At 39.4% G+C, this 142,151-nt stretch overlaps 7 protein-coding genes across 17 annotated transcripts in view; 4 read left to right on the top strand and 3 right to left on the bottom strand.

Moving 5' to 3' along the window:
* Positions 1-12,075, bottom strand: part of trrap (transformation/transcription domain-associated protein) — an 82,300-nt gene extending 70,225 nt beyond the window's left edge. For both annotated transcript variants that reach the window (XM_077502337.1, XM_077502338.1), the window contains exons 1-22: positions 11,982-12,075; positions 10,799-10,993; positions 10,452-10,501; positions 9,872-9,982; positions 9,678-9,782; positions 9,459-9,542; positions 9,119-9,175; positions 8,903-9,028; positions 7,867-7,944; positions 7,449-7,537; positions 6,833-6,929; positions 5,664-5,802; positions 5,276-5,354; positions 4,579-4,813; positions 4,155-4,491; positions 3,983-4,080; positions 3,647-3,841; positions 2,921-3,112; positions 2,675-2,840; positions 1,320-1,576; positions 974-1,174; positions 110-261 (exon numbers count right to left, since the gene is read on the bottom strand). In XM_077502337.1, the coding sequence (XP_077358463.1) occupies positions 110-261; positions 974-1,174; positions 1,320-1,576; positions 2,675-2,840; positions 2,921-3,112; positions 3,647-3,841; positions 3,983-4,080; positions 4,155-4,491; positions 4,579-4,813; positions 5,276-5,354; positions 5,664-5,802; positions 6,833-6,929; positions 7,449-7,537; positions 7,867-7,944; positions 8,903-9,028; positions 9,119-9,175; positions 9,459-9,542; positions 9,678-9,782; positions 9,872-9,982; positions 10,452-10,501; positions 10,799-10,898 (2,948 nt within the window). In that variant the 5' untranslated portion in view covers positions 10,899-10,993; positions 11,982-12,075. The remainder of the gene's footprint in view (positions 1-109; positions 262-973; positions 1,175-1,319; positions 1,577-2,674; positions 2,841-2,920; positions 3,113-3,646; positions 3,842-3,982; positions 4,081-4,154; positions 4,492-4,578; positions 4,814-5,275; positions 5,355-5,663; positions 5,803-6,832; positions 6,930-7,448; positions 7,538-7,866; positions 7,945-8,902; positions 9,029-9,118; positions 9,176-9,458; positions 9,543-9,677; positions 9,783-9,871; positions 9,983-10,451; positions 10,502-10,798; positions 10,994-11,981) is intronic.
* A 3,527-nt stretch (positions 12,076-15,602) lies between these two features.
* Positions 15,603-22,231, top strand: nptx2b (neuronal pentraxin IIb). Its single transcript, XM_077502562.1, has 5 exons — positions 15,603-16,279; positions 16,992-17,211; positions 19,725-19,969; positions 20,047-20,226; positions 21,553-22,231. Exons 1-5 carry the CDS (start codon positions 15,836-15,838, stop codon positions 21,781-21,783), a joined length of 1,320 nt encoding a protein of 439 aa, XP_077358688.1. The 5' UTR covers positions 15,603-15,835; the 3' UTR covers positions 21,784-22,231.
* Positions 22,232-26,229: 3,998 nt separating this feature from the next.
* tmem130 (transmembrane protein 130) lies at positions 26,230-41,588 on the bottom strand. Of its 4 annotated transcripts, none has more exons than XM_077502892.1 (9): positions 41,244-41,582; positions 39,982-40,162; positions 39,845-39,915; positions 39,610-39,781; positions 39,386-39,531; positions 38,323-38,407; positions 38,056-38,258; positions 36,139-36,245; positions 26,232-27,837 (listed from the first exon to the last, which is right to left on the bottom strand). In XM_077502892.1, exons 2-9 carry the CDS (start codon positions 39,987-39,989, stop codon positions 27,700-27,702), a joined length of 930 nt encoding a protein of 309 aa, XP_077359018.1. In that variant the 5' UTR covers positions 39,990-40,162; positions 41,244-41,582; the 3' UTR covers positions 26,232-27,699. The 4 variants fall into 4 exon arrangements, with proteins under 4 accessions (XP_077359019.1, XP_077359018.1, XP_077359016.1 ...); XM_077502890.1 differs by having other exon boundaries at positions 39,982-40,145; XM_077502889.1 differs by having other exon boundaries at positions 39,982-40,108.
* On the top strand, positions 27,997-66,982 carry baiap2l1a (BAR/IMD domain containing adaptor protein 2 like 1a). 4 transcript variants are annotated; one of them, XM_077502885.1, is made up of 17 exons: positions 27,997-28,015; positions 40,879-40,947; positions 41,051-41,134; positions 42,076-42,170; positions 44,589-44,664; positions 45,080-45,166; positions 54,064-54,125; positions 55,753-55,824; positions 55,897-56,031; positions 59,029-59,181; positions 59,255-59,398; positions 60,294-60,414; positions 60,501-60,714; positions 62,360-62,419; positions 62,653-62,806; positions 65,714-65,754; positions 65,838-66,982. In XM_077502885.1, the coding sequence occupies exons 1-17, from the start codon at positions 28,012-28,014 to the stop codon at positions 65,908-65,910; spliced, it is 1,644 nt and encodes a 547-aa protein (XP_077359011.1). In that variant the 5' UTR covers positions 27,997-28,011; the 3' UTR covers positions 65,911-66,982. The 4 variants fall into 4 exon arrangements, with proteins under 4 accessions (XP_077359011.1, XP_077359013.1, XP_077359014.1 ...); XM_077502887.1 differs by lacking the exon at positions 42,076-42,170 and having other exon boundaries at positions 41,051-41,124; XM_077502888.1 differs by lacking the exons at positions 27,997-28,015; positions 42,076-42,170 and having other exon boundaries at positions 40,867-40,947.
* A 249-nt stretch (positions 66,983-67,231) lies between these two features.
* Positions 67,232-81,163, top strand: tecpr1a (tectonin beta-propeller repeat containing 1a). 3 transcript variants are annotated; one of them, XM_077503003.1, is made up of 25 exons: positions 67,232-67,273; positions 67,355-67,408; positions 68,762-68,994; positions 69,069-69,251; positions 69,332-69,454; positions 70,545-70,664; positions 70,738-70,912; positions 70,979-71,079; positions 71,749-71,850; positions 71,939-72,081; positions 72,145-72,656; positions 72,744-72,889; positions 72,986-73,141; positions 73,213-73,362; positions 74,363-74,520; positions 74,627-74,857; positions 75,477-75,573; positions 75,668-75,747; positions 75,829-75,885; positions 76,844-77,018; positions 77,092-77,227; positions 77,294-77,386; positions 77,476-77,582; positions 78,143-78,262; positions 78,527-81,163. In XM_077503003.1, the coding sequence occupies exons 3-25, from the start codon at positions 68,770-68,772 to the stop codon at positions 78,629-78,631; spliced, it is 3,495 nt and encodes a 1,164-aa protein (XP_077359129.1). In that variant the 5' UTR covers positions 67,232-67,273; positions 67,355-67,408; positions 68,762-68,769; the 3' UTR covers positions 78,632-81,163. The 3 variants fall into 3 exon arrangements, with proteins under 3 accessions (XP_077359129.1, XP_077359128.1, XP_077359131.1); XM_077503002.1 differs by having other exon boundaries at positions 67,255-67,408; XM_077503005.1 differs by lacking the exons at positions 67,232-67,273; positions 67,355-67,408 and having other exon boundaries at positions 68,766-68,994; positions 70,738-71,079.
* bhlha15 (basic helix-loop-helix family, member a15) lies at positions 81,134-84,222 on the bottom strand. The gene is made up of 2 exons (XM_077503006.1): positions 84,061-84,222; positions 81,134-82,265 (listed from the first exon to the last, which is right to left on the bottom strand). The coding sequence occupies exon 2, from the start codon at positions 82,216-82,218 to the stop codon at positions 81,649-81,651; it is 570 nt and encodes a 189-aa protein (XP_077359132.1). The 5' UTR covers positions 82,219-82,265; positions 84,061-84,222; the 3' UTR covers positions 81,134-81,648.
* A 10,378-nt stretch (positions 84,223-94,600) lies between these two features.
* On the top strand, positions 94,601-140,330 carry LOC144005375 (glutamate receptor ionotropic, NMDA 2C-like). Of its 2 annotated transcripts, none has more exons than XM_077503501.1 (16): positions 94,601-95,098; positions 105,738-106,095; positions 107,306-107,404; positions 115,816-115,881; positions 117,405-117,593; positions 118,497-118,843; positions 121,068-121,182; positions 122,593-122,804; positions 123,737-123,905; positions 127,186-127,339; positions 127,485-127,610; positions 128,399-128,628; positions 130,920-131,080; positions 132,963-133,150; positions 134,465-134,697; positions 137,197-140,330. In XM_077503501.1, exons 2-16 carry the CDS (start codon positions 105,754-105,756, stop codon positions 138,715-138,717), a joined length of 4,152 nt encoding a protein of 1,383 aa, XP_077359627.1. In that variant the 5' UTR covers positions 94,601-95,098; positions 105,738-105,753; the 3' UTR covers positions 138,718-140,330. The 2 variants fall into 2 exon arrangements, with proteins under 2 accessions (XP_077359627.1, XP_077359625.1); XM_077503499.1 differs by having other exon boundaries at positions 130,845-131,080.
* Positions 140,331-142,151: the final 1,821 nt, after the last annotated feature.

The raw sequence follows: 142,151 nt of genomic DNA, 5'->3' as shown, positions 1-142,151 counted from the left end.
AAGACCCCAACTCATGAACAGAGGTTCAATAGATTTGCTTTGCCGAGCAGCAGATCAAAGAATCTGGCGTTATCTACCATCTCACGAATCCGAATGGATGTTTGCTTACTTGGGATGAGAAAGAAGCTGGTACAGAGCGTGTTTGTTATCGTCCAGACTGGTCATGGCCACCAGGAAACACTTGATGACCTCCCACGCCTGTCGTCTGTAGTACGGCTCTGTGTTGGCACTCTTCAGACAGTCGAGGGCTGTCTCGATTGCCTGGAATGGGATACAACAATCGAAATCATTAGAATTCAAAAGTTAAAAACAAAAAAAAAAGTAAAAAGCAATTCTTGAATTGTGACTGTTATTTGCAAGTTCACACTAATAATAATGTGGATACATGAACCACAATAGTGGTACAGGAAGTCACAGAGCATAATTTGGCTAAACAAAAGCATTTGTGCGGTTTGGCTACTTGAAAAGGGAGTGAATTAATGCCACTTTGAACAAAGAAGAGAAGATAAAGAAACACGAATAGCCGTGTAAATTAGGAAACTGTGTAATTGAATAAAAGACCTGTCCGTGTATTAGAATATTTTGACACACTGACAGGCTCTCTAGTCAAAATTCTACAAAAACGACAGTCCTCAGTGACAAATTAGTCAAGAGGGTCCAAAAGGATATCCTGGCCCTGCTACACGTCTCCTTACCTTGAAGCAATTTAATTCACTCACATCAATGTCATTTGATAATTTTGTTTCATTTAATTGCAAATTAAACTCTATGTCTATTAGCCCTTGTGTTTTATGTTCAAGTTCTGCAAGCAGAATTTGCAGTCTGTGCGTGGCCTGAATCTATGAAAATGGCACTTAGAGAGAGAAGCCGCCATTACTGAGCGTAAATAATCCCGTCATGGTGGACCACACTAGATTGATAATTATGGACTTGGTCTGGAGTAAAATAGGAGTTGAATTAAATGATGCAGTACCTTCTCCATTGGTAGCTGTATTGAGGCTTTGCAGTCGGTGAACTCGGCCTTGATGCTGGGCCCTTGGACCTCTGTCACCACGTAGTGCAGCCTCTGAGACTCCTTTAGCATCTTCCTATTGCTGCCGCCAAACTTCCCTAAGACCCGGTAGGCTACGTGGGAGATGGTCTCAGCTGGGTTGCGGAGAGTACGCCACAAGGCCTTTGGAGCGCAAGCACGGAGAAAACAGTGTGAAAGTCTCCGTCTATTTCACTAAATTGAAATAATCATTCTGTTCTTCATTGAGGAACCAGCGTCTTGCTAGGCAGCTTGCTAAGAATCACACCAGTCTGTAAAAACGTCCTACCTGCATGAGCTCAGCCCTGACAGGCTGAATATGGTCGTAGAGGAAGTCTGGCTGCAGGTTGTCCACACAAAGCTCTAAGGTGCGAAGGCCTTGGCTCACTAGAGTCTGAGAGCCATTGAGGGCCGACACCAGTGGATCCATTAGCATAGGCAAGTAAGGCAGCAAAGAGCTTAGACGCACCGGCACTGTCAAGCATAACTCGACAAAAAGGTCCTTCATGTGCTGCTTGTGAAGGCCACTCTGAAGCATGTTCAGACCTAGCGGCACGACAAGAAGACACAGCCGAGTGGGAAAGTGGAGCTTATGTGGGGACAACTGGGCAAATAAACACAACAGGGTTTCTGCAAGTATCAGAAAATGTCATGTAATGCTTTTTAATGCAACTTAAAATGACCATGAATACCCATGTCATACTCATACAAACATATATGCATTTGTTGTTTATATATTAGGGATGCAAGCCGATCGTGACGATTTTCAGTTCAATTTTTCATGTTCTTGTTAATTAACATAAAGGTGGACAAATATGTTTACAAAGTACAAATAAGGTTCCATCCATCCATTTTCTCAACCGCTTGCTCCTCACAAGAGTTACGGGGGTGCTGGAGCCTATCCCAACCGGCTTCGGGCAGTAGGCGGGGGACACCCTGGACTGGTTGCCAGCCAATCGCAGGGCACACAGAGACGAACAACCATCCACACTCACAAGCACACCTCGGGACAATTCGGAGCGCCCAATTAACCTGCCATGCATGTCTTTGGAATGTGGGAGGAGACCGGAGTACCCGGAGAAGACCCACGCAGGCACGGGGAGAACATGCAAACTCCACCCAGGAAGGCTGGAGTATGGACTCGAACTTGCGTCCTCAGTACTGGGAGACAGATGTGCTAACCACTCACCCACCGTGCCGCCCTACAAATAAGGTTGTATCTTATAATTCATTGATAGCTTTATAGTGAGTAATAGTTACTTGAAATTAAAAAGATAAAATAAACATTTAAAAGGAGTCCTAGATTTGTGTTGAGATAACTTTCTACCCACTAGGTGGCAATAGTGTTTCATGTTGTACATTGATGACAGGAACAGTATATTTTTCTTTTCAAATTCAGAGCCAGTTCCCACAAATACATATACCGGTGATTAATATTGTTAAATTGTGTTACAATTTGCAAAACACTGTATATAAAATAAAGCATCAACTGTATTTAAACGAATAACCTGGTATTGTAATGCTTTTTTTGAATGCTATTTCAGGCCTAATTTTAGCAAAATCCATTTAATGATGACAATGCTTTTTAGTGACCCGCAGAATCCCTGCACAAACACATCAGAAAACTGTGATTAAGAATTATACCTTGTAGCAGATTGGGTAGGAGAGGTAGGAACTCTTGGTAGAGAAGGTCATGGCTTCCTCCACCAATGGAGCGGAACAATGCCCGGAGGAACAGGAAGTAGTTGTAAGGCTCCTTGGCTGACTGGGCCAGTTCCATTGAGCTGTTAACTATCTTATGGAGGTGCGGCTAAGGAAAAAATAAAGTGTTTTAATACCCATTTTTAGCAAGATAAAAAACAAAATAAAAACCTGGGTGTGGTAACTCACTTTGAGCATCTGTTCATTCTCAGCTGCAAAAAGCGACACTGATCCAAACACCAGTTTAAAGAGCTTGAGGTAGAGATTGGAGAGCTCAACGTTTGAGCCCATCTCTGGCAGTCTTTCAAGAAGGTACTCCACCAAGATGGTGGCAAATAGAGCTGATGTTGACAAATTGGCCAGGAATGAGTTTGCAACAATCTGGGGAAGACCAAGAGAAATTAAACAAAAAATATTTAACATTTTGTTTCTATTAGGGGTGTTAAAAAAAAATCGATTCGGCGATATATCGCGATACTACATCGCGCGATTCTCGAATCGATTTTTTTTTTTTTTTTTTTTTTTTTTTTTTTTTTTAGGATTCACACCTTGAGCATGGAAGAATGTTATATGAACGGCACATTAAGCCTTAATATTTTTATTTTAATGCTGTTCAAATGTGAAACAGATTGCAAACTGTTTGTGTACAGTGGCTCACGGTTATAAGCCTCAAGTTTTAGATAAATATATTCATACAAATCTTACAGTGTGCATGTACAAATTTACTGATAGTATTTTCTAAATTTGAATGGAAAAAAATCGCAACAATCGACTTATAAATTCGTATCGGGATTAATCGGTATCGAATCGAATCGTGACCTGTGAATCGTGATACGAATCGAATCGTCAGGTACTAGGCAATTCACACCCCTAGTTTCTATAGTTGCTTTTTTTTTTTTTTTTACAGTTGTTTACCTGGAGTGCATAGTTCTTGGAAATCCTCTCCACCATGTACGGAACTGTAGTTTGAAAAATCTCCTTGAAAGTAAGAGGGTTCATCATAGTGAAGACCCCAGCAAAGTGCTCCAGAACCTCCTTCTCCTCCTTCATGCGCACTGCCTGGCAGTTGGCCACTCTGATGTATGCTTGCTGGTTATTGGCGACCTGTACCTGGTCGCATAAAAACATGACATCATTCAAAGTAGCACACATTGATTTTAATATGAATTTTCATAAATCGATCTACTTTCTCCTCTGAGTTAGAAGACTGTACAGAGATGAATTCCAAATTTAACAGTTCTCCTGTGGTACCTGATAGATGTCCAAAGCTTGCATGGCGTACTTGACCAACTTTATGTAGATCTGAGTTTCCTTTGGTTGGAGCTGCTTGTTTGGTATGAACTGAGCCTCTGTTTGAAAAAAAAAAAATCCCAAACATTTAACAACTTATAGAGTTGTCTGAGACTGATTTGCATAGCCTTACCTCCAGGGGCCTTGCATGAGGTGATGCCCCATGTGATGGTTTTCACTCCGCACACCAGAGTCTTCACTAAACTTCGGCAGTCTGACACTTGGAACGTCTGCTTGTCCTCCTTCTCGCCCTGTCGGTCGAAGGCGGTCGCAGGGGGTTGTGGTGCAGCGGTGACAGGTGTGGGAGGAGCAGGAGGCGGGATGGCAGGTGTAATAGAAGGCGTGGGTGTGGCTGGTACACCTGGCAGGACCCCTGGTTCCACCACGCCCATTTCTGATTGAGGTTTGCACTTCTTGAAAATGGAGACAAGTTGGTAGCGTGCTATGGTGTGAAATTTCAGCACAAACACCTGATCGATAAAAAAGAAAGGAAAAAAAACATTTCAAAGTGACTGCAGCTAACAATGAGCCCTGCTTTGTGCTAGCTAGCTAGCTACCTCCAGCATCCTCATGAGGATGTCCCGGCCATTGCCATTCTCCTGCTCTGACTTTGAGCGAATGCAGTCCACCAGGTTGAGCAAAAGCTTGCAGGACATGGTCTGAATATTGCTCGGGAGTGATTCGTCATCGATGTTCTTGGCAAAGAGCTGGACGGCTAATGATAAATCAGTCAAGGGCAGGTTCTGGCGAACGTGGTGCACGAGGTCTGCAAGCGTGCTGTATGCCAAAGGTCTGAAAAAGAGAGATGATGATAGAATAACTATTGGATTTTAGGAGACGCGGCAAAAACTGAAGGTGGTAAGAGACTAAGTAACAACATGAGCTATTCTGAAGGGTGACGACAGTTATGGGAAGTTACTACAAATATAGTCTCTGTCAAGGAAAAGAGCACAAAGGTGAGCTAATGAGTGACAATGATATGCCCCCGCCAGGTCTCAACAACTCCTCCGCACTACTAATTTGAAATGACAGTTATATCAGTGAAGTGGCGAGGGTGGGGTGGCAGGTCAAAGACATTTGGAAATCGGCCCTTCGGGAGATGTGTGTGCACATGACAATTTGACAGACGGATCTCAGATGTGGTCAGCCGCCGAGAGACGTGCCGCATTAACATGCAAAGGACTCGGAGCTGTCAGAGCAATCGTCCGCTAAACAAGGAGATGATTGTGATAGATGCGCACGCGGCGAACTTACCGAAGAGTCTCCCGGGCAGTGTAGCCGGAGCCAATGAGGATGGATTCATCAAAAAGTTTATCCATGCAGGGTATAAACTCTGCAAAGTAAAGCAAACACTTTGGCCTTCTTTCCTGGACAGTATATGGATGAAAGATGTGCAAATTTGCTGTGAATTTTTTACTACTTCACAGGCTACCCTTGCACCAAGTGACAAAAGATTTCATGGCATGACAGCTATGCAACACACAAAAGAATATGGAAAACAGTGTTGACTTTCCCGTCAAGAACAACTAGCTTTGAAGCATCTTGAACTTTGACCAAGACAGATGCCCGGTGGTGTCCTGGTGTCACGTGACATAATACATATGCATGTTGACCGCGCGCGTGTGCTTGTGTGGGCACGTACGGTTGCGTAGTTCAGTTGTGAGGATGTGTTTGGCGGCGATGAGCAGCTCCTTGCGGAGGTGCGCCGTTTCCGAGGGGCAGTTGGTGAGCAGCTGGAGCATGCCCTTCACCATCTGCTGGGAATACTTTCCTACCAGCTCCTGAGAGGGTGGACACATACGCACACAGTATGAGTCAGGCGAGAACGTCACGATTAACTTTAAGCCGACTGTGACAAATTTCTTTCAAATGTACGTCGTATTCGAGACATTTTGCAACTGACTGTTCACTGTTTATTTAAAGGGAAGTCAACACAGGGTTTCCCCTCTAGTGGGCCGCCAGGTTAACTCATTCACTGCCATCTATTTTCACTGAACCCACTGTTACTGGATTTTGACTGATTTTGCAAGGCCCACAGAATAGTGTGTTCAATTGCTATAAAAGCATGGAACCTATCAAAAGAAAGATTAAATTCTCTTCTTTCATCAGGAAAAAAAGTATGTTTCTATCTGTTTCCGTTTTGCAGCAATTAGCATTCGAAGAGAGCTAAGTTTCATCAGTTTTCACAAATCTATTTAAAATTGTAAGCAATTTAGCTTTGTTTTCTACATGGCCCTGGTTGATCTCCTCTGCTGCCACCTGCTGGCCGTTTGTGTAATAACTACAATTTCTGCAACCGTTCTTTGCAGTTGAGAGGCTGCATCAAAGCCTTATGTATGCTCTAGCATAAAAAAAAAACAAAACAAAAAAAAAAAAAAACGTATAAATACGTCTTTGGGACACTTAAAACATTAAAAAAAAACGTTTTTACACGTTATTGGGAGCAAATGAGTTAATATTGCATTTGTAGAATATGAATCAATCAGCAAAATCCATCCGTTTTAATCCTCTCAGGGCGCATCCATTTTGCCATTTGCTGTCGACTGAAAATGACATCACAGTTCCTCAGGGATGAGGGAACAACCAATCACGGATCAGCTTACAAATAATCACATGCCCAAACTCAGCTGAGCCATGATTGGTCATTACCAGAGCAATAGTGATGACATCTTCTGTCGACCCTAAGATAGATACAAACTGGTGCATATTAATCACAATGCCGTGTTTAGACTAGTGAGACACATGCAACATATTATTGAAAAGAAACTTTTCTGGTTGACTTGGGACTTCAAACACATCAAACCAGTGCACCTGGTAGATTCGAATGATGTAGGCCAGAAACGAGAGCGTCTTAATCTGTGCGGCAATGAAGTCTGCGTACAGCTCCTTGTTATAAAGCTTGTGCTGCCTGCAAAGAAAAAAAATAAAAATAAATGCAAGCAATTTAGCCTCATCAACACAATGCTGCATGCCTGCAGTAGGTGACAATTAATGGAGGGTGAAATGTGGGTCTACATATGGGATTCAATTCTACATGCATGGCTTATTCATTTGTGTGGCAGCTGTTACTGTGGCTCCCAAAGAAACTTTCTCCATACCTGCCAGAGATTCCTGAGGTTTGTTTTCCCTTAATTAACTCTGCTCCATTTCCTTCCTATTCCGAACGTCTAATACAACCATCTTCTTACGCTCAAATTTCACCTCCCGCTAAGCCAATTTCTACTATTTTAACTTTCCTAAATGGAATGGAACCAGCTTTAGCAACACCATCAAAAAACTGCTGCCAGGAAGAAGCGACGAAGAGGAGGGGGAGGTAGGAGGGTACCATCCTATTAAAAGTGTGCCCAATCTCATTCTGAAGGCCGTAAAATGAAAATTAATTTAGTTAGCGGGGGTTGTAATTTCTGTTTGGGCAAATGGATCTTACCTGGCTTGCGGAGACACCTGCAGCATGATGGTGCTCATGATGAGGGGCACAAACTCTGACACCACATTGTGAATATTCAGCTTGTAGAGCTGCAGGGAATTGGGGGGAGGAGGGTGGATCACAAATAAAGAAGAAAAAAAAAACAGACTTCATCGTCACGGAGCCACATAATTACAGATGAGGTGATTTTATTCAAGGATTAATGAGCATTTGGGAAGGGATGTGAATATTTTTTAAATCCAGTCACACCTCTCCCGACTCCAATTAAACAAAAAAGTAAATGAGTCAATCAAGTTTACAGCTTCAATATCCTCAATAAATAGCACTTTTAGATCTCCCCTTAGAAAAGAAGACAATATATTCTCGAAACAATTAATTGTGTGGTTTTGTTGTCCTGCTGTATTTTCATTTCACTCACCTGATACATTAGCACCACGATGAGTGGCAGTTCTGCAAGCACTTTGAGAGACAAAGACCCCCGTGGGATGATGGTGTGCTACAGACAGAGCATAAAGATGACTTTTTCCACTCTTCCGCTTATGCATCAAAATGTGAAAATTACAACGGAATGCTTCAACATCAGAAGGATGTTAGATAAACGAACATCAACGTTCACTGTTGTAGACGATTTTGAGTTGTCTTCAAGTGTTGTTGACCAGTATAGTGTGGAGTGTGTATGGAGGACCAAAACGGCCAAAATGAAAAACAAATAAATAAATAAATAAGTGAAGGTGACAATAAAAACAGATGCAATAATTCAAAAATTACATTAAAAAAAATTCATATAAATTGAACAAAAAAATGGTCAATCAAAATGAATATAAAAACAAAAAGTAAAAGTAAAAAAAATAAAAGTGTAAATAAATAATAAAAACTATATATAAATCGAATTAAATAGGAACGCGACTGCTATAATGCTCTCACATGTATTTATTTCATACAGTAGACAATATCAACATGAAAAATGTACTAGGAAATATTATTCAAATTAAAACAAGTATGTCTTGGGTTGAACTATTCGCCTATTGGTTAATTGACATGTCCGTATCTATTTTTATATTTATTTATTTATTTTTTATTACATTTTTTTTTTTTTACTAATTCTGGCATTTATGGTCGTGGCATTTATGATGTGAAGTGCAAATCTAAGAATGTTGTGTTGCTATATATAAAACACCGTCTTTCACATTTTCAAAAACAAAATAATTACTTCATTAGTGTTTGTTTATCGACAATTATTATTTAAATAAATAAATAGCAGTCAACGCTGCAGTAGCTAAAAATAAATAAATAAATAAAATACAATCAAGCATATCTAATTTGTAACATTATTTGAATTTCAACGGGCTGCCGATGTGGAGCACTACAGCCATCTAGTGCTGAGTGGTGGTAGCTGTAAACTGCAGAAAGGAAGATTTCCAACCATGATGTCCAAGAATGAGTGTGGGGATTACCGTTCGCGTTTCACTGTCTTCTCTCTCGGGTGCGGTCTTCACCAACACGGAGGTGATCATCCCAACCATTTCTGGGGAGGGTACCGTGTTCTCTGCAATCACCTGAGGGTTCTCGAAGTATCGGGCCTAGTTGGGACACCAACAAAAAAAAAAAAAACATTGTTGTTTGTGCTCTGTGAAAATTGGTGCAATCACACAAAGCAAGCAGATACTTACGACAACTTTCGGGAGGTCTTTATAAATCTGCTTTACAAAGTCCAGGAAGTGATTAATCTGCAAATATATAATTGAACACAGCATGTAATAAAGCAGCGTTTCGGGAATATGTCTTGCAATTTAAATAAAAAAAAAAAAAACATGGTCAACACAAGTAAATATATTATAATGTCGATTTAATTGTGACATATTGTGATGTATTTTCAGTGCAAAATACACAACTCTCATTTTTTTTTAATTATTTAAGTTAAAAAAAAAACTGCTGACTACGAAGTCAGTCTTCAGAAATACATTTTTATTAGCTGAATTAAATAATAAGCAATCGGGCCAAGAAATTCACCTCCTGTGAGATTGGTGGACGAAACTGTTTGTGCAGCTCAATTATAATGCGAAGGCATATGAGCACGTTTTCCTCACTTTCAATCTGGAAGTAAAAGTCAAGGAAAAACAGTCAAGTTACGACTGTAACTGATATTCATCATATCTGCATTTTGTGTACTGATGCAAAACAATAATATGAATAATGGCAAGCTTATAAAGAACTTCGACGGACCCTTACCTCCAAGAAGCGAAACATGACAGACAGGATGTTCTTGGTGTGCGGTCGAAGGTGTTCATTTGTGGGAATGCGATGGATGATTTCTAGCACCAGCTTCCTCAATTGCTACCGTAACGCAACACAATGTTATACCGTCATAAAATGCCAGTTACCGTATAACTGCTATACACGTAGTGTTCCGGGAATCACCGTACCTGCGTCGGCTTTTCTTGTAGAAATTGCACCTCTCCGTCCTGAAGAAAGGTGAGGAAGCGAGGGATGATGTGTTCCAAGAAGGTGGAGTACTGAGGCGAGGAAGTCACATTCTGAAATGGAAACAACAGTGGATGTAGCGTTAGGTTATCAATACCTACAAACACTGCGGTATTTGTCAATTAACTAACGATATATTAAGATTCTTTTACACATAATAAATCGAGTTTCCAATTTTGATTTTCCCCTGACTTTTTTTCCCTTCACTTGTAGAAAAAGCTTCCAATAAAGCGCTGATTTTTTTTTTTTTCACGGTATAAATGGTTACTCTGTCTCACAATGTTTAGTGTGATTGACACTGTGATTCTCTTCCACAGTAATTCAACTAGCTGATCACAGTTTTTTTAAAGAAAAATAGTCACTAAAGTGGTTGGAAAAGTTGCAAGCAACCTGCTAAACTGGCAACACTGAGTCAGATTTTGTGCTTTGAACTATGAAAGCCATTAAAAAAAAATCATCCTGACAAATGCACTCCAATTAATCTGTAAACTCAATCACCAGCACTGTATGTATCAAACTCACCTCAAAGTTCTCGCTGACCTCCTGCATCATCTTGAGCTTGGTCTCATCAGCTGGAAAATGAGGCACAATTAATTTAATTTGTTAAGTACAATTTAATAGCAATAACCTTCTCCACAGGCTAAGCAGGGACTCTCAGATCTTATCAGTTTTACTTTCATCGCCAGCTTGATCAAAAAGGTACACCCTTGCGCGCACGCATTCACACAAACACGCACGCTCACGTACATGTACCTTTGACTGGACTAAAGCGTATCGCTCTCATCACATTTCCCACGCTCAACATCCGTGCCGAGTATAACCAGGCGGCGCGCCTGGCTAATAATAACTGCTAAGATCAATGAACGTACGCGTGTTTGCGTCAGTGAGCGCCGCCACAAACTGCAGGTACTTTTTCATCAGCGTGGTCTGGTCCACAACCGTGGGACTGGGAGCTGGGCCAAACGCCATCGTGTCAGCCTGGTAGCGACTGCGATACAGTAGACGGAAACGTGACAGACTACAGCGTCTGCCCAGATCTCAGCTTGTGCTCATGTTGTGCTGCACTGCATGAAGAAAAAGAAAAGAATGGTAAAACATGAACTCTGAAAGCAATGTAAGATATGAATGATAACATTAATGGAACATGCGTAACATATTGGCTTATTTTATCATATGGAAAACAACGTCAACTAAATCCACTCATTTCTGGTTTTTATGTGGTTCTAGGTACTTAAACTGACTAGTTGTGTTTTTTTTCTTTTCTTCACGATACCATACTAACAAGAAGGTTAGGTTGTTATATGTTTTGGGTTACACGTGAAAAATTCACTACATTCTGTATTATTAATATCAAAAACAAAAAGAAATACAAAACATGGCATCTTTACAAGTATTTTTCTAAAAAATAAAAATAAAAAATAAGGGTCATAATTCCAGTGTAATATTAAAGTGCATGGTGAAACTAAAAACCATATCCATAGGATTAAAAAAACAAAAATCAACTAAAAATCAACTAAATAGTGCACACGTAGTTCCTGGAAAGCATCAACATAGCCAAAAAAAAAAAGACAGAATTGTCCTTACTCCCCTGTGAGGAGACACAAAAAGTTCGCAAAACCCATCAGTTTTGAAAGACGATTATAATGAAATCAACAGGCGCACGCTGATGACGTCACAACACGCTTCGGCTAATACAATTCTTTCACTCAAGCAGAATTTCTGAATTAAACTCTTATCATACCGACGTCAAAATTCAAACGTGTTTGCCAGTTAGGCGTGCAAACATTTTATATTCCGCTAACAGATTCGATATTTACTGAGCAACTTAAAAAAAAAAAGAGAGAGAGCATTCACCGCCATGATTATCTCACAGGTTAGCTTGTTAGAGAAAGCGACCCTTGGTGTTGTTAAACTCAGTGTCTAAGAAAAATGTATATTCTACAACGGACAGATTAACCCCATGCGCCGAAGGCCTAAATTTATAGTCGTCACGGAAGAAACGAACAATTTTCCACAAAATCAATAATAAAAGGGAAAACAAATATTTCTTACCTTGTCCAGCGTAAATGAGCGACTGGTTAGAAAACACCGCGCTGCCGCTCTGAGCAGCATGGATGTGAATGATATCCCTCCGCATATCATACACCGAATACGTATGTTTGATACATATTTGCGACGAATTTATAGTTTATTTGTGATTTACATAGATACATACATAGTATTTCTTATTTGTGCCCATTTTTTTAAAAGCACGATGAGTGATATACGGTAACACGTCGTTTTCTAGTGCAAGTGGAAGGATATAGTGCTACAGGCGGGTGAGATATGACCATCATTTTCGATGGTGTTGTCGCGAATGTACGGTAACCGCAAAGGAACAAAAACCACATAAGCGAGAAAAAGATTTGCTACTCTATAAAAATATTAAGGTCACGGCTGATACCTGATACATTAAGTGTATACTACACCTTATTTAAACAACAATTATTTAAAAAAAAAAATACATTTCAATAAAGTAATAATCTGGCATTTTAATAGTGTGTTAAATTCATGGTGTTTTTTGTTTCCGCCACAAGATGGCAGCATACTAAAGGTCTCCATATGGGCTGACACAAAGCGCCTTTTCACCTGTTGATAGAAATGATTGAGCCAAGGCACTGATACCAAACACAAAACTACTGCAAAAAAAAAAAAAAAAGATTTTGTATTTACTAACACATTTACTTAGGGTAGTCAGAGTGAACGTTAGGTTGTATTATGTTGTATAATCGACAACATTGTGTACTTCAGACTCACAGTTTAGTGTCTAATTGCAAGTCATGTTATCGTTGTGTTCAGTTCATCTTTGAAATGATCCCCTTTTAAAACCCCGGGACCAAATGTTGTTGCTTTTCTGGTGTTATTCCAGTGATTAATTCCTGTAGTCTATTCTGTTGGCCAGGCTAATGGGGAAAACGATCAAATTGCCTTCGTAATAGCGGGGACAATAATGAAGTCTTGATTTATCATCAAATCCATCGGCCTATCTCGCCCCCTCGTCCTTGTGTCGCTGGCGGGCTTTAATTAGCTGTTGTCTGTCAGTTAACCCACTAGCAAGAGGCCTCAAAACAGAATATTCCTTTCACCAATTGTCACATAATGTTGACGCTTGCTTTTTCCTCCACACATTGTTCCCCAGGTAATGATTATCTGCTAAAAGATGTCACGGGCTTTATTGCAATGCTCTTGTTTGTTTCATTATCTGATGTTTTTTTTTTAAAGGAGGTGAAGAAAAAAAAACACAGTCTCTCCATCTATAAAAGACCACTCATGTGTCCATTAGACATGTGTTTTCTCAGCCTGTTGATGACCTCTTTTTAGTGTAGCCAGATCACAAAAAGAGAGAAGTGCACTCTCCCGTAGGCTGAATCCTCGACAATACCCCGAAAATCTATTCATGCACCGAAAGCCTCTCTTGCTTTCATGGTCTGCATAACAAACTGTTACCTGTGCTTCACACTGACTAACTAGCCAGCTTATATTTCTAGGAGAAATATATTTTTTTAATGAAAATCTGTGTCATTATTTTCACTTTTCATTTCCCCCCACTTTTTTTTTGCCAACCGCAAGAACAGTTGCTCCCGTCTCTTTGTCTTCGTCACCTAGTAACCAAAAAAAAAAAAAAACAGATTTCCATTTTTCTTTCATGTCTCTCATGGAGAGAATCTGTTTGTGAGGACGCTCGGTCTTGATCAACAACATGGACGTGCTAATTGATATGATAAATATGACCGTATTTTGTATTTGTGGATTAGACAGTAACACAAAAATGCGTGAAAAAATGTAAATATTAAAAGTCATTAGGCTGAAATTAACTAATTCACTGCCAGTGACGGAAAAAGACGTCAAATGATGCATTTTTTTTTTTGCTGGTCTGGCAATGAATGTGTTAAAATCTATGCTAATTGTCAGATAAAGGGGAACCTAATTTGCTTGTGAAGCGATCAATGTGTGCTTGCATTAGCAAGTAAGTGCCTCACTGTTATTAAAGATTGTAGGCGGTTTATAAGCATTGCTGTTATGTACAAAAGCACAATATTGTGCTTTTTTTAGTATGAGTTCTTTTTTTTTTTTTTTTTTTTTTTTTTTACAATATTGTGATCTTTTTAAATATGGCCAACGCCCCCACAGTATCGTGATAATTATCGTATCGTGACCTTCTTATCGTGATAATATCGTATCGACAGAAACTAGACAATTGCTCGTGAGTCGTCACTCAATTTCCCTGCCAATGTGCCATTTGTAAATTTTCAGCGAAAAAACAAAGCAAAACAAAACAAAACAAAAAAAACACAAGATAGATTACCAACAGATGAATTTCAAAACGTCGGACTCAATTGTAAATGCACGCGTGGCATATAAAGAATGAGGACACAATACGTAAACAATTAGCCGCAGCTGTCTGCCTGGTCGTGAAAGGTCAATAAATCCTGGTGGGCAGACTGGAAGACAGACTGCTGCGCATCGAACATGGCCTCCAATCGGTAACAGTCGCACGAGAACAGCGTGGGCACCCCGTATGGAAGCACTTCAATCTAGTAGCTTCGGAGAATTAAAAGAATACGTAAATAATTCACATTGTATTTGAATATTGTATGCCATGGCGTTAAAATGTTTTCAAATGAGAAGAGGTGGCAAAAGTAATCATGCCAAGATATTAACTCATTCACTCGCCGCCATTTTCACATTTCGCAATCCCGTTCGCTCCCGGCTGTTTTACTGGATTTTGACTGATTTCGCAAGGCCCACAGAATATTGTGTTCGATTGCTATAAAAGCATGTAACCGACCAAAAGAAAGATTAAAGTCTCTTCTTTCATCAGGAAAGAAAAAATGTATGTTTCTGTTTCCGTTTTGCAGCAATTCGCATTAGAAGAGAGCTAAGTTTCATCAGTTTTCACAAATCTATTTAAAATTGTAAGTAATTGAGCTTGTTTTCTAGATGATTGATCTCCTTTGCTCTGCTGCCACCTGCTGGCCGTTTGTGTAATAACTACCATTTCTGCAACCGTTCTTTGCAGCTGAGAGGCTGCATCAAAGCCTTCTGTATGCTCTAGCATAAAAAAAAAAACAACAAAAACAAAAAACGTATAAATACGTCTTTGGGACACTTAAAACATTTTTTTTTAAAACGTATGTATACGTTATTGGGAGCAAATGAGTTAAAGGGTAACGTGGAGGGATTCACTCCCAATTCTCTTGCTATTGTGGAGAATGTTATCAACAAACAACTGCCACAGTTGACCTGCCACCTGCTAAGCCATGACTGCCCAATAAAACAGAAATCAGTTATGATTGAATTTTATAGGGACCACAAGAAATATGAAAAAAAAAAAAAAAACCATTTGTTGGCATAAATTAATACATGAAATAAGGACATCGCGTACTCCAGATGGAATTGATGTTTTGCGCCCACCCCGCTTTGTTTCGCCTCGTCATTGCTTAATGAAGTGCTCAAACAGATAAATAAATGTGTCACCCAGCTGGCCACTGACGTCAGCCTACTACAGCCAATCGCAGGCGTTCTCTAGACACCTTTTTTTTTTGGTAATCCTCTTTCCCTAAAGAGGAACTGTCCGATCAGTGCCCACACACTGCAGCGCCCTGTTTGCGCCAGGAATAGTTCCGCAAAAAAAAATAAAAAATAAAAAAAGCTTACACAGAGAGAGAGAATGGTTCAACCTTGACCAGGATTTTATTTCGAGTTGTGCTGTTTAATGTGTTTTTTTTTTTTTCATTTATTAGTTTAGTGGCGCTTTTTGTACTCTTTTTATAATCGACTACTTGCGTAAATTGCGTAAATTGTAACGGGCGTGTTTTACGCACACTTGGACGGTTTCTTAAATAATACTACACCTGCAGGCAGGTATGTTATCACTTTTCTACGGCTTTGTACTGTTGTGCGCGCTGGGCTGCCGCCACCGAGCGAGCGGCCAAGCGGACGACGGCAAGCGTTACATTTGCCGCGCGGTCCCCCTCGTCGGCGACACCAGCTGCCCGGTGACCTTATTACCGGAAATCGGCGCCGGCGCGGGGCAGGAAGAGGAGCTCCGCAACACCGTCATGCAACTCCGAGAGACTATTCTGCAGCAGAAAGAAACCATTTCCAGGCAACTGGGCACGATCAACGAGCTGACCACCAAGCTGTCCTTGTGCGCATCGACCGCCGACGATAGAAAGTACGACAAGGGGGCCGCCTGGGGGAAAGTGAAGCAAAACACGATGGGAGACGTCCCCAGGGATCCGAATGACACCGTGGAGAATCTTGGCAAAACAATGCAGGGGCTCAAGGACCGGCTGGAGAACCTGGAGGTAACGTTCCACATTGCCTTGATTCATGTTGGATTGAGCAGGTAACATTGAAATGTTGGCTGTTAGTAATGAATAGTCGTGAAAAAAACAAAAAACAAAAAAAAACAACACCCAAATAGCAAATAGCCAAATAACTCATTCACTCCCAGGACATTTTCGCAATTTTACTGGATTTTGACTGATTTTGCAAGGCCCATAGAATATTGTGTCTTATTGCTATAAAAACATGGAATCTACCTAAAGAAAGATTAGAGCCTCTTCTTTCATCAGGAAAAAAAAAAGTATATTTCTATCGTTTTCCATTTTGCATCAATTAGCATTAAAATATGGTTAAGTTTCATCATTATTTACAAATCTGTTTAAAACTAGGGGGAAAAGAGTTTTTTGATCTCTTATACTCTGCTGCCATCTGCTGGCCGCTTTTGTAATAACTACCATTGCTTCAAGCTTTCTCTTCAGTTCAGTGGCTGCATCAAAGCCAAAACGTATAAATACATCTTTGGGAGCATGGTAATATTTAAAATAGAACGTATTTATACGTTTTTGGGAGTAAATGAGATAAGGAGTACCACTGTAGCCACATATCCCTTTATAAATTGTAGTATTTGTACGTTTGTAAGCCACTCAGACATGCGTTTAGAATCCTGCCGCGTCTCCCGCTGCTACCTGTCCTTGGTCACACCTGTCCACTTCCTGCTCGTCCATCTTTTAGCAACAGCAGATGCGGGCCAATTTATCGGGCGCGTCGTTCCCCAGCGAGCTGCGTGACCTGCTGCAGCGCCGCCTGGTCGAGCTGGAGAAGCAGCTCCTGAGGAAAGTCAGCAACCTGGAGGAGGAGAAGAGCGTGCTGTCCAACGCCACGGCCGCGTACCGGCTCAAGACGGAAAGCACGCTCAACGCGCTGGTGGAGAGGATTAGTGAGCTCGAGAAAGGTAATGTGACACGGGAAAACGTGGTGGAAAGATTTCTCACGTTGTTTTTTTTACGTTACTTTACTGATAACGTGATTTTGAAAGTAATTAACTCATTCACTGCCAATGACGACTATAGACGTCAAAAATCCAAGCAAACAGCCAGTGCAAATTTTCACAAGAAATTTGACTTTAGTTTTAGTTATTCATTGTTTTCATTCATAGTTATTAATCATTGTTGTTCTGAATAACAACGATGACAACAATTTCATCGCTAAGTGCTACCATCGTGCGTAGAACGGATTCCTGTTACCCTACAACACGGGCGTTGACGTTCCTGTGATCGGTCTTGGTCTTACTGAGACCACATACTGGGTCTCGGCCTCCAAAAGCCAATTTTAGTCAACTAAAATTGCTCTTTATTTTTGTTGACTAAAATTGGATTAAAACTAAAATACAATCTGGTGATTGAGTTATGACTAAGGCTTTAATTAAATTTAGTCAGAAGACGATAACTAAAACTAAATTATTTTTTTTTCATTAAAATTTTCATTTTAAATGTTCTTTTTTCTTTTTTTTTTCAAAATTAACACTGGCTGTTTGCTTGCATTTTTGACGTCTATAGTTGTCATTGGCAGTGAATGAGTTAAAGGTGCATTGTGTCGTTTCAAAAGGTAATGTTAAATGTGATGTTAAGGTAATGTGGAGTGTGCGAGCGATCGCATCACTGCCAGTAAGATGGTACCAGCACGGACATTGTGGGCGGGCCCTCACTCAGGTCGGGACCTCAGACCTCACAATATGTTCTCCCGGATGAACGGACAAAAATTGGCAATGGCGCACACTCACAATGTTGTTGAAGGTCGAGCCATTCGGCCATTTTCTATGGCACTTATCCTCGGCCTTTAGTTGAAATACTATCGGAAATATTTGTTCAATTAAATTGTATTATTCTCTTCGTTTTTCATTTTTCTCCCGACTGCACTGCACATTCTCTTCAGAATCAGTACACGCACGAAAAATCGCTGGGTTGTTTTCATAATCCGCTCCCTGTATAGCTGTGGATTTTGAGCAGACTTGGTTGTTTTTGCCCAACATTGGGTTAGTTATCTATGTCCAGTAGACTGGACAGTTAGTTATTTTTACCCAACAGATTGGGTTTGGAGACTGAATTTGGGCAGGATGGGTTACCTTTGTCCAATGTTGGGTCAGTTAATTATTTTGACCCGGTAGACTGTGTAGTTAGTAAATTACTTTCACCCAACAAATTGGGTTTAGATATTGGATTTGGGTGGGCTGGGTTAGTTTGGCCCAAGGTTGGGTTAGTTAATCATTTTGACCCAGCCAACTGGGTGGTTAGCTAATTATTTTGACCCAACATATTGGGTTGGAGATTGGATTTGGGTGGAATGGTTTGCTTTTGCCCAAGGTTGGGTTAGTTATTTATGTTGACCCAGTAGACGGGATGGTTAGTTAATTATTTTCACGCAACAGATTGGGTTGGAGATTGAATTTGGGCAGGATGGGTTACTTTTTTCCAATGTTGGGTTAGTTAATTATTTTGACCCGGTAGACTGTGTAGTTAGTAAATTACTTTCACCCAACAAATTGGGTTTAGATATTGGATTTGGGTGGGCTGGGTTAGTTTGGCCCAAGGTTGGGTTAGTTAATCATTTTGACACAGCCAACTAGGTGATTTGTTAATCATTTTGACCCAACAGATTGGGTTGGAGATTGGATTTGGCAGGGATGGGCTGCTTCTCCCCAAGGTTGGGTTAGTTATTTATGTTGAACCAGTAGACTGGACAGTTAGTTAATTATTTTTACCCAACAGATTGGGTTGGAGATTGAATTTGGGCAGGATGGGTTACTTTTTTCCAAAGTTGGGTTAGTTAATTATTTTGACCCGGTAGACTGTGTGCTTAGTAAATTACTTTCACCCAACAAATTGGGTTTAGATATTGGATTTGGGTGGGCTGGGTTAGTTTGGCCCAAGGTTGGGTTAGTTAATCATTTTGACCCAGCCAACTGGGTGGTTAGTTAATTATTTTGACCCAACATATTGGGTTGGAGATTGGATTTGGGTGGAATGGTTTGCTTTTGCCCAAGGTTGGGTTAGTTATTTATGTTGACCCAGTAGACGGGATGGTTAGTTAATTATTTTCACGCAACAGATTGGGTTTGGAGATTGAATTTGGGGCAGGATGGGTTACTTTTGGCCAAGGCTGGATTAATTAATAATTTTGACACAGTAGACTAGGTTATTAGTTAATTATTTTTGACCCATCAGATTGGGTTGGAGATTGTGTTTGGGCGAGCTGAAGAATCGAAGCCGGTTGACATGTTAAATTTAGCATAACATTCTTAGGAAATGTTAACCATAGCTATTCTGATAGCCTGATAACTAATTTCTTGATAGTTTTTACCCTTTGTTAGATCAAAATCTTGACCCAACTTTTGACCCGGTAATTTTGCAAAACGACAGATTCAACACTCTACTGTAGGTGACCCACCTCTCGTCTCTAAATTGACAGGAGGGGAGGACTTCAAGTCCCCGGAGCAGTTCAAGCTCTCGTTACCACAGCGTACAAACTACTTGTACGGCCGCATCATCAAGAGCCTGCCGGAGATGTACGCGTTCACGCTCTGCATGTGGATCAAGTCCAGCGCCACCCCGGGCATCGGGACACCCTTCTCCTACGGTGTGCCCGGACAAGCCAACGAGATCGTGCTGATCGAATGGGGAAATAACCCAATTGAGCTGCTCATCAATGACAAGGTGAGTCATAGTTATACCGCTTTTAGAAATAAAATATCAGTCATAGTCCACCTAATAAAGAGGTTTTGACTGTGAAGGTCGCGCAGCTGCCCTTGGAGGTACGTGACGGAAGGTGGCACCATATCTGCATCACATGGACCACCAGGGACGGCCAGTGGGAAGCTTATCAAGACGGGGAAAAACAAGGGACGGGAGATAACCTGGCGGCATGGCACCCTATTAAACCGGGAGGGGTTATCATCCTGGGCCAAGAGCAGGTATGACAGCCCAGCTATATCATCTTTTTTTGCGTGTGTAATAGGGATGCAACGATACCGGCAATATCGTGATATCGCGATATTAAAACTGCCACAATTTATCGTTATGTCACGATATTCAAAGCAGCACATCTTAAAAAAAAAAAAAAAAAAAAAAAAAGTCAAGTTGATTTCCATTTGTGCAGTTCTAGCACCCTCTAGTGGCTAGTTTCTTAGTGCAGTTTAATTTTCACAAGGCATGTTTTGGCCCTTCTATGAATAAAAACGTTAATGGTGGTCAATGAAGGAAAACGTAAAATGCTTGTAGCCCGAGTCAAAATGTGGAGGAACTCAATATGTGCGTGCATTAGCAAGTAAGTGCCTCAATATTTTTGATATATATAATATTTATATATTTATATATATTTTTTTTTTATATATTTTTCATTGCTGTAATGTCCAAAAACACAATATTGTGTTTTTTTAGTATGAGCTCTTTTTTTTTTTTTTTTACAATATTATGACCTTTTTTTATTATCGCCAACCTCCCCACAATATCGTGATAATTATCGTATCGTGACCTTCATATCGTGATAATATTGCATCGTGTTGTTTGGATATCGTTACATCCCTAGTGTGTAACATTTATTTGTCTATTGCAGAAATTCACGCTATATTAGAGCTGCTCGATTATGGGAAAAATGATAATCACGATTATTTTGGCAACAATTGAGAACATGATTATCCAAACGATTAATAAATTTTTTGGTACAAAACAAGAAAATGTTTAAGCATTTAAAAATATTAAGATGAATTAAAAAAAAAGAAAAGAAACACTAATTATGTAGGTTCATTTTGAACAAAAAATAATTCATAATACTATATATTTCTAATACTATTAATTAATTTATTTATTTATGGTGGCAAAAACTTGAAGTTGAATTGCAGCATGTGCACAGTGCAGTAAGATGAAAATTCGTTTTTTGGTACAAAACAAGAAAATGTTTAAAGATTAAAAAAATAAAAATAAAATAAAATATTAAGACAAATGAAATTATTTAAAACAGTTCTTTTGGATAAAACTAAATTTTTTAAATCTGTTATTTTAAATTTTCCGTTATTTTATTTTATTTTATTTTTTTTAAAAAGCTGCAAATGTATAATTAAAAAAAATAAAAATAAATAATTTGTATTAACTTTTTTTTTTTTTTTTTTTTTTTACAATTGTGCTGCTTTTTAATGTAACAACTGAAATTATAATTGAATTTTGACTAATTGCATAGCCCCTATACTATATGTTATATCACAGATATGTTTTACTGCAGATTTTTTCTCTTTTGTCTCCAGGACGTCGTAGGCGGCCGCTTTGATGCCGGGCAGGCCTTCGTGGGAGAACTGAGTCAAGTCAACATCTGGGACCGGGTTCTGAAGCCAGCCGAGATCCAGTCGGCGGCCAACTGTACGTCGTACTTGCCGGGTAACGTGATCTCGTGGCTGGCCAGCAACGTGGAGGTATTTGGGAGGGGAGCCTTCAAGAGGCCCTTGGAGATGTGCGTGGAGCGTCTGCCTAATACCTAAACACTTAGCATCTGCCTTTTTTTTTTTGTGTTAATTAGCTGCGATTTTGCTTCTAATTACTGCGAGACAGTTTCTAAAAGCTGTGAAAACAACATATAAGACAAGATGTGCAAATTAGCTAACACAGTTACCGGCGACTTGCTTACTGTTTTCGCTGCCTGGTGTCAAGTCAGTTCAGTCCACGGTTCCCTCATCGCCTCATGTGTTTATGGTAAAACGTTTATTTGTTGTTGTATGTTGTAGCAGTGGGTTGTATTTATCATTGTCAACAGTTATAAAAACTATGAATGTCTACTTGTAATGTAGTATGTCTCATAGTGTATATGGCAATTTTGCGCGTTAAACTCTTCATAATTGTTTGTGTGGCCTTCATAGGGACTCAAGTGCCAACGATTGTTTTGTATGAATAAAAATCGCCATTAAAGTGTGCAAAATAAAAAGAGCCTCTGCCTAAATGAATGCTTGATTCATTTGTTTGTTTATTTTTTTTGGGTCAAAAACAGATATTTTGACTCAATTTCAAACAAAGTGAAGGAATTGCAGTTTTGGTGATTTATTTATTTTTTTTCATCATATGTAACGATAATTGGGTCGTCGTTGGCGACAAATGAATAATTTGGACGGTACTGAGGGGAGTTGTAATTCCCTCATCAACCTCTAGGGCAGGGGTGTCCAAACTGTTTCATTTGAGGGCCACATACAGAAAATCAGAAGGACGCAAGGGCCACATAATGTGATGAAGTGAAATTGTGTTTAGTCCTAAAAATTGTACAAATAAATTATTTGTGCTTTTGCATATTTAGAAAAATGCTGCAGTATATAAAACAATTTATTTGTAATATGGCAATAGGGTTATTCTAGTTTTGGAATTTTTCATTTTAGTTTTTATTTTGTTTTGAGTTTTGTTTTTTAAATTTAGTTAGTTTGAATTAGTTTTTAGGATGGTTCTGTTAGTTTTTTTTAAAATTAGTTTTAGTTCTTTAGTTTAGTTAGTTTCAGTATTATTTTTAGTTTTTTTTTTTTTATGTGTACTTGTGCGCAATATTTAAAAAACACCATGGGCCTGACATCATTATTCCGGTTTATATCAAAATAATTCTACTAAAAATAAAAATCATCCCAGAAGTCTCATGCATTAAATTAATTCCCAAAAACTAAAACGAAGAACATTTTTGCTATAATTACAGTTAGTTTTAGTTTAGTTTGTAAACATAAAATGTCGTTTCAGTTCGTTTTCTTTTTTTAAAAAGCATCTTCGTTTTTATTTTATTTCATTAACGAAATAGTTTTTTGAATTTTAGTTTTTTCGTTACTTTTAGTTAACTAAAATAACCTTTAATGGCACCTGTGTTTTTCGACACCCTCCCTTCTTACTTCGACCATCTCCAAACATTTTTGTTTGTATTTTATTTGAACTGAGTCAAATGCCATTTTTAGCATATGTCGCGGGCCACTAAGAAATGGACAGCGGGCCGCAAATGGGCCCTCGGGCCGTAGTTTGGACACCCCTGCTCTAGGGGCACCATGCTGACTTTGCTTTAGTTTGTATAGGAGCAAAATAAACGATGAAAATCCTCTATCAAGTGTTCATATGTTTAACTCATTCACTGCCATTGACGGAAAAAGACGTCAAATGATGCTTTTTTTTTTTGCTGGTCTGGCAATGAATGTGTTGATTATGGAGTTCTTTGCTTTAGTAAAAGAATTAATAATCCACTCAAAAACACATATGATTCAAACTGGATGGAATTTTTGGACTGCACGTTTTGTCAATAATAAAGTTTTTGTTGTTGATACAGTATTTTAAGAAAGGTAACACAGGGCGATCCGCGATAATACATTTAATGGGAACTGTACTCCATTTAGCGTATGGCATACAAACAAGTTTAAAGTCATCCGCTGCCCTGTTAGTGGTAACTGTCAGGTACGATAAAGGGACGTGGGTGTGACATAAGTAGCATATAGCGTAAGCCGAGCGGGGATCTTTTAACTCGGCTGGCTTGGCTTCAGGACAACAGCAGGTGGCGTGGGTGGCATTAGCGACGCTTAACGGAGCGAGAGGCCAAAAGGTTGACGGTGACATGGCAGACATTCGTCCTCGGACTTTTTCGGGATGCAAAGCAACACTCGCAGGTCATTTGAATAAACCACAACAGTGCAGTATTTTTTTTAATTTTTTTTTTGTGTGTGTGACTGGCGACCAGTCCCCAGACTCCCCACCTCACACTCATTAACTCATTTGCTCCCAAAGACGTAAAAATACGTCCTATTTTAACTGTTTTAAGTCTCCCAAAGACATATATATATATACGTTTTATGTTGTTGTTTTTTTATGCTAGAGCATACAGAAGGCTTTTATGTAGCCTCTCAACTGCAAAGAACGATTGAATAAATGGTAGTTATTACATAAACAGCCAGCAGGTGGCAACAGAGTATAAGAGACATGTTGAAAAAAGGCTAATTTACTCAAAATTCTAAACAAATTTGTGAAAAATTATGAAACTTAGCTATATTCTAATGCCAATTGCTGCAAAACGGAAACAGATAGAAATATACTTTTTGTTCCTGATGAAAGAAGAGACTTACACAATATTCTGTGGGCCTTGCAAAATCAGTCCAAATACAGGAAAACAGCCGGGAGCGAAGGGAATTGCTTCTGTGAAAATGGTTGGGAGTGAATGAGTTAATGACAACTGGATAGGCGACAACTCACCCATGATCCTCCTAATGAGGATGGATGGATATTTCAAAACATGCCATTAAAACACAGATGAGTTATGTTTTTAGACTTTAATTAGCTTTTTGTTGATGCACATAATCAATTTGGATACATAGCAGTGGCATAAGAATGAATTATACTCACAACAGCAACAATGAACGCAATTAATAGCCTTGAGTATGTTTTTGGTAGTAGGAATGTTATGCAAAATCATGTATTTTTTAATGAACATCCATTTTCTACAATTGTGAAAACACTGAACGTATGATCGACCATTTTGTGTTCCGTTAAATACTCAGGGTCTTGAAATTCAGGATTTTTCTTGACAATGATCTACTTGTGAAATTATACCTACGATTTAGTCAGTTAACCAGTAATGATACACATTTTCACATCAAATTAATATTTAATGTAAATGTGTGACATAAATGGGTAAAAAAAAATCGGAAGGACTTAAGGGCCACATAATGTTATGAAGAGAAATTGTGTTTAGTCCGAAAAATAGTACAAATAATTTATTTGTACTTTTGCATATTTAGAAAAATGCTACAGTATATAAACCGATTAATTTGTAATATGGCAGTAGGGTTATTATAGTTCTGGAATTTTTCATTTTAGTTAGTTTTTATTAGTTTTCAGGGTGGTTCTGCTAGTTTTTATTAATTCTTTAAAAAATGCTTAGTTTTAGTTTGGTTTGTTAGTTTCAGTATTAGTATTAGTTTTTTTTTTTTTAATGTGTATTACTTTGCTCAATATTTAAAAAAAACAGCATGGGAGTGACGTCAACTGAAGGTGCTTTACTATTGGCTGTTGCTAGATGACGTCACTTCTGTGTGACATACTTTCAAACGTCATTATTCCGGTTTATATCAAAATAAATCTACTAAAAATCACATTTAAAATCATCCCCAAAGGCTCATGCATTAAATTAAATAATTTATTTTTTTAGGAACAAATTTGTCATTCAACTTTTTTTTTTATTTTTTTTTACCATTAATGTCACTGGAGAGAAAACAAACGGTGTTACGTCTGAAATATGTAAGAATTTTTGAAAATGTCAGAACTTTTGCACGCCTTTACCATTATTATGATTATATGAAGACGTATGTAATTGTGCAACTAAGATGATTTTTATGAAGCTGTTTATGTCTTTACCATTATGCACTTTTTTTTCTTTTCTTTTTTTACACTTCTTAAGTGTTTTTTCAGTGGGCCACCATCAATTGCTCTGTCAATAAGGAGATTACTTTGAATGTTTAATACATTTTAATTGAATCAACAACTTTTTGAAAATAGGATTTCAACAAGAGAGACTCTTACATATACAAAACCAATCTGACATTTAAAAAAAATATTTTCTTTTCAAAAGTCTTACCGTTATTGATCAGATTTAAAACTCAACATAAGCTGAGGTCAAGGTTGACGATTACCATAGCAACCACAAGCCCTCCGACTGCGTCTCTGTCAGGACACATTCATTAGGAATGTCACGATTATTAATGAAACGGGGACAAGCTGTCATTAGACAGGCGCTTGAATAACTCCACCGTTTTGCAACACAGCTGGCGAAAAGTACGGAGCCCCTAAGGTGACATATGGTAGAAAAAAAATGAAAACTTTGCGTGCCCTCGCAAAAAACGCCATGTTGTTTTTTTCGCCTATCATGTCACCTTAGCTGCGCCGTAAACACTTCCGGGTCATCTTCCCTGCGACCAAAAGCGACGTGTAAACAAAGCAGTGGGTGGGAAAATAAATGCTCCGTCCTAGTCGCTTTGGGAAAGCTTTCCCACTGCTTTGTTTCATGTTTACAAACGTTCCTTCCTCGTCGCTTTTGGTCACATGGAAGATGACCCGGAAGTGTTTACGGTGCACCTAAGGTGACAACATGGTAAGCGAAAAAAAACATTTTTGCGTTCTCTCGCAAAGAGGGAACGCATTTTTTTATTTTTTATTTTTTATTTTTTCTACCATGTCACCTTAGGGGCTCCGTAGTAAAGTCCTCAAGTGGCATATGTCACTTTATTATTAATTAATATGTTGTCTGTATTTTTCAACATTAGTTTTTGCAATAGGGTGTCTGATTAATTTTCAATGGCTTTGTTGTTCTTTCATGTGTTACATTTAGCTTGACGACAGTGATTAAGAAAACATGCAGAAACTTTCCAAAATAGATCTTAATTTTTTTTCTGGAAAGAAATTCACAAAGAAAGTACACATTAACGAAAAAAAAGAAAAAGTAGGTCACTGATCACTTAGCAGTTCTCACTGAGCATAAACCAACACTCAGTGCATTAAAATGACCTTTATGAAAGTTAATAATTCACGAGGGGTTTAGCTCGAGCGCCGTGGGTCACTAATTGATCGACCTCACGCAATGTCATATACACGTGGGTTATGACCTACTAGCCTTGTGAACTCACACGGGTAACTAAATGATTCATTCGAACAGCAAAGAGCAAGGGTGTCAAACATACGGCCCGCGGGCCGGTTCAGGCCCGCAAAGGGGTTTCACCCGGCCCGCAAGATGATTTTGAAAAGAATTTGTCATGTCGGACCAATTAATCAGCTGGCCACAATCAAAACATATAAATTTATAATTTCACAAGCAGTCCTCAGATGAGCAATGCAACTTGCACGGGAGAATCGTCCTGGATGTCATTATTTCACACACAACTTAAAGTTGCGATTTGTTTATTTATTTATTTTTAAATCGTAGACCGACATAAACATGTTAAATAATTATTTACTGGTAACACAATAGATATGACAAGGATTAACATCCTTATAACATCATGAACTCATTTGCTCCCAAAAACGTGTAAATACGTTCTATTTTAAATATTAACAGTGTTCCAAATACATATTTCGTTTTTGATAGAGCATACAGAAGTCTTTGATGCAGCCTCTGAACTTATTAGGAGAACTGTTGAAGCAATGGTAGTTATTACAAAAACGGCCAGCAGGTGGCAGCAGAGTATAAGAGATCAACCACAGCCATGTTGCAAAACAAGATGTTTCCCCCAAAGTTTTAAACAGATTTGTAAATCATGATAAAAGCAAAAGAATAAAAGCATGGGAAGTAATATGAACTTGATTACTGTCCCAGTTGAACCAAAGTATGTACTTTTTTTTCCATAATATACCGAAAAAGAAATGGAATTCCTCCAGTAGCTCCATGAAATGACTCATGAGAATGGTTAAGAGTAGTAGTGTGTACCATTCTGTACCCACAGTGCTTCTTTCTCTTCCCTGTCAACACGGGACACGTTGAAAACGATTCTGCTGTGGCCATCTGTGTGCCTCTTCAGGAACAAAGCATTGCTGGATGCTGCCATCTGCAAAAGAATGCAAATGAAAAACATTTCGCAATGTTACATACAATGCCATATCCGTAGCCATTTGGCAATCCGCGATCACGTAATCCGTCTTACTTTTTTTTATCCCAGGTGCTCAGATCGACTTGGAGTGGATCAGTCTAATCCCGTTTTGAAGATTACCAAATCCGGATAATGGGTGAGCTAAATTAGATTTGATATCACACTGAAGGCTGCTTATGCGTGTAAAATAAAACCTGGTAGGATAGCAGCATGGGGTCACTAAAATTCATTTAATTCAAACACCTTTGAACAACTGGGGCCTGGTCCACGGGTGTAATTAACTATGTCATGGTGTGGGTTGGATTTTGTTTTGTTTTTTGTTTTTGCTTTTGTCAGGGTTCTTGTTTTTAGTGGGTTTTGTTTGAGTTTGTCATCGTGTTCCTTTAAGTTTCTGTTGTGATCTTTTTTATTATTATTATTATGTGTATACGTGCGTTTGTGTGCGTGCGTGTAAATACGTGTAAATTTATACTCATTAATTCACCTAAAACCTCATAAAAATCCCATTACCCTTCACCTTAACCGGATACTCGCCAGAGTCGTGTAGTTCAGAAGGTCCAGAGGAAAGGTCAAAGAAAAGAAAGATAAGTCAAAGTAAAATCCAGCACCAACTAAACACTTCCTGCCATCCACATAGTTACAAAATCAGAGTCTTACGCCAACCCCAGAAACCTCTCAATTGTTTCGTTGTGTCAATTAGTGTGTCTGTGTATTTAGTTTCTTGTCTCCCTGATGTCCGCGTCTATTCATTGGTGTTTTCACCCCGTCATGATGCCGTTTTTTTGTTTTTTGTTTGTTTTTTTGCTTCCCCAATGTCTTATTTAGCTTACCTTTTGGATTTCGCTTTTGTTTTGGTTTAATTAAATTCCCTTCTTACGTCACCGCCGCCTCCTCGTCCCGCTTCGCTGCATTTGGGTCCACAACCACGCCTAAAACTTGACAAGCTGACTGTAATCTGTTCACACTTGTTCAGTTGAGTCTCTTTCAGCAGTAGTGTCACCTAGTTTTAAGGTTTTCCTGGTTTCACCTTTATAAGTGACCCTTTGAGGGCAACCATAATTATGTTGTGGGTCACAAATTATGAAAATAAGTTTGACAACCCTGAGGAAGGTTTTACGGTATTTGTACCCACTGTACATTTTATGTACACTAAATGATCAGTATGAAAAACTCTTACAGAAATAATAAGGCTCTTTATTTATTTATTTATTTATTTATTAGGGCCCGAGCAGCTACCGCTGCGAGGTCCCTATTGTTTTTCGATCGGATTATTATTAGGGCCCGAGCAGCTACCGCTGCGAGGTCCCTATTGTTTTTCGATCGGATTATTATTATTATTATTATTATTCTTCTTCTTCTTCTTCTTCTTCTTCTTCTCCGTAAACGATCACGATTTTGGGTACCTAAACATTTACGAAAACTCACCAAACTTTGCACACTCCTCAGGCCCGGCGAAAAATTTGATATTATGAAGTCGTCATAACAACGCGACTCTGTAGCGCCCCCTAGCATAGAAAAATAAAAACCAAGCCCGGCATGTTTGAGCTAGAGCAACGAAAATTGGCAGGCACGTGTAGCACCCCGAGACGCACAAAAAAGTCTATTGGGACCATGTAGCTAAAATGTACAGGAAGTGAGCTATGAATTTTTTAATGTCCAATTTTGGCCTATTTTGGCACATTCACTGTGGTCATGCTTTTGACCCCTTTGCAAACATTTTTCATCCCATTGACTTCAAACTTGGCATTTATCATCTCAAGACCTGAGAGAACAACTGGGGAAAAAATCTTGCCTTTTCGAAATACTATATGACGGGGGCGGGGCATCAAATATTGCCTTTAAAATTTCATTTGTCCAGAAAGAGCAAATGCTTAATAACTCCCATGTTCAAGCTCCAAAAAATCTCAAACTTATCAGGCAACTTAATAGTCACGGCCTGAAAACATCTATATGATAAAATTCAGTTATCCATGTAGCGCCACCTAGTGGTAACAATAATTGTCATACTTTACGTTTTTAGCTACTGTGCTGAGCTCGTTGAAGGGATCCAGTTGAAAATTGGTCAGAAAAGCCTTAAGATGTTGATCATGCCCCACACCGAATATTGTAACTTTTCGCCAAAGGGCGTGGCCGCTACGGTGCCGCAAAGTCTGAAGATTTCTCGTGACAACAAAAGCTGCATTAACTTGACCGAGATGATGCTATCTTCTCAAAATTTTACACAATTGATGAGAGTCCAGTCCTAAAGACATCTACAAACTTATATTTCATCTTACTGATAGCGCCACCTACTGGCAATTTTTTTTCTCACGATTTTTCTTCAATGTTTTTCTCCAACCATGTTAACTGGACCTACCTCATATTTGCTCAGATGAGGGTGTCGGCCTTCATGCTGTCACAACATGAAGTTTGTGAGTTTTCGCGAATCGCTGTGGGCGTGGCTAAGCGCTGTTCGCCAAGAAAACAACGCCAATTTTGAGGGTCTAAACATGCACAGAAACTCATGAAACTTGGCACACACATCTGGCCTGGTAAAATTAGCAATATTTTATTGTTGATTGTGCTATTTTTACAAAAATGACTCAATAGCGCCCCCTAGAAATTTTTAACGAAGCAGCCCCGGTTGTACGTTTAAGCAAGAGCTACAAAATTTTTTAGGTGTATTAGGAAGCCCAAGACCTACAAAAAAGTCACTTGGACCCATATGCTATAATGAACAGGAAGTGAGCTACGAATTTTTAAATGTCCCATTTTTGACGATTTTTGCACATTTACAGGGGGCATACTTTTGCCCACTTCTCCTACACGTTTCATCCGACTGACTTCAGACTTGACCTGGACCATGTCAAGACCTGAGCCAACGACAGGGGGAAAAATCTTGACTTTTCGAAATACTATATGATGAAGGCGGGGCATCAAAATTTGTGTTTCGCACTGAAAAAGGATATGCTTAATAACTCCCCGGTACATGCTCCAAAAAATCCCAAACTTGACATGTATGTTTATCATCAAGGCCTGAAAGTATCTCTATGACAACATTCAGTTATATATGCAGCGCCACCTAGCCCTTGAGGCATAAAAAAAAAATACCCCACATACGGTATTTTGTACAAAAAATGTAAACTCATTCTAAGTGTGATAACTAAGTCATTTATGAATATTCTTTTAGTTTCCACCACTCAAAATGTTCACTGGCATCAGACTTATCCAAACATATATATATTTTTATTTATTTTTGATAGCCTCTGTGGACATTAAAAGCAATATCGTGAATGAAGGATATGCTTAATAACTCCCCGGTGCATGCTTCAAAAAATCCCAAACTTGACATGTATATTTATAGTCAAGGCGTGAAGGTATCTCTATGACAAAATTCAGTTATAAATACAGCGCCACCTAGCCCTTGAGGCATATATATATATATATATAAAAAAAATAATAATACCCCACATACGGTATTTTGTACAAAAAATGTACACTCATTCTAAGTGTGACAAATGTTGAGGGTTTCGGCCTTCATGATGTCACAACACGAAGTTTGTGAGTTTTCGCGAATTGCTGTGGGCGTGGCTAAGCGCTGTTCGCCAAGAAAACAACGCCAGTTTTGAGGGTCTAAAAATGCACAGAAACTCATGAAACTTGGCACACACATCTGGCCTGGTAAAATGAGCAATATCTTATTGTTGATTGTGCTATTTTTACAAAAATGACTCAATAGCGCCCCCTAGAAATTTTTAACGAAGCAGCCCCGGTTGTACGTTTAAGCAAGAACGACGAATATTTTTAGGTGTATGAGGGAGCCCAAGACCTACAAAAAAGTCTCTTGGGCCTACATGCTAAAATGAACAGGAAGTGAGCTACGAATTTTTGAATGTCCCATTTTTGACGATATTTGCACATTTACAGGGGGCATACTTTTGCCCACTTCTCCTACACGTTTCATCCGACTGACTTCAGACTTGACCTGGACCATGTCAAGACCTGAGCCAACGACAGGGGGGAAAATCTTGACTTTTCGAAATACTATATGATGAAGGCGGGGCATCAAACTTTGTGTTTCGAACTGAAAAAGGATATGCTTAATAACTTCCCAGTACATCCTCCAAAAAATCCCAAACTTGACATGTATGCTCATAGTCAAGGCCTGAAGGTATCTCTATGACAACATTCAGTTATATATGCAGCGCCACCTAGCCCTTGAGGCAAAACAAAAAAATACCCCACATACGGTATTTTGTACAAAAAATGTAAACTCATTCTAAGTGTGATAACTAAGTCATTTATGAATATTCTTTTACTTTCCACCACTCAAAATTTTCACTAGCATCAGACCTATCCAAACATACGTATTTTTTATTTAGTTTTATTTATTTTTGATAGCCTCTATTGACGTTAAAAGCAGTAACGTGAATGAAGGATATGCTGAATAACTCCCCGGTACATGCTCCAAAAAATCCCACACTTAACATGTATATTTATAGTCAAGGCCTGAAGGTATCTCTATGACAAAATTCAGTGATAAATACTGCGCCACCTAGTCCTTGAGGCATTAAAAAAAAAAAAAAAAAAAAAAAAAAACACGGTATTTTGAACAAAATTTGTGAACTCGTAAGTGTTATAACTAAGTCATTTATGAATATTCTTTTACTTTCCACTACTCAAGATGTTCACTGGTATCAGACCGATCCAAACAACAGTAGTTTTTTTATTCAGTTTCATTTTTTTTTATCGCCTCTATGGACAATAAAAGCAACATTGTGCAATGAGTACAAGCGATGATGGGTATACATACTTTTGCAAAAAAAAAACAGTCAGGTCAACTCATTCCCTAAAAATAAAAAATGAAGCTGATTTTTGCACATCTTGACAATCACCAAAACACATTGAGCTTGTCACACACATCACACCTGGCAAAAAAAAAATCACATGTAAAGGTTTGTCATGCCATGTTCAAAGAAATTTTGCTCATAATGTGCCAGTACCCCAACGTGCGAGTACCCCAACGTGCAAGTTCCCCAACGTGCAAGTACCCCAACGTGGCCCGGGCTGCGAGGGCCCTTTATAGCTGCTCGCAGCTCTAGTTATTATTCTTCTTCTTCTTCTCCGTAAACGATCACGATTTTGGGTACCTAAACATTTACGAAAACTCACCAAACTTTGCACACTCCTCAGGCCCGGCGAAAAATTTGATATTATGAAGTCGTCATAACAACGCGACTCTATAGCGCCCCCTAGCATAGAAAAATAAAAACCAAGCCCGGCACGTTTGAGCTAGAGCAACGAAAATTGGCAGGCACGTGTAGCACCCCGAGACGCACAAAAAAGTCTATTGGGACCATGTAGCTAAAATGTACAGGAAGTGAGCTATGAATTTTTTTATGTCCAATTTTGGCCTATTTTGGCACATTCACTGTGGTCATGCTTTTTCCCCCTTTGCAAACATTTTTCATCCAATTGACTTCAAACTTGGCATTTATCATCTCAAGACCTGAGAGAAAAACTGGGCAAAACATCTTGCCTTTTTGAAATACTATATGACGGGGGCGGGGCATCAAATATTGCCTTTAAAATTTCATTTGTCCAGAAAGAGCAAATGCTTAATAACTCCCATGTTCAAGCTCCAAAAAATCTCAAACTTCTCAGGCAACGTAATAGTCACGGCCTGAAAACATCTATATGATAAAATTCAGTTATACATATAGCGCCACCTAGTGGTTACAATAAATGTCATACTTTACGTTTTTAGCTACTGTGCTGAGCTTGTTGAAGGGATCCATTTGAAAATTGGTCAGAAAGGCCTTAAGATGTTGATCATGCCCCACACCGAATATTGTAACTTTTCGCCAAAGGGCGTGGCCGCTACGGTGACGCAAAGTCTGAAGATTTTTCGTGAAAATAAAAGCTGCATTAACTTGACCGAGATGATCCTATCTTCTCAAAATTTCACACATTTGATGAGAGTCCAGCCCTAAAGACATCTCCTGACTTATATTTCATCTAACTGATAGCGCCACCTAGTGGCAATTTTTTTTCTTACGAATTTTCTTCTACGTTTTTCTCCAAACACGTTAACTGGACCTACCTCATATTTGCTCAGATGAGGGTTTCGGCCTTCATGATGTCACAACACGAAGTTTGTGAGTTTTCGCGAATTGCTGTGGGTGTGGCTAAGCGCTGTTCGCCAAGAAAATAACGCCAGTTTTGAGGGTCTAAACATGCACAGAAACTCATGAAACTTGGCACACACATCTGGCCTGGTAAAATTAGCAATATTTTATTGTTGATTGTGCTATTTTTACAAAAATGACTCAATAGCGCCCCCTAGAAGTTTTTAACGAAGCAGCCCCGGTTGTACGTTTAAGCAAGAACGACGAATATTTTTAGGTGTATGAGGGAGCCCAAGACCTACAAAAAAGTCTCTTGGACCCATATGCTAAAATGAACAGGAAGTGAGCTACGAATTTTTGAATGTCCCATTTTTGACAATTTTTGCACATTCACAGGGGGCAGACTTTTGCCCACTTCTCCTACACGTTTCATCTGACTGAGTTAAGACTTGACCTGGACCATGTCAAGTCCTGAGCCAACGACAGGGGGAAAAATCTTGACCTTTCGAAATACTATATGATGAAGGCGGGGCATCAAAATTTGTGTTTCGCACTGAAAAAGGATATGCTTAATAACTCCCCGGTACATGCTCCAAAAAATCCCAAACTTGACATGTATGTTTATCGTCAAGGCCTGAAGCTATCTCTATGACAACATTCAGTTATATATGCAGCGCCACCTAGCCCTTGAGGCATAAAAAAAAAATACCCCACATACGGTATTTTGTACAAAAAATGTCAACTCATTCTGAGTGTGATAACTAAGTCATTTATGAATATTCTTTTAGTTTCCACCACTCAAAATGTTCACTGGCATCAGACTTATCCAAACATATATATATTTTTATTTATTTTTGATAGCCTCTGTGGACATTAAAAGCAATATCGTGAATGAAGGATATGCTTAATAACTCCACGGTACATGCTCCAAAAAAAATCCCACACTTGACATGTATGCTTATAATCAAGGCCTGAAGGTATCTCTATGACAACATTCAGTTATAAATACAGCGCCACCTAGCCCTTGAGGCATTTATATATATATATATATATATATATATATATATATAAACCCACATACGGTGTTTTGTACAAAAAATGTACACTCATTCTAAGTGTGATAACTAAGTCATTTATGAATATTCTTTTAGTTTCCACCACTCAAATTGTTCACTGGCTTCACACCGATCCAAACGTATGCACGTTTCCATTTTGTTTTATTCATTTTTGATTGCCCCTTTGGACAATAAAAGTAACATTGTGCAATGAGTACAACGAGCGATGATGTGTATATACACTTTTACAAAAAATACCAATCAGGGCAACTCATTGCCTAAAAATAAAAAAGGACGCTGATTTTTGCAGGTCTTAACAACCACCAAAACCCGTTGAGCTTGACACACACTGGCAAAAAAAAATATTCTACATGTAAACGTTTATTATGCCATTTTCAAAGAAATTTTGCTTCCAATATGCCAGTAGCCCAACGTGCAAGGACCCCAACGTGGCCCGGGCTGCGAGGGCCCTTTATAGCTGCTCGCAGCTCTAGTTATTATTATTTTTGACGGCCACACAAGATTTGCTCTTCTCAGTTTCTGGGTCCAGTCTGCCCTCTCGTGGTCATAATATTTACTTACAGCTGGGGTGGACAGATGGGCCAGATCGCTAATTAATGTTAAAAAAATAAATAAAAAAATAAATAAATAAATAAATAAAAATCACGGTTATTTAATTAATTAATATATGAAATATTTTTTTATAATAAATTGAAATATAAATAATTGATTAATTATTTAGTAAAATAAGTATAAAAAAAAACTTAAATATACTAAATATAATATTCTAATATTGGCTGAAATAGCTGCATGGTCGCCATTTTGAAAATGTTAATAAAATTAGTATTATCTTTAACCTCAGCTGCATTGCTAACCTACTAACCCATTTATTGGTTACTCATCGGTGTGATTATATTTCAACAAGTCTTTACCTCCATCAGTTTGGACCAAGTGCTGGGTTAGCTACGTGGGTTACATTGAATCCAGCAGTTTTTAAGGGTGCATTTAATGAGATAAATGACTAACAAAGTAAATAAAAGCCATCCTTTGCCCACCCAGGCAAACTATGCCCACATGCAACTTTCCTTTTGTTGTACCTTAGCTCTGTTGTGATATCGAGGGTGGCAGGCGATGACTGTGATGAAAGAGAAGGTCGCCACAAGGATAGCAGCGGAAGACAGGATGAAGATCATGTTGGTGTTGTCTGGAATGAACGTCATTTCGCATTGTTAGGATGAGAATTGGTGGGTTGGGTGAGGTCATGATTAGTGCTGAATGTTGTGACTTAAATGTGAACTGTAATTTATTTCCCCACAAAGAATGGGGTTTAGCATAATCGTAACTTAGCAACAAGAGCAAATCAATTGAGCACAGGAAACATTTGCAGGCCCTTCAGATCGTAAACTGCGATAGGGTCGCATTCCTCCATTTTGACTGGCCTCTTGCGGAACTAACGTGGCTGAACGGCACATTGAAAGTTTTATCCGAAACACCTCATGACACAGTGAAAGGTCTTGAATTTTACCCAGCTCCCTTTGACTGTGCCAATAAGATACATTCCATAGAAAGGTGGACATATAATCCATATTAGCGTACTCATGAAAGGAACAATGTGTGTGATATTGTATCTGTTATTCTAGACTATCACAAACATAAGGCTTTAAATTCCGTATTAGCATGCAACATATGCCTTGGATATACTGTAGTTATGATTTACAGCTTTTTATCTGCTGTCACAGTGGCATAAATTACTAAATAGGCTCTCTTCTTTTAAATTTATGGGCCAAATTACATAATTTCACACCCCTCTCCATTCAACTGCACCATGGAAGAGACTTTTAGGGAACCACGCATTGACATTTGTTGACATTTCTTAGTTGAATAAATTAAATTACAAACACTTGTAATTGTTATAATTGTTGCAATAATTGTTGTTTTCATTACAAATGTGTTTCTGGTTGCCATTCATGGTGCCCAATGCATTCTCTTATATGATCAAAAAAATACAAAAGTTAAAATGGGTGAGGATATGCATTAGTGGTTTTCAGGTTCATGCTGTGCCCCCATTTAAAGGGACAGTGGAGAGAGAGAGAGAGAGAGAGAGAGAGAGAGCGATGAGAGAGAGAGAGAGAGAGAGGGGGGGGGGAGCTTCGCTCGATAGCTAGCTAGCTAGCTAGCTCGGATAGCTACCTAGCTAGCTAGATGGATAGATAGATAGATAGATAGATAGATAGATAGAGAGAGAGAGAGGAAAGCTTAGCTTGATAGTTAGCTCGATAGCTAGCTAGCTAGAGAGAGAGAGAGAGAGAGAGAGAGAGAGAGAGAGAGAGAGAGAGAGAGAGAGAGAGAGAGAGAGGGGAGAAAGCTTAGCTTGATAGTTAGCTCGATAGCTAGCTCGATAGATAGATAGCTCGATAGATAGCTAGCTCGTAGATAGCTAGCTCGATAGATAGCTAGCTCGATAGATAGATAGATAGAGAGAGAGAGAGAGAGAGAGAGAGAGAGAGAGAGAGAGAGAGAGAGAGGGAAGCTTAGCTCAATAGCTAGCTCGATAGCTAGCTAGCTAGCTAGATGGATAGATAGATAGATAGATAGATAGATAGATAGATAGATAGAGAGAGAGAGAGAGAGAGAGAGAGAAGCTTAGCTCAATAGCTAGCTCGATAGCTAGCTAGATGGATAGATAGATAGATAGATAGAGAGAGAGAGAGAGAGAGAGAGAGAGAGAGAGAGAGAGAGAGAGAGAGAGAGAGAGAGAGAGAGAGAGAGATGAGGAGAGAGAGAGAGAGAGAGAAAGAAATCTTAAAGGGCACTCATCCTTCCTGAAGGTTCAAATTCTTCACAAACAACATGAAATTAACTATAAAATATTGGTGTGTCTTGCTCTTTAACACATCCTGCTTGTGTCGCTCAACCTTTAGGCCAGTTTCGGCCTGCGTCTTTTCTCATGCAAAGACACCTGACGGCCATACGTGATGAGTTGTCTGTGTGTATGTTGCGCGGGCTTCACTCACTGCTTTTCCTGACCAAGAGACTGAAGGACGTCTGCAGCTTGCTGATGTCATTGCGGACGCTGACGTCCAGGCAGTGAACCCCGACCGAGGTGAAGGTGTGGTTGAGCCACAAGGTGTTCTCGTACAGCGTTGTCAGCGTGCAGCCCGCCGCCGTGTCGGCCGCGCAGTTGGGAAGGAAGCGCCAACAAACCCACATGGGGGGACTGAAAGCATTCTCAGGTTCTTCCTTGAGGTCATATCAAGATTGGAAAACAAACTGTAACTTACCTTCCATTCACGTGAAAAGCCAGGTTGGTGGTTTGAGACACTTGATAGTCAGAAGGGCCCTTCAACTCAATGCTTTTAATGGCATCTGTAAATCAGTTTTCACACTTGTTCGTCAAAAACAATTGTAGGATAGTCTAATGCAGGGGTGTCCAATTTTTTTCATTTGAGGGCCACACAGAAAATCAGAAGGACGCAAGGGCCACATAATGTTATGAAGAGAAATTGTGTTTAGTTCTAAAAATGTACTTGTGCTTTTGCATATTTAGAAAAATCCTACAGTATATAAACCAATTTATTCCAATTTATTTGTAATATGGCAGTTGGGTTATTATAGTTTTGGAAATTTTCATTTTAGTTTTTATTTTATTTGGAGTTTTTTTTTTTTTTTAAATTTAGTTAGTTTGAATTAGTTTTCAAGGTGGGTCTGTTAGTTTTTTTTTTTTTTTATTAGTTTTAGTTCTTTAATAAATGCTTAGTTTTAGTTTAGTTAGTTTCAGTATTAGTTTTAGTTTTTTTGAAAATGTGTATTACTTGTGCGCAATATTTAAAAAAACACCATGGGCGCAACGTCATTATTCCGGTTTATATCAAAATAAATCTACTTAAAAAATCACATTTAAAATCACCCCCAAAGGCTCATGCATTAAATTTATTACCAAAGACTAAAACGAAGGACATTTTGTTGCTATAATTATAGTTAGTTTTATTTTAGTTAGTTTTGTAAACATAAAATGTAGTTTCAGTTAGTTTTATTTTTATTTTTTTTTAAAGCATCTTGTTTTTATTTTATTTCGTTAACAAAATCGTTGTTTTGATTTTTTTTTTCTCATTCGTTTTAGTTAAGTAAAATAAACTTGAATAGCACCTGTGTTTTTCGACACCCTCCCTTCTTATTTTGACTATCTCCAAACATTTTTGTTTTTATTTTATTTGAACTGAGTACAAATGCCATTTTTAGCATATGTCGCCGGCCACTGAAAAATGGCGGGCGGACCGTAAATGGGCCCCCGGGTCATAGTTTGGACACCTCTGGTCTAATGGAATGACTTTATTATATACAAACCAAGCACTTGAATATCCTTGGAGTAGATTCCACTTAATGGAGGTTTGTATTTGGTCATATTGACACCAATTTTCAACCGGAGCGTGTAATTTCCAGACAAGGCGTAGTGGTAGCGTACAACAGGCTCAGTCCCCTGGATGACCTCCCTGCATTTCCATAAACAAAATGATCATCGCGAAGAATGCCAAACATTTTAAGAATGAGCATCAAAACAGTCCTCGTACCCGTTTCCCAAATCCCACGTGTAGCTGACGTTTGCCGCGCTGAGATTCTGCCGCGGGTCGGAAAGTTGGAACGTCGTCTCGGTGGGAATGTCCGAAGCCAGCTCTCCGCTGTCTCGCACGTAGGTGGCGTTGCCGTCCATTTGATAGAAAACCAGCTTCCCGGCGATATTTTCTGATAAACGAGAGATTACGTGTCATGGTTGCATGCAAGAGTAGAAAAGTGAAGATCAATTACCTAAATCTGTCAGGGGCCCGTCAGACTCTGTCGCACCCAAGAAAACCAGGATGAAAAGCGGCAACCGTGTTCTGTCAACGCATAATCAAGTTCATCGACTTTCTGAAACAAGCAAACCGTCTTGAATTCAAGTGTACCTGTCCATGTTTTACCGATCCTCCCTCAAGGACGTAAAATGAAGTCGATGGCAAGTAAGCGACAATGCGTGTGTCGTACTTCTGAGCTCCTCTCAGATTCTCCAGATTCTCCTCACCTCCATGAAGGCTTGAAAATTGCCACCATGAGTTGCAAGTCATGTGCCCTTGCAAGAACAACAATCTACTTTTGTGCTTATGAGGGGGGTCAAACAATTATCACAAGTAACGTGTTGTTTTTTTCATCATCATAAATACTAAACATTTTTTTATGCACATGATATTGCAATTAACATGATTTTTCTGGTTAATTTTTTTTTGCGTAAAATGTTAAAGGCAAACTTTTCATTGTGGTTGTGTTACATTGTGATACTTTTTTGTGGTAATCCATTTAACACTTTAGACATGATAATGGATATAAAATGGGCATACAAGGAACTGTAGGAAAACATATCAAATGTATGAACATGTATACTGTACCTGGAAATGGTTAGCCACCTAATTGGCTTTTCGTTTTGCTTTTTTTTGCAGTACAGTATTTAAGTTTCAGATGAGATATAATTCTTTGTTTGTTCTAATGTGTTGAAATCAACGACAATGCTGATCGTAAAATGAAGTTCTAAAAGTAAATTGCCACGAAGCTTAGGCTTGTACATACATTGGTACTGTAGCTCCCTCTTGTGGTTATTTTACCTTTTTATAGAAGGGAAACAATCGGCAAAACAACAACAAGCTTGTTCATTCAAATTTATATGCAGTGTTGGTAATACTTTATGACTAACCTAAAAGTTACTCAGTCGAATTTATTTATTTACTTGTTTATTTATTTATTCCTACCTTTTATTTTGGGTCGCAAGCAAAAATTTGACTGAAGCGTGAGCTTCACACTTTCAACACTAGGTGGCGGTAGCGAACTTCACACCACCGTCCAGCATCAGTTCACATGGTTACGGCACAGTCCAACTACAGGTATCTCTCTTTTGTGTTTTACTTTACATTTTCGATGTTTGTTTGTTTGGTTTTTTTGCAGGTATTTTTCACAATTTCTTCTTTTTTTCCCCCTCGAACATAGGTTTTAAGGAAATGAGAAGGAGTCCTTCTCATTTAGTTAAGACCAGAAGGACCAAGATGGCGTCATCGAAAAACGTGAGCATATGTACGTACGAGCGTTGACAACATGCCACTCTGTTTGCTTCCAGTCTGTTTACTGTCGAATTGATGTGAAGATTTTACAAGTTAAAAGTATGTATGGGGTTCTTACTGACCTTTTAACCTCTTTCGCTCCCCTTTTATTTGTTTGTATGTTTCAGTATAAGTTACAAGTTGTTGCATTCATGGGGCTTCTTCTCTGCGTGGGGTTTCTCTCTATATTGTTTTCCTTTCCTTTTGTTTTAGTGCTCATGACGTTTGGTCTTGTTCTACTCTGACAAAGTACTTTGTGAACTTGTGTTTTCAAAGGTTCTATATATGTCAGATATGTCTATCAGTGTAGCCCAGTAGCCCATCTCTGTTCTATACAAATAATAATAATAATAATAATAATAATTATTATTATTATTGTTATTATTATTATGCGGATTTTTTTTTGCCCACAAGAAGCTGGAGAACCGGCTGAAATTTGACGAAAGTATGATGAAAAAAAAGTTAAAAAAAAAAAAAAAAAGTTAAATAAAGTTACGTTAAAAAATGTAGCAATTGAGGAAAATGAGTTTACTGCATAGTTCGATTTTTGTCATTAAATTCTTGGGCAGCTGGAACGAATTAATGTCACCTTCATTTCTTTCAATGGTGAACGAATTAAACTCGAAAATCAAAGAGCCAAGATGTATTTTTTTTTTTAACTCATCAGCTGAGTCAAGCCTTTTGACGTCACAGCCCCGCCCCCTGGGTAAAAATCTCTCCGCGTCCCAGTCAGTTAGTGCAGTGAGTGAGTGTGCGTGCAACAAGCTGGTTTGTTTGTTTTTTTTATGCATGCGTGCAAGGTGCCAGTGGTGCTGGCATGTTGGGAGTAATTCTCATGCTGTGGGTCCGACTGTAGCGGCTGACCACCTGGAGTATCATTTTTTTTTCTTATCGATTGATTTTTATTATTATTAGTATTATTTTGGTCTTTCGCTTGCCAAGAGAAGCCACGTGCCAACATGTCGGGGACCCCGCAAGACGTGAGCAAACTCACCGAGCTAACTTACAAGGTGAGTCGAACAAGTGTTTGGTTACCAACTTATTCATGAAGTAATTACGGTAGTTAGCATGATTTGAAAATGAGGAATTGGCTGTTTCCCCATCAAAGTTTGCCGTGATTCTTAAATCTCATCAGAGCAAACAACAATGTGACTATTTCAACCTGCACTTTTCGGGGCTTTCATTTCCCATAATCGCCTATATGACGATCCATTGTTTTCACATTGTTTAAAACACGTTCGACCGAAGCGCAGGAATATTTAGCTGTCAACAAGCAGCAAGCCCATTCTAGAATTGTCACACCCTGTTATTATTCGCTGCTGGTGCATCAGTTTGTTTGAATGTGTGCCACTTGTGATCAGAGGAGTCTGCCGATCATTATTTGTTCCTGTTGTGCACAGATGTGATCAGTGGGTGATTAGTTTAAATTGTTTCGTTTTTTTTTGTTTTTTTTGCCTGTATGTTAATCTAATTCTGTGGTGGCCAAACGAAATAAACATAGAGCTCAACTTTATTTAGAAAGCGCTTTAAGAACAGGCGTTGCTGTATACAAAAGTGCTGTACATAAACATCAGTTTTGCAGTAAACGACAACAAAGCAAACATTTTGAAGTGCGAATACAGATTTTTATTTTTATTTTTTTTTACTAGTAAATACATTTTACATCAGTAAATAAATAACAAATTCATACACATCGGCCCTGATTTCCATAATTTGAAGGGGGGGGGATCGGTGATCGGCCGATCCCTTTAAAAATAAACCGATCTTTTCCACCAATCTCATCGCTCTCCTCAGAGGTCTGGAAAAAGTATCCTCTTCTGCTGAGACGATTAATAGGTTTTTGTTTTTATTTGGGAGAACTACTTAATGTGCAGTTAAAACAAACCGTTTCAAATATTTTTTGTTGTTGTTACATCTCTAAGAGATATCGGGTTTAGCATGTACCAATACCAGGTATCGGTATTGGGCTGATACCGGCCTTACTGTAAAGTATTGGGTACTCATGGGCGCTGTCTATACCAGCCATTGACACTTAATATAAAAAAAACACACAACAAAACTGAAATACAGGAAGTCCTCCTCAGCAGTAGTTGGCGCTATACTGTAGCAGTTTGAGGGCATCGTCGAAACATCAATGTCAGAAAGATCTTTGTTTACATTACGGTAAATGAAATTTGTACTCAAAATTCGTGATTAATTGTTTTAAAATATACTTTTATTAATTAATTTATAAATAAATAATGATTTATTTTTTTTTACTTTATTTGAACTATACCTTCATTCAAATAGAAAAAAAAAAAGCTTTTTTTTTTCGTAATGCCGTGGTATCAGATCAAGATTCGGTATCGGCAGATACTTAAAAACAAAAACAAACTCAGACTGCCATTGGCCCGCGGGCCTACATTTAGACACCCGTGATCTAATCGCTGCTGTAATTGGAAGCGAGTGTATTGTTTCTTGACACCCTCCGTGATAAATGAAAACAAACAATTCGACAGTGAAATAACAATTTGGATTATTAATGTGTGTGATTGTTTATGTGAGTGATGGGAGAGAGAGTCCATACATACCACGGTTTCAGTCGAACGAGGTTGGGGGAGAGAACAGAAAAGAAAACAAGGAACCTGTTTCCTTTTTTTTTTTGCTCTCTAAACTCCACTCCACGTTTCTCATTGTGAAGTCATACCTTGTCTCCTCATTGTTTCTCCCGGGGTGTGCCAGGAGAACAGGACAGGGAGGTGAACTGCTCAAGGCATTTCAATGGTGAGGGTGGGGGCGATGGGGGGGCAAATGAGGGGCTCACGCCACTTTTGACTTTTGTGCGGGACTTCGTTCCTTGAAGGGAGTGTAACGAACACGCACAAGAGGTCAAGTTAAAGATTGAAGGCTTTATTGCGGCTGCATTTAAAGAGCAACCTGCACGTGTACTCTGGTTCTAAATTCTCTATACTAAATACTCTAAATTGTAAGTAATTGAGCTTTTTTTCTACATGGCCCTGGTTGATCTCCTTTGCTCTGCTGCCACCTGCTGGCCGTTTGTGTAATAACTACCATTTCTGCAACCGTTCCTTGCAGTTGAGAGGCTGCATCAAAGCCTTATGTTTGCTCTAGAATAAAAAACAAAACAAAACGTATGAATACGTCTTTGGGACACTTAGAACATAAAAAACGTATTTATATGTTATTGGGAGTAAATGAGTTAAGAAAGTTAACAGTTTAATTTGAGGTGAACTTATTCAGTTTAGGTACCTGATTGTTTTAAAAACAATCAAAAAAGAAATCTTGCGGTTTTATTTGAGCTGACCTTGTAACAGGTGCCCTGATTGTTCCCCCATTACGGGATAGTTTTGATGACTTTTTTTTTTTTTTTTTGGGTTGGACTATGCACATGTGTGACTTTGCCCACAATGTTGCCCATCTTTTCCCAGAATGTGATGGACCAGTTCAACCCCAGCCTGAGGAACTTGGTCAACCTCGGGAAGAGCTACGAGAAGTCAGTCACAGGTAAGAACACGCATGCTCACATGACCCCCAAATGCTCAAAACCAAATTATTCTGTTTTGATGAACATTTAAAGTCAAGTCAGTTTATTTTTAAATTGACCTTATTAGGTGCCTGATTGTTTTGTTGGCGACTATTATAAATGGTTAGCGTGATAACCGCTTCACCGTTTTGATGTTCTGGGTTTCAGTCTTGGCTTCAGTTTTGTGTGTACCAGATTGTTTTGTATTACAGGTGCCTTGTTGTTTTGTTGACTACATTTTCTTTGTCGTGAAGTTCGTAAACCACTGAACGATGCGGAATTGGGTCGACGTATTTTTAGCATGTTTAATGTGCGTCCATCTAACAGTTAACAACAAGTCATTCTGCTCCCAAACTATCAAGATGTTTCAATTGAGTTTGTGATTCTCTTATATAGGTATGACCATCGCAGGAAAGGCCTACTTTGATGCCATTACAAAGATCGGAGAAAACGCTACCACGTCGCCAGTGTCCAGGGAACTCGGTAAGTTTTAACTTTAATGAGCCTCTGAAGATGTGAAGTAGAAACATTGAAACATTTCAACAGTTAAGACGATAATCTTTTGTCTTTACTTCATGTGTTAACTTCATTAGATTTCATGAACTAATTTCGCCACTTTTTGTCGACTGAAGATGACATCACGTGCTGAGGAAAGGGTTAACGACCAATCATAGCTCAGTTTGCTAACCAAACCTAGCAAACAGGTGAGCCGTGATTGGTCGTTAGCTATTTCAGTCGACAGCAAGTGGAAAATGTGTTTTAGTTGTACATGAAAAATAATGAAGTTAACACTTAAATCTTACAAAATATGAACTTTTTACTGCTGAAATGGCTAAATGACAAAGCCATAAAGAAAACGTTAGCATTTATGTTAGCATTTAGCATCAAAATTACATTAGCATTAGCTTGAAGTTATAAGACAGTTGTCCGAAGGTAAAAGTATTTTTTACACTATATTAATGCTGTGTATTATTTTAATTAAATGTAAAAGTATTAGTGATGTTGTGTTTTCATGTGTAATGTTTCATATTCATTCAAGTACAGCACTTGTTTTTGCCAAACGTGCGCTATAAATAAAGTTGAGTTGGATGGATCGAGCAATTTCTCCTAAATCATCTTAGTAAGACAGAAATAAGTTTATTTTTACACATCATGGAACAATACTATTTAATCATCACGTTTGTGACCTCACAAGAATTCTGACTACGGGAAAGTATCCGACTTACAAGCTTCCTCGTATTTAAATGGCGTGGCTGCCTTACAGCCTTACTTTCAATTACAGCGTAAGTGGGAGAAATCCTCAAGCTGCTCTAATTTTCAAGGGGGGTCATAATACATTTTGTTATGATCCATCAAATTGCCTCTCAGCTCTAATTGGAGACAATATGACAGCCAGTGAATGCGTTGTCATTTAGTTTTTCCGTCTGAGGAAATGGTGTTGTCGCCGTGGCGAACAATGAAACGGCATTGTTATTCTCCTCCACACCTTTCAAACATAGTTGTACTATTGCTAAATATGAAGTGATGAACTGTCAGACAGAATCTAAAAAAGAAGAGCTGGAATGTGGCGCGTGTCTTGCGGGAAGAAGGAACAATATAGCAGTATGCCAAAAACCACTCGGGGGGGAAAGACATGAAATTGTCTTTCTTGAATTGTATTTTGTAGTTGATTTCTTGTAAATAACAAAAATTTAGCAAACTAAGTAAGAGTTGTTCATGCAGTGCTTGTATCGGATCTCCGTAGACTTTGCTCGTGGTCATAAAGTTGCATCTGGTGGGTGTATTTAATATCGAAGGCTTGCAGATACGAACAAGGGTCACGGCACCACGGATATTGTTTGATCTCCTTTGGTCCAGTGAGGCAAAAATGATGACACTTAAGTTGGGCGAGTTCTTCAGTCATAACAGCTCTCCGCAGTGATATCTTGCAAAAGTGCACTGAGCGCTCGAGCGGGGACTATTTAACGAGAGCGTGCGAATTCTCCTGCAGCCTGCTGCAGGCGTCATACGGCAAACATGCTGAATAAACACCAGCGCAGAAGAATGTCTTCTCACCACTGATCCTCCCTTACTCCCAGTTTGGCTCACCCTAATCCACCAACTGTTTGTGTGTTTGTGGAACCCGCACAAGGGCTCAAATTGGAGCGGGATTGATCATTTCTGATTTTGCTTTAGCACGTCTACCTCACATTAGCATGTCGCTGAGATATTGGGTTTAAATCTGAGTTCAGGTTAATTGGAGACTTTGAGCATTCAAGAATTATTCACGTATTCAAGTTGTTTTTTGGAGTGCAAGCTACATGTTTTGCTATTTGCTATGTTTGTGCTAAAGCAAAAGTAATAAAAATTGTACTTGGGTGCCATGTTGTGGCGTCTTGTTGTGAAGGAGGGTACGTTTACGTGACTTACGTAGTTTCATTGAGAGAAAAAAAATGTGCTTTGCTGCCATGGTGGCTCCTTTTTCACAATCTACGTGGCGCTATTTAGCGAACCGCCAGGCTTCCCGTTGTTTTCGGACGAGTTGCGACTGTCAGCATAAAATGTATTTTGTATTTTTGCACACTTGGCCAATAATTCTGAATCTTGGAATGAAGGAACTAAGTTATGTGAGTTGAGCGCCTTTCAGACAAAAGTAGTGATTTGCTGGCGTGATTTGAGGAATTTGATTTTGGCAAAAATATTGATTTCCCACCAGCTTGTGACGTATAAATATATATGATATATATTAAACACAAATAAAAATACAATAATACATAAAATAAATAAATAATAAATAAATAAATAAACTGTGTATGATAAAGTAGAAAAGTACATAAACTAATAAGAAATACAATAATACAAAGAAAATAAATTTATATAAATAAACTGCCTTTGTTGAAGTGATTTGAGGAGTTTCGTTTCGACAAAAATAGTGCTTTGGCGCAATCTTTTAGGCATAGGCCACATTGAAAAGCTTAGCCAAGCTTCATTTATTACAGATATGGGATTAGCTTGTACTTCAGGTACAGCTTCAGGTCTTTGTTGCCAATATTCAGGGTACATTTTTAGGTTTAATAAACCAGTCAGCTGGGATACGATACAGCTCACCCACGACCATAATGAGAAAAATCGCGATAGAAGATGGATGGATGGATCACCCACTGCAAGGTTAACTCATTCACTGCCAGTCCAGTTAAAATGGATTTTTTTAACGTATATAGCCGTCAATGGCAGTGAATGAGTTGATGTGCAAGAGATCTTTTGTTTTTTGTTTAACTGATCTTGAGAATAACTGACTGTATTACTAAATAGATAACCAGGCCTGTTGCCTGCCATTCAATCAGACCACTCATAGTGTTACGAGCCTCTTGTGGGGGGCATAAAATCAGGTTTTATGTGCCAATCTTGTTAGAATTCATAAAATGGCACAACACTCTCGAGTGAGGCGGTATGATTGGTGTCGGATGGACTATACTTTGGGTCCCACTCAGACTTTGGAGCAACTTATGAAAGTCATTTGAAAGAAACAAGCCTTTGCTCTTCATCTCTTCTGTGTTGAACCATTCATGTGTGCATAATGTTATGGCCCATGAACGTAAATCACATTTCAATTCCAATTTTAGTGGAGGGGAAACAATTAAAAGCTTCCTGCAAGAGGACGTGAGTGGACTACAGGGGGTTTCCTTACATCTCTGAAAAGCAGCAGGTATTTAGGGACTGAAAATGAGCAGTGAACGAGAGCATTGCAAACCACACCCCTTCCAGCCTTTAACTGTTCTCTTTGTCAAGCATCTTCTTCTTTTTTTAAATATGGAGATCCGCCATCAGCATGAGAAGAATGGTAATGTCAGATGCAGCTATTTGTAACCGGGGAGAAGAAAGGTTGCGAACGGAGGGGACACACTGAGAGTTTTCCCCACAGAGAGCTATAATGAGATGGTTTAAACATTTTGGAGCTATTTGGTGAGTTTGTTTGACTGTCTAGACACTCGCACGTTATTGGCTGTGTGCTCGTGTGTGGTGCATGATGAGCAGTTTGCCTTTCAATTCACACTCAAACACGAGCAGAAGTCTTGTAAAAGTCAGAGGAGATGGCTTTTTTGACATACTTAGTTCTTCTCAAATCAAATAAATGCTGCTATGTGTAAGTTTGTGCTTTTTTGCAATCGCGAGGGCTTTTATTTATTTTGCTAGAGCATTGTATCAAATGACAATGACTCCATTTTGGCCTGCTTTTTGGCTACATAAATAATAGTGGACATTTGGCAAGTCAAAATGCACTCGCTGGCCGCAACCTAAGATACACCTTCAGTGCCTTTTAATAAAATGAATGCTCCATTTAGCTGTCTTTCGACTCACTGGAATTTCAAATGTGAACAGTTGTATATACAAAATTAACAGCAAGTAATCCACTGTCCGTATGTCCAGGATTAGTAAAAAAAAACCAAAAAAACACCCTTCAAATAAATACGATCACATTATGAAGGTTACAGTAAAACTAACACTGAAAACGAAAGAGAACTAAAAAAAAAAAATATTTAAACACCAAAATGTTCACCCAAACTACATATTAAAGTAGTCTGCTAGCGAAATGCAATTGGCGAGCTAACGGGAAATTAGCGTAAATGTAAAACTTTCAAACTGCTACTTCTAACAGACGGCGCAACATCACATTGTACGAAATACAATTTAATGTTATTTAAACACCAAATTGTTCACCCAGACTACATATTAACCAGAGTCCGCTAGCGAAATGCAGTTGACGAGCTAGCGGAAGTTAGCATAAACGTTGCTATAATTAAAAACTTTCAAACAACTGCTACTCCTTACAGACAGAGCAGCATCACATTTGTACAACAATACCATTAAATGTTTATTTAAAACACCAAAAAGTTCACCCAAACTACATATTAAAGTCTGCTAGCGAAATGCAATTGACGAGCTAATGGAAATTAGCGTAAATGTAAAACATTCAAACTGCTAATGCTAACATACAGTGCAACATCTCATTGTACGAAATACAATTTAATGTTATTTAAACACCAAATTGTTCACCCAGACGACATATTAACCTTTTACCCTTTTACCATATTGTAAACAGCCCTCACTGTATTACACTTTTGTTCCACAATATTATGGTGTTTAATAAACAACGTTTAATTCTCTTTTGTTGAATGTGATGCTGACTTTCAAACAAAACTTTCAAACAACTACCTGCTGTTTGAAACTTCTTAATTACAGCAACATCTATGCTAATCCGTTAGCTCGTCAATTGCATTACGCTAGCGGACTCTGGTTAATATGTAGTTTGGGTGAACTTTTTGCTGTTTTAAATAAACATTTAATTGTATTGTTGTGCAATGTGATGCTGCTATGAAGTAGCAGTTGTTTGAAAGTTTTTAATTATAACAATATTTCCGCTAACTCGTCAACTGCATTTCGCTAGCGGACTCTGGCTAACTGTGGTCTAGCATGTTGTCAGATTGTGATTATTTTAACAAGTTTAATACAGTATTTTTTTAAAAGGTGTGGAAAGGGTGAAACTATGAAAATAGGCATTTTAATATGACTTCTTAACATCGTGAATTTTCACATCTGAAACATTGTCCTCAATGAATGGGGTTCCACTTTAGCGAACCAGAATTATGTGATAAAGTGAATAGCTAACGTCTTTTTCTCGGGGTGGCTTTCTTCCTATCTTGCACTGACTGTGTGATAACTGACAGAAAGATGAGAACGATGAGATCAGAACCCTGCTGCAGTGCCTTGAGTCAATACGGATTTCACATTTTTTTTTTTTTTTTTTTTAAATCACTCTTACGACACACGGGGTGTAGCACGTCTGAAGCAACAGTCTCCAGGACTGCCCGGGCGACGTATGATGGCGAAAACCTTTGGAGCATGACGCACAGAGGATGTGGTCACATTGGAGCATTGCACACAATGCCTGTGTGGGCAAGCTCAGTGATGCGTCTCATTGGAAGGCTCAGTGCTAGTTGAGAGAACACATGATATGTGTACTTGGCAAAAAGAAGAAGGACTGTCAAGGGTAAAATAAACTAATAAAGCGCCGAACGTTGACTCATATTGCACAGTTAACCTTATTGGACGCCGAATAGGTAACATTTGATTCGTCACGGGCCATTCCGACTTTCGGAATGATATAATATGATAAGAATGTTGTAGGTGTTGTTCCCTCCGCCTCCCTTAACTATTAAAAATCCTGTTAGACTGACATTTGATACATATGTAGAACCAGTTTCTTTTTTTGAATATCAACTCCCTCAAATTTGTTCATTCATGTGCATGCAGCGTTTTGATTGTATGGTACACTTCTAATCGCCAGCCACTTCTTTTGGTACCCAATTCCAGTTGTGATTTTTTAGAATTCAGTTCTATTTTTAGAATCGATTAACCAATCGATTATTCAATCGATTACTCGACTAATTGGCTTCATTTCAATTTTGTAAAAAGTAAAGTAAAAACGGATGTTTGCAATGTCTTATTTAGATTAAACACGGAAGATCATCAATCTTCTTTAATGAAGAACTACAGAAATTAAATTCTAAGAATAGTTGGGTCAAATAATAACATAAAATAATAATATTAATAATAATAAAAATAATAAAATGGATCAAAAATGGACCGATCCACTTTATTTCACCCAACTTCCTGGGTTGTTTTATACAAAATGACCTCATTTTTTGACCCAAGAAAACGATCTGACCATTATTTTAGTTGTTTTACGCTCAAAGACCCATTTCTTGACTCAAATTGACCCAAGTTGATCGGTCCATTTTTGACCCCATAGTTGGGTTATTTTTGACCCAACTGTTTTTAGAGTGCAATAAACAATCAATGTTGATATGTTGAAATCAGAGGATTGTAGATTTAAAAAATGTCTCCAAACGATTACTTGATTATTATTAAAATCGTTGCTGATTAATTTGATAGTTTGACAGCGCTAGTTATGATTGACACTTTTAGAGAGATTTATTACTACTATGACCAAAACTTACACACATTATGTGGGTGTGCAAACTTTTAACACAAAGAAATGATCAACGGGCCATGTAATGATTCAAAATTGTGTGTAATACAGTAAAATGGTTAATGAATAAAATGGGGTTAATGTAGAAAAATAAAAACTTGTTTGTTGTATTGGTTATTGACTTTCATCAAAAGGGTAAAATACTTCATTAAAATTAGAGATGCAAAAATTTGGCTGATGTTTTTGGAATAACTGTGTTGTACAGTGGATCCCCAAAAATGTTTTATATACAGATCTTAATCTTTCGCCAAATAAGGTGTCGATAATATTAGACGCATGCACTGTGATGTATTGCAGTTGCTCACCAAGGTGAACCGTAGCCGGAATCGTAAATCACGCTGCGCGAGGGAAAATTTTTGATGCGGGTCTAGTATTGGATGTCATTATATTTTATGAGATCTTCCACTTTTTGGCTAATGAGTATCTTCTGCAACTTCCATTTCTAGCAGGCATATTAATCAGATAAACTGCACGTATCCTAAATATTTGATACTATAAAAATATCATGTCACATGTAAGGCAAAACTGTACACTAGTTGTCAGCTGAGCGCTACTTAAGTGACATGTTGGTACAATATGTTCCGAAGAGAGCACAGTGAAGTGACAGATTGATGTTATCGAGAAGTTGTAATATCTTGCTGTCGCGTCCCCCCCCCCCCCCCCAATCTAAGCAGGTTTTCACACCTTATTAAAGCCCGCAGGTGCACACGGACCTCTTTGACCCCATCTACCCGCTTCTTTTCAGCCACCATCTCGACCCCGTGCCGCAGTACAAACAGTCGTACGTCGAGCCCCGGCGGGAAGCACAAAGGCAGCATTTACCGGTACTTTCTGGTGACCTTCAGAGGGCAATGTTGTTGTAGCTGGATGGCAGAAGTAGCGATGGCGTTTGTTTGGACACCGGGGGGGGGGTGCTGCAGGTGTTTGGTGGTTTCAGTGTCGGGTCAAATAAATGTACATGAATGTAAGCGTGTTTGGTGGTGTGTTGACGTGAACATGTTTACGTTTAGAAATGGTTCTCTAGACAGAATTTTCATACTTTTCCTCCACTTCATGTTGTGTGTTTTCCAGAATCAATTTGCACAGAAGAGGGAAAAAAAAAAAGTTGAAGTCAGAATTATGACTTCAGAATTCTGGGTGAGAATTGTCACAATTCTCACTTTAAAGGCAGAATTATGACTTTATTAGTGCTACTATTATTCTCACGTTACAGTGAGAATTCTGACTTTATTCTCAAATTCTAAATCTGAAAGTTAACTCTTTCACCTCCCGCCATTTTCACATTTCGCAATCCCGTTCGCTCCCAGCTGTTTTACGGGATTTTGACTGATTTTGCAAGGCCCACAGAATATTGTGTTCTATTGCTATAATGGCATGGGACCTATCAAAAGAAAGATTAAAGTCTCTTCTTTCATCAGGAAAAAAAGTATGTTTCTATCTGCTTCCGTTTTGCAGCAATTAGCATTAGAAGAGAGCTAAGTTTCATCAGTTTTCACAAATTTATTCAAAATTGTAAGTAATTGAGCTTTTTTTCTAAATGTCCCTGGTTGATCTCCTTTGCTCTGCTGCCACCTGCTGGCCGTTTGTGTAATAACTACCATTTCTGCAACCCTTCTTTGCAGTTGAGAGGCTGCATCAAAGCCTTCTGTATGCTCTAGCATTAAAAAAAAAACCAAATAAATAAACGTATAAATACGTCTTTGGGACACTTAGAACATTAAAAAAACCGTATTTACACGTTATTGGGAGCAAACGAGTTAAAGTGAGAATTCTGAGAATAAAGTCAGAATTCTGACTTTAAATAGAGAATTCAGAGAATAAAGTGAGAATCCTGCCAACCTTTTTTTTTCTCTCTTAACTGTCCCTAATCCTCTTCCGTAAATTTGAGATGTAGGTGAGGAAAGTAAAAGGTTATGGTGGGTCGTCCTGGCCATGTTATTGTTTGCGGACAGACCTCTTTGACACCACAGTGACGAATTTCACATGGTTTACACGAGATCACCGTCCTATAGTAAACCTGGAGTCTAGATTTCACCCCATTGTGATGGCGGGAGCACGACCGCTTATTTCCAATTGTCCACCGCCATTCACAGTATTGACGCAGTGCCATTGTCTCATGCCGCCGTATGCCGCTCTATCCGTGGCTGTGAATGGAGACAGTTCCATATCTGCTCCCTCCCAAACCCCAGTGCCAGAATCATGCGCACAGATTGTTTTGACAGAGATTGACAGCTGTTCAAATAGGAAAGGAAGATAAGTCATTGTTGCGTACGTGTTGTAAATGATCGGAACGCTGCAAAATCATTGAATTTGGAATGTACGCCTCGTTGACTCATTTGTTGTTTTCTAGGTTTTGTTCTGATGGAGATTGCAGATGTCCACAAAAAGCTCAATTTTGAGATGGAGCTGAATGTAAGTAAGCCCTTAATAGTATGATATTTTGTATCATTATGTCGCCTGGACAACAAGGAATCATATGAGAGTTTGCAAAAAAAAATAAAAAATCATGTTTGTTAAAGCTCTCAGATGACCTGACATGATTATGATGATCTGTAAAAAAACCCCCAAAAAAACAAAAAAAAAACCAACTCAGCCCTCTCTTGCCCCATCTTGTGCCTCTAATTGGACGCTACCACTCCTGAGGCCAAACAACCAATCAGAGACAGAAGGTGTGATGACATGTCAATCATTTGTCATACAGTCAATACTGTGGCTGTTTTTTTTTTTTTTAAACATTTAAATTGTATTGTCAGAAAATGACAAATCAGGTCTTTCTATGGGCTTATGCTTAACTCTCATTAACTTTGACCACCATAAATATTTAATTACGATTACTAAAATCTCGATGTATGCCGCCATAAACGTTAAATGACGTCAACTACATTTTTTTTTTTTTTTTTTAAATCAATGGGCAGTGCAACATCTAAGTGCAGCGCTGCCTGGTCAATGGGTTGTGGAATCAAAAACACTCACTAACTATGGCCACCAGATGGCAGCATTGTATCTCTTTTCAATGGGCTACCGGTGTATGAAATTACAAATTAACATGACGAAATCTGATGAAATAGAACATTTTCAAGGATGACATGAATGATCAAAGCCTTTGTCATATTACGTTTTATTTTGATAACGTGTGGCAGTAAAAGAGTTAATTATTTTGTGGGTCAAATTGACCCATTGAAAAAAGGAACTTGTTCTGATGTTTTTTTTCTAAATCATTTAATTAAATTTAAGCTTAAGTAAATTTAAATAATTTTAGTAAAAAGGTACAGCGGGTCATTTTGACCCGAGTTTTTTTTTTTTTTTTTTCTTTTAACAGCTGTCATTTAACTTGTTTTGCTTGCCTTATTTCTTTCACTATTGCTCCCCAAAATATTTTGTCATTTCATTTGCATGATGCTATTTCTTGGCAACTAAACCATACAGCGGGTCATATTGACCCGTGAACATTGTTGCTAAGAAAGGAACATCTTTTACACGCACTCTGATGGAAGTTTGAAGAATCATGCCTTTTACAAGACGGAAAACGGTGAATTAAAAAAAAATCAAAGATTGGCAGATTATTACACCATTTTAGGTTGTTTTCTTGATTTTCAAAGAAAAAAAGTAGCAGCCTCTCAAACTGTGAAAGTGTGCGTCTTGCTAACGTTTGTGTGATTTAAGAAGTTGCAAAAGTATTTGCCAAGGGTAGAAAATCTCCATGAGCCTTCCTGCTACCGTGACAAAAACACGTGTCAAAGTGCGTCTGACAAACTAAAACGCAACATTCCTCGCAACGGAAGAAACACGACATCTTAAAATGCTACAGCTGAACACGTTTTTCCATTTTGTCGTGACTATCCCGCCGTGTTAGTAATGAGTCTACAAAACAAGAACAGTAGGAAATCTTTAACCAGGAAGCTCTTTAAAGTCCATTATCATCTTCTTTTATCATAATATTGCCACGTGAGCGAGTGTGTGTGTTTCTTGGAACGAGTGAGAGAACGAGCTGCAATAATGGCTTTTGTTTTGTTTTGTTTTTTTGTCGCTATTATTGCAGTTTAAAAGATTCCACCGAGAAGTTCTTATTGAGCTGGAAAAGAAGACGGAAATGGATGTGAAGTATATGAATGTAAGTGGCTCCATATGCATTTTTGTTTTGTTCAGAGCTAAGTAACATAGAAAGTTACTCGCCTTTACATAGGCTACATTCAAGCGCTACCAGTCGGAACACAAGTCGAAGCAGGACTCCCTGGACCGCTCGCAGACTGACTTGAAGAAGCTGAGGAGGAAGAGTCAGGGCAAGAACGTGACGAAGTACGAGATCAAGGAGAACGAGGTGAGAGTGGAAACCCGGTCAAACTCTCTTCACGTCCTCCTCTTGTTGCTTTGTGTATCCATTGGTAACAAATCATGGCTCTTAATGGTTTGTGTTCTGTTTGTGTTTAGCATGTAAACTGTATTTCCGCATCCCCCTGTAATAGGCCACACCCCAGTTAATCACAGTGTTTCACTTGTTCTAAATAAATCCTCAGCAGACATTTTCCGCCTGTCACAGATAAAAATAAATAAATAAATCAGCTGACAAGGCATCTGAGAAAGATGACGTATGCAGAGTGAAAGTGCTTTCTTGACCAAAAACATCGACTGCGTGATTTGAATAAGCGAAACAACAGTCTGATATCCGATGACATAGCAAAAAAGTAAGTTGCAGAAGTTGGATAGAAAGCTTTGAGGGTGGATTTCTCACGTTGAATCCAGAAAAGTGGTTAAAAAATGTGATTTTTTTTTTTTTTTTTTACTCCGATATATGAAAATATTTGACCTTAAAGTTGGAATTATAAGCTGCAACCTTTGCAGTGCGAACAAAGGTGTGGCTTATTTGTGGATTTCCTGATTCCAGGTGCTGCATGTGCTCTTTATTCTTATGTTATTTTGAGTGCTTTGAAATTGTGTTTACTGTTCATTAATTGTTGTGCTTCATGTTAAAGCGTTAACTGTGACATGTTTTTAAAAAAAAATTTTTTTTATGGGGGTTAGGGTTAGTGACATTTTCACTTCTGCAGTTTCCTACAGTAAAGTTTTTGCAGTTTTAGTTTTGGCCTGTGTTTGTGTGTGTGTTCTGTCCTCTCAAAAACAAGCACTGAAAAGTTAACAGGTCTCCACTTGAGAAACAAGTTTATATTTGTCATAAACATTGAAACTACTTTGAAAACAGCATTTCTGCCATTATCATTATACTCAAATATAAGCTTGCTAGCTAAATGCTAATATTTAATAGAAAGCTTACCATCACTATTGTGTTCACTATCATTATAATCAAACGTGTTTGCTAGCTTAATGCTAACTTAGTTGGAAAATTAGCATCGCTATTGTGTTCATTAAATTTGCTAGCTTAATACTAACATTTAATAAGAAAATTAGGAATGTGTTCATAGGTTAATGCTAACACTTAGCAAAACAAAATTAGCATTGCTATTGTAACACTTAACACTATTACTATTACTACTACCACTATTTACAGGTCAGGCACATACTGTGCAAGGTGTGTCATAAAAGTTCAAAGCAGTCTTACAAAGGGTATTTTTCAAACTAATATACAAACTCGGAGCTCCCTGAAATCGAGCTTGTCTAGAAACGCCTGTGAATAACACTTGTCTTTTTCTTTTGTCTGATGATTTTTATTTATTTATTTATTTATTTATTTATTTTTGCTAGTGAGGGAAATTGAGATGCATTTTAAGATACTGCAAGGTTGCAAATTCTTGCCTTTTGAGTATATTCATAGGAAGTGTCATCTGCTCATATGAGGTCAGAGAAGTTCCAGGAATGGTGTCACAAAAAATGTAGTCAAACCCAAACTACACACTGCACTTTCCCTTCACTGTGGCTTAAATGATCCACAAGATGAAAATATTATATATATTTCTATATAGTGTTTCCTTTGCTTTGGTTATCAGTCTCATCTTGGGTCTAGTTTGATTACATTTGTGGTATAGCTTTATAGGTTTGGAGTTAATGAGTCTGAGTCCTATTGCTTAAGGTGTGTTTATTTGCAGACAAAGTGATAGAATTCATGTCTGTTACTGGGTGTCAACGGTCCTGTTGTGCAGACAAAGCTAGCTGCGGGTGATCTGCAAATCAATGTGGCGAGAAAAGTTAAACTTTTGTTGTTTGTAGGCTGTGAAAGTAGCTTTTTTTTTTTTGGGTCGAGTATTTGCCTCATGTTTATCACTGATCTGGAATGAACACACAATACATGTTATGTATGTGGCGCTTGACACCCCGAGCATGAAACTTGTGAGCCTCCCTTTCTCCCAAGCGGATTCCTCGTTTTTACCCAAGAGTGAGGTGAGGCCCAGCTTTGTAATCATCATGCAGCCTAAGGGCGCTCAGAACCGTGATTGCTTGCTCGCGCCGAGACTGCGGGATTGAAAATTTGTTGAAAATGGGAAGTGAAGAGCACTGATTCAGCATCTGACTGGCTATCATAGGGACACAGATAAGAGGAGTGGGTAAGGAGGGAAGAGGCTGTTTTTATTGTTGCCATGACAGCCCGGGGAGGACATATGAGTAAGGAGGAGCAGGGGAAGAATAAAAGGACAGGGAGACGGTTGAGAAGTGCTTTTTTTGATATGCCTTATGTCAGGTATAGTTTGCCATCTGTACACCTTAACCAGCAGGGTCATTCTAAATCTCTGTGTGTGCCTTTCAACGCCCAACAGACGGAAGTTCCAACATTTCTTAAAGGGGCTTTCTGCCGGTTTCACTCAGGAAAATGCACTTTTTAAATACAGGATTTAAACAAACAAACTACTTCTCAATTTATAGATATTGGCTTTTCATAACGTGTGGGGGTGATTTTGTCCTTAGCCCCCACACCCTCTAGCCTGTATTTTGCCATTGTGTGTTTGTTTTGTAAACAGCGGGACGTTTCTGTGGAAAGACAGAGTTTACACCCCTCCAGCCAATCACAGAGCGGGTGTCGCAAACGGGGCCGGGCGAACGTGTCAGCTGCGTGATGTCACTCCCGTGGCAATTTGAAAGCACGCACGGATAATTTTTTTTCACTCACTCATTCACACATGTAAGCTTCTGTGAGTGAGTGAGTGAGTGAGTGGAAAAAAAAAATCCATGCGTGCTTTCAACCTTCATATCATGATAATATCGTATCGTGATGTTTGGATATCATTACATCCCTAATCATAAGTGACAGTACCATTGCACCTTTATTTTTACAGCGTAGTGACCATTTTAAAACGCAGATTTTTAATCAGGTTAACAATCTCCCTCCTGTCTTTTCTGACCTTTTTTTTTTTTTTTTTTGTGCCCGCAGTACATAGAGACCATCTCGTCGCGCCAGATGGACATGCAGAAGTTCATCGCCGACGGCTGCAGGGAGGCTCTGCTGGAAGAAAAACGCCGCTTCTGTTTCCTGGCCGACAAACACTGCATGTTTTCTTATCACATTAGCAACTTCCACGATAAAGTAAGTCAGTCGATTCAAGTAAGATTCGTAAGGAATCCCGTGAGATTTGACCGTACGCTCTCCGTGCCTCCAGGCAAAAGAGATGCTGAGCGAGAAGCTTCCAAACTGGCAGGAGATGTGCTGCGACGTCAGCAAGGTGCCGGACACGGTCAAGCACATGATAGACGGGATTTCCAACAATTCAGAGCAGTCGATGCTTTCGGATCGCTACAACAGGGTTTGTGTTTTCTTCTTGTGCAGTCATTCGTGCGTCACAGTACGGGTGGGGGGGACGGTATTATAGGTAGCCCACGGCACAGTTCGTACCTCTGTTTCTGACCCATGGTTTGGTACCTTTTTGGTCGGTCGCTTGTGCTTAAAAAGAACTTTTTTTTTTTTTATTTAATTGAATTTTTTTAAATATCGCCAACCTCCCCACAGTATCGTGGTTATCCTATTGTGAGCTTCATATAGTGATAATATCGTATTGTGACATTTGGCTATTGTTACATCCCTAATAGTAATAACCCTAACTCTAACCCTCTTTAACTTCAAATAAATTATTAAATAAAATTATTAAAAATTATTGTAAATTAACTGTATCAACAAACAAAGATATACAACAATATTTGTATACATTAAAAATTTGAAAAACTAAAAAAAGAAGAAATTGGTCAGATTAAAAATGTGTGTGTATATATATATATATATATATAATATTTACTTTATAATATTAAAAAATATTTAAAATTAACTTTATAATATTCGTATTTTGTTACATCTCACTATTGATCAAAAGTGACATCAGCATGTCTTTCCACACGCTAAAGGAGGATGTCAACAATGACTTTGAGTAACTCAAGTGTTTTATCTTTTCCTCCTTTTCCATTATCTCGTAAAAGTGCCGCCATCTGATGCATCACATGTTTGTGTAGAGTGGCTTTTAGTTGATTATCAGCCATGAAGATTCCTACTTTGTTTCCTTCTGATAAAGCCTATTGAACATTTCAGGCCGCCTCGTAGACGAGCACAGATAAGATGATAACTCAATCCGGACTTTGACCCATGCAGCAACTCACATTTTAAAAATATATTTTGGATGATTTTGATCATATTCTCCGTTGTCCCTTCAGAATAGCGTTGAGTCAATGGTGCCCCCTGCGCCCCCACTGAAGGCGCACACGAGTCCACTCGCAAACATGTTCAACCCCGAGCCCAGATCGCCAATCACCTCCTCTTTCGAGAATCACTCAGGTACAGATACTCTTCACGTTCTTATTTATTAATGCGCATTTGGGAAGCCAATTCAGTGTCAATTATATGAACTTTTGTCTTTTCAGACCAGGGCAGCTTCAGCGAGGACAGTCCGTCCCGGCAGAGCTCCCTGTTTTCCGGTGTCAACGTGACAAAAAAGCCTCGTGTCAAGACCATCTTTCCCCACTCGGCGGGAAACAACGGCACCCTCCTCAGTTTTGATGAGGGAGACGTGATCATCATGCTCATTAAGGAAGAGAAGGACGGCTGGCTTTACGGCGAGCTGGAGAAGAGCGGAAAGTAAGTTGTTTTTGTTTTTTTGGCCTATATTAACTCATTTGCTCCCAAAGATGTATTTATACGTTTTTTGTGTTTTTTATGCTAGAGCATACAGAAGGCTTTGATGCAGCCTCTGAACTGAAGAAAACGCTTGAAGCAATGGTAGTAATTACAAAAACGTCCAGCAGGGGGCAGCAGAGTATAAGAGATCAACCATGTTGCAAAAAAAACTTGTTTCCCCACTTTTTTAAACAGCTTTGTGATGAAACTTAGCTATATTCTAATACTAATTGCTGCAAAACTGAAACAGATGGAAATAGTTTTTTTTTCCCCGATGAAAGAAGAGATGCTAATCTTTCTTTTGTATCCTGTATATTCTGTGGGCCTTGCAAAAGCAGTCAAAAATTCAGTAAAGGGGGTTGCTTCAATGAAAATGGCTGGGAGTGAATGAGTTAATGTATTTTTCTTCGTTTTGCAAAAATTCAAGCAAGTTGATGATCTGTGGTGGTAGTTTCTGGAGGCTGTTACGTAATTTTGTTTTCGTGGGGGCTTTTACGTGTGACATAAGCTGTTCCATGTGGAGAATGTGCTGTCGTCCTTTTCTTCATACCTTTCGGTTTCTAAAAGGCCACAGCCATTGTCACCCACACAATCGTGCCGCAAAACTGACAATTACGCTTTTTTTTTTTTTTTTTCTCACAAGTTTCAGCTTTGTCTCGATATATTTTGTTGTGTTATTAACGGCGTGTAGGAACACAAGAATGTCAGGTATGTTTGATGTAGCATACTTCTTCTGCTCACTATGTGCCCTGCCTACAACATATGCAAGAGCGCACGTACAAGAAAAAAAGCAACTGGTCTTCTTATAAGATATTAAATATCTGTATTTGTGGGGACTGGTAACTAATTGTAATTTGCAATGAACCAAATGGGCTGGAATCCAAAAGTTACTTCATGTTTGAAATGCCAATTTGTCTGAATTTGTCCAACATAAAACATTAATGCCATCTAGTGGCAGAAAATTACCTGAACGCAAATCTGACTACGTTTCACACTCCTTTTAACCGTAACTGTTAACTAACTTTTTGAGTGACTTACTGTAAAATTACTGTATCAATGAATTAAAATATACAGCCACATTTGTATTTGGTACCCACGTGTCCACTTTTGTGTTAATTAACAGGAGTAGGAAAAACTTGAAAAATATAGATATTTTTTGTGCATTTGGAGCAGCTACGTTTGCAATTAATTGCGAATTAACTGGAAATTGTGTGGTTAAATACAACTTAAAATTATTTTTAAGTTGAGTTATCTGATTTAAAAGGTCCATGGAGTTGTTAGAAAATAGAAATGCAGTACAATAGATGTATAAAGGTGCTGCGACACACCTCTTAATTGACTAATAATGAGTCTGGTGTTGATCTCTAACTTCCTCTTGAATCTTAATTCTTCCTTCTCTGTGGAAGCCATTTTTTTTTTAATGCATGCTTGACATTGCCATAAAGGCACGCTTGGATGAGTTTGAATTTGAGAACCTGAGCGACAACTGCATAAATTCCCATGAACACACTCCATGAATTTGTCGAATGTTCTGCATGTTAATATGGTTTAGTGTAGTGTTTGACATTTGTTTTATATTTAATGTAAACTGCTGTATGTTTGTTAGGCGTGGTTGGTTCCCTTCGTCATACTGCAGACCTTACTCCGAGCCGCTCATATCAAATAGGTAAGAAATCACACTTCCATAATGTAATCGAATAGAAAGATGTTATTGTTGTCTAATGGAACAGATACGGACTAAATTACGGTATGCAGTGCAAATGGCAGTAAGGCACAGTGGAATAATGTTCTGTAGTATGATTAAATGTAAAAAAGTAGCAGTAATAAACAGGAAGTCATTACTCCATATTGAAATTATTATCGCTGATGTGTAAAAGGTGAATGTCACATTTAATTCAGCATCAATTTGGAGTCACTGGTGCGAAGTGCAAGTGTTACCAGTCTACCCGAGCTGGATGAGGAGAACGAGCCTGTGTTGCTACCGCCGCCAGACTACTCGGACAACTTGCCCTCACGTGCCATGATCCCGTCGATGCAGTCGCCACACAATATGGTCAGTGCCTTATATTCTATTAAATATGCAGGGCTAAACACTTTGTTTTTTTTTAATAATTTGGAATCAAGTGCCTTGACATTTTAGTTTGTTTTTATTAGTCAGACACGGTGGTGGTCATTAGCATGCTAACTTCTTTATGTAGCCCTAAAGCACAATTACCATTATGTGTTTACTTTTTTAAAATTTGTTTTGAAAAGATTTGTTCTGTGCACTTCCACTCGTCTGAAAAAGGCATTATGATTAACTCATTCACTCGCCGCCATTTCCCGGCTGTTTTACTGGATTTTGACTGATTTCGCAAGGCCCACAGAATATTGTGTTCTATCGCTTATAAAAGCATGGAACCAAAAGAAAGATTAAAGTCTCTTCTTTCATCAGGAAAAAAAACCCTATATTTCTATCTGTTTCTGTTTTGCAGCAATTAGCATTAGAAGAGAGCTAAGTTTCATCAGTCTGTTTAAAAAATCTGTTTAAAATTGTAATTGAGCTTTTTTTCTACATGGCTCTGGTTGATCTCCTTTGCTCTGTCGCCACCTGCTGGCCGTTTGTGTAATAACTACCATTTCTGCAACCGTTCTTTGCAGTTGAGAGGCTGCATCAAAGCCTTCTGTATGCTCTAGCATTAAAAAAAAACAAAAAAACAACAACGTATAAATACGTCTTTGGGACACTTAAAACATTGAAAAAAACATTTATACGTTATTGGGAGCAAATGAGTTAATACTGTGTGTATAAAATATCAAATACTAACTTGTTGTCATCTCAGGGGGCGGCCATTTTGCTACTTCCTGTCGAGTGAAAATGACATCACAGTTGCTCAGGGCTCAGCTAACGACCAATCACAGCTCAGCTTGTAAATTCCAAAAAACAGCCAAGACCCAATTGAGGCTTCAAAACACCCGGATTCTGTTCTTTGTTATTGATTATTCTGTTGGAGAGTGCTGCGGCCATGTTTGAGTTTCACCTTTCACGTGAAGTATTTCCTGTCGCAATGATTTTATTGCAGAGTCAGTCCTTTATCTGCACGCAACCCCCCACACACAAACGTCATGACACATTTCCAACTCTGACTAATTGTGGCTTATCAACCACACCCTTGAATATGAGGCACAGCGAGGAAAAAAACACTCATATTATGTGTCATGATACTTATATAGGTTATGATTGATAAGACGTCGCGTATAAAGGGCACAGTTGGTGATATGTCTGCCGATAGAGGATGAATCTGTCCAATCTACCGGCACGCAAGTCCAGGCACGGCTCTCTCTTCTCCACTTTGGTGCCTGTACGCAATGTCCTCTCCACCTGCTGCCTCAGGGTTTTACGGTCTCCAAGCCAGATGCCATTGATCTTCATTTTCTTATACTACTACTTTATGAAATATTTTGTTTTAATGTCAGGAGCGTTTGTTCAAGGAAAGGTCAAAAGCTAACTGGTGTCTTCAAGTCTTGTTTATGAGGCTGTAGGACACAAGTGGACCTTGTTACTGTTATCGCAGTAACTTTTCAGCGGGCGACCGGCCCTTTTCATATGTTTGGGGTGAATAGGTTTAATGTGCTTAAAATTAATTCATCAGTAAAAAATACTGTATGATTACATTAGTGATGTTCAGTACTACAAGTACTCAACTATTGAGTGGCCACCAATATCGATACCAAGTAGCCTAGCGATAGCATTAGTGCTAAATCCAAAGCTAGCATTAATGGTAATTTTCTATTTTTCTATTTTCTACTTCCTGATTGTAAAACGGATTATTTTATATATTGTATTAATAATAATAATAATAAAACATCATAACATAACATTGATGTTCTGTACAAAGCACAATATTGTGCTGCTTTTTTTAAATTTATTTTTTATTTTATTTTTTATTTTTTTATTTTTTAGTATGAGCTCTTTTTTTTTTTTTACAATACTGTGACCTTTTTAAAATATCACCAACCTCCCCACAATATCGTGATAATTAGACTTAGACTTATGTCCAGCAGCAATAAGAATAGATAATAAAATAAAAAAAATAATTCAATCAGTCAGTAAATAAGGTTATTACACCAGAGATTGAATTAATAATAATAATAATAATAATAAAAACAAAAAATTCTATCAATCAATAAATAAGATAGAGATTGAATTATTATTATTATTAATAATAATAATAAGAATAAATAAATAAGGTTATTACACTGGAGATTGAATTAAATAAATTAAAGTACAGTACAGTGCCATATTTGTGAAGTTCACGCTACAACCTACTGACATTTGGATGTCGTTACATGCCTAATATAAATGTCTGCTAAAAAGCAATCGTAATTATTTTTTTTTAATTATGCAAGGCTCTACCTCATGGCATTATGGGGAAAAAATGCTATGTTTTTAGCATTTAGCCTACAAGTACTTTCAAATGCATTTCTAAGTACATTTAAATACATTTGCCAGACCAAAATCTTTACTCCATATTGGTACTTCTTCCCTTCCGTACTTTTACAAGTGTTTTCTGCTCTCTGCTGAATACATAATAATAAAACTCAAGAGTAGAACACAGTTTCTGACAATATATTCAACAACAGATTGCAACCTTGCACTCTTGTATGTTAAAACGTTCCTCAGGCCCCCCCAGCAACATTGCTGAGATGCTTCTGCTCATCATCTTGCTGACGCAAGAGACCTTAAATGTTGTCATTCGCTGGCGTTTCTCGATGAGCTAGATTCCAAAGGGGGAGCTCTTAAGTTTGCACACGAGGCGTCAAAGCTACTCGGCACCATCAGGCCAGGAGGACGATTGTTGACGAGTAATCTTATCCAACCAGTTTGGTCACACGGCCTTTTTCTTCACAGCTGGAGTGATTTGTGTGGATTGATGTGTGACGTCCTCTTTTATTTTTTTTGTCATTTGTCACACTGCAGGTTTCTTTAGAGAATGGGACGGCAAAGGTTCCTTTTCTAGGGTGAGTGAGTAGCATCCAAAATGTTGCTACTAATGTTGACAAACAAATAATTTCATGACAATTTCCGTTTGTCTTCACTGCAGAGGAGGAAATCCCTTTGCAACGGTCAAGCTGAGACCAACCGTCACCAATGATCGATCAGCGCCTGCCATCTAAACGCGACCCGAAAACTGTCTCAACATCCCGCAACAGTTTATAAATGCATTTTATTTACCGTGCCACAGTGTGGACATATAATCCAAGTTGTAATGTTTATGCATCTATGGCTCATGCATCCAGTTTGTGTTCATGTCAAGTCATCCCAAATAAGACCGAAATACAAAGTTGTCTCCAACTGCTCTAAATATCTTTATTGTTATGTTTACATTAGTTGTTTTTACGTGACATTTTTTTTTATTTTTTGCCAATTTCTGTAGTCGAATATGTCAAATAAAAACTTCTATTTACAGGTTAGAGGAAGAATTCATCTGAGCAGAACAAATTGAAGCATGACCCCCAAATGACTAAAGTTTTTTTTTAAATTATTATTATTGTTTGCGCTGCAGTTATTGCATAAATGTGTTTGTTTTGCCATGTTCCTGACCAGACTGCCCAGCAACCAGAAAAAGAAAAGTCACATATAAAAGTAAACATTCACATTTCTCTCTTTTTTTTTTTTTTTTTTTTTTTTTTTATGAGTTATCTTCTGGCTGTGATGTTATGCAGAGGTTGTGAAAATGACAGGAGCGTGCCGTGTTGCTAAAAAAAAAAAAAGCATTTGTCATTTGAGAGCCAGCAATGAAGTACGTCGTTATCCGAAATAAGATTTTATATTAATGAGCAGGATGTTTATAGGAGCTATTTAAATAAATTGTACAGCTTATGTCCTCAAGATGTGCTCAAACGAAGCCTGGTTTTGGTTTGACTGCCATTGTTGTAAATGGATAACATTTTGATGAAGGGAATATTTTTCACGCTTTGCGATTTTTGGCAGGTGTGCATATTATGCAACATTCTAATGACGTTCCTCACTGGTTGACATTTACGTTGTCTGTTCATACTACTTTTCACAATTTTGAAATACATAAAGTAGATTTTCTGAGGAGATCAACTTTTTTGGACATGTATTTGCATACAGAATGTGTACTATATGATGGAGAAGTGATCATACTTTCCTCAGTGTACCTTGCCATTGTTTTTCCAATGTAGCCTTTTTTTTTTCCCTTAATAAAACATGATACAGTTCACAAAGTATTTCAATGTCATGTTTGTGTGATGTCACGTGGATCTAGTGACGTCAATAGGAAGTTATAACCTATTTTGGAGTTTATTTCTTGCGAATAAAGGACATGGATCGGTAACGACAACGCGAATATCGGGGGAGCACTACAGTATATCCGGTGTCAGTCGCCCGTGTGTGAAAAGTGAAGCAACAGCGACCTCTGTTGGATGTCGTCACATACACCAGCGCACGACGGAAGCAGCCAATGAGAAGGAAGAAACAATGCAGCGCTTCCGGGTTTGCACAGCCTGAAGCCAGGTGGTATTCTGTCATTAAAAACCAAGCAACTATGAATAATAAGGTTTCCCCTGTGCGTTAACAGTCTTTTCTTTTCGAAAGAGGAACTCTAGAGGAGACTTCTTATCTGTGGCGTTTCATGAGAGGAATTTCGAGGTGGGTACGCGTTTTGTCGTTACGTGTGCGTGCTATTTGAAGAGGTTTAATCTGGTAATCCAACGCCAAACAATTTACAAGCGGACTGTTATCGTTTTTGCGTATAAAGCTACTGATGTTTGGACCGTTTTTGGCTTCAATGTCAACCTCTCTCTCTCTCTCTCTCTCTCTAAAACGAGCTCACTAGTTTGTCGTTATTCTTGCGAAATGCTAGTTTTAACGTAATGACACAAACAAATATACTGTCATGTTTTGTGTCGTGGGGGCTTCATTATAGTTAATTTAATCGTTCGTGTTTGCATAAACGAGTAGCAACTAAACCGTTTTAATTCGTGTCAGGTTTCACCTTTTTTCTAAAAAATAAATTTGAGACGACAAACTGGTAGTGGCATGCCTATCATTGTCAGCTGTAACACAAGAGGACAAATGAGATACAATTGGTAGTACTAAGCAAACGTGACTGAATTTTACTTGATAAAGGAAGCTGTAAAATAATGTACTGGGAGAACATATATGTTTCAGTAGTATAAATTTGGATTCAAATGTAATCTAAATATAGTAATGGGATTGTGTGACGCCAGGAAACGTTTTTTTTTTTTTTTTAGCCTTACTAGAATAATGTGCAATTACACATCCAGTACAGTAGGTGGCAGTGGTGCATGCTCACATTGTCATTGAGTGTGCAAGGAGTTTTAGCTCCTTTGCAGTGGTACTGTACTTATAATGATCTTTATAGAAAAATTATACAATTTTATGTATAGCTACGGGCCTGGCGGAGAGTTTTTTTTTGGGGGGGTATTTTCTTTGTCATAACAAAAAATAATTGTGAAACACTGCACTAGATCAAAATATTCTGGTGAATGGAGATAAATGAGATTTCTAATCTTGAGTTCCAATTTTAATTATTTTTCCCAACCTTCACTTATAAGAAACACAAATGACAATGATCATTCAAATTTAGTTTTTATTTATTTATTTTATTATTTTTTTTAAGAGCGTTAATCAACATCAACTTCCACAGAAATATTATAAATAAATAAACTTTTTTTTTTTCCTTATCAGATAATGTGAAAATCAGTGACCAAAAATATTCTCTGTTTCTCACATTTTTTTCTTGGTGAGGCTAGACAAGCTCTGCAAAATATTTGCGGCTCATAACTCGAGTCAAAGTTGTCCAACATGAAAGTGTAGATGGTTACAAAAGCTGAATCTAGTGATCAAATTGCTGCTTTGGCAACACTGACTGTGCTTTTTGTAAACTAGCTCCTCCGTGTTCGCAGCCACGGAAATGAAAAGTCGTCAATTGAATCGCTAAATGTATTAAATGACTCAAGGTCCATCCTGTGGTCCCAGGTGCAGCCATGCCCACCTCCCGGCTCTGGGCGGTGGACGTGCACGGACGGGTCTTCAGCCTGTCCACAGCGGGCCAGCTGTGGGAGCAATGCCGTGACGCCCAGATGGCGTTTAAGCGGGTGACCGCGGCTCAGCAGTGCTGCTGGGGCATCGCTTGTGACAACAACATCTACCTGAACGTCTACGCTTCTGACGTGCACATCCGCTTCCAGGAGGAGACCTATGAGAATCAAGTGGGTGTTCTCTGGTTGGGTAGTCGTGAATCTGTCAAGTGTCAGCTGAGCACTCTCTCTGTGTGTCTTACTAGCGATGGAATCCTGTGGATGGTTTCTCTGAGCGCTTGTTGCCAAGCGACCGCTGGCATTGGAGTGATGTCACGGGTTTGCACCACCAGCCTCCTTCAAGTTTCAAGCTCCCGTCCAGCAGCTGGGAGTGGGAAGGGGACTGGTATGTGGATGAGAACTTTGAGGGGGAACCCACAGAGAAAGAGGTGAGTTCTTCATGTTTCATGCTATTTTTTATTTCTTTTTAATTCCAACTATCTTTTATTATGATGAATACATTCTGCAGGGATGGACTTACTCCATTGACTTCCCAGCTGTTTACACCAAGGACAAAAAGTGGAACTCGTGTGTCCGTCGCAGGCGATGGCTACGCCACAGGAGATACAAAGACATGGACTCTTGGGCAGAGGTGAGACCTCAACTGTATGTTTGTTCGTTTTATTTAGCAAGAAAAAGTATGCAAACTCTTTTTGTATGACCTGGATTTTTGCAAACAAATAAAATTCTACACAGAAATACCAAGATGAGGACATATTTATATTAGAGCTGTCAAACGATTACATTTTTTCATCAGATTAACTCATTCACTCCCAACCATTTTCACTTAAGTGTTTTCCTGGATTTTGACTGATTTTTCAAGCCCGTGAAATATTATGTTCTATAGCTATAAAAATATGGAACATACCAAAAGAGAGATTACCGTCTCTTCTATTATCAGGGGAAAAAAGTATATTCCTATCCGTTTCCACTGTGCAGCAATTAGCAATAGAACATGGCTAAGTTTCATCATTTTTCACAATTCTGCTTAGAACTGTGGGAAAACTGTGGGAGTTTTAACATGGCCTGGTTGATCTCTTATACTCTGCTGCCACTCAACCATTTTCTGCAGTAGAGAGACTGCATAAAAGCCTTCTCTAAGCTCTGGCATAAAAAACAACAAAAACCGTATAAATACGTCTTTGGGACACTTAAAACATTTAAAATATGGCGTATTTATACGTTTTTGGGAACTAATGAGTTAATCACATCTTAGAATTTTGATGAATCACTGACTTTAAAATGCTTTTTTTTTTTCCCCAACATATTTTGCCCACTAAATTTGAAGCGCACCTGTTATGTGTTAATTTTTTCGACATTTAATGTTATGAGGACGTCTTCAAAAATTTATATCCACTGCACACGCGCATCCTGCCTTTTCTAATCAATTAATTATTTGCATAATTTTAAAATGGGATAAAATTACCTACGGCATATGTAAACATTTATTCAATGCTTTACTTTAATGCATGTAGATTATGTTTATTGCTCAAATTCCAACAGCTACCTTTAATGTAACCATCCACTGTCGGCTAAAACGGGTCATCTGCGGTCAAAATTAATAGTGTGATTAATTTGTGGTAATACAATGATTAATGCGATATTTTTTTGTGATTAATTAATTAGTTAACTTTGACAGCACGAATTTATATATAAATTAAACAATACTTCTTGCACAACAGATCCCCTCACAGAAGACTTCCCTGCCAGATCCCTTCAGTGATATCAGCTGTGGTGGATGGGAGATAACCGAGGAACCCCGTGGCCTGCTTTCACTGTGGGCGGTGTCGCTACAGGGGAAGGTACAACGTCTCGCTTTCTATCCTGTCATGAAAAAAAAAAGGTAGGCATGACGCCCCTCCTCTTTCTCTGCAGGTGTGGTTCAGGGACGGCATCTGCCATCACAATCCCGAGGGTTCTTTGTGGCATGACATTTCTCTCCCCGGGGAGGTGGTCCAAATCAGCTGCGGCCCCGGGGAGCTGGTGTGGGCTGTGCTGTGGGAAGGCCAGCTGATTGTTAGGGAGGGTGTCAGTCGAGACAGTCGCCAAGGTACAGTCTCATTACGGTTTCTTTGTTTGGATTCTGTTTTTCGGACTCCTATTTTCTTCTATCCAGGTACCTCTTGGTCCATTGTGGACTCTCCCAGTCCGGATGTCGGAGTCATGCATGTGGCAGTAGGAGTCAACGCTGTCTGGGCTTTGACTAAAGATAACAAAGTAAGTCAATGTTGACTTGATGTAAATCATGTAATATATGTAATTTTTTTAGCATTTCCTCATTTAGGATTCATTTATTCTACGATGCCATCAAGTAGTCAATAAAATGTACTATAATCTAATTTCCACCTACTTAAAAAAAAAAGTGATGGGACCACACTAAATAAGTGTATGTATGAATAGTAATGCACTTTCGGTACTTGTAGTGCTTATAATTAAATAAAGCGAATTAAAACCCCAATATTTTTTATTTTTTTTTGTATTTTAAAAAATGTCGTCAACTTCACCACGTTTTGCAGCTGTGCCTTAAAAATGTTGTCTCAAATGACTTGCGGTTCACGCGCCAAATCAGCAGACCACTTCCTGAATCAGTCACATGGTCCGGTGCTTCGGGCAGATTCGAACGTTGCGTCACCAAACCACACTTCGCCTGGATTTTTGCTGATTACTCGGCACACGCACTTCGAAGAATAAATGATTTTTTAACATTTATATTTATTATTATTATTAAGGAATAAAGGCCTATATGACAAAATAAGAATGACAAATGCAGGACGGAGCAGCTGCATAGCAACTGAATGCGATACCTTGAAATATCCTAATAATAATCATGATCATCCTCTTCATCATTTAAGTTAAAGATTTTGAACTTGCATGCTGCTTCACCAGGTGTGGTTCCGGCGCGGTGTGAACCCCCACAATCCCTCCGGCTCCGGCTGGATCAGCATGGTTGGAGAAATGGTCATGATTAACGTCGGACTCAATGATCAGGTACGGCGCAAATGTCCACAATGCTCCCTGTCATGTAAAATGTCTTCCCTGTATGTCTTTTCTTAAAATGCACACTTTTGTTGCACAGGTGTGGGCAATTGGTAGCGAGGACCGGACTGTGTACTTCCGTCAGGGTGTCACAGCTAGTGAATTAAGCGGGAAAACCTGGAGGGCCATCGCTGTACTCCGAGACGGAGATCGACCCCATTCCAGTGCCAGCAGTCAGCAGAGGTGACAACACACATTTATAGAAATCATATGTGCAAATAACAGGTATGTTCCTCCTTGCAACAGTGCTGGATGTTACTTCAATGAGTTGCATCCTCCATCCGTGGAGTCTGATACAGAAAAAGCATCAACAGACGAAGTCAGCGGTTCCAATGACAACGCAGAATCTTCCGACACCCCCAAACCTCACATTCCAAAGGTCACAAGTGACAGCTTCATCTCTCAGCTGGTTTCTGACCGAGAGCCAGCCTCTGCCGCCGTCCCGCAGGACGAAAGCATCCCCGAGGAAGGAGACACGAGCACCCCGTGCGTTGACGTGGTTGAGACTGGAGGCCCCGTTGACCCCCAGTGGAGTAACGTGGATCTGGAGGGGCTGCAGAGCCGGCAGGCCCAAACTGGGAATTTGCCAGACAACGCAGACACCTGCAGCCTGTCGTCCGTGGCCGCGTACTCCCTCGCCATGGAGGACCCTTACGGGGTGGACGGTCACCCTCTGTGGGCGTGGGTCAGCGGAGGGGGCTGCTCCGTTGACGGCCATTCGCAACTGAACTGGTTCCACAGCACCATCAACAATTCCTGTGGGTTTAACTGCAAAGCGGATTGAAGCATTTTTTTTAATTTTTTTTATGTCGGTTCTCTTCTGACATCTGTTTTATCCTCCCCAGTGTTGGCCCAGTCCGTCCAGTCCTTGAGCCTGTCAGTCACGCCAGCCCAGATGGCCACCTGGCGCAGACAAATCTTTGAACAGCTCAGTGAGAGGACCAAGCGAGAGGTGGATGAATTCCGACATTATGAACAAGCCATAGAGCAGGTGAAATGGACGGCCAGTTCGAATGAGATCAATACTGAGATGCGTTTTATTCCTACTTTCTGATTATTTCGTATCCCTGCTTACCTCCATGAAAAGTGCGTGTGGGTAAAGAAGGGCACGATGCAGTGGTGGAGGGACTGGAAGCCGCACAAGTGGGTGGACGTCCACTTTGCACTTGAGCAGTTCTCAGGACCGGAGGGCAACAAAGATGGCATCCTTTTTGTCTATTATAACTACTACGAGGAGAAGAAGGTAATAATTCATTTGGGCTATGATTGTTAATACACAGTCGCTTATTCCTGTCCTTCTGGTTCCCCTCTCAGTATCTGCATGCCTTCATCAATGAGGTGACAATCCTGGTGCCTGTGCTCAATGACGCCAAACACACTTTTGCCATTTACACACCCGATCGGATCAAAAAGAGGTGGCCGATTCGAGTGGCAGCTGAAACGGAACAGGAGATGCACGACTGGGTGAGGAGAGAATATCTTTTATACAGGGCATCCACAAAAGTCTCTTTGTAGTTTAAAACAAATATTACAGGAGCAATTGATGAAATATTTTAATCGGATTTGTTGTATTTTTTTGTTAGCTTTGAGTCCCGCACTGCCCCGTTGTCGTATGGTGTTCCACAGGGCTCAATTCCGGGGCCTCTGCTGTTTTCATGTTATCTGCTGCCCCTGGGTTCCATCTTAACTCATTCACTCGCCGCCATTTTCACAGAAGCAATCCCTTTCGTTCCCGGCTGTTTTACTGGATTTTGACTGATTTTGCAAGGCCCACAGAAAATCGTGTTCAATTGCTATAAAAACATGGAACCTATCAAAAGAAAAGAAAGATTAAAGTCTCTTCTTTTATCAGGAAAAAAAAGTTTGTTTCTATCTGTTTCCGTTTTGCGGCAATTAGCATTAGAAGAGAGCTAAGTTTCATCAGTTTTCACATATCTATTTAAAATTGTAAGTAAGTGAGCTTTTTTTCTACATGGCCCTGGTTGATCTCCTTTGCTCTGCTGCCACCTGCTGGCCGTTTGTGTAATAACTACCATTTCTGCAACCATTCTTTGCAGTTGAGAGGCTGCATCAAAACCTTCTGTATGCTCTACCATAAAAAAACAAACAAACAAACAAACGTATAAATACGTCTTTGGGACACTTAAAACATTAAAAAAAACGTATTTAGCCGTTATTGGGAGCAAATGAGTTAAGAAAATATGGTATTTCCTCCTACTACCATGAGGATGACTGTCAGATCTATGTCCCGCTGAACAAAAAAAATTCAGATTGAGGCCACTTTTGTCCGACCTGGAAGAAATTAAGGCCTGGATAGGTCTCAATTTCTTGAATTTCAATGAAAAGAAAACAGAAGTTTGGGTTTTTTGTCCCAGTGACTTGGGCCAACTGGACAATGGACAAAAAAAAAAATCACCATTTCCCAACCGTTTTTCTCTTCTTGATGTTTCTGATCAACCTCTAGCTGGCGCTATTGAGCGCATCATGCTGCGACTCCAGAGGCATTCAGGGTCCTCCTTCCAAACAAGCCATCTGGTCCATCACCTGTAAAGGGGACATCTTTGTCAGTGAGCCCACCCCCAGCCTCGAGGCGATGCCGTACCCAACACCATGCGACCAAATGTAAACATGCTGTAAATCAGAAAATATCCGACAGTGTGTTTGTTTGCTAAGGTCTGTGCTGCCATTATTTCTTTTACATTAAATGAGCACTGTCCTGTTTATGCAGGTTCTGGCATCAGATCGGAGGTCACCTGCGCGTCGTGGAGTGTAACAGCGTTGGGATCGTGTGGGGGATCGGTTATGACCAAAACGTCTGGGTCTACGCCGGGGGTTACGGCGGAGGCTTCTTCCAGGGTCTCCCCACTTGTAATGACCACATTTACACACAGACTGACGTCAAGAGTGTCTACATCTATGAGAACCAGAGATGGAACCCTGTCACTGGCTACACCAACAGGTACAGTGCTCACTCTTACGATTTTTTTCGGATTGTAGTTAAGTATTTGATGCGCGTTTTGTGTATAGTCACTCACTTTACTGTTAACTCATTCACTCCCAGCCATCGCTTCCGGCTGTTTTACTGGATTTTGACTGATTTTTTTTTTTCAAGGCCCACAGAATATTGTGTTGTATTGCTATAAAAAAATATGGAACCTACCAAAGGAAAGATTAGAGTGTCTTCTTTCATCAGGAAGAAATATATACTTGTATCTGTTTCCGTTTTTCAACAGTTAGTAAGTTTTGTCAATATTCACATTCCTGGCAAAAACACAGAGAAAAGAGATTTGTTGGAAAATGGCCCTGGCTGATCCCTTATACACTGCTGCCACCTGCTGTTGTTGTTGTTGTTGTTGTTGTTGTTGTTTTTTTTTTTTTTAAGAATTACCATTGCTTTAAGCCACCTCTTCATGTCAGAAGCTGCATCCAAGCCTTCTGTATGCTCTTGCAGGAAAAAAAAAAAAAAAAAAAAAAAAAAAAAAAAAAACTGTGTAAACACGTTTTTGGGAGGCAAGGACAAAGTATTTAAAAAAACGTTTTTACACGTTTTTGGGATTGAATGAGTTAAATGTCCGTAGAGGGCTCCCTACTGACCGCTACATGTGGAGTGATGCCTCAGGATTGCACGAGCGCACAAAAACAAACACCAAGCCTCCATCTCCTCAATGGGCATGGGTAAGTCAACGGAAATCCGAACGTGAATCAGCGCAAACACGTTATGCAACAAACAAGCACTTTTTAAAAACAATTGCTGATTGCTTGTCATCAGGTGTCTGACTGGGCCATCGACTACAGCGTCTCCGGGGGGACGGATCGGGAAGGCTGGCAGTATGCTGCTGATTTCCCAGCGTGGGTCTCAGTTTTGGTCTGTTGAGTTCAATCAACCACCAAGTGATGGGGATTCACATCTAATCTTAACTCTCCACGCAGGTGGTATCATGGTCATAAAACCATGAAGGACTTTGTGCGCCGCAGGCGATGGGCCAGGTAGGCTTTAAAAACAAGGACTGTATTGTACTATAGCAGGGGTCTGCAACCTGCAGGTCTGTTTGGCTCTTTAGTACTTGTCATGTGGTTCCCTGTGAAGCTTTAAAAAAAATAAAGCATAAATTAATGTATTTTGTACACATTTGATTTTTATTTTAGATAAAACATTTAAACGAATTAATGATTTAGATTTTAAAATGTGAAAAATTAAATATTCAAAAAAGATGAGTCAAAATTTTTAAGTTGTCAGAAAATGAGAGACGAACGGTAGATGAAAAAGTTTTTAAAATTACCTTAAAAATATTCAAAAAGTGACTATAAAATGTCCAAAAAGGAAGAGCAGAAAATAAAATGTCAATGAAATTGCCAAAATGTCATAGAATCGAATTTAAAAAAAAAAAAAAAAAAAAAAAAAAAAGGCAGAGAAGAAAACATTCAAAATGTAAACATTAAATATCCAAAAACAAAAGACGAAAAGCAGAAAATTACCATCAAATGACTTTGGATTTGCCAAACAAAAAAGTCAGAAAATTGATTTTTAAAAGGAAGAAAAAAACACATTCAGAAAGTAGCAAAAATAAGACGAAATCCCGAAAATTGCAAAAATGACACAATTGATAGCAAAAGTAAAAACAAAAACAAAAAAATGCCATGAAATGTCAAAAAAAAGAAAGAGAGGCAGAAAATTGCCACATATCCATAAAATTGTAAAAAATGTCAACGGTTTTACATAAAAGGCAGTAAAGTCTAAATATATATGAAAAATTAAGTATGAGGAATTTAAAAAAAATAAAAGCCGAAAGGTAGAAGAAAATAAATGGCAAAGTATTGGCTGCTATTTTTTTTCTTATTTATTTGGCCCCAATTGGCTCATTTGACAGTAAAGGTTGCTGACCCCTGCCATATAATATTTATTTGCAGTGATCACTGGTCAGTAATAACACTTTCTGTTGAACAGGAAGTGCAAACTGACTACCACAGGTCCCTGGCAGGAAGTCCCGCCCATTCAACTGAGCGACGTGACCATCCTGCCGTGCACTCCCGACGACAACGTGGACGTGGTACCCGTGTGGGCCATCAGCAACAAGGGAGATGTGCTCTGCCGACTGGGAGTCACTGCACTCATTCCGGCTGTGAGTTTTAATCCACTGCAGCCAATCCAGAAGGCGTTTTATTTACAGTAAGGGCATCGTTTTCGTCCCGAAGGGAACGTCATGGCTTCACGTGGGGACCGACCAGCCCTTTAAATCCATTTCCATCGGGGCTTCAAGCCAGGTTTGGGCAATTGCCAGGGACGGTTCTGCCTTCTTTCGGGGATCTGTGTTTCCTCAGACCCCTGCAGGTGAGTGGAGGGAATTTAGAGAATCATAATGAGCAGAAACGGAAATGACATTGTCTCCCTCTGTAGGCGAGTGTTGGTACCACATCCCTTCCCCAAGCAAACAGAAGCTGAAGCAGGTGTCTGTCGGAAGGACGTCAGTTTTTGCTGTTGACGACAATGGTGAGGAGTTTGTATTCACAGCTACTGGATAGTTATCGTGTTTCTCTGGATACGACTTCAAATCCTATGCCTGATTTTATCCCGGTCAGGTAACTTGTGGTACCGGGAGGGTTTGACCCCCAGTTATCCCCAGGGCTCCTCGTGGGAATACGTTTCGAATAACGTGCGCAAAGTTACTGTTGGGCCTTTTGACCAGGTTGGTACCAGCATACCACATCTGTCTTGAGTTTTTAAAAAAAATATTTTTTGCATCCATAATTGTGCGTGCAAACACATTAATGAAATGAAAATATACTATTATTAAACTGCTCTGCTTCTCTTTTTTTGATCAAAAACAGACAATATTTTTAGAGCCACGTGGTAGGTTGTAAGAACATGATTGTGCTAATTAAAAAAAAAAAATCTCAATTTAGATTGTTGCATTGTTAGGTCACCACTAGATGGCACTACATTACGCACACGGTCGCTTTCACAATTTGAAAACAAATAAAAGAACTCTAAAACGTACAGGGAGCCAGCGATGGAAGGAAATACCATGTTTTCCTAAATTGGAAGTTGGAACTCAGGATTAGCAGATACAATGAAAACAACAAAGGTCCCAGAATTGAACCTTGTGGAACACCATATGAGATTGGGGCATTTGTGGGACTCAGAGCAACCAACGCAAACACAAATTAAAAAATGCATCCAACGCAGAAGTTAGCATTCAACAATATGCTTCTTGTTAAGTTGGCTCACGCTATGTTCTGATTTTAGGTTTGGATCATAGCAGATAAGGTGCAGGGCAGTCACAGCCTGAGTCGCGGGACAGTGTGCCACCGACTCGGAATCCACCCTTTGGAGCCCAAAGGACAGTCGTGGGATTATGGCATCGGGGTAAGGAACAGATTTCCTTCATTCGTTGGAAAATGCCATTTTAGTGTGAGATTTCATGAACCCAGATCCGAATTCTAGCTTCAAATGGCAAGTAAACTGGAAAAAACACTAAGACGGTTAACTGCAAATTTACATAGTTATGAAGCTAACGAATAAAAACAGGCAAAAAATGGGCTTGGCTTTGAATAAATAAGGTTTGCGCATATTAATTGTATTTATTAAGGTGCCTGAAGGTGATTTATTCTCTCTCCTTTTGCCATCTAGGGTGGGTGGGACCAGATCACAGTTCGCGGGAACGCCATGGAGCCGCCCCGTTTTAGTCTCTCTGCCTTCACGGACACTCCTGCGCGGGCCTCTGGGAGCCCCTGAACTGTCGGACACAAAGAGGTCGATGTCATCTTTTTGTCACGTTAAGACACACACGGACCATATTTTTTTTTTTAACACAAACATGCACACAGCCGTCATCCTATTTTCTCACTGCCTTTGTAGAACTTGTTTTTTTTTCTTTTTTTTTTATAAATCATGACGTTCCTTCTTATGTATCAGAACTTGCAGCTTCACCTTTTAAGGTCTCATTGAGCTACGCTTTATTTGCGGTTTCCAAAAAAAAAAAAAATGCTTGAGGTTTTTGTTGTTTTTGCCCACTAGTCTTCATACACATTTCAGGCTGTGCTGTAATATCTGTACAGAGATGATTCTACATACAAATAGATGTTAGTATTATGTGTAAAACAAAAGTTTAACTGCTCAGTTCCTTTATAGTATGCTGAGCTCCCTGCCTGTCGACTCCGATGATCTTAATGCTGTACTATGTATTGTTTTTTTTTGTCCTCTTTCGTCCAAACGTGGGTGCTGTGAAGTGACGCGAAAAGAAGTTGAAATGTGCCAGAAGCAGCCACCAAGTCTTAATGGGACACCTTTTGAAGTCAAGACAAACAGCCCTTAAGCGCAGATCTGAGTAAACCTCGGGTTTGAATTGTGTACAGAGTTAAACAAACGACGAGGATCAACTCATTAAGAGGATCTACTGGGTGGGTCGCTCGGCACCGCCCTCCAAAAATCCTTGACTTCACAAGTGTCTCATTAGCCTGGTGGTTACTTCTTCTCACCTCAACAAGCTGATATTGTCTTTGGAACATGTGCAATGTAAAAGGGGAAATTCGTTAGAGGGCTTGCTGGGGGGGGGGGAAATATTTTTGTAAAACAAACAAAACAAAACTGTAGTATTAGTCTTATATAGCATGTTGACTGTTAACTGTGTTTAAAACTGTTCAGAACATTTTACACCCAACTGGAAAGAAAAATACTTAAATATAGGACAATGATTCATATATACAGGATTTCCGCGGGTCATTAGAAAGCCATAAAAGTTATTAAATGGATTTTGCTATAATTAAGGCCTTAAATGTCATTAAGAAGCATTCAACACGTCGAGAGGCATTAAAAATTTAAATAATTTATTGTTTTTGCGTTTTATATACAAAGTTGTGTAAAGGAGTCATTCTAATATAATTTAGCAATAACTAATTTTTTTTAAATGGATGTATTTGTGCAGACTAGTGACAACTTGTAATTTACAACGAATAAAATGACCTTCATGTTCCAAATACCAATTCTTCTCAATTTGAAAAGAGAAATGTAATGCTCCTGTCACCAACGTCCAACATGAAGCGCTAATACCAACTAGTGGCAGAAAAATGACCAACACAAATAATGGCTAAAGTTTGACACTTTTTTTTTTCTTTTTTTTTTAACCCTAAATATTAACCAAAATGTTATGTTAGTAAAAGATACAACCACATTTGTATTTGGCCACCATATTTGTCCACTTTCATTTTCATTAACAAGAATATGAAAAACTTCAGAAATATTATTATTTTTTGTATGTCTAGAACAGATAAAGTGTGCGATTGAAAAATGTAATAGACTGACACACCTAATATATAAATATATACATATGTATGTTTGTTTATGCAGTATGACATGGGCATTCAATTCGTTTTAAGTTGCATTAAATTAGATTTGATGATCCCTGCAAAAACCCTGTATATCAGGGGTGTCCAAACTACGGCCCGGGGGCCATTTGCGGCCCGCCATACATTTTTTTTGGTGGCCCGCTGCAAATACTAAAAATAATTTTTCAATGCTGTTTTAACAAAACAAAAACAAAAATAAAATAAAAAAAATTAAAAAAAAAAAAAAGAGGGTGGATTAAACATGTCTAGCTACGCAAAGACACAAATTTGCTGCTAAATAATTCAGTTCCAGAAATAAAAATAGTTCCATCCACTTGTTTCTTAGTGTCAACGTCCAATTTGTGAAAACATCACATTAATTAATGGTTAATTATTAATGAAAAAAAAGTGAAAACATCACATTAATGGTTAAGTGTGGTCAGTTGACGACCAATTGTTCTTGTTGTGGTTCAGAATGTCAAGTTGGGATCAGCTGCTGCTCAGTGTAGAGACGCATCTATTATGTGGCACACAGGGGGTCACTATTTGCCTTGTGACTGTTAGCAGTGTTCAATAAGTAACTGCACATTATATCAACAATTTATAATTGCTTCATTGAGTTTTACCATGTTTAACTCATTCACTGCCATTGACGGAAAAAGACGTCAAATGATGCATTTTTTATTTTTTTGCTGGTCTGGCAATGAATGTGTTAATAAATAACTACAAAAATAATAATTATCAAAGTGGCCCTTTCAGCTTTATATTTTTCTGTATGTGGCCCTCAGAGGAAAAAGTTTGGACACCCCTGCTGTATATAGAACTCCATATGTCGATTTTATGAATTGGTCTTTTACTGTGATGAAGTGACGTATTTGCATATTGCATTCCACACATGTATTGCATGATCAAATACCAGTCAATAAATACATGTGTTTATTGATACAGCTCGTCTTCAGTACAATGTCCCCCGCCTGGGGACATGACAAATAAGCTAAAACTCTCGAAACAACATCTCTGCAGACAAGTCAGACGAGTCAGTTGTGTTCTCAAGGGGATGGGAAGATCATCACCACCGTGAGTACATGAGCAAACACTTCATTTAAAATGCATGCGTTCTCTTCCTGGATTTTACAGTTCTGACTGAAGGCGATGCTCGGCAGTTTTTTTTTTTTTTCAACTGACAAAAAAGGCAGGAAGAGCGCATAATTACTAAAAAAAAAAAAAAAAAAAAAGTGAGTAAGAATTCCCAGCTTCCGAACTAAGAAATAAAAGAGACAGGACAGTTCACCCCTCATTTGCTGCAGTATAAAGTCAACTGGGCTTCTGCAGAACACGACTTTCCTGACTGGATCCCTCAGCAGTGCACCTGCAGGAACTCGATTTCATTTGCACCCCCAAACTCAAAGTCCACCAGTCTCGGTCTTGCTAGCTATGTTGGCTGAAACTGTGCATGTGGGTGAGATACTGGCTGAGACCCTCCTCGCCTTCCTCCTCCAGATGTTTCTGGTAGCACTGGAGCAGCCTGGCGGCGCTGGCCCCGGACGACGCCTCCCCGGCGGGGAGGCAGGCCCCCGACATGTCCAGGATGATGGACGTCAAGGCCTTGATGTAGTTCTTTGCCAGCGTCAGCGTCTCGATCTTGGACAGCTTCTTGTCCGTCTTCACGTGCGGGATGGCCTCGCGTAACGCCTGGAAGGCGTTGTTGAGCTTGTGCATGCGCTGGCGCTCCCGCTCGTTGCTCTCCAAGCGCCGGATGCTGCGCTCCTTGTTGGAGCTGCGTTGCCGGCGCCGGCGGGCCGCGCCGCCTCCTTGCCGCTTGCCCTCCCTGCTCCTCAGGGACCCTCTCCAGGAGCAGTCGATCCTCTCCGAGGCCTCCGAGTCGTCGTGCTCGCTGGAGCCTGCTTCTGCTTCTGCTTCCGTGTCTGGTTCAAGTTCCGGCTCCGGGTTGGACCAGGTCCTTCTGGATGCTTTGACTGCTTTTCCCTTGGACTTCATCCTGCTTCTGTGGCAGATTCTCCTAAGAGGTCACAGTGGTTTGGGGCCTGTGAGGGCAAAGCGGCAGACGTCAAATCTCAAAAAGTTTTTAACTCATTTGCTCCCAATAACGTGTAAATACGTTTTTTTAATGTAAGTGTCCCAAAGACGTATTTATACGTTATTTGTTTTTTTTAATGCTAGAGCATACAGAAGGCTTTGATGCAGCCTCTCAACTGCAAAGAACGGTTGCAGAAATGGTAGTTATTACACAAACGACCACCAGGTGGCAGCAGAGAAAAGGAGATCAACCAGGGCCATCTAGAAAAAAAGCTCAATTACTTACAATTTTAAATGGATTTGTGACAACTGATGAAACTTAGCTCTCTTCTAATGCTAATTGCTGCAAAACGGAAACAGATAGAAACATACTTTTTTTTCCCGATGAAAGAAGAGACTTTAATCTTTCTTTTGATAGGTTCCATACTTTTATAGCAATTGAACACAATATTCTGTGGGCCTTGCAAAATCAGTCAAAATCCAGTAAAACAGCCGGGAGCGAACGGGATTGCGAAATGTGAAAATGGCGGCGAGTGAATGAGTTAAGTGGTTACTAGGGATGTCACGATAAGGGCAATATCGTGATATCGGGATATTAAAACTGCCACAATATCGTCGTCGTCATGGTCACCATATTTAAAAGGAACACATATATTAAAAAAAAAAAAAAAAGTCAGGTTGATATCCATTTGCGCAGTTCTAGCACCCTCTAGTGGCTAGTTTATTAGTACAATTTAATTTTCATGAGGGATGTTTTGGCCTTCTATGTTTAAAATGTATGCTAATTGTCAGATAAAGGGGAACCTAATTTGCTTGTGAAGCGATCAATGTGTGCTTGCATTACTAAATAAGTGCCTCAATATTGTTATTCTAGATTGTAGGTGGTTTGTATGTATTACTGTACAAAACTTTTTTTTTTTTTTTTTTTAAAGTATTAGCTCTCTTATTTACAATATTGCATCTTTTTTTAAATATCACCAACGCCCCCACAATATCGTGATAATTATCGTATCTTGACCTTCATATTGTGATAATATCGTATTGTGATGTCTGGATATCGTTACATCCCTAGTGATGACACACTTCTGCCATCTAGTGGAGGAGCAAATTATCTTTCTGCATTGGCATAGATTAAAAAAATAAAATAAAAAAAATAAAAAAATGACAAACGCAACTGCGATTTTGATAATATACCAATTCCCATTCAACCATATATCATACCAAACTGTGTCATGAGTATAAAAACACAGTGCATCCCTAAAGGTGAAAGTACTAGATCAGTGGCTGAAAAAATATTGACTTAAGTAATACAAATAGGGAGACGCTGGGTTATTTAGTCTATAAATTCTTTGAGGACTAATTATTGGACTCAAGTTGAACTGTTTTTGGACTTTTTCCAGGATCAATAAGGTAATATGTTCTCTTAGGATGTATACTTTTTTGTTTTTGTTTTTTTTTTCCTTCCGAGTCAATCTCCAATTGAAACGGCCATCATGCATCCTGCTGTATCTAATCAGTCTGTTGCAGTGTGAAAACGCCATGATGTCGGCCTGGCTTATCCTCTCTGCTCCCGAGATAAAGTCCATTTCAAGGTTAGGCTCACAAACGCCACTCGGATGACTAATTCGCCCGTTGCTCTATTGATTTGGATGTTAACGTTGAGTGAATTGCTCTTATTTTCAAACCCCCAAAAAACCCTCACAAATTGCAGAAAAGTTGTTCTACGACCACTTTGTTTGCACTCTTTTCTAATGCATTAAATCGACACTACTAATGAAAAAACAGTCCAGTTTAGAACCTTACCTTTTGAATTGAACTTTTTCCTTTTTCTGATGGTTCCTCACAGGAAAAGCTCGGCCTTGCAGTCAGCTATCGGACGCACCATCTTACGTGGATGAGCCAGATCATGGAGAGAAGCGACAGCAAGCGGACGCACGCAGATGTCAGTGTCACATGTGAGGGACCCGGAGCAGAATGAGGTACACGTAGCGCTCCTCGGCCAATCGCTGCGCGGCTCGCAAACAAAAGCTCCGCCCCCACCTACCCTCCATTCCCACCCTGCACTCGCGCACTGTGCACTGGCCCTGCAAACTCATGCGCCTTATTTGTCAAAAGAATTGTAAGTGGTCCAAATTTTGAATTTATAAGTTTATAAAATGAATGAAATTAATGAGCATTTCTGCAAAAAAAAAATAAAAAAAAATCCACGTACACATCTGTTCAGTTTATACTCAATAAATAAAAGTCGAGGATAACATTTGTGCAAATTTAGTAAATGAATGAAATAATTCACTGAATTGCTGTTTTTGTCATATTATGGGGCTGTTGTAATTATGTAAAATGGAATCAGTTAGACTTGTAATTATGTATTTTTATGTCACGATTACCAAGCAGGGCGGCAAAGTGATCTGGTGCTGCAGTCCTCAACGGTTCACATCAATTTTGACGGACCAGTATAGAAGCAAACAAAGACGCCATTATGAGGTCGTTTTTGGCCCTTTTGAAGGCTTTAAACTTTGTGCATCAGGAACACCTTTTTTGTTTTTTTTCAAGGTAGTTTTTTTTTCCCCCTCTCAATTCTCCTTTTGTCCAATCATTTGGTCTTTTCTCACTTCCGAAGAAAATCTCCAATTGTTTACTCATGAAGTGCTAGTCTTTGGACTTATTTTTAGTTTTTTGCTACCAATATCTGATTCTCAAAATTGCCCTGTGATTGGCTGCAGAGCAGTCCAAGTGAACGTGGCAGGCAAAAATAAAATGAAATCAAATTAAAATATACAGACCAGTGACTCCAGTCTAGTAATAATAAACTAATTGCCTCCATCTGATTGATACGATGATGTAAGCCCGTATTGTAGCATCCGAAGTTTCGTGGGCAAAACTGGCATATGCAAATCTTTTTCGAGGCCTGTGAGTCAATTCTGCCTAGCAACAAGTGATTGGGCAAACATGACATAACCTGTAATGTTTGGGTCTTGTCTCGTGTCTGGGGGTCACGCCAGGGTTAAGTGTGAGTAGAGTTCATGCCCGTGCGCCAGAGTTCGCGACCCGTTACGTGTCTGTTTTGGGTATTGATGTAACAGCATCCAGTTTCAACTAGTTTTAGGCTATGTGATGTCTGGACCTTTTGGATCTTTTATGCTCTATGATGTTTTGTTGATGTCAGGAATTACGGAGTCAACAGCCAATCAGAGAATCCCATTTCAGTACTAGTATTTTGCCGGATTATTACTCAACTGTTCCTGTGTACAGCTCTCTTAGTTTCTGCCTCTCAATGTGAATAAATAGACTTATTTGTGTCTGCGTATGGGATCCTACCTTTCAGTGCACAACAATCCTGCTACGTAAACTCCCTCTTGCCGTTGCGCTTTTGTGCTTGGCGGAGGTATTAATGCGCAGGTGTGACACTTCTCTTTTTAAGAGCGTAGCCGGCCTGTCCTTGAGTAAGTTGTTTGCGAGCGTGTGTCAGACTGGTCCTGCCAGGTTTCCCCTCCCCCCTCCAGGTACACTGTATCTAATCAACCCAAACTCGCCGGTGCCGGCTCGGTGGAAACATTATCTTCGACTTTGAGTTTGTTCAGTTTCTAACTTGGTTGGCCTGAAGGTTTTGCGCTGTTTATTTAGTCACCGCCGCCTTGATAAATTCAGAGCTGAATACACTTCAGTAATGAGGCAAAGCAAACATGGGCCTCTACGCTTTAAAAAAAAAAAAAAAAAAAAAAAAATCCCAAAGCAATACATTTGATCCAAATGAGCAAAACAAAAAAATTCGTCCATGTCACAGCTCAGCTCCAAGGACAGAAGTTGGCATTAAACAGCCTTGCTGCTGGAAAGCTACCACCGGGGGGGTCTTGCGCAAGCGACTGTGTAATCACGGCGCGGCGGCGGGCGATCGTGTCATACCCGCGACTGCGAAATAGCGAGCGCGCCGTGATGTCACGAGCAGCAGGTGCCTCGAATCCATTACGGTGCCGCAGAGCGAAAGAGACGCCCCCTGACTCATCACGAAAGAGCAAGCAGGCGGGGAGATGAATTAGGGGGGGGGGGGCAAGAACTGGACCGCGTGTCACTTTTTCCATCAGGCCAAGGCCGCAGGTTTTGAAAGGAAAACAAGCGTGTGGATGTCACGTCGGTCCACGGTGACAGAAAACGGAGGCGGCCTTTGGCTGAAGGCAGGCAGGTTGATAGGAAAGCGGCATTTGATGGTAGAAAAATAAGCACCAACTTGTTATTACGAACATCTTTTTTTTCTAGCTCAGGGGTCAGCAACCTTTCTTGTCAAAAGAGCCGTTTTAGGACAAATAAATTACACACACAAAAAAAAAAAGTACTTCATGTTAGTCTTTGGTGTGATTTTGAGTTGATTTATTTTCATATCAACCGGAATAATGACGTTTGAAAGTATGTCACACAGAAGTGACGTCATCTAGCAACAGCCAATAGAAAACCACCTTCAGATGACGTGACTCCCATGGTGTTTTTTTTTTTAAATATTGCGCCACAAGTAATACACATTTAACAAAAAAACCCAACTAATATTACTGAAACTAACAAACTAAGCATTTAACTCATTTGCTCCCAATAACGTGTAAATACGTTTTTGTAATGTTCTAAGTGCCCCAAAGACGTATTTATACGTTTTTTTTTTAATGCTAGGCTTTGATGCAGCCTCTCAACTGCAAAGAACGGTTGCAGAAATGGTAGTTATTACACAAACGGCCAGCAGGTGGCAGCAGAGCAAAGGAGACCAATTCTGAATAATCAATTCTGAATAGATTTGTGAAAACTGATGAAACTTAGCTCTCTTCTAATGCTAATTGCTGCAAAACGGAAACAGATAGAAACATACTTTTTTTTTTCCTGATGAAAGAAGAGACTTTAATATCTTTCTTTTGGTAGGTTCCATGCTTTTATAGCAATTGAACACAATATTCTGTGGGCCTTGCAAAATCAGTCAAAATCCAGTAAAACAGCCGGGAGCGAACGGGATTGCGAAATGTGAAAATGGCGGCGAGTGAATGAGTTAAAGAACTAAAACTAACAGAACCACCCTGAAAACTAAAAAAAAAACTAACTACGGGTAAAATGAAAAATTCCAAAACTATAATAACCCTACTGCCATATTACAAATAAAATTGGTTTATATACTGTAGCATTTTACTAAATATGCAAAAGCACAAATAAATTATTTGCACAATTTTTAGGACTAAATACAATTTCTCTTCACAACATTATGTGGCCCTTGGGTCCTTCTGATTTTCTGGATGTGTGGCCCTCAAATAAAAAAAGTTTGGACACCCCTGTACTCGAAGAACGTGTAATTGTACATCCACTACTGTAGGTGGCAGTGGCGCTCTCATTGTCAGAGTGCAGAAGGAGCGTTGGCTCGTCTGCATAGGTGCTTGAAAAACATTTTTTATCGACTAATAATACTATTTAATAGTTTTTGGCAGAGAGTTGGGGGTGCAAAACATTTTTTGTCTCCCTCGGGGTGGCGTAACAAAAAATAATAACTCATTTATGTTGTCAACTCTCTCAAAAGATTGTCTACATGTTTGTTTACGTTAATCTACTTTAACTTGAATCTGTCTGTGTCTGTGAAGCAGTTTGTTAAAAAGTACTATACAAATAAAAGCGTGTTTACTTTGTAAAGGACAGACGCGCGCGCCTCCTGCGTAACAACAGGATGCTCGAATACTGATTTGTCAGCTTTTTGCCCATTAGATGATACACAAACACGTACATTATTGGCTCACAAGTCGTTCCTGAATAAATATCAGGGCCCCATCTATCCACGGAAACAAATGCGCAATCGGAAACTTTCCCCGCGCTCACAGGTAACCAGGCAACCGCTGGACGAGTGACTCAGGAAAGGCAAGATGGGGGAGCTGACTCAGAGCGGCTGTGACGTAAAGGACGCGCGCGCATGCGCAGCGTGACGTGCACAGCCAGTTTCAGATGACTTCACGAACACCAATCTGTGCAGTTATCAACCTTCAAAACACATTTCATGTCCTCGTGGAAGAAAAAAAAAAAATGTGTTCCGCCCGTCTTGTTAGTTCATTTAAAGCTTTGAACTCTGAAGAAAAATAAAAGGAAAATATAATAAAAGGAAAAGTAGGATTGCAGTGGAGGCAATCAGTGTGAGGCGTAGTACGGCTTTAAATCCAGCAGATGGCATCAGTGCACCTGTTTACGGTATATTCTTGCTGTCCAACGGTCACGATCGAGCACTTATAAACTGATTAGTAACAATTTAAGTGATTGATTAATTATTTCACCGTACGTAACTAACTTAATTTCTGTTTTTAAGAACGTGAGGGAAGCCAAGCTGGGAGGGAGGCAGCGTAGACTTAAAGGGAAGGTTGTGTAATGCCTTGTAATACCCAGTAGATGGCACTATTGCTTTCCTTTTAAGTATTGCCGCTCTTAAAAAACAAAACAAAAAAAACAAACAAACTAAACACATACAAAACACACATTAAAGTCCCTAAAAAGTAAAAATAAATGTTTTTTTAGACACTATAAGAATTTTTTAAAAGTTAAAGATAAATTAGGCATCAAAATTGTCAAAAAAAATACCAAAAATTCCATTCTCTCAGCTCTCCATTTTAGCCACGCCCCCAAAATAATATATATTACTTGTCATTCTAATCCAATTTACATGTATACGGTTTAATTAAAATAAAATAAAAAAAAACAAGAAAATGAAAAAAGAAAAACCAAGAAGAAAAGTGGGATCATTTTAGCCACTTACCACCAGATGGCACCCATTGCTCATATTTTCCCTTTGATGTTGAACTTTGCAATCTGGCTTTCTGTTTTCTGACCAGAGGCCACAACTCCTTGAAATCATCCCTTCCCCATCCAATTATTAATTCTTCAACTCCTGTTCAGTTCTCCACTGCTTTGAATTGCCAACTAATCCCGAGCAGCCCAAACGCAAATGAATGTACTGAGGGGAGTTAACAAAATTTTAACTCGTTGCTTGGTGGAGCCAATTGCTCTTTTTAAAGCATAAATTGCAGCCTTGGAGGAATGAAACGACCAAAAAAAAAAAAAAAAAAAGTGCAGGAAGGCTCACAACACAATTCTGATAGTCACGATTCTTTGTCAAGGTAGTTCATGAGATCGTTATCTCTCGATTAGAACAGTTTATGTGCATTCGGACTACTGCTTTTAACCGATTTATACTTGTGAGAAGCTTTCATGAAAGCCTTGGTCCTTTTGGGGGTCCCACAAGGCTCAATTCTTGATCCCTTGTTGTTTTGAATCGGTGTCGGTTGACTGTAGAATGACTCTCCCGACGGCACTTTTCAAATTTTGAATGGCAACAAAGTGCTTAATGTAGATTTTGAGCATGGTCGCTCACAACTGAACCACCAAATTAGTGTAAATCAAGTTTCTTCCAACTGAGTTAGGCCGTTTTTATCATCTCGGGACCTTGAAACGGTAATCCCAACTCAGCTGTTAACCGCTGCCCATAAACGAGAAGACATGGGTCGAGTTCTGGCTGCCCTTCGCCGACTTCCCGTCCATTTTCAAATCCTTTTCTTCGTTTTGAAATGTTGACATGGCCTGGCAAAGGGCGACGTCACACGCTCCGCTCCATCCGGTGGTCCCCAGTCAACAGAGCAAACGCTTTTAGGCGTCCCGGAGGCCCGCCGCGAGCTCGGCGGCCATCGCGCCTTCTCGGCTGCCGCTTTTGAATTTTCGCCGTGCATCAGACAGACTCTCATAATCATCGTTTTTGGAACACAATCAAAGCCAAATTTGTCTTCCTTGCCGTTCCACCGAGCATTTGATGTTGTCGTTTCTTCCCGTTTTGTCTGTTCTTGTGTTGTTTATTTTCCACAAATGAATAACTTAGAATTGAAAATGTAAAAGAAAAGCAACAGTAAAAGTAGGATCAATTTAGGCACTAAGGCGAGAGGGCCTAATTGTTTCTTTTTCCAGTATGATTGGCCCATTTTGCGGTTATGATGTAGCTCCTATAAAATAATAATCATTATCTGCCTAGCAACTAAGTGGGTAGCTTAAACTAACAGTGTTTAGCTGGCAAAGCGTCTGTGGTTAAAAATTGAAGGGAAAAAAAAAAGTTGTATGATCAGTGTAAGCATTCAGGGCATGAGCACATTCAGGAGATGGTATTAATATGGTATTAATTGTTCCTTCTTTACAATGTTGCCGATGTCCATTGAAGAACAGCTGGACAATAAAAATGGCCAATCTTTACTTTTAAATTTTTTTTTTTTACATTTATACAGTATATGTGCATACATACAGCATTAACTCAGAAAATCTGAAATTACATACTTTTTTTTTCATATCGTAACCCTCTTAAAATAATTGCCTAAGTTGTTGTTGTTGTTGTTATTATTATTTTTATTTTATTTTATTTTATTTTTTATTTTTATTTATTTATTTATTTTTTTACAAAAAGTATTTTTTTTGCCGAAATCTCCTCATGGTGTAAATGGATAATTTTTTTGTTTAATAAAAAAAAAAAAAAGACAAAAGGCGTCTGTCGCTGTATAGAAAAAGTATGTGAAACTTTTAGATTGACTCGGATTTCTGCAAAAATGATACATTTAAATATTCAATTATATACACAATTTTTAATAATTAAATAATTTTAATCAGAAATAAATAAATATTAATTATTAATATTATTATGATTAATATTAATTTTATATATATATATAATCGAGCGTGATCATCAGTTGAGTCACTAATTCTCCTTTTACTGGCACAACAACGGACGAACTCCGTTTTCTTGACCTTATACCACACAAACAATGACATGTTTCCACTAACCTCGCAGTGCAGGCAGGAAAAAAAGCATGTGAACTTTTTGGATGTAATAACCGCTTGAGCCAACTTTGACAGCAATAACCTCAACAAAATGCCTGTTCCTGTTACCGATCAGACCTGCACAACGCTTAAAAGAGCAATTTTGTTTCAGTTCAGCAAATGTTCTTGAGATGTCTGACGCGAATCGTTCTCTTGGGATCGAACAGATTCTCACTTAGGTTGAGGTCAGGACTCTTGCTGGGACACTGCAGGAACTGTCTTTTTTTTTTTTTTTTTTATGTTGGTGGTTCACATCAGGCAACGCTTGTAAATGTTTTATTGGAAACCTCCGATCAGACTGTCTTTGTGTGTTATTATTTAGATGACAGTCACATTTTAAAAACAATGTGCAGAAATCTGGGTAACTTAAAGTTTACATACTTTTTTTTTTTTTTTTTTTTTTTTTTTTTTTTGTGGAGGTAATTTTGTAGCACTGCATTGGTCACTCAAATTCACACAAACACGCACCTGGTGACACTTTGACTGACCCCCACTGTAAACTTGTGAGAAATGTGCCTATGCATGACTTTAATGACTTTTTAAGATTAGCTGGCCGTCTTTTAGCTAGTGGCTAAAACCCTCAACAGGGATGGATGCCATTTGGGAAGGCGGAGGGAGTTTGTTTTTTTCCGCTCGGAGCGTTTGTGAAGTTGCTGATGATAGTGCTGACATCGACTCCTCCTCCGCCACCCCTTGAAATGAATTAATCAGAACACAAATGCGAGTCGAAAACGTGTTCTACGGCACCACAGAAAACCGCAATATTGTTCATTGAACGCCTCTCAATCACTCCGACGAGCGTTCGGCGCGCTTGAATCGCCTGAACTCGAATGCTCTATTTTGGCTGGCATGTGCGTATTTATAGCTAAAAAGGGCCTGTCACCTGACCACGCCGCTCGGCTTTCATCAGCAGAAGCGACTTTTTTTTTTTTTTTTTTTATTTTTTTTTTTTTTTTTTTTTTTTATAAAACCTTCAAAAACGTGACAGGCGCGACGAACGTAAAAACGTGTGAAGAAGATAATTGTTGTTTTTTCCCACCGCATCGTCGCTATTGTGATTGATTGTTGTTTTTACCTGCAATTGTGATGGATTTTTTTTTTTTTTTAATGCTTTTTTGCCTTTCATCCCCAAACTGAGACATTTGCGTATTAGAAAAACACGTCCCCGTCTGTCGTATAAAGCAATTCTTATTGGATTCAAGCAAAGGACTTCATATTGTCTTTTAACTCATTCACTGCCTTTGACAAGTATACTTGTCAATTGTATTTTTTAGAGCGGTGCTAAATGGGGGCGAATCTGAGCATGCTCCACTGTAAATATCAAACTTGGAAACAACTTTACTGATGCCCAACCACCGGTAGATGACATCATTGCCCCATTTTATAGGAAATAAACACAGTTTCAGAGTCCATGGGAGAAATGGCTGTATTTTGGCAAACCTACATTTTTCTGCTGTCAATTATAAAAGAACGGGACGGGACAAAAAGTAGGGAGTCTATTCTGTTATTTGGTAGATTCGGTTTATATATAATTATTGAATGTAATATCACGTGAGTATTGGAAATGTAAACATTTTCTATAATGACTGGCAGTGAATGAGTTAAATGCTTCAAAGCAATGGACATGCATTAATTATGAAATCAGAATAATATTTAACTATCTGTGCTTAAAAGTATACTTCTTTGAAAATATGAATACCATTCAAACCGAATGAAATTGTCTAAAATGAACCGAATCGTTGCTTTTTTTTTTTCTAGTCACGTCCCTTGTTGCTGGCAACCTAAGCCTATTGGTGAATGGAAATTTAAAAAATAAATAAATAAATATATGTACACTGTATTAATTTTACAGTTGAATGTCTAATCTGTATTAAATATAAAAACATGTGAGAAGACATATCAGAAAGCTTTTAAGTGAGTACATTTTATTTACATAGCTAAAATACAAGCGAATTGCTCCTTGTTGCTAGGCAGAGTTTATGGAGCTCAATGATTGCCCCAGGGTTTATTTATATGCCATAGAGCGTACATATTTTAAAATGTAAGGACAGTAGGAGTGTGACGATATATCAGTAATGCAATAAATCGTAATACTTTGTCTCCCGATAGATTATCAATATGTCGCAAGATTTGTAGTTCATATGCAAGCCACTATAACTGCTCCATTGTTCATGACTTATTGAGCAATAATTATTTTGCGGGCCACTAGGGGGAGCGCCTCAGAGTGGCGGGGAAATGGACGCAAATCTTCAGGCGAAGAAGACGTATGAGCTAGTTTTTTTATTTTATTTATTATTATTATTATTATTATTATTATTATGTTAATTTTATGTATATTTTTATATATATTGTATTTTTTGTGTATTTATCATATTTATTTATATTATTTAATTATATTATGAATTATTTTTTTATTTTTTTAAATTTGTATTATTATTATTATTATTTATTGATATTTATTTTTGTTTATTATGATTATTTTATGATTGGTTTTATCGTAGATTTTTGTGGATTTATTACCTGAGCAACATATTGATAATCGCGGTATCGTCATTTTGTGAGATGATCGTTATCATGAGCCTTGTATCGCATATCGTATCGTAGTATATCTTATTTATTTTATTTTTAATTTTAAATCAAGATGAATTACTCGGCTCAATTTGGTTTTCTGGGCAGAATATGTAGAAAAATGGAGAAGAATACGAATTTCAAGTCACAATTTGAACAATAAAATTGCTCTTTTTTTTTTTTTTTTTTCCGGTTAGTCGGCTTTATTTGTTGTAATTTTGTTTTCATATTGTCTCCATTTGTTTGCATTATTCAGACTTACTTGATGCCATACTTGTTAGAAATTTTTAGTAAGTATAACGAGCACTTAAAAAAAAAAAAAAAAGACTGCAAATAGCGTTTGGCAAGTTAACAACTCTGATTGAAATTGATGACCTGTCATTCATGTTAATTATTTATTGCTTGTGCTTGTTAAAATGGATGGAAAAAAATAATTGCTTGTTAAATCACAGTTGAAATATCGAGTGTGGGGGTGGGGGGGGGCCAAACGTTTATGTGCAATAACATTAATATAATAAATGTCCCTCACTGTTTTTTTTTTTGTGTTTTTGTTTTCTCCCCATCAGGAGAACAGATTGACTTGATGGAAACGCAACAGCGATCAGCAATGGCCGCCCGGAGGGACTCGGGTGGGAGTTCTAGCGTCGCAGTGGGCGCATTCCTTATTCACGACATTCGTTTCCGACCTGTTGATGGCGCGGGAAGCGACGCTGATTGAGCGGGAAAAAAACGAACAAAAAAAACAACACGGGACAGGCCGACATGTTGAGAAAAGGTGAACAACGGCGAGGAAATGCGGAGCGGAGCGAGTGGCGGCGGAGGGGGGAGGAAGAGGAGGAGGAGGAGGAGGAGCGAGCGAGCGGGCGGGCTAAATCCTCACACTATTATTATCCCGACTCACATGCAGCCCCCTCCTGTGACGGAGCGCACGTAGACGAGATGAAAAGGTGAAGCGGGCGGGATTACGGCGCCGCCAAACTCGCCGCGACCCTCCCAAAACCCCCCCCCCAAAAAATCAACAGGATGAGGACCTGCTAGTGCCGCCGCCACACTTTTCACTCCCACATCTGGACCAGCTCTCATCTTCTTCTCATCCCGTTTTCAGGGCGCTCCGCGGAGTTACAAGATGGCAAACTTTTTTTTTTTTTTTTTTTTTTCCCGTGACTCAAACCCCACGGAGATGATTCCGAGTGGAAAAAGGGGGACGGCAAGCTAGGAGAACCGAGATGGACGGACAGCAAGGAAGTTGTTGAACCTGGAGTCTTCCACTTGACGTCCTTCGTCCTGCGATTTCCTGCTGTTGTTGTGCCTTTTCCTCAAGGACACTGAAGTTCAAACGGGCATCGCAAGCGCCAAACTCGGGATCCGTTTCGGGAATGGAGCGTCTGGAGTTGGTGCTGGATGGCGGCGAGAAGCCCAGGTCAGTGTGCACCGTAACCAGTTTTCACTACCCTTTATTGCAACAAAAAAAACTGACTTCTACTTGAAGATCTGCATGTCATCCATACAGTAGAACGTATCTGTTGTCCCACTCAGCCCACATTTTTTTTCCCATTATGGGCCACTCGCTCAATACACGTAAATAGAATTATCACATTGCGCTACACATGCGCTCGCGTCCATCACGGCCAGATGGTGATGAACTCTTTCACCTCATCCTTGAAAACGTTCCATCTCATCAGATTTCGTCATCTTTCATTGTAATTTCATTGCAGCCCATTGAAGAGATACAATGCTGCCATCTGGTGGCCATTGTTATCGAGTGTTTTTGATTCCACAACCCATTGACCAGGCAGAGCTGCACTTAGATGTTGCACTGCCCATTGATGAAAAAAAACAAAAAAAAAACGTAGTTGACGTCATTTAACGTTTATGGCGGCATACATTGTGATTTTATTAATCGTGATTAAACGTTTTTGGCAGTTAAAGAGTTAAAAAAAAAAAAGATCATATGCTAAAAATAGATGAATGCAATCTAAGAGGAGCAATTGTATCTGAATCATTTATGACAGTAGGGGGCGTCTATGAGTCACTTCGGTGCTGAATGTTCATATTCAAGCTAATTTTGTATATGTATATATTAGGGATGGGCGAGTACCGATACCAGCTATCGGTATCGGGCCGATACCAGCCTTTTTTTCAAGTACTCGAGTACTCGTGACGCAGACGAGTACAAGCGAGCGATGGCAGAGTTGGGAAGACGTTTTAAGTGAGTCCTCCTTGCCTGTAAGTGGCGCTAGCTTGCAGCAGTTTTTCACCAAAACTTCACCGGTTTGGAAATACTTCAAAATTGTGAATCTTAAACTTAAAAAGAGCATTTTTGTGTTTTATTTTTTTAGCATGAGTTTTTGAGATTTTTTTTTTTTTTGTGGTTCTACTCTTCACATACTTGCCTACCAAATTTCACACATTACATTATTAAAATTGCTGGGTCAAGAATAAACCATTTGTATTTAAAAATATAATAATAATAATAATAATAATAATAATAATAATAATAATAATAATGATAAATATAATCTAATAATATAATAATAATAAATATAATAAAGATAATAAAATAAATTAAAAAAAAATGGACCAATTGCTATTTGGGATCAATTTGACCCATTTTTTTATTTGTATATATATTTTTTTTATGGGTACAAAACAACCCCAATATTTTGGGTCAAAGTAGTGGTCGTCCATTTTTTATTTATTTATTTATTTTTTTTGACAAGAACTATTTTTTTTTGACGCAACAATTTTAAAGATGCAACTTAAACTTGCTTCCGCGGTTGAATTTTCCCAAAATGAATATTTGCCCTAAAATTAAAATGCAAATCATTTATTTATTTATTTAATAATAATAATAATAATAATAATCCATCCATCCATCCATTTTCTTGACCGCTTATTCCTCACAAGGGTCGCGGGGGCTGCTGGCGCCTATCTCAGCTGGCTCTGGGCAGTAGGCGGGGGACACCCTGGACTGGTTGCTAATAATAATAATAATAAATTCAATTTGTATGTATTTATTTATTTATTTATTTGTTCATTTATTTAACTCATGAATTAGTATGAAACAGGTCTGGAAAAAAAGATAAATTTTCTGACTTTTTTTTTATTTTTTATTTTTTTTTAACATTTTACCTCATTGTACTTCGCATGCTTGAAAAAGAATCAAATTCAGACTCATCAGCAGCAAGAATAAATAAATAAATAACCCCCCCGAAGATTTACGCGTCTCTTACTATGACAGCAGCACTCTTACTGTCAATTTTCTTTTGAGTGTCAGGAAGCCAATTGTCCCCTCGAAATCACTCATCTTGCGCATCCGCCAACGATTTCCTGTTTTCCGTCACGAGCGGAACCCCTTCACGGCCACGCAGAGCGCGGCGAGGCGAGGCGGGGCGAGGCGAGGGCGAGGCGAGGGCGGGGCGAGGGCGAGGCGAGGGCGAGGCGAGGCGAGGGCGAGGCGAGGCGAGGGCGAGGCGAGGGCGGGGCGAGGCGAGGCGAGGGCGGGGCGAGGCGAGGGCGGGGCGGGGCGAGGGCGAGGCGAGGGCGAGGGCGAGGCGAGGGCGGGGCGAGGGCGGGGCGAGGCGAGGGCGAGGCGAGGCGAGGGCGGGGCGAGGCGAGGGCGAGGCGAGGCGAGGGCGGGGCGAGGCGAGGGCGGGGCGAGGCGAGGGCGGGGCGGGGCGAGGGCGAGGCGAGGGCGAGGGCGAGGCGAGGGCGGGGCGAGGGCGGGGTATATCGCAGCTGGGCGCTTAAATGCTAATTGTGATGAATGCGCGTGGCAGAGCAGACGTGGTGTATCTGTAATAGCGCTGAGGGGGTTAGGCGGCACGCTCGCATATTCAAATTTTGAGACAATTTGCACGCAGATGTTAGCGGTGATTGCTAACGAGTTTATGTCTTTTGGGTCGTGATCAATATTGTCATACAGCAATTTGTTTGTTTGTTGTATTAACTCATTGTAGTAACTTAGTGTAAAGTCCTGCAGGGAACTTTCAACGTTTTTTTTTTATGCTTGAGTCATTATACTAATAATATCTGCATATTCTAATCACAAATGTTTTACTGGAGTTCAGAAAGATCGAGTACACAACCGTGGAGCCTTTTCTGCTGGATGCGGAAGAAGGTCTAATCTGTCCAAAATGGTTTCTACTCTTATACTGTCTTGCCGGTTGAGGGGGGGGGGGGGGCCGGCCTAGCCCATCTGACAATGTGTGACCTGAGGGTCTTAAACCAGTTTTAGGGGTGCACCGACCAGCCGATTTATCGGCCCTGATTTCCTTAATTTGGCCGATCCCTGAAAAATAAACCGATCTTTTCCACCAATCTCATCTCCCTCCTCAGAGGTCTGAAAAAGCTTGTATTTTTATTTGAGAGAACTACAACATGTGCAGTTATAAAAATGCATTTGTATTATTTTGCCAATATTGTTCATTGTTTTCCAATAAAACAAGACTGGAACACTGAAAATATAACATGCTTGTCATGAAAAAAAAAAAAATCGGTATCGGCAAAAATCGGGATCGGCAGGTCAGACTTTTTAAAAGATCGGCGATCGGCTGGAAAATTGTGATCGGTGCACCCCTGGTTTCAACTAGACTTAGAGATAGGAAGATGCTGAACCAGGACAGGTCACAGTGACACAACGGGCTAGCTCAAGTCACCTATCTACTCGTTAATCCATTCACTGCCATTGACGGAAAAAGACGTCAAATGATGCATTTTTGCTGGGCTGGCAGTAAATATGTTAATAGAAGCACAAAATCCTCAAAAAATAAAATTTAGCCTGTGTTGAGCCTTCCAATTGGGGCTCAGTTGGACGAATTTACTCATAGAAGTTCATCTGTTATGATCTGATATTTTATTTGAACAGAAAAATGCCCGGGGGCCGTAGTTTGGACACCGCGTGTCGTAAAGACTATCACAGCGCCAGACAGTAAGTTCCTCCGTTTTTGTCGCCCCTTCCCTTGAACGGCAAAGGTACGGTTCACACGCCTCACGTTGATAAATGTCGGGCGACGACGGCGACGGTGGCGCTCATCCCGTCAAGTAGATCCTCTCCGCTCATTTCCTCCGGGGACTCAGCATGAGGACTCCATCACGTCGCAGCTTAGCGCGTAAACGACTCGACTGCTGTGTAGTGCGTGCGCGTGCGTGCGCGCGTGTGTCGCCCGCCGCGAGGCGCTTACCGAACACGTCTGCTGGCATTTCCCTCCAACAGGTTGTCACGACGTAAGAACGGGGGTGGGGGGGGGGTGGGGTGGGGGGGGGTCTCGAAAGGCCACCGGAGCCGAATGACAGAATTCAATGTTTTACGGCGAGTTCTCAAAAGTTTGCCGACATGTTCTGTCCAGACGCGAGGGCGACAACTTAAATGCCTCGCGATTTTGTGTCGCCCGTCTTGTACATTGGAGCTGAAATGTAGTTGGAATCGGAGAAAAATGTCTTGGAAAAAAAAAAAAAAAAAAAAAAAAAAAAAAAAAAAAAAAAAAAAAAAAAAGAGGCCATTTTAACTCATTTGCTCCCAATAACGTGTAAATACGTTTTTTTATGTTTTACGTGTCCCAAAGACGTATTTATACGTTTTTTTTTAAATGCTAGAGCTAGGCTTTGTTGCAGCCTCTCAACTGGAAAGAACTGTTGCAGAAATGGTAGTTATTACACAAACGGCCAGCAGGTGGCAGCAGAACAAAGGAGATCAACCAGGGCCATGTAAAAAAAAAAAAAGCAAAATTACTTCCAATTTTAAATAGATTTGTGAAAACTGATGAAACTTGGCTATATTCTCATGCTAATTGCTGCAAAATGGAAACAGATAGAAACATACTTTTTTTTTTTCCCGATGAAAGAAGAGACTTTAATCTTTCTTTTTGTAGGTTCCATGCTTTTTATAGCAATAGAACACAATATTCTGTGGGCCTTGCAAAATCAGTCAAAATCCAGTAAAACAGCCGGGAGCGAACGGGATTGCGAAATGTGAAAATGGCGGCGAGTGAATGAGTTAACATTGTGCCATCTTCGCATTTGATTAACGATTTGATTAACTCATTGACTCCCAGCCATTTTGCATTGAAGAAACTCCCTTTTGACAGATTTTGCAAGTCCCACAGAATATTGTGTTCTATTGCTATAAAAACATGGAACCTACAAAAAGAAAGATTCGAGTCGCTTCTTTCATCAGGAAAAAAAAAAAGTATATTTGTATCTGTTTCCATTTTGCAGCCATTAGCATTAGAATATAGCTAAGTTTCATAAATATTCACATTCCTGGTGAAAACACTGAGCTGGTTGCAACATGGCCCTGGCTGATCTCTTATACTCTGCTGCCACCTGATGGCTGTTTTTACTATAATTGCTTTAAGCCACCTCTACATGTCAGATGCTGACATGAACCTCTTGCATAGAAAAGAAAAAACAACAACGTGTAAACACGTTTTTGGGCATGAATGACAAAGTATTAAAAACGTTTTTACACGTTCTTGGGAGTGAACGAGTTAATCGCAAATCCGTGTCAGCAAAAAGCCACCCGATGTGCTTTGTTTGCATCGGATTAAGCGCGCACAATGGCATCCTTTCTATGTCGCAATCTCTCTGTTACAATACCGCTTATCCATAGAGGGCCCTTGACAAGCACACACACGCGGGCACGCTCGCACACGCGCGCACACACAGCCGTAATCTGCATCATCTAGCAGAGATTAAACTGTTAAAGGAACACTCGATCTGCGCTCGCCTCCCCCGGTCAGCATTTATTTGCGTCTTCTTATTACACTGGCAAATACCAATTCTTATCTTTGAATTCATCCCTCACGGTGGTGCCTTGAATTATGAGTTTAATTTGCTCCATGACCACGCTTGTATGTCAAATAAAAGAAAAATGGCACTGTATTAGTGTGCACTTTTTTACTTCAATTCAATACACTGTGCTGCTCCTTCTCTACAACTGCTGTAGTAACTAATATTAAACATTCTTTACAGAGGATAAAGAATATATGCCCGTGAGTACCGATTTATATACATGTTTTGATACTGCAATAGACGAATACACGGGTTGGTTATACTTTCTGTCATCTAGCAGAAGAAAATGTAATTGTTCCACCCTTTTTGTTTTGTTTTTCTGTAAAGAAAGTGAATGCGCCGAGGAAACTAGTGCATTTTCACTGAAGAACTCCCTTCACTCCCGGCTATTGTACTGGATTTTGGCTGATTTTGCAAAGACCACAGAATATTGTGTTCTATTGCTATTAAAAAAAAAAAAAAATGAACCTACCAAAAGAAAGATTAGGTTCTTTTTTCATCAGGAAAAAAAAAAGCATATTTCTGTTTCCATTTTGCATCAATTAGCATTAGAATATACCTATGTTTAATTATTATTCACAAATCTGTTTAAAACAGTGGAGAAAACAACCCTTTAAAACACGGCCCTGGTTGATCTCTTATACTCTGCTGCCACCTGCTGGCCGTTTTTGTAATAACTACCATTGCTTCAAGCATTCTCTTCAGTTGAGAGGCTGCATCAAAGCCTTCTGTATGCTCTAGCATTTAAAAAATAAATTAAAAAAACAACGTATAAATACGTCTTTGGGACACGTAAAACATAAAAAAAACGTATTTACACGTTATTGGGAGCAAATTAGTTAAAATGGCCTCTTTTTTTTTTTTTTTTTTTTTTTGAAAATTCAGCCCGCGAAGTCAGTTTCGTTTAGCAGCACGAGATTTGGTAGGCAGGTCCGTTTTGGGGAGACCCGCAAAAAAAAAAAAAGCCTCAAGAAGCCCGTCTTTGGGAGCATGCTAGTATTTAAAATAGAACGTATTTATACGTTTTTGGCAGCAAATGAGTGAAGAACCACTCATTTAATCGCACGTACCAAAGAAGAAGTGGCAAAATTCTATATCGAGGGTAAAACCAAAACCAAAGGCTCCTTCTCCTTCCATTCTTCGCGAGCGCGACCCCTGAGAGCTGATCTCTCGCGGCTAATAACCGGCGCTTTGTTTTGCCGCCGTGCACCTCAAAGCCCGCGAGCATCAAAACCTTATTAAGATGAATGATTGATAGGCCGCCGACAGTCGCGAGGACGTGCGTGAACCCGCTCGGCTGTTGCTTCGAATCAAAGCGGTGTTGTTAATTATCTGAGAGGTCTCTGATGGCCGTGGACGTTGCCGACGATCAAAAGTAGTCGACGGCGACTCTTTATTGGTTGTGAGAAGGGCCCACCTGCACTATATTAAAAAAAAAAGTGGCGGCGTATCAAAGCTGTTGATTCGCAAAAGGAAAAAATCTTCAAAAGACTTTCGGGTAAATGTGGATGGTGTCACATGACCAGCAGTGCTTAAATCAGGGGTGTCCAAACTACGGCCCGGGGGCCATTTGCGGCCCGCCATCCTTTTTTTTTTTTTTTAATGGCCCGCAACATATGCTAAAAATGGCATTTGACTCAGTTAAAAAAAAACAAAAAACGCAGGAGCTATTAGTTTATTTTAGTTAACTAAAACTAACAAAAAAACTAACATTCAAAACTACAATTTTGTTAACGAAATAAAATAAAAGCGAAGATGCTTTTTAAAAAACAAAAAATAACTAAAACTACATTTTATGTTTACAAAACTAACTAAAAATAAAATTAACTATAATGATCGCAAAAATGTCCTTCGTTTTAGTCTTTGGCAATTAATTGAATGCATGAGCCTTTGGGGGTGATTTTAAATGTGATTTTTAGTAGATTTATTTTGATATAAACCGGAATAATGACGTTGCAACCATGGTGTTTTTTTTAAATATTGCGCACAATTAATATACATTAAAAAAACAAACAAACCCTAAAAACTAAAACTAAGCATTTATTAAAGAATAAAAAAAAAACTAACAGAACCACCCAGAAAACTAATTAAAACTAACTAAATCTAAAAAAACAAAACTCAGAACAAAATACAAACTAAATTGAAAAAGTCCAAAATTATAATAACCCTATTGCCATATTACAAATAAATCGGTTTATATACTGTAGCATTTTTATAAATATGCACAAGGACAAATAAATGATTTGTACAATTTTTAGGACTAAACACAATTTCTCTTCATAACATTATGTGGCCCTTGCGTCCTTCCGATTTTCCGAATGTGGCCCTCAAATGACAAAGTTTGGCCAGCCCTGGCTTAAATACGTGATACATTTTTTTCGGGGTTAATTTGTTGGCCTCGTCATGCTTTCACGTCAGCTCGGTCGGAGTCGTTAACATTCACGAGTGAAGCGCCACTCGAATGGCCCGTCAACGATTTAGCCCCAAGTTTGACCTCTTGAATATTTCATGAGCCGGCCTGTCCCGCATAGCAAGCGTCAAGTCAAAAATCCGGATTGTTAATTCACTCTGATGATCTTTTTCCAGTTTTAGTTAATTTACCCCCCTTTGCTTCTAGTTAAAGCAAATTACATTCTCAAAATACTACTATTTTTCAAGCAAGTTATTTTTTTTTCCTCCCTCCACTTTTACCTCATTTGCTCCCAATAACGTGAAAATACGTTTTTTTAATGTTTTAAGTGTCCCAAAGACGTATTTATACGTTTTTTTGTTGTGTTTTTTTTTTTATGCTAGAGCATACAGAAGGCTTTGATGCAGCCTCTTGCAGAAATGGTAGTTACTACACAAACGGCCATCAGGTGGCAGCAGAGCAAAGGAGATCAACCAGGGCCATGTAGAAAAAAAGCTCAATTACTTACAATTTTAAATAGATTTGTGAAAACTGATGAAACTTAGCTCTCTTCTAATGCTAATTGCTGCAAAACGGAAACAGATAGAAACATACTTTTTTTTCCCGATGAAAGAAGAGACTTTAATCTTTGTTTTGATAGGTTCCATGCTTTTAGAGCAATTGAACACAATATTCTGTGGGCCTTGCAAAATCAGTCAAAATCCAGTAAAACAGCCGGGAGCCAACGGGATTGCGAAATGTGAAAATGGCGGCGAGTGAATGAGTTAAGAAACCCGGGTCACTAATTAGCGAGCCGCCAGGCTTCCCTATCTGTCTGCCTCTAATGGTCATTTTTATTTTTCCTGTTTCTCGGACGGCTATGCGTAAACATCTAAATAAATCAAATGTAATGTAAAAATATTCATCTTGCCAAAAAAAAAAAAATTGCTTTTGTCAAAAAACATGTCAACTTGATCCCGATTAAATGAAACGTCATTAAATGTGTCGAGCGAAGTGGCTCAGGTGCTCCTAAAATGTCTGTTGCCACACTGCTGCACCTGAACTCAGCATCAAAAGCACGATTCAGCAGATGCTTCAAAGAGTTGATCAAGCTTTAACCCGTACAAATTTCAGGTTGGTGAGCATAGACGTACACTCTAAAAAATTGACACATAAAACAAAGACGAATTCCACATTGCACATTGGAACACTAAAGTAGTCAACCAAGTCATGTCATTTCATCGAACGGAAGTCTGCTAGGAGGATCAGCGACCCGCCGCTCGGCTCGTCTGTCACCCGTTGTTGTCCACGCGTGGCGATGGACTGATTACCGCCATGACACCGGGGGCGGGATTAAGGCGGATTACATGCCGCCGACACACACTGACAAGACACACATACACATTTGTATTATGTGAACAAATACATAGTTGCTGTACTTACGTTTTTTAGGTGTCACTACTTTAATGGAGTATTTACTTCTTTTTTTTTTAACCTCCACGGATGATGACACAATGTAAAAAAAAAAGACAGTCAATACTGTAGAGGTAAATATTGTAGTGGTTTAGATTTTGATTGATTGATGGAAATCTTGTGTCATGAGCTAATGTTACATTTTCGTTAATTGACATTAGCAAAACTCTGGGTTCATGATTTGATGATGTTCTAATGGCGTAAAAGTCTGAGGTTGAACCAGCATGAGATTTTTTGTTTGTTTGTTTTACCTTTGTACTTTTGTACTTAAAATTTAGTCTATTTTTACTCAAAAATGAATTTGTACTTCTTTTACCAGCAAGTATTTTTGCTTCTACTCAAGTACAGTATGAGTACTTTTGTCCCTTCTGAGCGTTCTACAAAAGTCTAAAAGCAGTGCTTAAACTATGATACAGAAAGGCAAAAAGTGGGAAACGAGGTTAACATAATAATGCCTCACTGGTGTATGGTGTTCCGCAGGGTTCAATTTTGGGGCCCCTTCAGTTTTCATTGTATTTACTCGCTCAGAAGGAATCAAACTTTTTTTTTTTTTTTTTTTTGTCAGTACTTTATTTCTAGATTTTCAGTTTAAAGAACAAACAGTCAAAAACAAAACAAACAAAAACAATTAAACAACCCGCAACCCCCCCCAAAGGAATCGAACTTTTAGCGTCGTATGCAGCTGTGGTTGTTTTTAAAAGTGCTCTATAAATAAAGTTTATTAATATTTTAACATAATAATGCCTCACTGGTGTATGGTGTTCCACAGGGTTCAATATTGGGGCCCCTTCAGTTTTCATTGTATTTACTCGTTCAGAGAGAATCGAGCTTTTAGCGTCGTATGCAGTTGTGGTTGTTTTTAAAAGTGCTCTATAAATAAAGTTTAGTAATATTTTAACATAATAATGCCTCACTGGTGTATGGTGTTCCACAAGGTTCAATTATGGGGACCCTTCAATTTTCATTGTATTTACTCGTTCAGAGAGAATCGAGCTTTTAGCGTCGTATGCAGCTGTGGTTGTTTTTAAAAGTGCTCTAAAATAAAGTTTAGTAATATTTTAACATAATAATGCCTCACTGGTGTATGGTGTTCCACAAGGTTCAATTATGGGGACCCTTCAGTTTTCATTGTATTTACTCGTTCAGAGAGAATCGAGCTTTTAGCGTTGTATGCAGCTGTGGTTGTTTTTAAAAGTGCTCTATAAATAAAGTTTAGTAATATTTTAACATAATAATGCCTCACTGGTGTATGGTGTTCCACAAGGTTCAATTATGGGGCCCCTTCAGTTTTCATTGTATTTACTCGTTCAGAGAGAATCGAGCTTTTAGCGTCGTATGCAGCTGTGGTTGTTTTTAAAAGTGCTCTATAAATGAAGTTGAGTGAAGTTCTGTCCCGTCCACACAGGAAGTAGGGCGCCAACATGGCCACTCCACGGGGAAACCCTCCACCTTCTCCCTGGCCCCCGCTCGTCCTCCTCCTCCTCATCGCATCCCCGGGACCCCTGCACGCCCGGCCCCTCCTCCTGCACTCGTCCATCAACGTGGCGGTGGTGTTCAGCGGCTCCAGCTACCAGAGCGAGGTGCGAGGCCGTCTGAGCGGCGAGAACTTCGTGGACCTGCCGGTGGTGGTGAGCCCCGTGACGGTGCTGGTCAACGACACCAACCCGCGCGACCTGCTCACCCGCCTCTGCGACACCATGGCGACGGAGAAGCTGCACGGCGTGGTGTTCGAGGACGACGTCGGCTCGGGCGCCAGCTCGCAGGTGAGATTTGAATTTTGCTGCCATGCTCCGCCCTCGTCTACTGAAAGATAGTCAGGCTATTGGTGGTCCTGGAGCCATTTCAAGAGTCAACAAACTTTTACTCCAAACACAATGTAAAATGGTTCAGAATTTAGTGTCACACGTTTGTCTAGTGTTCTGGTTTCAAATATGGTTCCAGCCGGAGAAAACATCTTGGAGTAGTTTTGTTTTTGAAGGCGCCTAAAATGGCTGCGTCAAACCAAGATGGCCGATTTATCGTGTCTTTTCAGGCATAACTTCATGATCCTTTTTTTTTTTTTTTTTTGTAGGTTAACTCATCCCTACTGAATTTAACTCATTCAGTGCCATCGACGGCTAAACACGTCGAAGATCCATTTTATCTTGGTTAGCATTTGAATTATTTAATGTGGCTAAGGGAAACTGGTTAAGTGATACTGTCCAGTTTTGGTGGTTAAATAGCAACTGTAAGAGTCAAACTTTGGAGCCACGCTCGGCTGAAAACTCAAATAGTAATTGGAAAAGAAGGTCTTCTTTTTTTTTAGGCTCAGCAGAATGGCTTTTAATGTTCATAATGATGTCCCGAAAAGACAAAAATGTTGCTGTTTTAATTTTATGTTTTGGTACAAGATGTTATTTTGACAAGAGCTCACTGAAATTGAAAAATTGAAAGGTACAATTAGTACCTTTAAAGACACATTTTGCAACTTGCTGTCGACTGAAAATGACATCACAAGGGCTCAGGTAACCAACCAATCACAGCTCACCTGTTTTCTAGGTTTGGTTCATGTGACGTTCACAAGCTGAGCTGTGATTGGTTACGTGAGCCCTTGTGATGTCATTTTCAGTCGACAGCAAGTTGCAAAATGTTTTTTTTAAAGGTACTGATTGTATGTGAAAAATAATGAAAGTATCAAATTAATTATAGACAAAATGTTAACTTTTTATTGCTATAATGGGCTAAATAAGTGAAGTATCCCTTTAAATGTTGTGAAATGTAAACCTCCAAACGTCCTCCTTACCATCTGTTTTACTGAAATGCGAAACCGTCCCTCTTCGTTGCCTTTTACTGGCCCACTGTAACTTTTATTTGTCATCAATCAGCCATTTTTATGGAGCGCTGTGGCGGACAGTGGCATTGAGGGAATTGATCCACGGCCGAGATTCAGTGAGATCATTTAGAACTCTTTTTTTTTTTTTGGCCCGTCTTCAGGTGACCGAGGTGGCGCAAATCCTCGACTTTCTGTCAACGCAGACGGCCCTGCCCATCGTGGGCATCAGCGGCGGCTCGGCGGTGGTCATCCCGTACAAGGTAGGTTCGCACTCGTGTGTTGTATTGGTACGAATATTTTTTTGTTTAGTGACGCTCCGTCAAATTAGGTTTAATGTTACAAAGGCTTTGACCATTCACGTCAGCCTTGAAAACGTTCTATTTCATCAGATTGCGTCATGTTTCGTTGTAATTCGCAGCTCTAGTTAGGGCCCGAGCAGCTACCGCTGCCATCTGCTGGCCGCAGTTGGTGGGTGTTTTTGATTTCACAACTCATTGACCCGGCTGCGCTGCACTTGGACGTTGCACTGACCACTGATATATTAAAAAAATAAAATAAAAATAAAAAAAGTAGTTGACGTCACTTAACGTTTATGGCGGCATACATCGTGATTTTACTAAACGGGATTAAACGTTTTTGGCGGCCAAAGAGTTAAGGTTTCTGAACAAGGTAAGGGCTTTAAAACGGTGCTTCAAGCTCGGTTTATGTTTTCAAGCAAGGGCTAGCCTTTTAAAACTTAAAAGTTTGACTTTCAAAGTAGGGTTTCAAGTCAGGTTTGGGCTTTCAAATGTGTGATCTAACTCATAGTTATGGTTTCAAACTAGACGTTCAGGTTTTCAAATTAGGGCTTCAAGCCTGGGTTATGTTTTAATCCAGTGTTAAGGTTTTAAACAAGGGCTAACGTTTAAAATGAGGGTTTCAAATCTGAGTTACGGTTTTAAAGTAGGGTTTCAAGCCTGTTTTAGGGCCCTGGTTTCTAGCTTGCATGGGTTCAAAATCTGCTTTGGGGCTTCAAATTAGAGGTTGAAGACAGTGTAAAGGTTTCAACCCTGGGTTAGGGTTTCAAACAAGGCTAGGGGTTTCAAATTGGGGCAAAAAGCCGGTTCATGTGTTTTATATCCGAGTCAGTGAAGGGGTTAAAAAAAAAAAAATCCCCAGGTAAATGCGAACGTCGACGAAGCCATTCGGTGGTTTTAAGTCACCTCTGCATGCCAACAGTTTGATGGCAGCCTTTGACCTGATTCTGCTCCTCTCATCCGCGGCTGCTTGAACAAGAAGAAGGAAAAAGGTGCTGGGAGGGGAAAAACAACGTTGAAGAGGCCTTGCGTCAATCATTTGCTAGCACGAGATCATTTTCAGGTGGATGAAGGCGAGAGACCTGACATGACGTTCAAATCTTTTATCGTTCTTGCTCGGCTTTTAAGGGGGAAAGCAAATCTTTCATCTCCTCACACGTCTTTGTTTCTTTGTAAGCGCCGTCATCAACACCTCGTATTTTTAGCATGCGGCTCTCACATGTAGAAGCGCACCAACGCTCACGCGCGCATTAATAGCGTACAGTGGAAGAAGCGCTTGTGAGTCGGCTGCCTTGCCCATCGGCACGTAGGGTTTGAAACTAGGGTTAGGTTTTCAGAGTTTATGGTTTCAGACAATGACCAGCCCAGATTAATGCGCTTTATTTTATTGTTGGAGAGCTGAGTATTTTTCAGGTGCTCCTTGATATAGTTCTGGTTTACCGGATTTTGGGTTCTGTTATAAAAACATGGAACCTACCAAAAGAAACGTTAGAGTCTCTTCTTTCATCAGGATAAAAAAAAGAAGTATACAGTCAAACCTCGGTTTTCGAACATAATCCGTTCCAGAAGGCTGTTCCAAAAGGCAATTGTTCGAAATCCGAAACAATTTTTCCCATTATAATTAATGTAAATAATTTTAATCCGTTCCAAGTCTAAAAAAAACTTTTTCCAAGTTTTTTTTTTTTTTTTTTTTTTTTTTTTTTACTATTTTACACGATAAACTGCACTGTTTACTGTTTACCATAAATAGAAAAGTGTAGAAATAGACACGGTTTTATTTTAATAGAAGATATCCTATCTAAAATGATGAAAAAAAAAATGTACTTGCTTTCTTTGAACCCATGATTGAAAAAAAAAAAATTCTTGAATTTTCTGGTCGAAAACCGATTTGGTCGAGAACAGAAGCATTCGAAAAACTGACTGTATTTCTATCTGTTTCCGTTTTGCAGCAATTAGCAATTTGCAACACGGCCCTGGTTGATTTCTTATACTCTGCTGCCACCTGCTGGCCATTTTTGTAATAACTACCATTGCTTCAACAGTTCTCTTCAGTTCAGAAGTTGAATCAAAGCCTTTTGTATGCTCTATAATAAAAACAAAACAAAAAAAACATATAAATATGTCTTCTTGACACTGTTAATATTTAAAATATAACGTATTTATACGTTTTTGGGAGCAAATGTGTTAATTTGTGTTACCAGTAATGGAATTTCTCGTATTTAACTCGTTTATGTCGGTATATGATTTAAAATAAATAAACAAACAAACAAACCGTAACATTAAGTAGTGTGTAAAATCAATACATCCAGGACGATTCCCCATCCAAGCATTGCTCCTCTGAGGACTGCTTGTGAAATTATAAATTTATGTTGTGATTGTGGCCAGCTGATTAATTGGTCTGACATTAAAAATTATTTTTTGACTTTACAAAATCATATCTTTGACACCCCTGTTCTACATGTATGGTATTTAATGGTGTACGTACCTCCAAGCTTGCCCTTATGCGATTCCTTCCTTGCCCACATGTAAATGCCTCTCATGTGTTGAATTCAATTAAGGACACGTCTGCTCGCCCTCTTTTTTTTTTTTCCCCCACCGAGCTGCAGGACCCCATTAAAAGCCTTAATGAGACCCTTCAGGAGGCTTTGGCTCCCCCGCAGCTCTTATCCGTCACCCCGAAACTCCCGAAACGCAACTTTTTTCCCCCTCCCCTTATATCCATTTTGCGCAGCCGCTTTGTAACATCCGTTCGGCATTCAAATGTCTTTTCAGCGGCGAATGGAAAAAGCGTGTGTCAGACACAATAGTGCAGGTGGAAGGGCTGATTCTCCTCGCCTCAATGGCGCTTGATTATCAATGCCCACCATGACGAACGTCTCCGATGGTGTTGGAAAAAGAAGCGGCAGCCTCGCCCAGGCGGGGGAGGAAGTCCTATGAGTCCGGGTTACGGCCTTTGTGCGTGCGTGTAATGTGTGTGTATGGAGCGCATGCAGATGCGGCGTGCGTCATTCCCATTACGAATGCTTGAAAACGCAACACTTTATTGGGTACGCCTGAACAATCTCATTAGGGCCATTTGGAGAGCTGTGTAAAAAGCTAAATTGCCATTTTGACAAAAGTTATGTGAAAGTTGGATTTAAAGCCTGGTTCATGCTGATTGTCAGTTGACATTACTATTTTGCCATTTATTCAAAGCATGCAGTAAGTTCACACATTTTGTATGCTTTGAATAAGGGAAAAATAGTAGTGTCATATGATCGACTGAAGCCTAAAACAGGATTTAAGTTGCACTTTGAATTTTTTATATTTTGAACCTTCTGCATGCTTTGAATGGGGATGCAACGTTTCACACTTTCTGCATGCTTTGAATGAGGGGAAAATAGTAATGTTATCTGAATATTTTGAATTAAAAAATTCAAAGTTGGACTTAAAGCCTGGTTCATGCTGATTGTCAGTTGACATTACTATTTTGCCATTTATTCAAAGCATGCAGTAAGTTCACACATTTTGTATGCTTTGAATAAGGGAAAAATAGTAGTGTCATATGATTGACTGAAGCCCAAAACAGAATTTAAGTTACACTTTGAATTTTTTTACATTTTGAACCTTCTGCATGCTTTGAATGGGGATGCAATATTTCACACTTTTTGCATGCTTTGAATGAGGGAATATTTAGAATTAAAAAATTCAAAGTTGGACTTAAAGCCTGGTTCATGCTGATTATCAGATGACATTATTATTTGCCATTCATTCAAAGCATGCAGTAAGTTTTCGCACATTTTGTATGCTTTGAATAAGGGAAAAATAGTAGTGTCATATGATTGACTGAAGCCCAAAACAGAATTTAAGTTACACTTTGAATTTTTTTACATTTTGAACCTTCTGCATGCTTTGAATGGGGATGCAATATTTCACACTTTTTGCATGCTTTGAATGAGGGAATATTTAGAATTAAAAAATTCAAAGTTGGACTTAAAGCCTGGTTCATGCTGATTATCAGATGACATTATTATTTGCCATTCATTCAAAGCATGCAGTAAGTTTTCGCACATTTTGTATGCTTTGAATAAGGGAAAAATAGTAGTGTCATATGATTGACTGAAGCCCAAAACAGAATTTAAGTTACACTTTGAATTTTTTTACATTTTGAACCTTCTGCATGCTTTGAATGGGGATGCAATATTTCACACTTTTTGCATGCTTTGAATGAGGGAATATTTAGAATTAAAAAATTCAAAGTTGGACTTAAAGCCTGGTTCATGCTGATTGTCAGTTGACATTACTATTTTCCATTCATTCAAAGCATGCAGTAAGTTTTCGCACATTTAGTATGCTTTGAATAAGGGAAAAATAGTAGTGTCATATGATCGACTGAAAACAGGATTTAAGTTACTTTGAATTTTTTTTGTATTTTGAACCTTCTGCATGCTTTGAATGGGGATGCAATATTTCACACTTTCTGCATGCTTTGAAATTAAATTTGATGTTTGTGAAATTGTGACGAAGCCATGCCTTAGCAAACACGTGATGGCAAGGTGTCACATTTTTGGCCACACGCTGCCTCGCCGCCTCTGTCAAATTATCGAGCCAAACGAGTTGAAGTCCGTAGGCGGGCTGGCGCTAATTAATGAAGTTTCATTCCCGGTGAAAAAAAAAAAAAAAAAATGAAAATGAAAGACTTTTCTCGGCTGGAATACCACTGGGCTTCGGAGGGGTTGGCCTCCTTTTTCGGAAGAGGCCAGAAGTGAGCGATCCGAAAAACAAACAGCGAAAGCAGGTCAAACTGTCCCGTTAAAAATAAATGAATGAACCCTAAAAAGGGAAACGGCGGTCCGATCCGGTGAGACCGATTTGCGGTCCAAGAGTGCGGCAAACTGCTCATCTGGTGGCGGCGGCGGCAAATTGTAACAAATCCTCAAAGACGCAAGCGCGATGCTTCGCTTATAATCGTCGCTTACGACCGTAATTGCTCTTGCTGTGATATTTGTATACAAACCAACAAAAAAAAAAAATTGAGGTTGGCAAATTGGCCATGTTGCACGCCGAATACCTTCATAGAAAAATGACATTTTTCTAGAAAATCTTTTAAAGTAGGGTAAGGTTTGTGTTCCAGTCAAATTTTCTATAGTTAGCGCTAGGGTAGGTTTAGCATAATGCTAGTGTAATGTTTGGATTGTTTTGGGTTAGCTTAGGTTGTGGCGAGGGTAGTGCAGCATATGGTTAGGGTAGATTTAGGGTTTGCAAAGTAAAAGAGAGTAAAAATGATCAAGTCATAGATATCCAAATACGAAATCCAAACAACCAAAGTTGGCCAGCCTTGTTTTGTTTTCTTGACTGTATCCAGACTGCCGCCAGTCGGGTCACATGGCACAGGTGCGCTACCTGCCAAGGCTGCGCTTGGCCTGTCATGTTCGCACACGCTGCCGCGGGACTGCTAATTACGTCGTTGTGACCACTCCAAGGTGTTGGCGGCAGAAAGTGGAGCACAAGGTTGTCATGTTCCCGTTCTGCCTGTTTTGTTTGCGTTTTCCCACTTCCCTTGGTGGGCATTTGGGGGCGGAGTCTCTTGCGCCACACCAGCTAACAATGACGAGCAGGTGTTCATTTGTGGAGATATAACCTTCATGTTTCAGTTTTTCTGATCATTTTGGGAGGCGGTTGAAACAGTGGGGGGGTGGTTTCAACGCATTCATCTGCTTTTAACTCATTTACTCCCAATAACGTATAAATATGTTTTTTTTTAAACGTTCTAAGTGTCCCAAAGACGTATTTATACGTTTAAAATAAATAAATAAATAAAATTATTTTATTTTATGCTAGAGCATACAGAAAGCTTTGATGCAGACTCTCAACTGCAAAGAACGGTTGCAGAAATGGTAGTTATTACACAAACGGCCAGCAGGTGGCAGCAGAGCAAAGGAGATCAACCAGGGCCATGTAGAAAAAAAAGCTCAATTACTTACAATTTTTCGTGAAAACTGATGAAACTTAGCTCTCTTCTAATGCTAATTGCTGCAAAACGGAAACAGATAGAAACATACTTTTTTTTCCTGATGAAATAAGAGACTTTAATCTTTTTTTTGATAGGTTCCATGCTGGGAGTGAATGAGTTAAAGGGATACTTCACTTATTGAGCCCATTATAGCAATAAAAAGTTCATATTTTGTCTCTAATTCATTTGATACTTTCATTATTTTTCACGTACAATAGTACCTTTTAAAAACACATTTTGCAACTTGCTGTCGACTGAAAATGACATCACAAGGGCTCAGGTAACCAATCACAGCTCACCTGTTTTCTAGGTTTGGTCATGTGACATTCACAAGCTGAGCTGTGATTGGTTACCTGAAGCTCTTGTGATGTCATCTTCAGTCGACAGCAAGTTGCAAAATGTGTTTTTAAAGGTACTAATTGTACGTGAAAAATAATGAAAATCTGAAATTTATTAGAGACAAAATATTCATGTTTAAATAAGTAAAGTATCACTTTAATTTTGAAGCCTCATTTTATATAATTGCCGTTACATACTAGCAACTTGGTTGGACGTGGGTTAACGTGACCTCCGATTTAGAGGTTAATAATGCTTCTTAAAGCAACCGATCTTGTCACTATCAAGCACCAAGTCCCTGTTGTGCTTTTTTTTATTTGTATTTTTTTCTGCTTTCGTGACAGGCGGACACGCTTGCGCGCTATTTTTAAGGCTCGCCTTGTGTCGCGGCAGCGCCGCAAGCCTCCCGGGGCGAAGCCCGAGCAACCCCAGACTGAGATTAAATTGGGGGGGGGCGGGGTTTCACGGAGGGGTTGGGAGATGACAGCTCTTCGCCCTCGGAGACGAGCCCCCGAGAGTCGGCTCCCAAAAGGCACTTTGACAGTTTAACACTATGCGTTCCCGCCCTCGCTACTTTTTTTTTTTTTTTATCGGCGAAACACGCGTGACAAGACATCTTGTAGATGTAAGCGCTTGTTGTAGCGCGGCTGTTAAAATAGATACAACATTACTTCATTCCGACGCCTTCTTGCAGCAAGCTATCACATCTGATATTTTGCGTTCATATTTCTTGCGCCTGCTTACATCACAGGCGCCTTCGGATCTCCAAAATACTACAAATCACGTCAGAATGCTTTGGCGAAAAATGTCAGATGTCGATTCATGATCTAATTGCGACATTGCAGTTATTTGGAGCAGAAAAAAAGTGTACTTGTAGACTATGCGGACAGCTGCATAGCTTCACCCAAAACCTTTCATTTATTTGGGTGTCCTGGAAATGTACCAAAACATTTGATTCGATAACAAATGTCTTCATTATTAGACTCATTGAACTAATATTTGGATTTTTAAGGGATTTGTTGAACTATGCGGATGGCCGCATAGCTTTTACAAAAACATAATATCAGCACATATGCCCCAAAGAACATTGATTTTTCTCAGCCAACCACTCAGTTTATGTTTCTGGGCTTTCATTCTTTCAATCAAGTTTTTTCATACTGAATATTAGGGGTGTTAAAAAAAAAAATCGATTCGGCAATATATCGCGATATTGCATCACGCAATTCTTGAATCGATTCAATGGGCGGCTGAATCGATTTTTAAACTTCCATTTTTAATGGAAAAATATTCAACAAAACGTCTTTACTTCAGGTTGGGGTTCACACCTGAAGCATGGAAGAATGTTATATTAATGAACATTAAGCCTTAATATTTTATTTCAATGCTGTTCTAACATGAATATAAATAAATAAAAAAATAAATTTTCATCCAAATGTTATGCTGTACAAAAAATTTTATTTAAAAAATTGCAACAATCGACGTATAAATTTGTATCGGGATTAATCGGCATCGAATCGAATCGTGCCCTGTGAATCGTGATACGAATCGAATCGTCAGGTACGAGGCAATTCACACCCCTGCTGAATATATTTAATAACATGTGGCCCATGACTGTGTTGGGGTCGTACACTGGCTGACACAAGAATAACAACAAAAAATCAGTGCATATGCTGTTGTAAAGATCGCGTCCCATCTTGTATGAGCAGATATGCTAATGTATGCTAACACACAAACACACGCGCAGATGATATGCTAACGAATGCTAACACACATGCCAGATCGTGACAGAAAGGGAGCATCTCGTTCACACACTTGAGAGCAAACACGGAAACTTAATGAGCATACATAAAATGTCAAACGTCATCGTGTACAGTAAGACTTGCTACAAAAAAGCAACGTTTTTTTTTATTTTTTTTTTTAAGTCAATTAAAACGTCATGTTTTTGTCAAAGATTTTTTTTTTTTTTTAATTAAAAAAATTTCTTATTTAAAACATTCCAAATATACCGTAATTAGCAGGAAATCAAACTCCCCGGTTGTCTTGGCAGGCGGAGGGATCCTCGTTCCTGCAAATGGGCGCGTCTCTGGAGCAGCAGATCCTGTGCATGTTCAAGGTATGCTGGCCGAGCAAATGGTCAAACCCGACCGTCTTGAATCGGCCGATTTCATTCGTGACGTATTCAGATGGAGGGGAAAAATTGGCAAGAGGATTCCGGATTTAAGTTGTGATTACAAATGGGCACAGATTGCCTGCTAAGACGTCCCGAAGGATTAGTCGAGTCTGACCTTCGCTGCCATTTGGGGATTTAATGGAACTAATTCAGATTACTGTACATTGTCATACAATGCAGCAAATATCCGGCTGCTACATATTAGCTTAGCATCAACCGCAAGCCAGGGTGTAATACGATCTTATCGAAGGCAACTCGCATGATGCTAAGCTAAGCTAACTTGGATCTCATACCGGAATTTTTCAGTAGCGAAATGTAGTTTTTCAAGATTTCTAGCTACTCATCAAAGGTATGACTCAATTGTTTGGTTCTCAAAATTTGGCATTTATATGTGAACTTGTCCTAGTCAAGACTTTGTCGGGTTTCCTATCACGCTAAGCTAAGCTAACTCGCTATCAGCTAAACATACATTTTAACCTAAATGGGGTCCAGTCATACTACAATTGGATTAGCTTAGCATCAACAACAAGCCAGGGTGTAATACTATCTTTTCGAAGGCAACTCACATGATGCTAAGCTAAGCTAAGCTAACTTCGATTTCATACTGAAATTTTTAAGTAACGAAGTGTAGTTTTTCAAGATTTCTTGTATTTTATAATCTAATAAAACAAACAAGCTACTCATCAAAGGTATGACTCAATTGTTTTGTTTTCAAAAGTTGGCTTTTAAATGCAAACTTGTCCTAGTCAAGACTTTGTCGGGTTTCCTATCACGCTAAGCTAAGCTAACTCGCCATCAGCTAAACATAAACTTTAACTTAAATGGGGTCCAGTCATACTACAATTGGATTAGCTTAGCATCAACCACAAGCCAGGGTGTAATACTATCTTTTCGAAGGCAACTCGCATGATGCTAAGCTAAGCTAACTTGGATTTCAATCCGAAATTTTTAAGTAACAAAGTGTAGTTTTTCAAGATTTCTTGTATTTTATCATCTAATAAAACAAACTAGCTACTCATCAAAGGTACTTGTCCGAGTCAAGACTTTGTTGGGCTTCCAATCACGCTAAGCTAAGCTAAGCTAAGCTAACTCGCTATCAGCGAAACATGTATTTTAACCTAAATGGAGTCCAGTCATACTACAATTGTCTTCATTTTTGTAACCAACGGAGAAAATGGTACAGGTGATAATGATATTAACAAAAACTTTGTGTTACTCGGCTCGTTTTTCTGTGGAAAATGTTTACTGTTGTGACTTGCGTTTGCACTTACATTGTTACTTAACAAGATACGGTGGCAACTTCTCACCACCTTAAAGAGATTGAATTGAGGTGTCTCATGGATTCCTTCAAGTCACACTTTTATGCTCAAATTTTTTATTTTTTGTGGTCCAAAAACGTCATCTCTTTCTTCAATTTTGCTGAAGTTATGACATTTTTTTTTCTCTTCCAAAACTTGACTGGTTAGATCATGGAGGAATACGACTGGGGCGAGTTTGCCATCATCACCAGCCTCCTGCCGGGCTACGACACCTTTGTGGACATCGTTCAGGCCTACACGGATACATCGTATTTCATGTGGGACCTCCAGGACGTGCTCACCATGGAGATGTCCGTCGGGGCCAACGACATGAGGACCAGGCGCATTCTGCAGCAGGTACGATATTAGTAGCGATACTCTATTAACTCGTTTGCTCCCAAAAACGTATAAATACATTCTATTTTATATATTACCATTATCCCAAAGACGTATTTATACGTTTTTCCCTTTTTTTTTTTTTTTTTTTTTAATGCTAGAGCATACAGAAGGCTTTGTTGCAGCCTAACTGAAGAGAATGATCGTAGGGGTGTGCCAAAAAATCGATTCATAAAAGAATCGAGATTCTCATTTATTAATCGAATCGAATCGATATTAACCCCTGAATAACCCCTAACCCCTAAATGATAGTTAGGTCTGAGAAACTTTGACTGTCTCACGATTCGATTTGATTACGATTTTTGGGTCTGCGATTTTCGATTCTCGATTATTTGATTGAAAATGATTTCTGCTTTTTCCACTTTTTTTGTGTGTGTTTTCCACAAAAACAGCATGTGGGCTACAACTGCCTTTTCCCCTTCTTCTTCTTCATTTCTAATTTAAATAAAATCGATTTTTGGATATTACATATCGATTCGATTCGGTTAAAAAAATGAGAATCTCGATTCTTTTATGAACCGATTTTTTTTTTTTTTTTTTTTGGCACACCCCCTAATGATAGTTATTACAACAACGGCCAGCAGGTGGCATCAGAGTATAAGAGATCAACCAGGGCCATGTTGCAACAAAGCTTTAAAACAGATTTGTGAATAATGATGGCATTTATTTAAGCTCTGCTAATGCGAATTGCTGCAAAACAGAAACAGAAATAATTTTTTTTTTTTTTTTTTTTATCTTTCTTTCGGTAGGTTCCATATTTTTAAGTGAAAATGGCTGGGAGTGAATGAGTTAAAAACGCAAAAATATTTGTAATATACATGACCCCATAATGTTCTCGCTAATTTGAATTTGCGTTATGGCCAGGTGGACTCCCAGGTCCTGCTGGTGTACTGCTCCTTCGAAGAGGCGCACTTCCTCTTCCGCCAGGCCTTTGAGGTGGGCCTGGTGGGGCCGGGCTACATCTGGATCCTGCCCAGCTCGGCGGTGGGCAACCCGGAGGCGCCGCCGCCCGCCAGCTTCCCCGTGGGCGTGATCGGCGTCATCACGGAGCAGTGGCGCAAGAGCTTGCGGCAGCGGGTGCGCGAGGGCGTCGCCATCGTGGCCAAGGGCGCCGAGAGCTTCAAGAAGCAGCGCGGCTTCATCCCCGACGGGCTCGGCGACTGCGGCAAGCCCGCCGAGCACTCCGGAAACAACAACAACACGCTCTTCAGGTACGCTTTGCGATTCCCACGTTGACGAAGTCGCTTTGAGAAGTCTGCGATCGTTCTTTGCGTCTTGAGACTTGGTGAAGCAGCATATGGCTCATCACCCAAGGTTATTTTTGGATTCCCTGTGAAATTGCAAATAGTTTTTGCCATTCCTAGTTGGCGGAGCATGGTAGAAACTAGGGATGCACGATAATGCTATTTTCAACCGATAAACCAATCATTTAGATAACCGATAAGTAAGCCGATAATTGTTTGCAAAATTAACTTGTATACAAATATACTCTCAATTCCTACTATAAGTCTAACATGTACAAATACATTGAAACATTGTGTAAACTTTACAACATTTAATTTTATTGATATGAGCCACAACCACAACAAATTATTGTTATGTCTATTATTATTGCCCGATTTCTTTATTATCTAGTTGATCTGTATGAGATCAAATTGGTCAATAATTGCCGATAATTTTCGGCCAATTTCTCTATTATCTGGTTTACACCAAATTGTTTGACAATTGTCAATAATTATTGGCAAATTTGTCTATGATATGGTTTATCTGTTTGACGTCAAATTGTTCGATAATTGCCGATAATTTTCGGCCAATTTCTTTATTATCTGGTTTATCTGTATGACACCAAATTGTTTGATAATTGCCGATTAATTATGGCAAATTTCTTTATTATCTGGTTCGTCTGTTTGACGTCAAATTGATTGATAATTGCCGATAATTTTTGGCAAATTTCTTTATTACCAGCTTTATCTGTATTAAATCAAATTGGTCGGTAATTGCCGATAATTTTCTGTGAATTTCTTTATTATCTGCTTTATCTGTATGATGTAAAATTGGTTGATAATTGCCGATAATTTTTGGCAAATTGCTTTATTATCAGCTTTATTTGTATTAAATCAAATTGGTTGATAATTGCCGATAAATTTTGGCAAATTTCTTTATTATCTGCTTTATCTGTATTAAATCAAATTGGTTGATAATTGCCGATAATTTTTGGCAAATTTCTTTATTATCTGCTTTATCTGTATTAAATCAAATTGGTTGATAATTGCCGATAATTTTTGGCAAATTTCTTTATTATCTGCTTTATCTGTATTAAATCAAATTGGTTGATAATTGCCGATAATTTTCTGTGAATTTCTTTATTATCTGCTTTATCTGTATAATGTAAAATTGGTTGATAATTGCCGATAATTTTTGGCAAATTTCTTTATTATCAGCTTTATCTGTATTAAATCAAATTGGTCGGTAATTGCCGATAATTTTCTGTGAATTTCTTTATTATCTGCTTTATCTGTATGATGTAAAATTGGTTGATAATTGCCGATAATTTTTGGCAAATCGCTTTATTATCAGCTTTATTTGTATTAAATCAAATTGGTTGATAATTGCCGATAATTTTTGGCAAATTTCTTTATTATCTGCTTTATCTGTATTAAATCAAATTGGTTGATAATTGCCGATAATTTTTGGCAAATTTCTTTATTATCAGCTCTATCTGTAGTAAATCAAATTTGGTCGATAAATGCCGATAATTTTCTGTGAATTTCTTTATTATCTGCTTTATCTGTATTAAATCAAATTGGTTGATAATTGCCGATAATTTTTTGGCAAATTTCTTTATTATCAGCTCTATCTGTATTAAATCAAATTTGGTCGATAAATGCCGATAATTTTCTGTGAATTTCTTTATTATCTGCTTTATCTGTATTAAATCAAATTGGTCGATAATTGCCGATAATTATCGGCCACCGATATTATCGTGCATCCCAAGTAGAAACGTTTGATGACCAAATTTGACCAAGCCAGCTTTAATTATTACACTTTTCCCCAACTCAATAATAATCTTTGTCTGTTTTTTTTTTTTTTTAACCCTGGACTCAAGAGTCATTCTGTGCGTCTTGCCTGTGGCCTCACATGCAAATCAACTTTGATTTATTCTTCACAAGCCAATCTGTCCCGACCGTATCGCATAGTACGCACAAGCGTATAACAAACGTCAGAACTACAACAACACTGCCGGCCTCCTCTCATCCCCCTAATGACTTACTCGGCATTAGATTGAAGCCTCCTGGGGGAGCTGCAGGTTTAATTAGAAAGCGATGATTGCGAGCGTACAAATGAATATGCAAATTCCCTCGTGCGACGTGGTAAAAGTTTCCTGATTGGAAACTTTTTTTGTTTTTTTTTTCTCCCCATCGTGACTTTTTGTAGGCACATGCTGAATGTGACGTGGGAAAGGAGAGACCTGTCATTCAACAGCAGGGGCTTCCTCTCCAACCCCTCTATGGTTATCATCGCCCTGGACCGAGAAAGAGTGTGGGACAAGGTACGCGCGCGGCGGAAATTTGTGATTCTCCTCATAAATCTCGCAGCTTCCTGACAAAGAAATTATCTCTGCAGATGGTTGCTTGCGCTAATGTGTGTTAAGCTACTCGAACGTATTATTCATGTCACAATAAAAGCAAAGACACAAAACGTATTGGGGGGGGGGGGGGGGGGCGGGGGGGGGACAACAATGAGTACAATGCGGCATATGTTGTTTTGTTTGCTGGTTTGGAAGCTAGCCGGCTAATTTTAGCCTCGAAAACTGACTTGAACGTGTCATAATCACGCCAATAGGTTTGGGATCGTAATGCTAATGCTAACTAACCCGTTCCTGCTTGGTGCAAGAAAATGTTATTTGTATTTATTTGATGGTCTGCCTAAAATAAAATTTAAAATGATTCTATGTAATCATACGAATCGAAAGCAAAAGTACGAGTATAATACAGTTGTTGTTTTGTTTGATGGTTAGGAAGCTAGCGTGCTTCTGTTAGCCTCACTTCCATGAAAACTGACTTAACGCTAACTAATAATTTATGCTTAGTGCAAGAAAACGTTTTTTTTGTTTTGTTTTGTTTTTTTAATTATTTATTAGATGGTCTCCGAAAGTTCATCGTTCCTATTTTGATTTGTTCAAAATGTAGCTGACAAGTTCGATGAGCTAGCTTCTATGTAATCATGCTAATGGCAAGAGATGCTAATGTTATATTTACTGCTTTATTTTTTTATTTATATTTTCTGATGGGCCCCCAAATTTCACGATTCTTCTCTTGACTGACTATAGCTAACGAATTCAGTGAGCTAGCATTCTATCTAGCATTAGCTTAGCTTGACATTAGCAGGTATCAAATTGTTGGTTTTCTGTTTTGTTTTTGTTGCACAGAATCACATGACGCAAAAAATACCACGAGGATGTAGTAAAACCCTCCCAGTGTAAAACGTAACCTCAGCTGCGCTTGAAATAGTTTATTTCCGCTTTGGCGGCAACCTCATTCATCAACGTCACCGGACCCGCTAGAACCGCTGCCGATATCTGAGCTTATCTCGCACATGTGTGTGTCGTTTCCTTTTTTTTTTCATGACATCACAATTTCATTATCGGCTTTGAGGGGCAGAAATGATTTTGCCCCATTTATTCTGCCCAGCAACAAGCAACCGGATTGAATTCACATAACGTTGTCGACTAGCTAGCATGAATTTAGCTAGCTTTAGTCGGAGTACTCGGAACCCGGTAGTGGTTTTGCATTAGGGGCAAATGGGAAATTGCCCTCCAAGATGGTCAAGGAGACAAAATTGTGATCATGGCAATCTTCCTATCAGATTTGAGGGGCAGAAATGATTGTGCCCCACATGCTTCGCCTAACAACAAGTGGCAAGGAACCGCCCACTCATACGTCGACCCCCCCCCCCCCAGGTGGGAACTTACGGCCGCGGCATCCTGCAGGTCCGCTACCCGGTGTGGCCGCGCTACGGCAACTTCCTGGAGCACGTGACGGACGACCGCCATTTGACCGTGGCCACGTTGGAGGAGCACCCCTTCGTCATGGTGGAGAACGTGGACCCCGGCACGGGCACGTGCGTCCGCAACACGGTGCCCTGCAGGCGCCAGTCCAACCACTCGGAAAGGTACGCGCTCGCTCGCCGCGCGTTTCGCGTCACCAGACGCTGGGATGAGACGATGTTTTGTTTGTTTGCAAGGTCAAGAGCGAGCCGTCGAGCTCACTTGTTTGTTTCACTGATCAAAAAGCTCGCCAGCCGAATCTAAATTTGGCAATTTTATGCAAATGGCATGCACTGAAGCTCTCGTTTGGAGAACTTGTGCCGCTTAGGAGTCAGCACGCCAGACTTTTTATTTATTTCAAGGTTTAAGGTTTTTGACGTGTGAGGCCTCAAGTGGCTTGATCATCATCGTTGTCGTCGTTCACATCCCCTCCTTTTTAGCTGCTACCCTGACATCCCATAATATGGCTTTTGTGTTCCATCGGGGCCATTTTGGCGAGAGGCTGTTGGCCATCCTCTGACGACTTTCACCGGACTGCATGTGTGCTGATTCAAGTGTGCGTGTTAGCGTGTGTAATGACGCCAGGTGGTCTCCAATTACCCACCGCGATTAATCGATGCGGCGATTGTCAGAGCTGCTGCCAACGTCTCCAACAAACGCACCAGGGCCAATTAACTCATTTGCTCCCAATAACGTCTAAATACGTTTTTTTTTTTTATGTTTTAAGTGTCCCAAAGACGTATTTATACGGTTTTTTTTGTTTTTGTTTTTTTTATGCTGGAGCATACAGAAAGCTTTGATGCAGCCTCTCAAGTGCAAAGAACGGTTGCAGAAATGCTAGTTATTACTAGGGATGTTCAATACCACTTTTTTTCAGACCGATACCGATTACTCAGACCCTCAGTACTCACTAATGACAGAAAATAATTGAGAAGCACTTAAAGATTTGAAAGCGACTGAAAGGCAACGGAAAAAAGTGTAGACGCAGCACATGCATTGCTACCTTAAAACACTGAATGTACTCATACAAATTCTCTTTTTTTTTTTTGCCCCTTAGCATCATTGGCCACTCGGAATCCTACACCAAGCTGTGCTGCAAAGGCTTCTGCATCGACATCCTGAAAAAACTCTCCCGCACCATCAAGTTCTCCTACGACCTCTACCTGGTCACCAACGGCAAGCACGGCAAGCTGGTGCGCGGCATTTGGAACGGTATGATTGGCGAGGTAAGCGTGGAGTCGACGAGAGAAAAGTTTCGCCGTGACTTCTGAAGTTGACGATTCCGCGAACAAAAAAAACAAAACATTCGCCGCGGGTTCCCCGAGTGTTGTTGCGCGTTCACCTTGCGGGCAAAACAAGAGTTTTGCATCTTGAATTTTGCTTCCAGTCAACAAGGTACCGTCGAGAGCGGAGACTCGAAAGCTGCTGTTGGGGGGGGGGGGGGAAGTTTCCTGTTCTTTGAAATGACAAAACAACTTTTGGACGTTGTTGAAAAGCGTTTATCAGCCATTGTGAAGGATGAATAGTGACATTTTATGAGCATCTTGTGCGCAACAACAAACAAAATCTGGATTAAAAGCAATGGACAGGTTTGGACGGACTTCGACTTTAACACCATGCTCTTCAATTCGCTACAAAATGGCTGCTTCAAACCAAAATGGCCGACTTCCTGTTCAATTTGGAGCATGGGTCCTTGAGAGTTTTTCGTACATCTTTTTAGACAGATTTTGTGCCGATTGGTGGAACTCATAAACCTGTAATGCAATGATAATTGGGGCCTTGCGCCGCCATTTTGAAGTTGAATCCTTAAAATGGTGGTCCAAATTTGACACCATTGTTAACTCATTCACTCGCCGCCATTTTCACATTTCGCAATCCCGTTCGCTCCCGGCTGTTTTACTGGATTGTGACTGATTTTGCAAGGCCCACAGAATATTGTGTTCTATTGCTATAAAAACATGTAACCTATCAAAAGAAAGATTAAAGTCTCTTCTTTCATCAGGGGAAAAAAAAAAGTGTGTTTCTATCTGTTTCCGTTTTGCAGCAATTAGCATTAGAAGAGAGCTAAGTTTCATTAGTTTTCACAAATCTATTTCAAATTTTAAGTAATTCAGCTTTTTTTCTAGATGGCCCTGGTTGATCTCCTTTGCTCTGCTGCCACCTGCTGGCCGTTTGTGTAATAACTACCATTTTGCAACCGTTCTTTGCAGTTGAGAGGCCGCATCAAAGCCTTCTGTATGCTCTAGCATAAAAATAAAAAAAAACGTATAAATACGTCTTTGGGACACTTAGAACATAAAAAAAAACGTATTTACACGTTATTGGGAGCAAATGAGTGAACTATATGAGATGGCATTCGCAACGAAAAAGCTTTGCAATTTAGTATCATCCATTTCCCAAGATAATTTACTTCCAATTTGGGCTTATTGGCGCAATTTTCCTCGTCGGTTTTGATCCTTAGAATTCACACAACATGGCAACTTCAAACTAAAATGGCCGCCTTCCTGTTCTGCTTCGGGCAAGTGTCCTTGAGACTTCTTTTTTTTTTTTTTGTGCGTCCTGTCAAGATGCACGTATCCACCCAATTTCCTGTCAATCTGTAAAACTGATGTCAGGCGATTAGAATTTTCTACTAAGTGAACATTTTCAATTTGTCAAGACATTGACCGACAGATTTTTTTTTTTTTATGAACATCATTCATCTTTGCGCAGCACTTCAAATTGTACAGAAAATATAAAAATGTTTGGGCGCGGCGAATGAAGGTTTTCACACTTGGAGATGGAACCAATCGATAATGAACTTAATGTATTCTATGCGTTTTGTTGTCTTCCTCCACGCTCCCAGTCGACACCTGCCTCGCTGCGGGCGTCGTCTCTTTGATGGACTCTAAAGTGGGTCAGTGGTGTGACGGCGTCGCAAACGCGCACGCGCACGCTTGCACGCGCGCGCATATGGGCCGCAATCAAACTGCCGCATGTGAGGAGAGCGAGGCGGCGCGAGCAGGTGTTTTTCTGGAGACGAGCCTTGCAATGGGCATCTGCTCCTAATGTGCGTGCGTGTGCGTAGGCTTTATGATTGTGTATATTCGGTTGACAAAATGATTCCTCGCTGAAAATGCGCGTCCCAAATATTGCAAGTGGTGCAAGTGGTATGTAATGGTTGGACATTTAGACCAATGAAAAGTACTGCAGACTGCATAAGAGGAGTAAATGACGTTATCAATCAATCACTCACAGGTGTTTTTTTGTGTGTTTTTTTTGTAATGATTGACAGACTGACCAATGATGAGTAAATGATGTACGCAAATATTAAATACTGTGTGTAATATTAGGTATCTAGACCTACCAGTAATGACATGACCAACTCCTGGCAACTTTTTTTTATTTTATTTTTCTTAAAACGTTTTTCAAATGTCACTAATAACATTTAATATACGTAAAAAAAAAATCTAATTTAAATTTAATTTAAAATTAAAAAAGAAACATTTTGGGACCAAAAAAATTATTATTATTATTATTATTATTATTATTATTTATTTATTTATTTATTTATTTTTTATTTATTTATTTTTTTACTTCAAAGCCAAAAAAATTCTTCAAAGAATGCTGATAACATTTGACTTAATTTTTTTATTTTTTTTTTCTCTCTAATTTAAATGTTATTTAAAATTAAAAAAGTGAAATTTTGGGACCAAAACGAAACATTATTATTATTGTTGTTATTTTTTATTTTTATTATTATTATTATTTTTTAACAAAGCCCAAAAAAATCTTTAAAAAATGCTAACATTTGATAAGACGTTTTTTTTTTTTTTTTTTTAATTTCTTTTTTTATTTAATTTATAATTAAAAACCGAAAAATTGGGGACCAAAAAAGTATTATTATTATTATTATTATTATTATTATTATTATTAGTAGTAGTAGTAGTAGTAGTAGTAGTTTTTTTTTTAAATTTTTTTATTTTTATTTATTATTATTATTTTTTTACAAAGCCAAAAAAAAATGTCAACAAATGCTGATAACATTTTACAAAAGTTTTTTTTTTTTTTTACTCTAATTTAAAATTTAAAAAGTAAAGTTAAAATTTTTTTATTTTTTTAATTTGTATTTTTTTTTGTTTATTTGTTTACCAAAGCCCCAAAAAAAATCAAAAAATGCGAACATTTGATAGACGTTTTTTTTTTTTTTTTTTTTTTTAAATCTGATTTAAATGTAATTTATAATTAAAAAAGGAAAATTTGTGGACCCCCCCAAAAAAAAATGTTATTATTATTATTATTATTATTATTATTATTATTATTATTATTATAAATTACTTACTTTTTTTTACAAAGCGTATAACATTCGATATAGGTTTTCGATGAAATGCGAGGGGAAACAATGAAAAAAATATATACTAGATGGTAGATGTGTGTCGGCCTAATAATTTTTTTTGCAGATTTGGAATGCAGTACAGTATAGGATAAAACTGACCAAACCTGAAGTGCTAACCGTGTCTTTTGCAGGTTGTGTACAGACGCGCCGACATGGCCATCGGCTCGCTCACCATCAACGAGGAGCGCTCGGAGATCATCGACTTCTCCGTACCGTTCGTGGAGACGGGAATCAGCGTCATGGTGGCCCGCAGCAACGGCACCGTCTCCCCGTCCGCTTTCCTCGGTGAGCGCGTCCTCCCGCTTTCTCCCGGGGATGGCCTCGTTTTTCAAAAACTTTCCATCAAGCTTTTTATCCCGCCGACAACTAAATCCGCCCGCCACGCAAACGGCAAATTGCGAAACACATTCATGCTTGTCCCGTCCCGCAGAGCCGTACAGCCCGGCCGTGTGGGTCATGATGTTCGTCATGTGCCTGACGGTGGTGGCCGTGACCGTCTTCGTGTTCGAGTACTTCAGTCCAGTCGGGTACAACCGCAGCTTGGTGAGCGCCAAAGGTGAGTTTTGGACAAAACAAACCCGGTCCCGGGCTTCACCCCCGATTGCATGCCAGGAGCCCGTGTCGGCTTCCCAGGCTGCAGCTAATCAATCCCAGCATGCACTTCTGACAGTGTGTGCCCGGTTGCACGGGTCCGAAAAGGTCACTTTCTCGTTTTTTTTTTAATTAGCGTTCGTCAGCGCGCTAATCGAAGGGAAGATGGATGATGGCGGCGGCTACCGCTCAGCTTGTGGCGTGATGGAAATTGTGAGACATTTTTTTTTGTCGGACGCTTGCAATAGAAAAAGTAAAGATGTGAAGTGGAGAGATGCAGATAATTTTTTTTTGCCGTTTTTGCACTTTTTGCACCGTTTTTGCTGTTTTACTGGATTTTGACTGATTTTCCAAGGCCCACAGAATATTGTGATTTATTGCTATAAAAACATGGAACCTGTCAAAAGAAAGATTAAAGTCTCTTCTTTCATCAGGAAAAAAAGTATGTTTCTATCTGTTTCTGTTTTGCAGCAATTAGCATTAGAAGAGAGCTAAGTTTCATCAGTTTTCACAAATCGATTCCAAATTGTAAGTGATCTCCTTTGCTCTGCTGCCACCTGCTGGCCGTTTGTGTAATAACTACCATTTCTTCAACAGTTCTGTGCAGTTGAGAGGCAGCATCAAAGCCTTCTGTATGCTCTAGCATTAAAACAAAACCAAACCAAAAAAACGTATAAATACGTCATTGGGAGCAAATGAGTTCCGATAGATTTCTTGACTCCCATGAGCCTTTTCCTCCATCTTGTTGCGCAGCTCCGGGCGGCCCCACCTTCACCATCGGCAAGTCGGTGTGGCTGCTGTGGGGCATCGTGTTCAACAACTCGGTGCCCATCGAGAACCCCAAGGGCACCACCAGCAAGATCATGGTGCTGATCTGGGCCTTCTTCGCCGTCATCTTCCTGGCCTCGTACACCGCCAACCTGGCCGCCTTCATGATCCAGGAGCAGTACATCGACACCGTGTCGGGGCTCTCCGACAAGAAGGTGAGAGCTCAGCGGGGAGCCCGGCGGCCGCCTCCAGAGGATCAATAAGTCACTGTGATCAAAGTGTGGACTTTTTGTGTGCCGTGTTTGTCCGTCAATATTCCAACCCTGTGTGCTTGTCTTGCTTCAAGAAAAACGCACAGTGCAAAATGTCACCTGTGGTCAATAAGGAAAAACCTTTGTGTCTCATAAGCGCCTCTTTTGATTCGTACTACCAAGCTTTTATACGGTTATCTGTTGGTTCACTCGTATCAGTCATTAGTTAATTAACTACAAGTGTTGATACAAATGGTAAAAATGTATAGTTGCTACGTTAGTTACTTAGTTAGTTAGTTAGTTCAAGCGATTATTTATTGGTTCACTCGTATCAGTCATTAGTTAATTAACTACATTTGTTGATACAAAAGGTAAAAATGTATAGTTGCTACGTTAGTTAGTTAGTTAGTTAGGTCAAACGGTTATCTGTTGGTTCACTAGTATCAGTCATTAGTTAATTAACTACAAGTGTTGATACAAAAGGTAAAAATGTATAGTTGCTACGTTAGTTAGTTAGTTAGTTAGGTCAAACGGTTATCTGTTGGTTCACTCGTATCAGTCATTAGTTAATTAACTACAAGTGTTGATACAAATGGTAAAAATGTATAGTTGCTACGTTAGTTAGTTAGTTAGTTAGTTAGGTCAAACGGTTATCTGTTGGTTCACTCGTATCAGTCATTAGTTAATTAACTACATTTGTTGATACAAAAGGTAAAAATGTATAGTTGCTACGTTAGTTAGTTAGTTAGGTCAAACGGGTATCTGTTGGTTCACTCGTATCAGTCATTAGTTAATTAACTACATTTGTTGATACAAATGGTAAAAATGTATAGTTGCTACGTTAGTTAGTTAGTTAGTTAGTTCAAGCGATTATTTGTTGGTTCACTCGTATCAGTCATTAGTTAATTAACTACAAGTGTTGATACAAATGGTAAAAATGTATAGTTGCTACGTTAGTTAGTTAGTTAGTTAGTTAGTTAGTTAGTTCAAGCGATAATCTGTTGGTTCACTCGTATCAGTCATTAGTTAATTAACTACAAGTGTTGATACAAATGGTAAAAATGTATAGTTGCTACGTTAGTTAGTTAGTTAGTTAGTTAGTTAGTTAGTTAGGTCAAACGGTTATCTGTTGGTTCACTTGTATCAGTCATTAGTTAATTAACTACATTTGTTGAAACAAAAAAAAATTAAAAATGTATAGTTCCTACGTTAGTTAGTTAGTTAGATTATTTGTTGGTTTGCTCTTAACACTCATTATTTTATTAACTGAATTTGTTAGTTAGTTAGTTAGTTAGTTAGTCAGTCAGTTAGTTAGATTATTTGTTGGTTTGCTCGTAACACTCATTAGTTCATTAACTTAATTTGGTAATGTGTTAGTTAGTTAGCTAGCAAGTTAGTTGTACACATTCAAATTAAGTAAATTTAAATGATTTTTTTTCAGTGGCATGGTTAGTTGGTCTGTTAGCTAGTTTATGAATAACACGCTCATTTCTTTGTTCGTTAAATAGGTGTGTTTTTTTCTTCATTTTTCTGTAAATTAGAAATTTAGCACATTTTCAGTTCAGTCAATTGTTTTTTGTTTTTTCTTTAAGTTTTTGTGTTTGTTTGCTAGTTGGTTAGTTCCTCAATTACTTACTTAGCCAGTCTTTTCATTTGCTCTTTTTGTTAGTTGTTGCATTAGTTAGCCAGTTATTTTGTCATCCAGTTTGCAAGTTCGTTATTTGGTGAGTTGGTTTGTTTGTTTTTAGCTTGTTCGCTTATTAGTTAAGTTAATTAGCTGTTAGTTCATTATTAAGTTGAAGTGTTCATTGGTCCGTTCGTGTACATTACTTGCTTAAACATTTTATTTGTCCGTTAGTTTAGTTACAGTTTAGTTTTGTTTGTGTGCACATGGGTTAGTCATTAGTTAGTTGGTTTGTTTGTTTTTGAGTTCATTCGTCCAACAAAGCGACACGAATCTTGCGGCTGATTTGATGGCGAAGAAAATATGCGTCTAAAATTGGATTTAAGTGAGAAGTGCCTCATCCGTCCCCCCCCCCCCCCCTCCCCTCGTCTTCACCTCCATTCTTCCTCCGAGTCCTCGCTTCACCCCCTTCCTCATTTACATGTCTTCTTTACTACTCACGCATTCCTTATTCTGTTTTTTGTTTTTTTTTCCCCCCCACTGTCCCTCTCGTCAGTCGCTCTCCTTTCCCCTCCACTCCTCCTTTTTCTTCCTCTCACCCCGTCATCACGTCTCCTTGGTGTCCCCGCAGTTCCAGAAGCCGCACGAGCACTACCCCCCCTTCCGCTTCGGGACGGTCCCGAACGGCAGCACCGAGCGCAACATCCGCAGCAACTACCCCGACATGCACACGCACATGATGAAGTACAACCAGAAGGGGGTGGAGGAGGCGCTCGGCAGCCTCAAAACGGGGTAACGCTCCGCTCTTTTTTTTTGGTGTGTGCTGTTGTCAAAAGACGTATTTTTAACTCGCCCTCTTGCCACTTTGTTTGATGGCACTTTTTTTTTTTTTTTTTGGAGCGCATATTTCAGGAATGTGGCGGATATATTTTTAGATTAAGAAAATCACTTTGATTGCTTCATCTGTATTTCAAAGTGCTGTCTTTTTTTTTTTTTTTTTGGTGGGAGTGGAGTGGGGGGGGGCGGGGGGGGGGGGGGGGTTAATGGCCTATATTTGGGAGAGTAAAAAGACAGATTGATGTCATGGTCAATGTTCTCGGGAGAATTTTGTAGGATTTTGTACCGCATTTTGAAAAAATTGCAGAGAGGTTGAAAAAACGATTTTCTAATCATCTCACAGCATTTGGGGTACAGTAATTTTGTTGTAGCCTTAAGTTAGTGAGTTTTTGGTGTGTTTGTTATTTAGTTAGTCAACTAGTTAGTTAGTGTTAGTAAATGGCACAGACTGAAAAATATTTCAAAACATTTAAGGTATACAGCAATTTGTCTGTATTCTTCAGTTAGTGAGGTTTTTGTTTTCAATATTTGTTTTTTTGTTAGTTAATGTGTTAGTTAGTAAATGGCAGATGGATTGAAAAAATATTTTCTAATAATTTTAAAGCATTTGGGAGACAGCAGTTTGGCTGTATCCTTCAGTTAGGGAGTTTTTTTTTTTTTAGGTATGTTTGCTAATTAGATAACTAGTTAGTTAATGCGTTAAATTAGTACAGTAAATGGCAGATGATTCAAAACATATTTTGTAATAATTTCAAAGCATTTGGTGCACATCAATTTGGCTGCATCCTTCAGTTAGTGAGTTTTGTTTTGTTTTTTTTTAATATTTGTTATTTTGTTAGTTAACTAGTTAGTTAATGTGTTAGTTAGTAAATGGCAGATGGATTGAAAAAATATTTTTTTAATTATTTCAAAGCATTTGGGAGACAGCAATTTGGCTGTATCCTTCAGTTAGTGAGTTTTTTTTAAAAGTATGTTTGCTAATTAGATAACTAGTTAGTTAATGCGTTAAATTAGTACAGTAAATGGCAGATGATTCAAAACATATTTTGTAATAATTTCAAAGCATTTGGTGCACATCAATTTGGCTGCATCCTTCAGTTAGTGAGTTTTTTTTTTTAAGTATGTTTGCTAATTAGTTAGTTAACTAGTTAGTTAATGTGTTAGTAAATGGCAGATAGATTGAAAAAAAAATATTTTCTAATCATTTCAAAGCATTTGAGGTACAACAATTTGACCGTATCCTTCAGCTAGTGAGTTTGTTTTAGTATGTTATTTTGTAAACTAGTTAGTTAATGTGTTAAATTAGTAAATGGCAGATGATTCCAAAAATCTTTTGTAATAATTTCAAAGCATTTGGTGCACGGCAGTTTGGCTGCATCCTTCAGTTAGTGAGTTTTTGTTGTTGTTGTTTTTAAAAGTATGTTTGCTATTTAGTTAGTTAACTAGTTAGTTAATGTGTTAGTAAATGGCAGATGATTCCAAAAATCTTTTGTAATAATTTCAAAGCGTTTGGTGCACAGCAATTTGGCTGCGTCCTTCAGTTTAGTTTTCTGTTTTTGAATATGTTTATTTAGTTAGTTAAAGTAGTTAGTTAATGTGTTAATTACTTTGCCAATTAGTTCATCTTTTTTTTTTTTGTTATTCAATAATTTATTCATACATAGGGACCAACAATCAGTCAATTAGTTGTTTGTTTGGGTGGTTCATTAGTTAGTTTGTTTAGTTAATGAGTTGATCACAATTCAGTTTCCACGTTATGTGAAATGCTACTAAATAGTTGGACATAATTTTTGCCAGAAACGAATCCTTCAACATGGCGATGGTGTCACGTTTGCAGAAAACTGGACGCGTTCATCTACGACGCGGCCGTGCTCAACTACATGGCGGGCAAGGACGAAGGCTGCAAGCTGGTGACCATCGGCAGCGGCAAAGTGTTCGCCACCACCGGCTACGGCATCGCCCTGCAGAAAGACTCGCGCTGGAAGAGGCTCATCGACCTGGCGCTGCTGCAGTTCCTCGGCGACGGTGGGTGACCGATCGGGAAGCTTACGCAAAACGCCGTCCTGCTTTGCTTTTGCGTGCGTTCTGCGGGAAAATGGCGGCGGGGGTTTTGCCTCACGTGACACAGCTTGGATACGAGAAATAATGTTAAAAAAAAAAAAAAAAAAAAAGAGTTTTCCGCGTAACGACATTTGACATTTCTGTGAAGAAGGAAATCCTTGGGAATGGCGAGAGTCTGCGATTATCGACATCAGGGGTGGCCAAACGTTTTCATTTGAGGGCCACATGCAGAAAATCCGAAGGACGCAAGGGCCACATCATGTTATGAAGAGAAATTGTGTTTTGTCCTAAAAAATGTACAAATAATTTATTTGTGCTTTTGCATATTTAGAAAAATACTACAGTATATAAACCAATTTATTTGTAATATGGTAGTAGAGTGATTATAGTTTTGCTATTTTTCATTTTAGTTAGTTTTTATTAGTTTTCAGGGTGGTTCTGTTAGTTTTTATTAGTTTAGTTCTTTAAAAAATGCTTAGTTTTAGTTTAGTTTGTTAGTTTCAGTATTAGTTTTAGTTTTTTTTTAAATGTGTATTACTTGTATGCAATATTTAAAAAACACCATGGAAGCGACGTCATCTTTTGGTGCTTTTCTATTGGCTGCTGCTAGATGACGTCACTTCTGTCTGTCATACTTTCAAACGTCATTATTCCGGTTTATATCAAAATTCATCTAATAAAAATCACATTTCAAATCATCCTCAAAGGCTCGTGTACAGTATTAAATTAATTAGCAAAGACTAAAACGAAAGACGTGTTTGCTTTAATTATAGTTAGTTTTAGTTAGTTTTGTAAACAAAAAATGTAGTTTCAGTTAGTTTTCGCTTTTTAAAAAGCATTTTTGTAACAATATTGTTTTTTTAATTTTAGTTTTTTCATTAGTTTTAGTTAAAATAACCTTTAATGGCACCTGTTTTTTCGATACCCTCTCTTCTGACTTTGACCATCTCCAAACATTTTTGTTTTGTTTATCTTATTTGAACTGAGTCAAATTTTTAGCATATGTCGGGGGCCACTGAAAAATGGACGGCGGGCCACAAGTGGCCCCCGGGCCGTAGTTTGGAGACCTCTGACATCACCAAACCATGAAGGCTGTTCGTATGGAGTTAATATTCCAACCTCCATGAAGCGCATTAAGTGGCAACACATATCCATAAACATTCTTTTGTGCTTCCCATGACTCTTTTATAAAGCTTATGGACAAGCTTGTGATAAAATGGGCCACGCGGATGCCATTTTTTTTTTTTTTTAAGATATTGTGCCCGCGCTCCCTTCCAGGTGACACGCAGCGCCTGGAGACGGTGTGGCTCTCAGGCATCTGTCAAAACGAGAAGAACGAGGTGATGAGCAGCAAGCTGGACATCGACAACATGGCGGGCGTCTTCTACATGCTGCTGGTGGCCATGGGCCTCAGCCTGCTGGTGTTCGCATGGGAGCACCTGCTCTACTGGAAGCTGCGACACTCGCTGCACAAGTCGCACAAGCTCGACTTCCTGCTGGCCATCAGTCGGGTGAGGCCCGAACCGGGAAAACCGCGTCGGGTTCGAGAAGCGCTAGGAGGGGGGGGGGGGGAAATGTTGCCCCTCGGAAGTTGGCGAGGATTAAAAAAAAAACCAAAAAAACCTTACAAACGCAATTATTATTGTTGTTGTTGTTATTATCATTATCACCATCACCATTATAGTTTAAATCAAAATTAAGTAATACTTTTAATTTTTAAGGATCCAAAGACACCTTGTAATATTTCATTTGAATTATAATTATTACAATTTTAATTGCAATTTAAAAAAATAATCATTAAAATACTTTTTAAGCATCTGCAAACATCTTGGAATCAGTATTACGTACAGCATATGTTTAGCCTTAATATTGGATGGAATAATTGCAAAATTGATTAAAAATGATGGCAACATTATGCGTTTTTTTTTAATAAAATACTTTCAATTAAAACTTAAAAATGAAAATAAAACAACAATAAAATAAAAGAAATACAATTATTTTTTGTAAAAAGCAAATGTAAGATTTTTCAAGGTTCTGCATATATAAAAAAAAAAATCATTCAATCAAATAATTCTACAATTTAGAATTGAATTAAGGCCTTAATTTTGGAGACAAAGGTAAAATTATAGTTGGAATACATTTTTTTCTGTATTAATTAACGTGTTTTAAAGAAATCAAAATGAAGGTCAATGTCACATTCTGTGCATCATCAGTTAGTTGTTTGTTGTTCCTGAAGGCTTGACTCATGTTGGCTCTGTTCGTTGACTGATTGGGTGGCAGCAATTCAACCTGTTGTCTGACAAAACAACCCAGCAAAAGAAAGAAGGGACTTCGGTTCGTTGGAAATGTTTTACACAAAGTGCCATTGACGCCGTGATGCATCAAGCTTAAATTGATGTTTTGCGCGGCGGAATTAAAAGCATTTACTGTAGAGGAGATAAAAGCAAGAGGAAACACTCATTCCGATGTTTGCTCAGCATTTAACTTTTAAGGCTCGTTTGCAATTAGCGTAAATCACTCGCCGCTTAGACGGCGGCGGCGCTATTTTGCCGAATGCGACCATTGAGACGTCAATGGACTGCAGCCACTCTGCTGTGTAATTACACCATTGAGCCCAGATCAGGGTTCTTTTTATCAGATTAACAGCTAAATGACTATCAGATCGTTAATCCGTCCCCCGAGGGGCAAATTAAATTTAGCGTCTTTCTTTTTTTACGGGAATCTCTGAGTGTAACTGTCGCAGTTTGTTCTGCGGGCGTCGTCTGACTGGTGAGTTTAGTGGGCCATTCGTCTTCTTACTCTCCGCCGAAATGTTTTTTTTTTCTTTGAGTCCCTGGAGGATCCATCATGAATTGAAGGCTAAGTCGTTCCTTGTTAATAAAAGGAGATATTCATGAAATTGTTTGTTGTTTTGTTTGTTGTTTTCTACTGACTAGCTTCTTTTCTTGCTAGCTGATGTTTGGCTAGGTTATTTTCTTGCTAGCTGATGTTTGGCTAGGTTATTTTCTTGCTAGCTAACGTTTGGCTAGGTTATTTTCTTGCTAGCTAACGTTTGGCTAGGTTGTGTTCTTGCTAGCTAACGTTTAGCGAGGTTGTTTTCTTGCTAGCTAACGTTTAGCTAGGTTGTTTTCTTGCTAGCTAATGTTTAGCTAGGTTGTTTTCTTGCTAGCAAGATGTTTGGCTGGGTTGTTTTTTTTGCTAGCTGATGTTTGGCTAGGTTGTGTTCTTGCTAGCTGATGTTTGGCTGGGTTGTTTTTTTTGCTAGCTAACGTTTGGCTAGGTTTTCTTGCTAGCTGATGTTTGACGAGGTTAACTGTGAGCTGATGTTTGACTTTGACTAGGATGTCACTCAGTGACGCAAACTGTTTGAACCCTTACTCAAGAAAGCAAAACTGTTAGAATCACTTTTTTTATCATGTCATTCAAAATCAATAGCAATTTTGTTGCCAAATTATCCTTGCAAATTGTGAACTCTGAACTTGTGAAAAGACAGATTTGACCAATAAAATTAACAATGTCTTGTAGTCACAGTGACCTTCTAATAATTTTGTCAGTGTACAACTTCAGCAATTATTTTAGTTGGATACGATATAAGATGGGCAGCACGGTGAATGACTGGTTAGCACGTCCGCCTCCCAGTTCAGAGGACTCGGGTTCGAGTCCAGGCTCCGACATGTTTGCATGTTCTCCCCGTGCCTGCGTGGGTCTTCTCTGGGCACTCTGGACTCCTCCCACATTCCAAAGACATGCATGGCAGGTTAATTGCGTGCTCCGAATTGTCCCTAGGTCTGCTTGTGTGCGTGGATGGTTGTTCGTCTCTGTGTGTGCCGTGCGATTGGCTGGCAACCAGTCCAGGGTGTCCCCCACCTACTGCCCAGAGCCAGCTGAGATAGGCGCCAGCACCACCCGCGAACCTTGTGAGGAATAAGCGGTCAAGAAAATGGATGGATGGACGATATAAGATCAAGGATATCCTTTTTGACCTTTCATTCGATATCTTTCTCCTTCAGGGTATCTACAGTTGCTTCAAGGGTGTGGAGGATCACGGACGTTCCTCCGGTCTGGCCAAACCCGACTTGACATCCAACTACGCCCAAGCCAACATGCTGAAGATGTTGCGCACCGCTAAGGACTTGGTCTCCACCGCCAATGTGGAGAGCTCTCTGGACAACGCCACCAAGACAATTGAGCACTTCAGCCGGCACAGTGGTGGTTTGCCCGTCCACGTCCCCCATGTCGCCGCCGAGACGGTACCAGGAGGCTTTGCGTACGTGATGGAGAACCACACGTCCTTCCCACAGCAATCCATCTCCCCGCAGAGGTGTGTCAGCAGGCCCACACCACTGCGCTACACGCTCCCAACCCACTCTACTTCCTGTCTGTATGAGCGCCCGCTTCCGGTCTCCAGTCTCAGCAGCCCGCACCTGGCGGTCAGCGAAACGCTCCCCCATCAGCACCCCCGCCACTACCAGACCACTGGAAGACTCTACGTGGACACCCACCCCCACTCGAGGTTCATCTCGTACACCGACCTACAGCTGCCTGACATCTACACCTCCCATCCCGCCCCCCTGGCCCAAAACCAGCACACGGAGGGAGGCATCCACCAGAGGAAGCGCAGGTCCAAGAGCTTCCAGTGTGGGGATGGCGACACAGAGAGAAGGAAGTACAGGGATCACGATAAGAACAAAATCTGCCTCAGCGAGCTCAAAGCCAACAACCTCAAGGGCAACCACATCTCTGCCCCCAGCATGGAGAGCGTCTATTCGGTGGAGGGGACCTGTCCTCCAGTGGAGAACTACAGATCCTGGCCTCCGGAGGACCTCATGCTAAGAGGAAGACGTAGACGTCGCCGCCCCTCTTTCCTAAAAGCAACATGGGGCAGCGAGCAGATCCACCAGCTCGACGAGTCCCAGTCATCTCTTTCCAGCCAGTCACCCTCCACACTTCCTGACCTGTTCCCATGCATCCTCACGCCCACCATGGCTGCAAAGGCTCACAACCCGGCCCACCTTCGGAACAACCTGTGCCTCCCACGGAACCAGGCCTACCTCCACATAAGGGAGGATCACAGGAGGCCTGCTGGCCGTAAAGGGCAACGACTGAGGTATTCCCAGTCCACCCATCTCCCGACATATGGCGAGGCGGTGCGGTACGGTGCCGGGTTAGGGCGGGGGATGGTACGGAGAGCTACCAGCCTGCTCAGCAGACAATACGCCAACTACCTAAACTCCTATCCTGGGCTGCCACTCTACCACTCGCCTCTCGACCTGCAAAACCACAACCAAGCCCCTGGCAGTCACCCAGCAGCCAGCCCCGTATGCCAGCTGCTTGCCTGCGGTGGGGGACGATGCAGGGGTCAGCGAGCCTTGCTCTACCAGGACAGCGTGTACGGCGCTTACGGGATCTATCAGAGCTCCCAGCCTGGATCGGAGACGCAAGGGAGTCAGGGAGGAGTTGGCCAGGCAGCTGGCAGCCCCTGCGTGCTCCGGCCCTGGAGACGGGTGTCCAGTTTGGAGTCGGAGGTGTGAACCACAGAGACCGCCAAGGAGATTTTACAACTGACCACTGTGGAGAAGGTTGGCTTATCTACTTATTGGGGAGACCTTTTTTGTTAAAAACGGATGTGAACATATTCACCGAAGGTCGGATCCTCTCGCTTGTGCGTTTTGTGTGCACTGAATTGTCCGTGGTGTCGCCGGGTGGTCAAAGTATAATCAGAATTGTTATGCCGTGATGTTCGTGGTGTACATATTTTGTTGCGGATGGGATTCAAACTCCGGTGTCATGTCGCCAGCTGTGATGCGATAGCGGCGGGGATTAAAGGATCACATCTTTCCAAACTCTCACCAAAAAACAAAACGAAAACACAAAGCTGCCACTGTAGCAAACGCGTCATGAAAGAATGCACATGTGAAGAGTTGGGAAAATTTTGACAGGGCGGCGCTTTGCTTGGATGACATAATCAGTTTGAGACATCTGCAAACAGACATCAGGTAACTTCTTCAAAGCGGCTATCTATTTTTATAACAACGTATTACTGTAGCTTATTATTGTCGAAGAAGAATCACACGGATCTGGAAGCTTTGTTTAAGCTTATTGTTAAACGTTTTGATAACATTTGTTGGCAGGCTAGCTTGTTTGTTAGCAGGACTACGCTAAAACGACATATCTGATTTCCACTAAGCTTAAAAAATTAAACCTAATGCTAACTGTTAACCTAATCCTTAAAATTCTCCAGTCTAAGAATGTTTCATTACATAACTACGTCATCCTCCATCAACCAGGAAGTAACCTGCTAACAAGCAGACTTAGCACAGCTCAGTCAGTCCTGGTTTGTTCTTCACTGATCCGTTGTAGCTTAGCCTTTTTTTTTTTTTTTACATGTTGCGGATAGCCTTGCAAGCGTGTCGCCAGTTAGCCGCTAGCGAGTGACCTTATTGACGTATGTAGCAGGTAAAGAGCCCGATATTTCCCTCAGGGGTTGACAGAGACCAAAAAATAAACGAGAGCGAAAACAAACTAAGCCGAAGGAACTTGGAGACAAACTGACTGAACTAAAAGAAACAACATTTTGCTAACTACTGTAAAACGATGTAGCTCTACTGCCGCCAAATGGTCAAAAAAAGAAAAAGATGTTTTGGACGCAAATCAAAGAACGCTTGTGAACGCAGTCCATATGAACACAAACTGCAAGAATGGTATCTGGACAGCACTGACCAGCACAAGGTGTCTTACTCATTCAACCATGGGCTCTTCACTGGGTCTCCTTTGCGGGGCCACAATACAGCACAGAGAACACACAAGGGCCTCACGATACTTAGAATATTTATTCAGAAAATGCTATATCGATGAAAAGAAACTGTGTTATTTGTGTGCCATTCATGTAAGCTTACTTACGATAGGAATTTATAGTCACTCACAATTTTCTAATCACTTTTCTGGCACGCTGTGTCAAGCTAGCATATTTGTTACTATTGTACTAACGCGCTCAGTTTGCCGATTAGGATTTTCATCGCCCTCTCTTTTCCACTCTTTTGTATTCCCTCGTCGTGCCTGCTTTCCTCCCGCCACTTCTAATTGCTTAATGATCAATTTTTAAATGAGGTGATTGAAAGCTATTATACTATCTGTACTACCCGTTGCTCTCACCCTGTAATTAATCACTTAGACTAATTAAAGAGCCTTTTTGGATGACTACAAATGCGTGTTTATTTTTGGAAATGGCCCCTTGCATCTTGAATCACATGTCAAGGTTGAAAATAAAGTTTAAGTGAGCAGTTAGGGGAAGAAAACAGGGAGGTTAAGTTTTAGGTAATTGATTAACGTTGGGTTTAAGTTAAGAGTTTAGGATGAACGTTTACGAAAAGGGATTAGGAGGAAAGATTTTCTTCAGCTTGTTTCCTGCTTCTTTTCTCTGACATTTTCCTGCTTTTTCTGTTACTTGGCCAACTCAACACTGAGCTGCGAGTACCTACCAATGTTCTAGTTCTCAATTAACTCATTCACTGCCAATGACAACTATAGACGTCAAAAATCCTAGCAAACAGCCAGTGTTAATTTTGAAAAAAATAAAATAAAATTAAATAAAATTAAAATTTTAATTAAAAAAAAGAAATTTCAATGTAGTTTTAGTTATAGTCTTCTGACTAAATATAATTAAAGTCTTAGTCATAACTTAGTCACCTGATTGTATTTGAGTTTTAATCCAACCTTTAGTCGACAAAAATAAGGAGCAATTTTAGTCGACTAAATTGACTTCTGGAGGTTGAGACCCAGTTTGTGGTCTCAGTAAGACCAAGACCGATCACTATGCACTTAGCAATGAAATTGTTGTCATTGTTGTTATTAATAACAATGGGGATTAATAACTATGAATGGAAACAATGAATAACTAAAACTAAATTCAAATTTCTTGTGAAAATTTGCACTGGCTGTTTGCTTGGATTTTTGACGTCTATAGTCGTCATTGGCAGTGAATGAGTTAAAGAGTATTCCAACTCTTAGCAGATATTTGGAAAGGTGCCAACAAAAAAAAAGGCCAAAACAAACTAACAACAACAACAAACATCCTCTGGAAGTTAACGTGCCGGCCCCGTCGACTCCCAAGTATCCAATATTGTTTGTATGCACACAAACAACAAGTGTCAACCTGAAGGAGCTGCAGGTCTCTCCAACCTCCCGACGGCGAATAAATTACTTTTCACGTCCAGTCAACAGCTACTCCGAGTCACCTTGAAACAAAAGGCTCACCGGCGAAAATTGCGGTGGGGTGGGAGAGCGGCGGTGAAAAGAGCAGAAGGGGAGCAGATAAGAAGGTGGGATGACACCAGGCGGAAAAAATTTGGGGCAACGGGCGACTGAGGATGGTTGGGCAAAAAGAGCGCCGATAGATCAAAAGCGCAAGAGGGGGGAGACGCTGAGGTGACTTTGAGGGGATGAGATAACGGCGAGGCGCGGAGCGATGGGGCAGCGAAGGGAGCGACGCGAGGGGAGTGAGATATAAACGAGAACAGGTGGGGAAGTGAGCGGGAGATCTATTTCTGTGGTTGCCAGACGAGGGGTGTTAATGAGAGAATACTGAGGGAAAAGAGGGAGACGTTTGAGCGGAAATCCCTCCAAAGGTGTCTGGAAACCTCGTTCGTCAAAGAAGATTAAAGTCAGAATGTGACATCCAAGGCAGACCGTCTCGTCGTGACGGTCCGCAGTTTGCAAACGAATTCTTCAAAGTATAATCTGACGATTAATCCCGCTAATAAAACGCGGGGTTTGGTTTAGGTAAAGGTTTGCAGTTAGAAGTTAAGGCTAAGGTTAGATTTAGAGGCTAAGGTTAGGTTTAGATTCGGGTACAAATAAAGCTAAATTAGGTTAGGTTTGAGTTTAAGGTTTAGGCATTGCAAATTACGGTCTGGATTACGGGGTTTCGATCACTGCGAATACACGAAAGACAAACTCTTGTGTGTGT

Source organism: Festucalex cinctus, chromosome 17 (genome assembly GCF_051991245.1).
Source record: "Festucalex cinctus isolate MCC-2025b chromosome 17, RoL_Fcin_1.0, whole genome shotgun sequence".
Taxonomy (NCBI): domain Eukaryota; kingdom Metazoa; phylum Chordata; class Actinopteri; order Syngnathiformes; family Syngnathidae; genus Festucalex; species Festucalex cinctus.
This window is presented reverse-complemented; position numbering and strand designations above follow the sequence as displayed.

Coding starts and splice junctions, on each gene's coding strand:
- tecpr1a (XM_077503005.1), top strand. CDS start 68,770: ATGCCCACCTCCCGGCTCTGGGCGGTGGACGTGCACGGACGGGTCTTC. Junction 70,665..70,737: donor CGGTGTCGCTACAGGGGAAG/GTACAACGTCTC, acceptor CTTTCTCTGCAG/GTGTGGTTCAGGGACGGCAT. Junction 75,748..75,828: donor TATGCTGCTGATTTCCCAGC/GTGGGTCTCAGT, acceptor CTCTCCACGCAG/GTGGTATCATGGTCATAAAA.
- tmem130 (XM_077502892.1), bottom strand. Junction 39,782..39,844: donor CGGGCCCCTGACAGATTTAG/GTAATTGATCTT, acceptor CTCGTTTATCAG/AAAATATCGCCGGGAAGCTG. Junction 38,259..38,322: donor GCTTTTCACGTGAATGGAAG/GTAAGTTACAGT, acceptor GAATGCTTTCAG/TCCCCCCATGTGGGTTTGTT.
- nptx2b (XM_077502562.1), top strand. CDS start 15,836: ATGTTATCACTTTTCTACGGCTTTGTACTGTTGTGCGCGCTGGGCTGC. Junction 16,280..16,991: donor ACCGGCTGGAGAACCTGGAG/GTAACGTTCCAC, acceptor TCCATCTTTTAG/CAACAGCAGATGCGGGCCAA. Junction 20,227..21,552: donor TCATCCTGGGCCAAGAGCAG/GTATGACAGCCC, acceptor TTTTGTCTCCAG/GACGTCGTAGGCGGCCGCTT.
- bhlha15 (XM_077503006.1), bottom strand. CDS start 82,218: ATGAAGTCCAAGGGAAAAGCAGTCAAAGCATCCAGAAGGACCTGGTCC.
- LOC144005375 (XM_077503499.1), top strand. CDS start 105,754: ATGGCCACTCCACGGGGAAACCCTCCACCTTCTCCCTGGCCCCCGCTC. Junction 127,340..127,484: donor CTCCCCGTCCGCTTTCCTCG/GTGAGCGCGTCC, acceptor CCCGTCCCGCAG/AGCCGTACAGCCCGGCCGTG. Junction 127,611..128,398: donor CAGCTTGGTGAGCGCCAAAG/GTGAGTTTTGGA, acceptor CTTGTTGCGCAG/CTCCGGGCGGCCCCACCTTC.
- baiap2l1a (XM_077502885.1), top strand. Junction 40,948..41,050: donor ACGGCACAGTCCAACTACAG/GTATCTCTCTTT, acceptor CCTCGAACATAG/GTTTTAAGGAAATGAGAAGG. Junction 42,171..44,588: donor TCACCGAGCTAACTTACAAG/GTGAGTCGAACA, acceptor ATCTTTTCCCAG/AATGTGATGGACCAGTTCAA.